General features: G+C 46.8%; 2 pseudogenes; one reads left to right on the forward strand and one right to left on the reverse strand.

Annotated features, from left to right (window-relative positions):
* Nucleotides 1-10,823: 10,823 nt before the first annotated feature.
* LOC144114176 (CD109 antigen-like) lies at nt 10,824-77,205 on the reverse strand (annotated as a pseudogene).
* Nucleotides 52,747-52,905, forward strand: LOC144116805 (U2 spliceosomal RNA; annotated as a pseudogene).
* Nucleotides 77,206-144,179: the final 66,974 nt, after the last annotated feature.

Below are 144,179 nucleotides of genomic sequence, written 5' to 3' on the forward strand. Positions count from 1 at the left end.
ACTGCTCTGAGTAACTACTGCTCCATCTTCACAACAGATAACGGAGAGCTACCACGAATCAACTCTAGCGCAGGCGTGACAGTTGAATTCCGCTAACTGTAACTGAATCGGGAGTGTTAAACCTTTTATTAAATCTCTACACTAAGAAAGCACCAGGGCCTGATAGCATCCCTAACATACTCATACGTTCTTATGCCGAGTGGGTAGCCAAATTGCTAATCTACTTTTAAGGAATCATTCCACACCCTCCCTAGGGATTGTAAAACCGCCAAAATAAAACCGATACACAATGCAGGAAATATATCTGACCCCTCAAACTTCAGAGCACGGTGGAAGACGTTCTTCAGACCTAATCACTAATAGCACAGTGAGCAAGTTATTAGAACATATTAGCTGCATTCGATTCAGTGCTGGTTCACGGCACCAATCCTGAAAAAGTGCCGCTGGTGCCTGCGCGGTGCAGAACCAGTTGCGTGGTGCAGGTGCAGCTAAAGTCACTGGAACGAGAAAAGTACAGTAACCATCGCCGGAGCCGCCGACTCGCCGCCATATTTGGTCCAGCGCCGCTGAAGCGACGGCCGCGCGCTATACATTTTATACAGAATAAATTAGGTCTTGCGAATTGTGCGTGCTTTTACAGCAATTAATGGTGCATACCGCTGTTCACTTGCTTAATAGACGAAAAAAGGCTGTAATTATTAAGGCAGAAGCCTTTCTAGGCTCATGGAACGAAAACTGTCCGCGACTGTGTGACAGGATACAGAGAGGCACACTAGACCACATCATAAGGGAATGCCCCTTTTCACCTGGGGCTATGGCCAACATCCCAGACGTAGAAGCTTGGGTGTCCCCCCTTTAAAGCGCAAACCCTGAAGACCAAAAAGAAGCCATCCGCCTGGCGGCTGAGGCCGCGAAGAATCAATGTATTCTCGCGCGCTTTTAGTTGCGGAGTCCCGGCCCCCTGCTCGGACCTGCGTACCCGAGTACGGGAGTAGGGGAGCCTCCTATATTGGTGGAAAGTTTTCAACCGGTCACTCGTACATTGAAGGTATGTAAGGCTAGAAATTTGACCTTGGCCGATTTGCACCGAAACTTATGTCCAAACTAATTCGACTGCGGCTAACACTATGGTGGCCTCAAAATTTGGCCCGGACCAATCCCATATTTGGCCCACCCACCCCTGAAATTTGACCTCGGCCAATTTAGACCAAAATCGATGTGCAACCTAATTTCACTACCGCGAACACGATGGCGACCTCTAAATTTGGCCTGGACCACTCCCATAATTGGCCCATCCACCGCTGAAATATGACTTTGGCCGATTTGGACCAAAATCGATGTCCAACCTAATTCGACTGCGCAAAAAGCGATGGTGACCCACAAATTTGGCCTGGGCCGCATAAAAGAGTCACAAACAACGCATAGGAAGGCACAAATGCTTTGCACATTATCGATTCCCGACGATTGCTGCACTCAAAAGCGCAGCACCCATGCATTCTTCGATGTCTTTATGCAGGCATGCAATGTACAAGCGTCAATACGCGACTGGAAATGCTCTGCACGCTTATCTCAGCCCATAAGTGCAAGTGCTACGTAATGCTCCGGACGATCAGTGTGTCGGCGGCTGCGAGAAAAAAGCGAGCGGACCATTTATGACGGGGAATGACCATGTGACCGCGGTAACGAATCGGGAGCGCGCACCGGCGCGACGACGAGAGAAAACGAATGCGGTACTTTTCCCGTTCCAGTGACTTTAGGTGCAGCGCGTCAGCAGTGCCACACCTCGTTGGTGCGACCACTTTCAATCGAGCGCGTCCAGGCAGGTCTTGTCGTCTGCTCGCCGTGGAGGCGTTCAGTTCTCGCGTGTATTCTTTGTGTGAGGTCGCTCTCGTGCCTAACGAGACTTGAGTCGGCCATGGAGTTGGCCATGGTCGACGACAACGACATCGAGTAGTTCTCTTTATGGAGTATAGTTCTACTCTTCCCACAGTGATCAGAAGGAAACCGACTCCGTGCTGTCTTTGCCTCAACTCACTCGCTTGGACCGACGGCAGTCGACTTCCGAAGTGCTATAAAAGCGTGGTCGCAAGCTATTTCAATCACGAATTCACCAGACTCTTCAGACTCTCCAGAGAGACGTTCGAAGAACTTTCGGCGCGCTTCAAGGCCCCTGCATATTTTCCGTCGCCTAGGGGAGGGCGCCTGAAATCGCCGAGAACCCGCCTCGCTCATGAATTTAGCTCTTTATAAGCAGCGATAAAAAAAAGTCCTTCAGGCAGCACAAGAGCTAGGGCTTCCCCGACGCTTAGCGCTAGCCCCAGCGTTTCCGTAGCCGCCGCAGAATGGCCAGGCAGCGGCTAATCAGCAGCATTTAGCGCAGCAGGCACAGGTATCGGCGCCGGTTGTAGCAAAGCACGCTCGGATTCGCCCTACCCGCAGTTTGCCAACAGCCCCCACACCGTTGTTGCGCCGTAAGTTTCGTCTGAACTCGCACGCACACAGACGGCCCGTCGCAATTAACACGGCAGCAACAACACAAAACAGCGAAAGTTGCCTGCTACCGCGTAGGTTTCAGCGCCATTTTCTCGCAGAATGACATCGAACCCGTCGACGACTGCGAAGACATCCCTCAATTCACGTTCAATATCGGCGAGCTAACATCGTCTGCGCGTCGTCTGCTGAAACCCGTCTGCACGTGCACAACTTTTTGCACCCCCTTGGCGGCTGGTGTCACGGTTCCTTGCAACAAAGCGGCACCCTGACTGCACCCAAATCAATCGCGGACAGCGGTGCAGAGGGCGATGTGAATCAATGGCTTTGGTGCAGTGCACCATGAGCCGGTGCAGGCGGTGCAGTGAACCACAGCTGAATCGAACGCAGCTAATAGTAGGGAGTTTTAGCGTAGCCGGTTAGCCGTACAGCAAGTATGGTAACGCGTTGCCATTGCTACCGTGGCCAGGCTTGCCGAGCCACATTTGCCGTACGGTAGCAACTGCCATAGTTACCGTGTTTACCGTACGGTAGAGGCAAAGCTCTCCAGAACACAAACACGCTTATCTAGATGTAAATGACATTTTAATTCCTTGTCAGCATCACTTTCGTAAAGGCCTTTCTACTATATTACACAACTAATTGAAATAACATGACATATGCAAAAGCATTGATAACCAGAAAAAAATTGGCATCTCTGATACTAAATTTACTGCAAAACTTCAAATAATTTTAGTTACTGGCCCTATTCTAAACTAGATCAAAAAGCTATCTTAGTAATCGCATGCAATTTGTTGAAATTAATGAGAAATCAGCTACAACTAAAGTTCATCGGGAGTACACCCCAAGGAAGTGTCCTAGCACCAGTATTACTGCCAATATTTATAAATGATCTACCAGCGTGAGTTTCACAGAATATTAAACTTTGCGCAGATGACTGCGTACTTTACCAAGAAATTAACTCTCTTGATGATCATAGAGATAACGCCTTAACAGCAGTGTCCCAGTGGTGCCAGGACTAGCAGATGGATATCAATTTAAAAAATCTCTTCTTTTAACTATACCTAGAAAAAAACACACATAAGATTTTCAGTACATGCTTAATAATAATCATCTTGCATCTCTCCTTGAGCATAAGTACCTTGGTGTGACACTAACCTCTGACTTGAGATGGGATTCGCACGTTAACACCACCACATTTACTGCACTAAAACAACTGTCCTTCATTAACAGATGCCTTAAAATAGCATCGTCTAAAACAAAATTACTTCCATATAAAACTATTGAGTTGAGTTGAGTTGAGTGGTTGTAAGCTACCGGTGACGTGAGTCAATAGTGACGCCCAAAAAACGTATGTGGTTAACCCGACGAAGGCAAGACTGATCAAGGTCTATGCTCAGCCGCGCATACCGTCGTCCCCTACCTGGAAACAGGACGAAGCCAGATTTTTCCACCGAGAGAGTCAGCCCATCACCTTGAAGGTAACTTTTAACTGAAAGCAGGGCCTGTCGCGCTAATAGAGCTAAGCGTTTGTGTTGATATCCGGTTAACCAAAGACAAATGTCGTCTGCATGTATCGACATATGGACATGCCTACAATGTTTTTGCACTTTTGCGGGAAGACCAGCCATGACAACATTAAAGAGCGTTGGGGACAGGACACTACCCTGAGGTACCCCTCGCGATACCGCCCTTTCGGAGCTCATTGTACTGCCTAACCGCACTCGAAATTTACGATCACTGAAAAATGAGTGAATGAATCGCAGAAGATAGCCCTGTACGCCTATGACCTGCAGACTATTGAGTATTGAGCTCTGGAGGACGCTATCATAAGCCTTTGATACGTCTAGGAAAATAGCTAGTGTTGAACGTCCGAAAGCACTCTGATGTTTAATGTGGCTTATCAAGTCCAGGACGCTATCTTGCCCGCTTAAACCTGTGCGGAATCCAGTCATGCATGTTGGTAGTGGCCCCGCCGCGGTGGCTCAGTGGTTAGGGCGCTCGACTACTGATCCGGAGTTCCCGGGTTCGAACCCGACCGCGGCGGCTGCGTTTTTATGGAGGAAAAACGCTAAGGCGCCCGTGTGCTGTGCGATGTCAGTGCACGTTAATGATCCCCAGGTGGTCGAAATTATTCCGGAGCCCTCCACTACGGACCTTTTTGTTCCTCTCTTCTTTCACTCCCTCCTTTATCCCTTCTCTTACGGCGCGGTTCAGGTGTCCAACGATATATGAGACAGATACTGCGCCATTTCCTTTCCACCAAAAACCAATTATTATTATTATTATTATGTTGGTAGTGCCCTTCTATTCTCAAGCCACCAAGACAAACGCTTACTTGCCATCTTTTCCACGAGCTTAGCCACACAAGACGTCAGCGATACAGGACGATACGAGGCCGCGTATGTCATCTCTTTGCTGGCCTTCAGCAGTGGGACTACACAAGCCACCGTCCATGAAGGGGGAACGTCACCAGACTCCCACACTCGATTGAGATAGGTTAGGAGCATCTTCCGGTGTTCCAGAGGCAGGTTATGTAACATTTGATTGGTAATGCCGTCAGGACCTGGTGCACAGCGACGCCGCAGGCTGCGGAGCGCTGTCTGTAGTTCTCGAAGTGTGAACGGGGCGTCCATAACAGACGGAGACGTAGCAGGCAGAGCGCAGGGATGAATGCCTGGCCTGGAATTTACAAATGCATCCGCAAATTCCTCTGCCAAGTACACGAGATATTTCTGCGTGCGCAATGCAAGCGCCTCGAAAGGTTTACTCGGACGAGAGCCACCAGCAAGACTGCCAGCGTCACGCCAAATTCTCGTTATCGGTGAGAGCACAGTCAAACTAGCGCAAAAGGATGCCCACTGGGACCTACAGAGCTTGTTCGCATGACGTCTAATGGCAGAGTTGAGCCTGTTGAAAGTTGTCTTCAAGGCTCTGTCGTCCTTCTTCCGCAACAGTTGTCGCTCCGCCCTTCTGCGCGCTGCGCAGAGGTTCCCGAGTTTTAAATCCGGAGTCGGAAAATGATCAGGTAGCTTGAGCGCCGTGGTAGCAGCCATCTTAGCATAAATCATTTTGTCTGTCACATCACCGGAAACACAGGCTAAGTGCTCCCTGTATTTGTCCCAATTAACAACATGGCAAATTTTAGGACCACGCAGATGGAAGTCGGCAGTAAACACAAATATCGGGTAGTGATCAGTTCCCATTCGGTCAGCTCTAGTTGACCACTGCACACGGACGTCAGGTGAATGTAAGGTTAGGTCTTTAGATGTGGGTGAGGTTGGAGGCCGAAAGAAAGTGGGAATTCCGTCATTGGCCACGCACAGGACCAAACTACCGATGACTTCTACAAGTTGGCGACACGCGAGGATCTGTGTTCCTGTCACGCCAGGCAGGGTGGTGGGCGTTGAAGTCACCGCAGATGATTCTGGGTGCTGGGCAGCGGTCACAAAGTTGCTGGAGGAACAAAGCCAAATCGACCTTCTTCCGCGGGGACACGTATACTGATGCAATGGACAGAGTTCGGAAGGCGAGCCGAATCCTCACAGCCACTACCTCAATACTGTCGGTGCAAAGATCGGTGACGTTCAAAGCCACATGAGGAATCTCCCTTCGTATGTAAAGGGCGGCACTTCCTGCGGGAAAAGACTTTATGCTGCAATTCTTGCGGGCGACGTATCCCGGCAAAGACCTCCCGATTGGCAAGCCAGCCTCCGAGAGGGCCAGTACTGGAACACAGGTCTCTTTCAAGAACAATTTTAGTTCTGCTAATCGACTTATAATCCCAGCGCAGTTCCATTGCATGATAAACAGCACTTTTATAGGGTTTTTAGTTGCAACAGGTTGAAGAAAACTAACCATCTAGGAGTTGAAGTTCTCTGCGAAGGCGGTGATCAAGGTCTCAAAGGAAAGCACCAGCTGTATAAAGTTCTTCAAAGTGCCATGCTGCATCGCTCGGCTATATGAACGCAGGACATCAAACAAAACGCGTAGAAGGTCGGATAGATTCCGGCTTTTGAGCTCCTTATTTTGCTGCACGCACTGGCGCCCCACTTCGACAAAAGACGGGGAGTGGGACCCACTCTTGGCCACGGTAGCTGGTGTCTGCATCTCTTTTAAGGCAAGGGGATGTCCTCCATGTTGTCGAGTCTTGCTGTGATCTGGTCGCTGAGGAACATGGGCACTTTTTGCAGAAGCAGATCGAACAGCCAGCTCACCCTCGGAGGCCGTTGCCGACTTGCTCGGATCAGGTCGTGCAGCGACGTCGCTTCCTACAACGTCCCGAGCTTCCGACTCGAGCGCAGGGAACTCTTCACTTCCATGTATCGGCTTCTCAGTAAGTTGTGGTTTGGGGCCACTAATGAAGGACTTGCGACGGTGTAAGGCGCTTACACAGAATGTGCAGCCACTGAAACTCGCTGGATGGTCACATCCACAATTAGCGCAAGCAAAATCTGCCTTGCACTCTTTGTAATCATGGCCACCACCACACCGCTTACAACGTTGATCTTTGTTGCAAACTCTTGCTACATGTCTAAAAGCGTTGGCACCTGAAGCACCGGGGAGGAGTTTCAACGAACTCGTGGACTGCATGTTTGGTGAAACCAAGGTCAATTATTCCAAGGCGCTCGGTGTTGGGAGCAAACGTTAGCACAATAGAGTTTGTAGGCTTCGCTGCCCATTGTTGTTCTCCAGGCTCCACCCGGCGCATTAACCGTCGAACGGGCAGAACTTCTTGCGGTTTGAAGAAGTCAAGAAGGGCACTTTCCGAATACCACACTGGTCCTCCCCTTATAACACATGTGTTAGTCATGTAGGAGTGTGGCAACAGGGCTTGAACTCGTACGCCACCGATCTGAGAGCACCGCAGAAGAATGTCTACTTGCTCTTCCGTTGAGATATATAGATGAAGAGCCCCTTGCGTTGTGAAGCGACTGCGAATCGGAGCAGATCTCAGTAGTACTTTAATATCATCGAACAGCCTGATAGGGTTCCACTCTCTGAAGTCAACACCTTTCTCTTTTGGCTGAACTATCACTGGGATGCCGACTGTCCGGTGCTTCCGATGACTCACCACTTTGAAGCCATCGTTGTCCATTTCCGCCATGTCAGCCACTTCCTCGTCAGAGGCGACGATAGTTGAGTCGTCCCCACTGAGCGATGATGACGCACTGCACTGCTGGACGTCCCTGATGACTGGCAGATCCCCGCCATGTGATGCCACGGCCGCATCCGCCCCACTGGGCTCCTTCGGATGGCGCTGCCCCTTTAAGGATACCGGCGCCGGAGCTGCCGTACCCTTCCCGTAGGGACAGTACCGCCTTAAAGACGCGGCCGTCTTCCAAGGATGGAAATAACCTAGTTAATAACTAGAAAACAAGGCAAAATTACTGAGCTGAGGTGACAACAGATCGAGCAGCGTCGTCTTCCTCTTCACTGCCCCCCATATAAAAAACTATTGTCAGACCGTTGTTAAGGGAAACCAAGCATTGTGGGCGTACTGTAGAATCGGTCCGATAAAGCTATTGTCAGACCGATTCTACAGTACGCCCCCAATGCTTGGTTTCCCTTAACAACAAGCTCATTAAAATCTTGAAGGGGTGCAGAGAAAGGCACTAAGATGTTTATACAATAAACACTCCCTTGTAGATTCACCAACAGAATTACTAAAACGCACAGAACTCCTAACCCAAGAAAACAGCAAAATTTGCACGACTTAAAATTATGTATCAGCTAATACACAATCAACTAAAAGTGCTTGTTACAAAATACATATAGACCGACAAGACCAGATCGACCCGCCACAACCTCGCACACAAATTAAACGTGTTTCCATTCAATACTGACATAATTGAATACTCATTTCTTCCATGGGCTACACGCGAATGGACCAATCTAAACACAGATATTACAAACAGGTCATCATTTAGTGCCCTGGTTATAGACCGCCTATTTCTTTTGCAGTAATTATTCTCATTTTCCACACTTCCTTTTTCTGCCGTTTTACAGTGTTGTTTGTGCCGCGACTCAAAATACAGCACTTACTGCAGCCAATTTCCTTTTTGGTATCCTTGTCACCATGTTTGTAGCCTGTAGTTTCTACCTCAAAGTTGAACTATTTCTTGAATTCTCTAACCGATTTTTTAACTATTTTTGCCATATGTTTAAGTAGTTGTACTTCTCAATGCTTGCAACACACCCGATTTACTGATTTGTTGTATGTATCATTCAGAGCCCTTCCTGTTACAGTCCCTGATGGGATTCACAGTATAGAATAAAAAAAAAATTCATCCACACCTTTCTAACCTGGGCGTCACCATCCTGGGCGTCACAGCTGGCACTACTACTGTGCTTGCACCGGATCCATACAGCAATCCAGTGAGCAACTATGGTAATTCAGAGGTTGAAAAGACTACAGCGCTGCAAATGCGGAACACATGTCTGCTAGCTGTACTGTGCACATCCTAGAAAAAGGACAGCTGCACTCCATAGCTACATAACCTGTTCCGCTCAAATATGTCAAGATATAACAAATTACTTGTTAACTGCATTCACAAAATAGCTGTTAGTATATAAGCAAAAAGAATAAACTTCTTCAGGCTTTTTCATTCACTGCAGGTTTTCATGGTTATGAAGCAATACAATTTTTTTCTCACAAAGGCCTTGACTTTTGTTTTATTGAATAGTTAATAAAAACGTTCAACTGCTTCAAATGTATCATGAATATATTGGGAAACTACACACATTACTCACAACCTACTTTCAGAGTCACAGCATGGCTGCTTCAATATTGGAATGCACACCAATTCCTTGTGAAGCAACTCACACAACTGCGAGACCTGAAGTTTCACCCAGAGGCATACAAGAACATTTTATGTCTAAGTATTTACAGTTTTTTGGCAAGACAGCAAGATAAATAGTCCAAAGCAATGTGTTTTGGCCTTGGTAAAAAACCACTCTCTATTATTGCTCGTCCTTCTTGCAGCACTTGAACGTTGCACGAGACATAAAAATGTGAACTCAATATATGTACCCTGTTCCAGGTGCCGAATACAATGTTAGCAACAGTACGGCAGCGATGCAACATTTGCTTTCACTGCAATACAGCATGTCATTCAACTTCTTTTTCAACAAGATACATTTATCTGACGTCAATAACAGGTGAGCAAGTTGGCAGAGTTTTTAAGTTTGGGAGCTTGCAACTGTGAAAAAGCTAGGGGAATTGAAAGACTGTCTCTTACAATGAAAGCAGAATAAAAACCTGAAAAAGCCTCATAAAGGTCGCAAAGGGTTATGATTATTTAAGTACTCTTCTCAGTATGCCATTTGTTTCATTTTTGCTGAAGGACTTCATAACAACTGCTTTCAAACAGCAGTGAATCAGCCATACACCAATATTTGCAATGAATTACTACTAACTTGAACCAAAAATTACAATTCCTTCTCGTAAACAATCACGGTAATGTTTGACCACATACATACCTTTACGACTTATGAGCAGGGCTTGCAGAATATTTTAGCAAATGAAAAACTGTGTGTGGCAATAATTTACTTCACATAAACGTCATTCAAATTGGGGGCAGTACATCTGACTTGCCTCCAGTGAACATTTTACCTCTTTAATCACAATGCCTTCCTGTGATGTTCAACTGTTTTCACATGAAGAATGAGGACTATTGCATTCAAATTTTCTGTAAAAAAATGAAATAGATGAACAAAGCTCGCAATAAACAGTATTCATCATCTCTTCTTTCAGATGGGATGTTCAACAATTAACACTGCTGATTGCACATGATCATACAAAATGCAGCATATGATAGAATGCAAAAGTAAACAAGCACTCAACACATACACACAACACAACTCTTGCTTAGATATGTCAAACTCTAGATGACTACTACTAGATGTTCATAACAGATCAATGCGAAACTAAGAATCAGCTCTGATGATCCAGTGAGAAAACTGCTGTAGCTAAGCTGAAAATGAACTCTCAATTTATAAACCCAAAAATAATGTGCACGTCTCCTGCACAAGGCCAAATGAAAGGTGCATACTAAAACCAGTACTCTAGAAAAATGCACAAAAAGGAAAGGCGCCTAAACTCTGTTGACTGGCAGGTGCCTTCTTCCCAGGGCAGCTATGCTGAGCCAGGCAGTAATGCCGTGTCCTCCCTCGCAATAGCAAAATGGAACAGCTCCACACCAAAATTCAGTGGCGAAAGCAAGCATTGAACCTGGCTCCAAACGAAATGATCCAGGCAGATACTGAAAGAAAAATTGGAGGCTGCAGGTCTGCAGAGCCAGCCCAAACAGGGAACACGTAACGTGCTGCACAAATGAGTCTTGACTGAAGCAGAGTGCACAGCTGCTGTGGCAATGTCCTCTGAAAAGTTTGTTCTTGTTGCTTGAGAAAAATAACTGTCACAGCACCACAACTGCTGCTAGCTTTTGAAAAGCTGCCTCCAGAGCAATACCAGAAGCACAGTCAGGGGCAACAGTGCTTGCCGTTGGTTCAGGTGCAAAAAAGAGGGTGCTGTGTTGATTACTGGGCAGAATGGGCACTGGTAGGAGCCACACACGTGACAGATGCTGAGTGCGTACAGGTTGTACACTTTAAACATTGACTCGTTGAACCGCTCTGAAAGTGAAAGAGTAAATAAGACATATCAGATGCAAAGTAATACATAAAGTAAAAGAAAAGCATTTTACAAAAGAATGGGCATAATGCTTCCGTTAGAGGGACACTGAAGACAAATAAAATTTGACCAACATCACCCGACTGTCCCGTTATAATGACAAAGATGCTACTTTAACTGCAAACAGAGCTTCTATAAGCAAGAAGAGACTAAATAATTAAATACTCGTATTGCTGCCACAGGCCATTTTCACAAGTGTTTTTGATGGCATCAAGTGCTTGTTTTGTTTGCAGATTTCTGAGGCGAGACCACACTGCAATTCACTTATATTCGGCGATCATGAAGTCTCTAATACACTCAACGTGACATCATTCATGCCAGGAATTTTAACTGAGTGGTGGGAATGACTACCCCATGTTTAACTCTGAATTTCTCAGCTATAAATGCATATTTCTCTGTGGATCAAATGCCAAAGGAGGCAAAAAAAGCTAAACAATCAAATTTTACTGAAAGCAAAAATTGAGTGGGACTGCCTTAAGTATCCCATTAATAACAATGGCACGTTTGACTGACATCAAACATGCCTGAGAAACCTTTTGAAAATATGGTGAACGCTCCATAGCCCCGTGACGAAATTTACAAAGAACACACAAGTAAAAAGCAATCCCTATGAATACAGTTCTGAATATTCAATTTGATCACAACACCACCAGCCATTATTGTCAGTATTTAAGGTAAGAGTTGTCAGAGCTGACGTAAGCTGTAGCTAGGCCAGATACTTTGTTTTGAACTGAAAAACACTGATAAACACCTGCAGGTAAAATATATATGGAATCGGTGAAAACCGAAAAACACCAGTTTCTGGGCATGTTAAGGCTTGCTGATGGCCATTTTACCCACGAAACTTTCATACTCCATTCCTGTTCAAAAGGCAGAATGCTGAGGAGCCACTCATAATAGAACCATCAATATTTTAAACCCACGTTGATAAGAATGTTGCTGCAAGGCTCCGCTTCCTTGTTCACAGTGTAGGATTAAGTTTTTTGTTATTAGTAACGAATTTTACTGGTCGATGCGCGGAACTGTCCTATTTTATGTATAGCAAATAAAGCTCAGATTCAGCCAAGCTCATGGGCAAAAGAAATGGCTATCTCTTCGAAAAGAACTTGATCGTGGCTCCCGTGGAGAACCGCCGGGAATTGCGATGTAAGTTCAATGCTCTCTATCATTTATTAGGTCTTGAATAAAAGCCACATGATAGTTTCCTTTCAGGCACTTGCCATCGTTGTGAAGCACTAGCATCCAATACTAACACCACCAGATAGAAGGGATAAAAGATGAAATCACTTGCCTAAACTCTAGAATACTCTTAAAAGCCCCTGATAATGGACTTTCCATATGACTTTCCATAGTGCAGAACCTATATGCGAGACGCGCCCTTTCCTTGGTGTAACAGTTGTCGCCCTGCTAAAGAAGTGGAACCAGGCGGCAGCAGCAGCAGCAGCAGGCCACTCAAATATGGCAGGCCAATGAACACATGAGAACATGATAGATAAGGGCCTAAAAATGTAGCCTGCAGCATTTTTCAACATTTTACAAAATTCTCAGGTGAGTTGCTTGCGAACATCCAGCGGAACACCCACTATGAGTTGCACTTCACAGGTGACCCGGCCCTATATTGATGACCAAATTGTTGTCCCTTGTGAAAAACTTAAGTTTCTAGAGAAATTTGAGCACTGCGACTAGACCTACAGACTGGTAGTGCGGGACAAATGCAGATGAAGTTTCAACATCATCATCGTCATCATCATCAGGCCGACTACACCCACTGCAGGACAAAGGCCTCTCCCACATATCTCCAATTAACCCTGTCGTGTGCCAGCTGTGGCCACCCTATCCCCGCAAACTTCTTAATCACGTCCGTCCACCCAACTTTCTGCCACCCCCTGCTACACTTTCCTTCCCTTGGAGTTAAGTCTGTTACTCTCAAGGACCATTGGTTGTCTTGCCTTCGCATTACATGCCCTGCCCAAGCCCATTTCTTTCTCTTGATTTCAGCTAGGATGTCATTAACCCGTGTTTCATCCCTTACCCACTCTGCCCGTTTCCGGTCTCTTAACGTTATACCTATAATTTTTCTTTCCATAGCCCGCTGCGCTATCCTTAACATAAGTTGAACCTTTTTGTTAGCCTCCACATTTCTGCCCCATAGGTGAGTGCCGGTAAGATACAGCTGTTGTATACTTCTCTGATGATAATGATGAATTTTTAATGGCGCAAGGACAGCTTTAGCCAAAGAGCTTCATTGCACAAAGTGGTTTTCACTGCACAAGGTTGGGTCAAAGACCCATTTCCCAAGCATTTCAGCCTAAATAAGCCGAGCACCAGGCAGGGGAAAACTTGTAGCCATTGTATTACCGGTGGGTACCCGGCGGCGCTGGGGATCGACCTTGCACCTCCCGCATGCGAGACGGATGCTCAAACCATTAGGCCACCGCTGCGGTTTGTATACTTCTCTCTTGAGGGATATTGGTAAACTGCCATTCATGATCTGAGAGAACCTGCTAAATGCACTCCACCCCATTCTTATTCTTCTAGTTATTTTATTCTCGTGACTCGGATATGCGGTCACTGCCTGACCTAAGTTGACGTATTACGTTACCACTCCCAGCACCTCGCTACCAATTGTAAACTACTGTTTCCTTCTGAGACTGTTGAACATTACTTTGGTTTTCTGCATATTAATTTTTAGACCCACAGTACTGCTCTGCCTGTCTTAAGTCATTGATCATGTTTTGCAGTTCATCTCCTAAATGACTTAGCAAGGCAATGTCATCAGCGAATCGCAGATTACTAAAGCTATTCGCCATTAACTCTTATCCCCAACTATTCAAAATCCAGGCCTCTGAATAGTTCCTGTAAACAGGTGGTGAATAGCATTGGTGAGATTGTGTCTCCCTGCCTGACACCCTTTCTTATTGGAATTTTATTAATGACTTTATGGAGGTCTATGGTAGCTGCGCGCCCGCTACAGATATCTTCAGGCATTTTTACATAAGGCTTTTCTACATCCTGATTCCGCAATGCCTGCTTGACTGCTGAAGTTTCGACTGAGTAAAATGCTTTTTCGTAATCTATAAAGGCTATATATAGGGGCTGGTTATACTCTGCGCATTTCTCTATCACCTGATTGAGAATGTGAATATGATCTATTGTCGAGTACCCTTCTAAGGTTGCCCTGACTCTCTTAGTGATTACCTCAGTAAATGCCTTATAGGCAACGGACAGTAAGCTGATCGGTCTGTAATTTTTCCAAGTCCTTGTCGTCTCCTTTCTTATGGATTAAGATGATGTTAGCTTTCTTCCAAGCTTCTGGAATGCTCGACCGTTGCGTATACAGGGTGGCTAGTTTTTCAAGCACAAACTCCCCTCCGTCCTTCGACAGGTTTGCTGTTACCTGATCTGCACCAGCCGATTCCCCTTTTGCATTGCTCCTAAGGCTTTCATTACTGGTGGGATGTCCCAGTGTTGTTTGGTGCTGCCTCTCTCATTAACGACTTGATTACAATGGCTACTGTATAGATTTTTGTAGAACTCCTCGGCTAGCTTAACTATCTTATGCATTTTACTAATGAAATCACCCTCTTTGTCTCTAAAGAATACATCTGGTTTCTGACTATGCCTAGTTTCCTCTTCACAGGTTTTAGGCTACTTGCATTCTTTAGAGCATGCTCAATTCTCTCTATGCTAAATTTCCTTGTTTCGGCTACCTTGTGCTTATTTAACTTTGATAGTTCTACCAGTTCTATTCTCTCTGTGGGGTTCGACGTCTTCACGCTTTGGTGTTTCTTAATCACATCTTTCATCTCCTGAGATAGCTTGCCGGTATCCCGTCGAACCAACCTAAAACTAGAGGAATTCAGGACATTGTTGCAGAACAGATATTCAACTTTAACTGAGGACGACAATGTTAATATTCATGCAATGAATGCTAATCTCATAGCTATCATTATGAAATGTGCAGTAGAAGTTTTAGCCAGAGCTCAAACCTTGCTATGCACCAACTTTTTTAAGCTATGCACCAACTTGCCCCAAAAAATGTTTTATTAAAAACTTGTGTAGGACCATTACTGTTGTTGTCGCTCCATTGTTTTGAAAGCTACATGCTTACAACTAGTCCATATTGCCCCGGTGTCCTTTAACATCTGAAGTACTAAAGTTGACTGAGGATTTTCGAACTCGAGGGCTGTCAACAAAAGCATGCTAACTCAATCGTTTCTCAACAAGTCTACTACTACAACCAACTGTGCATAGCATGTGTACCAATTAAGTACAAATACTGAAGCTCTTTGATTCTATCATATCCCCTTCGTAAACTTTCTAGTGTTTTTAATCCCCCCGATATATGGGAAAAATCCTTCCCAGTCCAACTGCGTGGTTTATGGAACCATTCCCAGTTGGTTCCAGTTGGAGCCAAATGGGAATTCAATTGGCCCCAGCAGGAAGCAACTGGGAATTTTTCATAAACCTGTTGGACTGGGAAAGATTTTCACCGGGAGATCATTTCTAGTGTTTGCACTGTACAACTAACTGAAAAAATAGCAGATGGTTTAGCATGGCTAAGTGCAGAATACCGTGCAGTCGCACTAGTTACGGTTGACACTTAAGGTCGTTACATGCTGTGAATGTGAAAGTTTGACCTAAAGGCTTTTACCATAAAGGCCTTTGAGCTAAAGGCCTTTTTTACCCAGAAGGCATTTACCATGAAGGCCTGCCAGGTGGCAGGTTGCCCACCACTCGGAGTCCAGGTGGGCCGCCTGCCACAAAGCAGGCTTCAGGGTTGTACGTATGCCCGAAATCGAAAAATGCGCCTAGCAGTGCACCCCACTAGAACACTAATTCTACAAAAAAAATAAATGCCAAAAAGTACCCACTAAATTTTCTCACAAATAAACACCGGAAAGTTCATGGCCTAGCTGTAGCAAGAACTGGGTATCTGACTGCATATACAGTTGAGATTATTTATAACGAACCTGACGGTGGCACAGATTACATTCATTGAGTCAGAGTAAGTGGATTTCTCATTGTACAGCCAGAAAATACGAAGTCTAATAAAACTGGCATTTATTTCTCACAAAAATACACCAGGGCATTTCCTTGCAGTATATTCAGTCTTACTTCACGGTGGAAGAATAAGAAAGGTGTGTGAATGGCACCATGTTTCCACGGGGTGTAAGTGCAAGAGATTTGCATCACCCAACAAGAGATGGCACAACTTGTTGGTGACTATGGGGCCATAGGCCATCCCAAAAAGCACACATTAAACGCCTTCTTTCACTGTCAGGTCGTGAATTGTTTGCCCAGTTTTTTCTATCGTGATGCATTATTAATTTTAGTGATGAGTAAAAAGTTCCTCATGCCTCATTACATGAAGCGCAAGCCCTTTGACAAGAATTTTTGGTTTCATTTCGTGATACCTTAGACCTCTCAGCTAATGCTGCAACCTCTCATGCTCCTGCTTTAATTTGTTGTCTTCGTCATATTTCATCAGTTAGTTCTGCGCTTCAAAACGCCAATGCCAACGGTGCACTGTTCAAGCGGGTGAAGGCAGTGGCCCATCTAGCAGCCAAAGGACCAAACCAATAAAACAACAGCGCAGCTCCCACATTGTGTCAGTCATCCTATAATGTGCTGTGCTTTTCCTGCGATGCAACGCAATACAGTCCATGCTTACACCTACACTCAACAACTAGACAGACTACACATTTTTTATTAGCCATGCCGTGCTATGCACTCGCATCTTGGTTTCACTGTACTGTAAGCCTTGTTATGCAGTCATAAATGCTATCTCATTGCAACGAGAATCAGTGCAATGATTTCGACAGGAATTTTTTTTAACAAAATGCCTCTGCTCAGCACTGCACCAACCCCTGGCAGTTTACCATGTATACCTTGAATATGCCACGTGTTGGGATGCAAAGGTGATGTACGTGGTATATGCATTTAGCCCAATTTCTGTGATAAGAATGGCAGTTACAATGAACATCTGCCATCTGGTAGCATTTCCAATACAGTAAACCTGCTGCGATACATTCAAAAAAATTTCAATTTCCAGATGAATTATGGAATCAGAAATCTTGCCCAGCTAGAACTTTTCTTGCTTCAAGCTAGAAAAATTCTACTTCCAACGAGCTTCAGCGGGAACCTTCCACTTGCAACTGGAAATTGTAATAGAAATGCCCCTCCAGCTAGAAATTCAGCTGGAAAAGTGCCTTTTCCACCTTGAATGCGTGCCTCTGACGGAAGCCTGCCATATCTTCATTTTCGTGGGGGATAATAATAATTGTTTTTTGGAGGGGGGAAAGGAAATGGCACAGTATCTGTCTCATATATCATTGGACACCTGAACCGTGCCGTAAGGGAAGGGAAAAAGAAGGGAGTGAAAGAAGAAAGGAAGAAAGAGGTGCTGTAGTGGAGGGCTCCGAAATAATTTCGTTCACCTGGGTATTTTTAACGTGCACTGACATCGCACAGTATATAGGCGCCTTAGCGTTTTTCCTCCATAAATACGCAGCTGCCGCGGTCGCGTTCGAACCCGGGAACTTTGGATCAGTAGCCGAGCACCCAAACCACTGAGCCACCGCGGCGGGTACATCAACGTATTAATCAACATAATAATGACACTTACCCGGTACATATTAGTCATAGACACGAATTAAAATAAACCGTGTCATGTTGGCAACAGGATACCAACGCTGGGCAGTAAATTTGACACAGATGGGTGATGTATCGGGCTGGAAGCAACAATGAAAATTTAATGAGCACATATCCTGCATCTATAAAGTTAAATGTTTCCTTACAGTACATACATAGTCAAAGTAGATTTCAGCCTTCTTCTCATAACGAGCTTCCCGAAGGTTTCGCACAGCTCCAGATTGGACGCATGCATCCAGAGTCTGCTGCTGAATGTAGTAACCTAATGGCAAGTTCACTTCCAGCACTGCCATGCCGCTACCGGGACTTTCATCAGTACGGATCTAGCTGCATTGAACCAGACACATCTGTCGGCAGGTAACACCATTTAAATTTTTTACTTCTTGCGTATATATGCACTGCATAAACACAAAAAAGTATCAACATCATCAGCAGCTATAGTTAAAAGGGCTCCGATTAAGTTGTGGTATGCCTGTGGGTTATGGGGCTTAGCGTCCCAAAGCTACTCAGGCTATGAGGGACGCCGTAGTGAAGGGCTCCAGAAATTTCGTCCACCTGGGGTTCCTTTACGTGCACTGACATCGCACAGTACACGGGCCTCTAGAATTTCGCCTCCATCGGAATTCAGCCGCCACGGCCGGGATCGAACACGCGACTTTCGGGTCAGCAGCCGAGTGTCATAACCACTGAGCCACCGCGGCGGGTTTTGGTATGCCTGTGATGTTAAAGGATGCCACTTCACAAATATCCTCCAGCAAGAATTTTTTTATGCTCTTTGTAGAAGCTGAGATATCTATAGTCAAAATTTGAATTTCAGCGTCTTCGCGCCTTTCCCTCTCCTCACGTCACTGTTTCGACGCTCAAAGGTTGCAGCTCCTCTGCCGGCCCCACTCACACTGCCCACTCTAAAGGAAAGTTATTTTGTTGCTGACTCTACCATATACGCCTAAAGTCAGTGGCTAACTACGTGTGGCCCCTATCGCCAGTCGGTTGTCTGAACCTTCCCTTTATACGCAGGGTGGAGTCGTTTGTCGCTACACTCAGTCCAAAACTTGGAAGAGTGTAGCAGTAGTACCACTTATCAACCACTAGCCCACCATACTCTGACCCTTCCCTACTTCCTACCTGAATTGGACACACGATTATTTTTGTCATGTTGTTTGCTGCCTCTACACTATGCTCATTTCGTTTGATTAAATCAGAATGTCTGTTCTCACGCAATAGCCTGAACTGCGCCACATTTTCCCTCACTGCTAACTGCAGTGAGCAGTTGCTTGACCTGCTTCATTTTGACAATTTTCTTTGGCTCTCTTCGCACCAGGCCAATTGAAAAACTTATGATCTCAAGGTAGCCACAGTCCAGCTTGCCCAATGGCTCTACTTTCTGCAGATGCCTATTCTATTCATTTTTAGCTGTTGCATTCTAGCTTTTCCATGCCTTCGAGTTCTTGCATTCTTGCCTATTGCTACATTGAAACCAGGCATCAATATGTGGGCAGCGAACGTTCCAAAGGTGCACATGGGCCGTAGTGGACAGCTACAGATTAATTCAACCACCTGATGATCTTTCAGAAGCAGTGACACTACAGAGCGCACGGGTACTTTTGGCTACAGTGGCTACAGCGGCCAAATGCTGTAGCCACTGAGTTACTGCAAAGGGTCACCAATATAAGCTACTGCCTTTTTTTCAATAATCACTGGATCAACATTCTTCAAGCCTATCAGCCATTCAGCAAACTCATCAGCCATCTTGACACCATCACCGGGCGTTGAATTAAGGATATGCCTTCACTGCCTTCCATTTGCATCCTTAGGATTATGACTAGTATCCTCTTGTTGACGCTGAGGAATTCATTACTGTCTCTTGCCGTATCTTTTTATACTGCCTAGTAAACTTCTCAAGCAAAAGATGTATCTGCTCTTGAGCAGTATAAATTCCTCACCAGGCCTCTTAACTTCAAAAAGCCGCATGACATCAAATTTAATGCCTGCTAGCACTCTAAAAAGCACAGACAATTATGTTCCTTGTGTGCCCACTGACAATATTTTTTCAGCTATCTAAAAATTTCCAGCCAGCTAAAGAAAGCAGTGAAAAATTTTCCAGTAATTTGTTAGCTGAAGCAAAAAAAATATACCAAATGCAACTCGCATTCAAAACTTTTATTATCATCAAAAGAGCTAGCAAACTTCGCATTATTATGATTTACACTCTTTCTTTTACTCCAAATGTTGGCTACTTCAAGGCAGACAAATATGTTGCCCACATGGCGCAAGCTCCTAACATATGTCTGTACCTGTACCACCCTTAAGACGGTCCTTCTGCATTCTGCTGGCATCTCTTCTCTGCGCATATGCACACTGTCATACCCAGTCCTCAAAGGCTCCTTCCAGCTTATGAGCAACTGCAAAATGGTTCCCTCATAGGCATTTCTTTCGTGGCACCTTAGCAAGTACTTATATGCTTTTTTCAGTAACAGTGATGGACATTCAACCACTGACTCGGTGCATAGCTTGCGATCCAGCACTAACCCATAAAGGTGCCCAAATTATTCAGAAAAAATGCATAACATGGCTGCCAGACTAAGACATAGTTTGTTAAAACTGTTTAGCCAAACAGTATGTGCCACTTGATGAAACTGCTGAAGGAAGACAACCTCAGTTGAGTAGATAAAATTCACAGCTTGCTTTTGGCACGACCTAAATGAAACATGAGAGCTGTTCCTTCCATATGAATACTGTCGTATGTTGAGTGCAAATGCAGGCACTGGCGGAAGTGTGACCAAATGCTTCCATGTGTCAACATTGTATTCCATGTGCAGCTGGACAATGGCCAGTCCTGTTCCTTGAGCTTTCACAATGATCACACCCCATGCATTGGGAATCTGAAAAGGTATGATAAAGCCATAACACATTATCTTGTTTGGAATGAAATTTTATTATTCTTCTACAATATTCTATTCTGAAATACTAGACTGGAATTTTGATGCAAAGCTGCAAGGCAAAAAGTTATCAAATACAAATTTTAGCTTTTGTACCTTTTGGCCATTTGCTTCTACACAACCTCAGTAGTAGTCATTTGATGTGCCAATGCTTACTTTCGCTGGTGTCCAGTTCATTTAATAATGACATAAGTCATAAACATGCAACTGCATAGTTCACAAGTGTTTGTTAATTCCAGAACTATGCTGGTAGCAGCAATGTTTAATGTCTCCAAGAGCCAAAAGGCCTTTCTTCTTATTCTCTTAGAGGTATGTGTGTGGCGACTGGTGAGTTAGCACTGGTAAGTTAGACTATATGATGGCTATACACATCAATAATCCAGCAGCATAGCCGCTCAGTGGAAAACAGCAATGGGCCATAATTACAAAAGGTGATACCCACTGCCTATGACACAATAATATCTGGAATAAGTAAATAAATAGCATGTGTTTAAAAACTCACACACAGTGTCTGCAGCTTGGACAAGTTTTCAGGTCCAATGTGAAGCTCCCTGGTGAAACCCGGTGTTGAAGGAGCCTCCACAGTGACTTGGATATCAGTGACATTGCGTGAGCGAGACGTGATCGAGAACTCTAGCAGTGCTTCCATTGCCAGCAGCGTGTCCTGGAGAAAAGCAAAACAAACATTTTGTACTCGGTAAATACAGAATACGGCATGCATGTAGCGTAATCTATACTCAGCATCAGAATTCTAGGATGACTAAGCCTAAAACTAGCAGTACTTATGAACTGCAAGACATCCAAGATATTCATAAGCGAGCAACAAAAACACAACACTTAATTTAGTGCTATTTGCAACAACCACAAAGAATGACAGAGGATAAAGCACTACTGTACACACTGTCACTAGCAGCAACAAAAAGAATGGAAAAGGCAGCTGATGCAGCTGTTATGTTTGCAATGTTGCAATGAGTGTGATCATTGCAATAAGTGAAGTTATGCTGTTGTTACGCTCCATGAGTACTGCTAACTCATCTGTTTGAGTGCCGTAGAAAAACTGCCTATTGCTACACAGCAACACAAAAGCTCACCAAAGGAGAGAACAATTAAATTAAGGCACTGAAAGCTTGCCTACTCTATACTGATACCTGATAAGTAAATTCACTGTGCCAAATAAACTAGCTTGCAGCCAGTGGATGTATACTGATGAATACCGCCATTATAATTTGCAGCTGTTTCATGCACAAGTTTTATTTTCTGCACTTTATCGTGCTCTCTGAACACCTAAAATGTTCACATGGTGTGCCAATCATAAACAAAAAGTTAGCAATATAGTTCCTTACCTGAGTTGATGCCCATCCACCATATGAGAGGCGCTGTGTGTTCAGCCATTCTACAATTTCCTTCTGACCAACTGCCTGGCGTTTTACATGCACAAACAGCCCATACGCCGTAGTCTCCACATTGGATGCATCATAAACGTAAGGAAGTCGTGGGTGCAGGTAAGCTTTTTTGTTTTCAATCACTACTGTTGGGGCTGGCAGATCAGTGCGAGACCAGTACCTCATGCCACCTGCAAACACCAATCTTGATAAAAAAACACTGACCAGAAAAGAGAGTCACTCCTGCACTTGTAGATATATTCTCATATGCCTGCGTAACACAGCCACTTTTAATATGGCAGCCTGCTAACATTTTTTTTGTAGTTTCACACGTCTACGGAACTTGAAAGCGGACTGTAGCAGCACTTAGAGCACTGCCTCCTGGAGTGTCCTATAGCCGCACTATTATTGAGATAGAAATTTTATTTTTACCCATCAAATACAGTAGAACCATGTTGACATGCTCCTGGTTCATGTGTGCAAAATCATGAGCAATCAAAATATCCCTCAGAGTTACACTAATTTTCATTGAATTAACATGTTCCTGGATAACACAATTTCCTGGTGCATAAGTTTGTAAAATTATGCCGAATTCTGTACATACAATATGTTTAGAAAGTAAAATACGTGCTAACACACAAGAGGATTGTGCAATGGAGTGCAGCACATTACCCCTCATGACCTGCAACTGCCTGCCCAGTGCACTCCCGCACATTCTCATTCTCCTAGCTATTCAGTCTTATGGTTTTTATCTGTGACCTCTGCTTGCCCTAGGTAGATGCATTCCTCTTTGAGTTCCAATACCTCACTGCATATAATAAACTGCTGTTCCCTCTAGAGACAGCTAAACATTATGTACTTTAATTTTCTTTATATTAACTTTTAGTGTTACTCTTCAGGTTTGAGTGCTTAGGCACTTAATCATTTACTGTAATTCTCCTAAAAATGACTTATCATGGCAATGTAATCAGCAAATTGGGAGTTGTAAAGATGTTCTCAATGAACTCTCATCCCGTTTTCTTCCCAATTAAATCCACTGAACACCTTCAGTAAACATGAAGTGAATAGCAGCTCAGAGGTTGTGTCACCTTGCCTGGCACTCTTCCAGATAAGTCAAATCAATTTTAATACAGAGTAATGCTGCCACTGGTGGCTGCTTTGCACCAAATCGGCTACTTTATAACCTCGTCTGGCGGTCAAAATCTCAGTTTCACTCTCTGGATACTTTCTTGCTACTTTGAACTTCGATTTTGGCGCATTTACTAGCTAAGCAACCCTCGCAAACTAGCATCATGAAATGACATTAATATTCTCTGCTCCTAACCAGCAAACTTCTAGACAAATGCAGCCCACCGAAAAATACACACACATAAGCACACATAGAAAAGCCGGACTTATATATGTGTGTGTGACTTGACCAACTCTCTTTGAGCAGCATGTAAGCAGCTGTATTCTCAGACGGGCGTAACCAAGTTGGTTTGAAACGCAATATAAGTAGCACGGCTTCTGAGACCCAAGCTTCCCACAGTATGAACAGTTTAAGAATTTTTATAAATTATACCATGCAGCACTTCCTAGTCTACATGTGGAGGGTGGGAAGCCATCAAACTCTATACAGCGGCATTTACTTCTGGACCAAAAGTTTAGCCCAAGTAAGCATACGCACTTGTCTCCCTCATATTTTCATCAAGGAGGTTGAAGGCCACCTCCCCGTCAGCGCTGTTGACCAGTGTGAGTGCATATGCCACAATGGCCAATTCGTAGAGGTCCTCCAACTTCTGAATGAGGTGCAGCATGCGCTCCAGGTACCGAGCAGCAGCAGCACGAGCTGTGGCTGCACGCGATCCGATCTCCTGCAGTCCAAAACACCCTGGTCATTGAGAGTACCTCCTCCAGAGCACCAGACCCCAAAAGCCATACATAAAATACAGCAAAATTACCATCAAATGAGGCAAGCTTAGGAAACAACCAACACCGAATAAGATATTGTTCACATCCGTATGAAAAAATAAAAATCAACAAAGTAATGAACAACTTACACCTCTGATATCCCTAACTTCGGCCAATGTGATGAGCACGTGCGAAACCGCACGGTGCGAAACCGCACCGGGTCTTCTGGCCTCTCAGACTGAAAGAAGAAACGTGACGGGCATATAGATGATGTCCTGTCATGGTTCCCATGTTCGCTCCTCTTGGCATTCCAAAAGCAAAATGAACCTGAAATTAAAATTCAGTGCACTTACCGGAAGAGACATGTTGCGGTCATAAGCATAGAAAGATGTTTCGTGAAAGGAGCCTTCGGGAGACTGCCTGTCTAGTAACTATGAAATGGCCTTTTGTATGACAGTGGGATCGATGTATAAGAACTCCCATTCCTGAAATGTCGCCTTGTGGAACACTCGTGAACAAAATGCCGTCAGCCTGCAGCAATAAAGGGAAATAGAAAAACCAACTTAGATCTTCTAATTTCTAATCTAATCAATTATGTGTTAAGCATAAAATGATTACACTACTAATTATCCATTGGTCAAAACAATAAATTTAAAAATAAACACTAAAAAGAACACATTCCCTTATGCATTCCTTGGTTTCGGTGACTGCTGGCTTTCTTCAAATGCAGATCTTTATATAAATTCACGCCACAAAAACTACCAAAGGCGCCTAAATAAGATACCAAGGATGTTTCTTATATGGCAACTTGGCTAGCTATATCATTGATGGTATGACAGCAGGAGAGCAGCTATACTCCCAGGTAAAAACCCTTAACTAGAAATTCATCTAGTGTCGGGCGGTACTAGCAAGGTTAATTTGGAGCGACCTGCTTTTCCTAACAAGATATCTACCAGTCTCAGCTGAATGCAACAAACAATTTTAACTGGGGCCTCTTGATTTCAGTTTTATATCTCCACCTCAGTCAACAAAAAGGTCAGCATAAAGAATTCTGCATTGGAGATTTTTGTTGAATCAAAGCACAATCCCTTGTTTTGAAAAATGTTGGCTGCCGAAACATAGCTCATTTCGTTCAAAGTACTATACTTGGGGGAGAACTTTCTGTGGCTATACAGTGGCAGCTACGAGCCCGAAACACCAGTTTCCACAAGCACGCTGTTTTTACATACGCATGAGCCAAAGGCGCAGGTCTATGAGCAAGTGACACGCGCTCATAGCTTCCACTGCATAGCCACAGAAAGCTTCCTCCGAAAATAGCATCAATCTGTGGTTCCATTTTCAGGCTGCAAAAGGGTGAGAAAAGCTAGCTACAGTAAAACCTCATTAACGCATGCTCGCACAGGCAGTAGTTCCACTTAGGAAGTACCTGCACGAAATCTCCGACTCGGCTTCCATTAAACCTCATGCAATCAGTGCCCACTTATGAGTCAGCAGCTTATGACGAACGCATTGGCTAGCACAGTCCCATCACTATACATGAGTCTGAAAGGGTCCTTCATAAAGCAACCACGCACTACGCCACATCTTCACTGGTGCTCCTAATGCGTAGATGTTGGCGATGCGCCAACAAGCGTATGGTGCAGCACGCCATGAGCACGCTTGCAGCTGCTGGCATCCCAGGAGAGAGAGCAATGTTAGCACTGGACCCTTCGATTGCCGGTGGCACCAGTGTACACCCGCTGCCCGGCCATTGCCTCGTTTGCAGGCGCCGTTGTCCTAGCAGGCACAGTCTGAGCCCTGTGGATGTACCCATTGCCATAACTATCACTCATCATTATCACGACTGTTTCTGTGCAGCAAGGTGGCTCCGCAGTTCAGGCTGCCTGCAGCCAACTTTCGTCATCCTCTATTTGCCGCATCAAGCTGCTGTGCTGCTGATTGACTGGCGTCACTGCACAGCTGTGTTTTGGGTCCACCACATTGCACTGTCAAGTTACTGCCATTTTCATGGATGGTGGACATCCCCTGTTTAGTGCTTCCCAAGAGATATCACTTCCCAGCGCATCTTGTGTCAGGGTGAAGCGCTAAGTGTTGACCACTGCCTGCAACGACAGCGATATGGAAGCTGTCAGCTCTTGCATGTTTTAAGACATGGACTGTGCAGTTGAGACGTCTCCAGTATGGTTCAATAATGACACTGTTGCCTCCTTCACTGGCAAAATGTCATCCAATACAAGTGACGCAGAGGAGAAGGCTGAAGACAGCCTGGGCCCTACCACTGGAGAAAACGTGCGCATTAGACGTGCGTTGAGTGTTTTCCCAAGTACAGGGCCTAACAGCAATTGGAACTCTGCTGTCACGACGCAGCTAGCGTACGTCGTGGTAAGGCGTGAGGAGGGCCGCCGAAGGGGAGCAGGGAAACGCGCCGACAAAAATGAGCGGCTCACAGGGCGGCGTCGCGCGTGAGTTTCGGGAGCCTCGGCCTAAGCGAGGAGGAATGGCCTGATCAGACGCATGTGTCGTAAAGGGTTTCTCTGCTCGTTGTGGCATGTTTCTGGTTAGCCACGGCAGCTTGCTCGATGGGCCAGCGCCGGAGGCGAGAGGGCATCCGGGCACCCTAGGCCAGAGTGGCTAACAGGACGCATATGTCTTAAAAGGTTTCTCTCCCCTCGTTGTGGCATTTTTCTAGTTAGCCACGACAGCTTGCAGCGAGCCGTGTGTTCGATATTTTGTGCTTTTCTTTTGCGCTGCAAGGCGCGTGTTTTATATTGTGTGCATTTCTTTTGTGTTGTGATATGTTGCGCCCTAAACGTGGCGGGAAAGTCACCTATTGGCTGAGGGTGTAGCTTTGGCGGGAAGACAAGGAGATGTGTGCGCGCTAAGGAGAGCGCGGGAGGTTGGTTGGTGGCAGCCAAACAGATCGGTCGTGTGCAGACGGTGGTGGTCCCGGGGTCGCGAAGTTGGAGAAGCGAGTTCCTTGAGCGGCGGCCTGGCGGGTTGGCCGTGTGGTGGCCGACGGTGGTCCGGAGTCGCGAGAGTTTGGAGTTTTGTCTTTTTTAGTTAGAGCGGAGAGGACGAAACCTTTCGGCATATGTAAATCAGTTTTGTAAATATTGTAATAAATTACTTTTTAAGGAAAGCCTTTCCAAGTGCCAACGTCAGAAGACCTGCACGCCTGTCTCAAACTCACTAGTCGCGAAGTACGTCCCCCTGGTCAATCACGAGACCCGCCCTCTACCACTCCACATTGTTGGAGATGAGGGGTCCTTGAGTGAGCTGACTCTTTCAGCGCCGCAGGTCCCTTCTCCGAATGAAGTTGTCGGACTTCGCTTTGAAGGAAACTGCACAGGAGGTTTATTTTACATTATTTACAAGAACTAGGAACCCATTGGAGGGTGATGGGGGAAGTTCGGAGGATATGAGAAGACCTGAGGATGATTGAGGGTTCCTTCTCGTGGGACTCGTCATCCGGTTTTAAAAGGGTACAGTCCCTAGGATTCCCCAGGTTCGAGGAGGTCTTCGCCAGGTTGGGCGTGGCCTAACTTGCGCTGTCGTACACACACACACACGCACCACTTCACATAGGGACACGCCCCCGTCACATGCCTCGCCGGAGAGAGAGGGTGCCGCTGGACAATCGCCCCCACCAGAGAGAGCGTTGTCTTCGCGTCCGAACGACAGTTCTCACACTGTCAAGCCGGACACGTCTTCCGAGAAGTCCGAATGAGCGAGGCGCCGGCGAGCAGGCACAGTTGAAGGGGTGAGCCACCCCTACTCGGTTTTGGCGGTCGCTAACTGCCTCCATACCGCGCGGTCGATCTTCCGGGAACAATGTTATTTACAAACGGCAGCAGAATCCTCCGTATCGAATCCAATAAACCAAGCTGGGACCGGCCGTGGGAACCAAGATGCCTATCGCCGTGCAGTGACCCCGGCTGCAGGCGTCCCGGGCCGACTACACAGCTGAACCAGATGGGCTGTTGCCAGAAACCTTACAACGTCAACATCTGGATGCAACAACATCGCACAACAGGAGAGAGAGAAAAAAAATATCGTGACTGGCGCAGCCGACAGGATCAGGGAACCGCTGCTTTGCGACGGGAACGAGGAAGACAGAGGCAACGCAAGTTGAGAAGACGTCGAGCTAGTCAGCTCACCAGCAACGTTTGCCCTCGGGTGGCGAAGAAGAGTGGAAAAACGAACATCAAGAAAGAAGAACGCCAGCACAAGAACAAGAGACAGCAGACGGATCTTCACCGATCATCACAGCTTCGACACCGATGTAGGTGTGGAGAACAATCGTGGACCCAAACGGAGCAAGGGAGGACGGACTTAATTGCAACGGGACTTGAGAGTGTGGCGGCGATTCGTACCAGGACTCGTGGCATGTTAGAACAAAGTTCATTGTGAGAGAACTCTGGAACTTGGCCTGATTGACGATCTTTGAAGACAAGGCGATGAAAGAAAACGGTGAGCGAACAGCGCTGCTTTCAGCTTTTGTTGCTTTATGCTCACGAGGGGAAAGAGTAAGCTACTGTCACTAGAGATGGATGATAGCACAACTGGGGGAGTGAGCGAGGCAAGCACGCAAAGGGGCGAGCCTGGACCCAATATGTAATTCGAAATGGAAATTGAGAAGATGAGGCTAGAGAGGGCCAAAATTGAATTCGAGACAGAGAAATTACGCAGACAAGGCACAGCTATCTTTCAGAAGAGAAAGAAGCAGTAAAATACTCCCCAATGCTGAGAAGTGTACTGCGGTCCTCGAGCGGTGCCATCAGGCTGTTGACGTGTCTCAGCTACCCAGGCTGCGGGGCAGTGGCTAAGTACCTGGCGGTGTTGCGTTAGCTTGCTCAATTTCTCCTTCTTTTTGTCTGTGCCTGTTTGCTCCTGTTCTGGGGTGATTGGGTGCGGGACGAGAGCTTAATGTCGACTTCTTCTCCTGGCCAGGGGTTTTCCCCTTGGTCGGCATCTCTTCCTAAAGACCAGCTCCCACTTGATCTCTTTTTCCGCAGCGGTGTTTCAAGCATTCCAGTCGCATTAGTGCCTTCCGATGGAGGCGCTATCCGACTGAACAACCCGGAGGCAGTGCAGGCGGCCCTTCAGTCCACATCGAAGCACTTTATGCACATTAACGATGTCCGGCAGTTCGGCAGGGGTGGTGTTTTGTGCCGGTCGTCGGATAAAGACTGTATTGAAGATCTTCTAAAGTGCACGACCTTCGCCAGCCACCCGGTGAGCGCATTCATTCCGCCTCATCTAGCATGTTCCAAGGGCTTGGTCCGAGGGGTCGACTCTCGATTGAGCCCTGCGGAAACGCCTGAGAACCTCTCGCCTGCGGGAGTGATTGCTGTCCATCGATGCAGCAGGCTGGTTGACGGAGTAAAAATTCCTACTGAGTCCGTCATTGCCACATTTGCAGGAATATTTTGTCCGTCAGAGATTAAGGTGTGGCCATTGGTTTTTCGAGTATATGCCTTTAACTCTCGGCCCCTTCAGTGTCAAAACTGCTGGCGATTTGGCCACAGCGGCAAAGCCTGCAAATCGGCCTTACGCTGCTGTGCCTGTGGGGAACGTCATGGCAGAGAGGAATGTCCTGAACAGCAAGAGAAGTGTTGTTTGTGTAGCGGTGCTCATCCTGCTGATTCGCCTGACTGTCCTGCACGAGCACAAGAAGTTCAGGTGCTCGAGCTTATAGACAAGCGCAGATGCACGCGGAGAGAGGCTTTTGCCGCAGTCAAGGAGAGAGCCTCAGCCTACTCTAGTGTGGCCGCCAAATTCCCACCCATAATGGATTCTAGTTTGTCCCAGGCTATTACAGCGGCAGTTGAGAAAGCTGTGGCAAATGCAATGGATCGCATTATGGAAACCGTGTCCACGTGCATTTCGCAGGTCATAGCTGCTCAGATGAGCAATCTTCTGCAGGCGTCCACCACTCCGCTCTTGTCTTCTTTGGCTTCGGAAGCTACCCCTCCTTCTGTAGTAATGGATTCCGCTCCACAGGGCCAAAAACAATGTGAGCAACAAAAGGCCTCTCAGCCCTCTCCTTCGAATAGCGTTATGGACGCATCCTCTATGGATTGTATTGATATGGAGTCTGATCTCCGCGCCCAGAAACGAAGTGGGTCTCCTCTGAATATTGCAGGTCCATCTTGCACCCAGTCAAAGACAAAGAAAAGTAACGCAAGTCAAAACGCTAAGACCAGTATTCTAGAAAAGGCAGTCGCGGCTGCGGCACTTCCGCCAAGATAGGGTTCTTAAGTGTACTCCAGTGGAATTGTCGATCAATATTCTCAGCTTCAATAGATTTAAATTGCCTATGCAATCAGCTTCTGCCAGATTTAGTTGCTTTACAGGAAACATGGCTAACTCCAAATTTCAATTATCATCTCAAGGATTACCATCCGTTCCGGCTTGACCGGTCATCACGAGGGGGAGGGTTGTTAGTGCTCATATCTACAAAGTTTTGCCACAGGGCATGCATTTCTTTTCAATATGCGGACAATGAATGTGAAATCCTTGCGGTTGACCTCAGTGTCCCAGGTCAACAGCCCTTTACGGTAGCTAATGCATATTTCCCGTCTGGTGTGCGTGACACTCGGCCCCTTGACTCACTCATGTCTAGTAGCCGATCTCAGGTTCTATTACTTGGCGACTTCAATTCGCACCATGTGACTTGGGGGTTTAAAACAGACAGCTTTGGTTCTAGGCTATTTGATTGGGCTTCTGGCAACAACTTGATCTGCAACAATTCCGGATTGCCTACGTTTGTTCGCAGTCAATGCCGCTCTGCCTTGGATTTAACTTTTTCCTCCCCAGGAGTCTCCGTTATGTCTTGGGCGCCTGTTGACTGTGCAACAAACAGTGGTCATCTACCGATTAGTTTCAAGTTTGCGTGTAAATTAACTCTTCCTGAGCGACATCAGCACACGTTAATAAATTACAATTGCTTTAAAGACACTCTAAAATCAGCCCTCCAAATCACTTCAGACACTCGCGCTCAGATAAGTGCCGAAAGCAAGGCTGCACATCTATGTTCAGTACTGGACCATGCAAGGCAAACGTCTGAATTTTTGGTCAAGAGAACAAAGGGTGCAATCGCGAACAATTGGTGGAATACTGAGTGCACGCGAGCATATAGACGACGGAAAGCAGCTTGGAAGAAACTTCTCATCAATCAATGCCCAAAAAATTGGCTGGATTATAAGTATGTTGCAGCAACATTTAAGCGCACTGTCGCCCGTGCAAAGGAGGAGTATAATACAAATCATTATGATTTCCTTTCCCAATCAGGAAGTAAACGAGCTTTGTTTAATTTCTTGAGGCGCAACAAGGTGATTCCTCCGACTGCCAACATTGAATCCCTCGTTCAGTCCCCTGCTGACATCGCAAAGGCCTTAGAAGATATTGCGTGTGGCCTAGAGCTTCGCTTTACATCTGCTTTACCTTCTCCTACTATATTCACATGCACCTCAAGTGATTTCACTGAGGTCTCTATGCCTGAGCTGTCGCAAATTGTTCTGCGCTTATCCCCAGCGGCTCCTGGCCCCGATAAGGTCACTTCATCTATGATCAAAATTTTGTTCAATGAATCTCCTGCAGACCTGTTGGCTCTAATTAACCATTCTATTAAAGGTCCTTGGATACCGCATGAGTGGCGTCTTGCTGAAATAGTTCCATTGCTTAAAAACCAAGGGGAGGGCTTAACTTTAGACAATATATGCCCTATTTCGTTAACATCGAACCTAGTGAAATTGGTGGAAAGGGTCCTTCTCAGCCGTGTCATGTCATTCATTTCAGAAAATGCTGTATTGAATCCATGTCAAATTGGTTTCAGGCCGGGTTGTTCAATTTGGTGTGCTCATACTGACCTTGAGAGTCGTATTAAATTAGCTCGCAATAGAAAACAGTTTGCTGCGCTTGTCACCTTGGATGTGAGTAAAGCATACGACAGCGTAGAGCACTCGACTCTATTACTAAGATTACAGGAACTCAACTTCCCAAGCTATTTTGTAGCCTGGATTTCTGTTTTTTTAGAAAATAGAGAATTTTACTGCTGCCAAAATGGTGTTTCCTCAAGGAGATTTCCACAGACAAGAGGTGTTCCGCAAGGATCAGTTCTCTCACCTGTTCTTTTTAACATTTTTCTAAGCTATATTCCATGCATTCAAAATGTGAAAACTTATGTGTACGCCGACGATATTGCATTTTTTGCATCAGCAGGTGACATTCACACTCTTTATCGAACCCTGCAAAATTACCTCAATGTTCTTGACAACTGGCTAGGAAGAATTCATCTGTCCCTTAATGTGAAGAAATGCGCATTGTTAGTATTTCCAGTTTCTGTTCCTGTAAACATCTGCCTGGTCTATAGAAATAACATAATACCTCAAGTTCAGACGGTGAAGTATCTCGGTGTAATATACGACTCTACTCTCTCCTGGCGGCCACACATTGAGCAAGTTTCTGCAAAAGGAGTTCGGGCCATTGGCATCCTGCGCAGGCTTTGTAGTGCTAGGTCAGGCATGAGAAGGCATACGCTTCTGATGATTTATAAAATGTACGTCCGCCCAATTTTGGAGTTCGGGTGTGTTTTGTTCTCAGGAGCTCCTGCCTATAAACTTCGCCCTCTTGTGCTTTTGGAGCGTGAGGCGTTGCGCCTTTGTCTGGGGCTTCCAAAATATGTCGCCAATGCTTTTCTGCACCTTGAGGCGCGAATGCCTTCGTTATCAGCTAGGTTTCGCCTTTTAACAGTTCAAACATTTTTAAAATTGTGCGACTCACCTTTTCACGCTTCCAGTATAATATTTCTTAGTCAACCTTCCGCCTTTTTTGGTGCTGCCTGGTCTCGATTTCATACCCCGCAGATATGTTACGTGCAGTCCCTCCTTGATCGCATAAATATTCATTTCACTGATGTCCGCCAAATATATAACAACTCCTCATCTGTCCAGATTGAATTCGATGACATTTTCCCATCGAATGCAAAGCTGCAGCCCTTCCCGCTTCTTCAGGGTCTATTGCAGGACCACCTAAGGTCCTTTCCCTCTCATGTTCTTATTGCTACCGATGCCTCGCAGGATCGCGAAAAGGCAGGTGTGGGAATTTTTTCACCTTCACTGGATTGGTCTTTTTCTCTCCGTCTTCCTGACTTCACTCCAATTTTTCTGGCTGAATTATTAGCAGTAATCTTAGCCTTACGAAAATTAGAATCTACCGTATCTCAGGTCGTGGTTATGACAGACTCTCTGTCCATTTGCTCTTCCTTATCCTCACCCACTGACTCTCGGCCATTACGCCTCTTTAAGTTCCTGATTCCGCTGCATCTAAATTCGGTAAGGTTGCTTTGGGTACCAGGTCACATGGGCTTTCACTTAAATGAGGTTGCAGATTCCTTAGCAAGAGCCTCTCTCAGCGGCCCAATTGTTGCTGTCCTACCATCGTGTGCATATACAGCTGCGGTGAGGTTTCGCAGCTACACAATATTTCAGGAATTTGCTGCCTCGGCTCTTACATCATCTCCCGAATATCAGCATCTTCTGCATCCTTGGAGTAGCAAAGACTGGCGCTCACGCAGACTAGAGGTCTCTTTCACGCGCTTGCGTTGCCGGGTTCCCCTTCTAAATTTCTACCTTCACAGATCTGGACTGGCAGCTTCCCCACTGTGCCCTTTTTGTGCCGAACCTGAGACAATAGATCACTTCCTGCTGTTCTGCCGCCGCTTTTCTCATTTGAGGAAGCGTCTTTTGCAAATTCCATTTCATCAACGGGGCTTGCCTGTGTCTTCCGCGGTTGTTCTTTCCATTGGCGCTTCTTTGCTTGGACGAAGCGACAGGAGTGTGCGCTCTGCTGTGCAAAATTTTCTTCAAGAAACGCAGCCACTCCAATTCTAATTTCTTTTTCCCGATCTCAGTCAGTAAGACATTGCAACATTACAGGCATTGTGTACTATTATGCACATTAAGCAATTGTCCCGTCTTCGATCTCCAAGTTAACTGGACCGCTTTCCTTCCCTCTTCCAATCTATCAGACTACATACTATTTCCACTGCTTTTCCCGTCAAAAATTTCCTGTATCCAGTAATTAACCGCCTGTGTCTTGGCCACTCCCCCGTAGTGGGTATGTGCCAGCAACGTTTGAGGCCTTCCTTCCTTCCTTCAAGTGTACTGCCCCAAATGCCAAAAGAGGAGTCACTTATTCTGGGGTGGTTTGATTCCGTGGAGATGCTGTTCCACTCCTTCAGTGTACCGGAGAGCGTGCAATCCATCACCCTGATTCCTTACCTCACTGACCGCATGCGATCAATGGCGATGCAAAATGGGACAAAAGAAATACTTGAATACAAACAGCTAAAGGAAGTAATTTTGAGGGAACTGAGACTAAGCCCGGCAGAATATAAAAGAATGTTTGACACGGCTAAGAAAGGACCGCAGGAATCGTGGCGCCAGTTCGGCTACTGGCTTCGCAGTTACTACTTATATTATATCAGCAGTAGAAAAGTGACCGAAACGGAGGAGCTGATGGAGCTGGTAGTGGTGGATAAACTGAAAGAGGTACTGCCCAATGACGCGCTGCGACAGATACCACTTCAGGAGAACAAAAGCTGACTGAAAATAGACGGACTTACAGAAGTAGTCGAGGCTGTGGAGAGCAGTCGGGGGAAACCATCGGGAGCTAGCGTTCCGCGCATGGGTATGGCTAGTGGTGAAGGACGTAGAAGAGAGGAGATGGCTGGAGCATCGCCACTCCACGGGCAAGAGCAGATAGAGGTGAAGAACGCGCCATTTATAGCACATACAACGATGCGCCAGTGTTACCGTTGTGGCCGACCAGGTCACATGGTTGGGGAGTGTCAAGAAACTGAAGAAAATATGGGAAACAGAGGTTTAAGGGTTCGTAATGGTGCCACGGAGGGGCATTCTGCCGGCAGGGAATGGGAGCAGGAAAGAGGAGAGATGGCTGCGTCACCTCTTTGCTACCGCTGTGGCCGTTTAGGGCATATGGCCCGAGAATGCCTAGAGACAGAGGCAAGGAAGATTACCGCCAGAGTGACAGAAGTAACCCCTTACAGCGCTGAAATTCGGTGCCAGGGTCAGGAGCCAAAAGCGAGCACTGAGTTGGCGGGGACACATGTAGGCGATGTTCCTCTGTGTTTGGGCGAATCGGACATCTTGGTGCAATTAGATTCGGGCACGGATATCAAGGTGGTCAGGAGGTCACTGCTGCCGGAGGAAAGGGTAGATTCACGAGGGAAAGTAGCATTGAAGGGAGCCTTGGGACAACCCATTGAGGCTGAGCTCGCGCATGTGGCGCTAAGAATCGATCGGGGGAGCCCACATGTTGCCATCTTGTGCGCAGTGACAGAGGAGTTGGCGAACGAAATTGACTGCTTGTTAACAGTGAAGGACTATAACGAACTGGTAAAGCAGAAGGAACCCCTGAGCATGGAGCATGAGAGCAGCGAGGTTCGAGGCTCGCCTCGGTGGACGGTTGTTGTTTTTCTGTTTATTTTCATGCATGCTTCTTGTATGCTCTGCCTTCACTTTAAATATGCGATCCTGTGGCGTATATTGTGATGTGTAGCACTGTATCTTGCTTTCATGTGCTTGCATGCCTGTATTTATTTTCGGAGTGTATCTCGAGGGGAAGATTTAGTGCATTCTCGCACTAGAGAGAGGTGCGGCGTCCTGAGCCAGCCTAAGGGGAAAGCATGTGTTTTTTTTCGAACTAGCACAAAAAAATAGGGGGAAAAGAATGGAGAAGAAGAGGGGAGGTGTCACGACGCAGCTGGCGTACGGTACGTCGTGGTAAGGCGTGAGGAGGGCCACCGAAGGGGAGCAGGGGAACGCGCCGACAAAAGGGAGAGGCTCTCAGGGCGGCGCCGCGCGGAGTTTCGGGAGCCTCGGCCTAAGCGAGGAGGAATGGCCTGATCAGACGCATGTGTAGTAAAGGGTTTCTCTCCGGTCGTTGTGGCATGTTTCTGGTTAGCCACGGCAGCTTGCTCGATGGGCCAGCGCCGGAGGCGAGTGGGCATCCGGGCACCCTAGGCCAGAGCGGCTAACAGGACGCATGTGTCGTACAGTAAAAGCTCGTTAATTCAAATTCCACGGGGCCGCCAGGCCAGTTCGAATTAACCAAAATTCGAACTAATGAAAGTGAGCAAAAATGGACGCGTTTGATGCCCGGAGGGCACGAAAAACATTTATTTAGCAAAACAATCTGTTATCTTCTGCTTCTTCTCTCTGAGGGCTACCCCAGCCACTCGGTCTCCTAGCGCGCGAATGCGACGCAGGGAGTCTTCTTCCCCCTCTTCAAAGCTGAGTGAGTGCAAAACTTTTTTTGAACATTTGCGTAGTTCGGCGGCAGCAGGATCCGCGTCGTCTTCATATCAGGCGATCCCGGATCCAGTCTTCGCAAGGTCGGGCCCTCATTCCAGGGCTCCGCTGAGCCGCGCTGCCTCGTAAGCGTGCTGCACCAGGGTCCTTTGGACCGTGAGCTCGCTGCTGACAAGTCGGCTCTCCCATTGCTCCGCACTTGTGTGTTTGTGTTGGTGGAATTTTATATTTCGCTCACACTCCCATGTGATGTGGTACAGCGTTGGTACCGCCCCGCACCACGGGCATGTGGCTCTGTATTGTGTCGGAAACATCTTGTTTAGTATGTTTAAATTTTGAAAAATACCCGTCTGCAGTCTGCGCCACCCGGTAGCCTCTTCCTTTGTTAGTGCCTTGTGTGGCGGAGGATATTTATACCTTAAGCCCTTGTATAGGGCCAGGTGCTCTGCATACCCCCCGTCACAGGCTCGGGTGCAAAAGTCGTCCGGTAATCCCGCTCGGAAACTCATCGCTCGAGCATGGCCGTCCGCTCTTTCATTTCCCTTAATACCTGCATGTCCGGGTATCCAAACCAGGCTGTGTATGTGTTTTGTGTCTGAGACACGCGCTTTTCTGAGTATTTTCATGGCTGCGGCACCTATCCTTCCCCTAGTGTAGTTCCTACATGCCTCTTTCGAGTCTGTAAGTATGTTTAGAGATTTGTTTCCCTGGGAGCCGCAAGCGACCGCTAGAGCTATGGCAACCTCCTCGGCTTCTGTTGCGTCCGCAGCCTCTGCCACTGCACAGGTGATCAGTTCTCCCTGGTGGTCGACTACTACAGCCGCGGCCGTGCGCTTCCTATCCATCAGGTACAGCGCCGCGTCCGTGAAGACCGTGTTTTCCAGATTGGCTAAGCCTCGCTCGATATACTCGGCTCTTGCTTTCCGTCTTCCTTCGTGCAGGTTCGGATCCTTGTTCCTGGGCAGGGGTGCGATCCGAATGGCTTTTCTAATTCCATCTGGGACGTCCCTGTACCTGTCAAGGCGCTCTTGTGTTTCCACCCCTATTCTTTTCAGCAGTTCTCGGCCTGTTGGCGTGCCTCGGAGTCTCGTATACTGCGCCCTGATTTGGGCCTCCCTCAGCTCTTGGAAGGTGTTACTAATCCCTAGCTGGAGTAGGTTCTCGTTCGGTGTGTTCCTAGGTAGATGCAGGGCGGTCTTATATGCCTTCCTTAATATTACATCTATCTGTTCCATGTCGGCTTTGGTTGGTATCTGGTAGGGCAGTGAATAGGTGACTCGGCTTACTATCAGGCTGCTCACGAGTCTGAGCGTGTCTTCCTCTTTCATAATGCGATACAGCGCGAATAAAGACGGGGACGAAGCGAGACAAGACACCACAGCGCTGTGGTGTCTGCAGAGCTCTCATGCCATTCTCGGTTGACATTAAAGATCTTTATTATTCTTTGCCACATGACAAGCTTTTGTCTTGCGTTGAAAGTAGCATCGATGCGTTCGGCTCGGTTGCATTTCAAAATTCCTCCGGTATATCGGTAGGTGGCTTCTTAGAATTGTTGACGGTCTATCTTAATTCCACTTTTGTTAAATGGGGCGAGAACAGTTACATTCAGAAAAGCGGTGTGTGCATTGGCTCATGCATTGCTCCCATCCTCAGTGACATCTACCTTGCCCATCATGACCGACTGCTCGCTTAACGACTCCCTTCAGTTGTCACAAAAGTTTTTAGATTTGTAGACGATTACTTAGTCTTACTTGCTGACAATGTTTGCTCCTTTCCAAGTACTGTTTCTCGTGTTCTCTCCTCCTTTGAGCAGTGCCTGTCACCTCTCATTTTGACACATGAAACACCTGAGAGTGGGTCACTACGCTTCCTTGATTTAAGGCTTTCTCTAGTAGAAAGACACTTATGCTGGCGGTATGAGCCGAGAGGGGGCAAGTCCCTGCTTCCTTATAGTTCTGCCCACTCTAAGATTGTTAAGCGCGGCATCGCGAACCTGTGTTTTACTAATGCTCTAAAGAAATCTTGTCTGCACTCTATGGGTGGCAGCTTTAACAAACATTCTTCTAGGCTGGAAAGAGCAGGCTACCCTAAGACACTTCTCATCTCGGTAGCAGAAGGCCTCCTGAAGAAGCTTAAGGGAGAAATACGCGAAGTTGCGGTTCCAGACAAGCACAACAAGGTTGTTGTGATTCCTTCAGCGCTGTGGTGTCTTGTCTCGCTTCGTCCCCGTCTTTATTCGTGCTGTATCGCATTATGGAAAAATACCAACTAGCCCGATCTGCCACTCTTGCAAGGTATATTCCTCTTTCATGCCGTACCGCCTATGCGAGACTCTGCTGATCATTCTTCCTACCTGCTCTGCTGCTTTACTTATTAGGCTGATGGTGTGGCTGCATTTCCTGCTTCTTTGCAGCCACATACCTGGCACCCTTATCATGTCTTTCTCTGGAATCCTCTGCCCTCCCAGGTAGACTTCCAGCTCCGCTTTAGTTGGGTGTCTTCCGACTCTCAGCAGCTCCGATTTCTCGGTTGAGCATCTGAGGCCTCTTTCTCTGGTGTACTTCTCCACGCACGTGGCTGCTTCCTGTAGTCTGTCCTCCTTCTCCCCCAGAGAGCCCTGGGTGACCCATACCGTGACATCGTCGGCATACATCGCGTGTTTTATCCCTGGTATCCTCTCGAGTTGCCGCGCAAGCCCGATCATCGCAACGTTGAATAATATCGGTGAGTTGACCGATCCCTGGGGAGTGCCCTTGCATGGTGTGCCGAAAGGGTCGCTTCTAAGGTCTCCAAGCCCGACTGTCGCAGTTCTATCGCTTAAGAAGGCCCTGTCATAATTATGGACTCTTCTTCTGCAGTTGGTGTTATTGATTCCCTCCATGATGGCGTTGTGGCTGACGTTTTCGAAGGCCCCCTTTATATCGAGAGCCATGACCACGTTTTCCCCTGCTTTTGGCATCGGCTAGAACCTCCTCCTTAAGCTGTATTAGGATGTCTTGGGTGGACAAGTTCGCTCTAAAACCGTACATGCTATCCGGGTATAACCTTCCTCCTTCCAGATGTGTTTGAATCCTTTTGGTGATTATCCTCTCGTAGAGCTTACCTAGACATGATGTTAAGGAAATGGGTCTGAGGTTTTGGATCGATAGCTTTTTGCCTGGCTTTGGTATCATAACCACCAATGCGTGCTTCCACTCTGCCGGAACCGTGCCGGATTGCCAAAGCTTATTGAGGTACACCACTAGCTGGTCTATGGCGTTGTCGCTGAGATTCCTGATTAGTGAGTTGCTGATTTTGTCTGCTCCCGTTGCCGTGTTCTTTGTGGCCGCTCTTACCGCCTCGATTACCTCTTCCTTGGTGACAGGCCTGTCCATGTTTAGATTCTCTTCGCCTTTATACTCTTCCTTGTAGCTTTCTATCTGATCCCTCCCGTAGCATTTTATCCTAACTTCCTCTAACAGCTGTTCCTCGGTTCCATCATATTGATGTACCAGTCTCTGTAGCGACTTGCTGCCTTCGGTTTTGCTTTGGGTTGGGTCCATGATGGCTCGGAGAATCTGCCACGACCTAGCCGTGCCTAGCGTGCCATTCAGCGAATTACTAAACTGCGGCCAGCCCTGCCTTGCCAGTTGTATTGCATATTGCTCTACTTTTTCAGTTATCTCACCGATTTTCCTTTTAAGCTTTCGGTTTAGCTTCTGCCTTTTTCAGCGCTTGGTAAGCCCTCGTCTTGCCTCCCATAGCCCGATGAGCCATTTATCTACTTCCGGTGTTTGCTCTGTTCTATCCACAGCTTTCGTGTATCCCTCCTGGATTTGCCGAAGGTTTTGACTCCACTCCTCTACGGATTCGATTTCGCCCTCTATCTGCGTGCATTGCACCCTGAAAGCGTCCCAATCCGTGATTCGTGCCGTGCCAATCTTCCTTTTGACCCCCTCGGCCACCATGCAGGTTCTGACTATGTAGTGGTCGCTACCCAGGTTCTCGAGAAGGTTTTCCCATTCTACCTGCTTGTTGCCTCTTACGAAGGTGAGGTCCGGGCTCGTATCTGGGCTCACGCTGTTGCCTTGTCTGGTTGGCTGGCTCTCGTCGGTTAGAAGGTCGCACCCTGTGCTCTCTGCCGCTAAGCAGATGCCACGCCCCTTCTTGTCATCTCTGGGGTAGCCCCAGGGGATTTCTTCAAAGCTGAAGAAAAGGCGCGCGACATTCAGCGCTCCCATAACTTCTGCCGCGGACGGACGCACGGGCTCTTGCTCCTCGTCGTCGTCCTCGTCTTCTGCCTCTTTTGGGACAGATTGCTCCTTAACAATTTCAGCGACAATGTCCTCATTACTTCGGGCACCGCACACTGCTGCATCGCTGTCTACTTCAACGTAATCATCAAAACTAACGTCCTGCAGCACAGCACGCACAACCGCAGGCAGAGGCTCTGGACTCCCATCGTCGCCACTTTCTTCCATGCTTCCGGCAGCAAAGCCACAGTGGTGGAAGCAGTTTGCAATTTGGACGGCGTGACCTGCTCCCATGCACTCACCAACATGTGCATTGCTGTGAGCAATGTGATGGTGCTGGTCTTCTGGTTTCCTGTGCACAAAATCTTGCGCTAGATCATGTGGCGCCTATAGAAACATTTAATGTTTCTGATCTCCCCCTGATCCATTCGCTGCAAGGCCGCAGTCGTGTTGGGGGGCAAAAATACTAGCCTTGTGGCTTTCAGCTCGGCCTCGACTTTGTGTGCGAAGCAGTTATCCACAATGAGGAGAACTTGACGCTTCCCTAGCTCCATCCTCCGATCGAATTTCAGGAGCCATTTTTTAAACACTTCGCCCGTCATCCACGCCTTGCTGTTGGCGGCGTAATCTGTCGGCAGTGTCCTAATGTTCTTGAAACACCGAGGCTTCTGTGCCTTTCCGACAACAAAAAGAGAGACCTTCTCCGTCAAGGTCATATTAGCGGCGACCAGAACAGTAATCCGCTCTTTGCTTCGCTTGCCGCCAGCGCAGCTGTCCCCTTTAAATGTTACTGTTCTGTCTGGCTGGAGCATATAAAACAAAGCCGTCTCATCAGCGTTGAATATATCTCAATCTCAACACATCTCGCGGACACAAGCTCACAGCAAGCGGCGTGCAAAACGAGGGCTAAAACACTAAAACGTTGTTCCTCGAAGCAGTCGCGGCAGGAAAGACTGGTTAGTACTTGTTCCAGCACCCTAGCGGCGCCCCGATGGTTGTGCCATCTGTCTTTCTGCCGTGAAAGCTTCCAACAATGGTTTTCAACAGCTGCGCTTGGCAGCGCGCAGTTCGAATTATGGGTGGCGGCGCCAATTTTTGAGTGAATTAACGAGCTATTACGCGCATAGAGTTCTATGAACTGCAGACCGGACCACGATGACTATTTCGAATTATCCAAAATTTCGAATGAACGAGTTGTGAATTAACGGGCTTTCACTGCAAATGGTTTCTCTCCCCTCGTTGTGGCAATTTTCTAGTTAGCCATGGCATCTTGCAGCGAGCCGTGCATTCAATATTTTGTGCTTTTCTTTTGCGTTGCAAGGCGTGTTTTATATTGTGTGCTTTTCTTTTGTGTTGTGATAAGTTGCGTCCTAAATGTGGGGGGAAAGTCACCTATTGGCCGAGGGTGTAGATTTGGCGGGAGGACAAGAAAATGTATGCGCGCTAAGGAGAGCGCGGGAGGTTGGTTGGTGGCAGCCAGACAGATCGGTCGTGTGCGGCCGGTGGTGGCGCCGGGGTCGCGAAGTTGGAGAAGCGAGTTCCTTGAGCGGCGGCCTGGCGGGTTGGCCGTGTGGTGGCCGACGGTGGTCCGGAGTCGCGAGAGTTTGGAGTTTTGTCTTTTTTAGTTAGAGCGGAGAGGCCGAAACCTTTCGGCATATGTAAATCAGTTTTGTAAATATTGTAAGAAATAACTTTTTAAGGAAAGCCTTTCCAAGTGCCAACGTCAGAAGACCTGCACGCCTGTCTCAAACTCACTAGTCGCGAAGTACGTCCCCCGGGTCACTCACGAGACCCGCCCTCTACCACTCCACGTCAACATCTGGATGCAACAACATCGCCCAACAAGAAAGAGAGGGAAAAAAATCGTGACTTCTGCCTTCGAGGCTGCACCAGTAGCCGAGAGGCCAAATTGGCAGCAGACATAAATAAGTAGCCAACCGATTTTTCAGACTGCAATAATGCAGACTTAAGTGATACTTCGAACTTCACTGAGGAACCATCATGCACCTCATAGTAACGTGTCCTTTTTCATAGCAGAAATTTCGGACACGGTGGAGTCCAAAACTTTTGCTTTTCTGGACTCAAATATATGCCAGCAATACTGTGGAGATCATTTTTCAACCGAAAGTTCATTTTTTCAGCCTAATACAGACGTGAGCAGGCATCACTATCACAACGAAACAGGTCTCTGCTGACGTGAGAAGCGTCACCTTGGATTTAAACGGAGTCAGCAGAAGCTGTCAGAGTAAATTGAAAACACTGGCTTGGATAGGCTTGGCTATTTGTCCTTCATCGTTGCCACTTGAGATTATAGCATGCTCTCCACTGCCATCGAGATGGCCTACAAAGAGCATGCAATAACGTTGAAAAGAGGACAGCCGCACCGTCTGTCGAGTCTTCCCGCAGGTAACCTTTCTCGGTCTTTGCGAGTGTCGCTGCTCATAGAAACCGACTGTTCTTGCTTTGCGCGGTGCTTGCATTCATTAGCGGCAATCCTTTCGGGCGCGTTGCACTGTTTGGTATCGTGACGCGAGGTCGTGCAGACATCGTGGGAGCACGCCTATGGCTCACATAAAATCTAATATTACCGCTTGCAAGCTGAACATGGGCAGCCGCGCATTTCGGTATTTTTAGAGCTGGTTTTTTATCAGAAAAGTTATTACTTTGAAGTTCACACATTTTTCGGAATGTTCGATTAATCGGACCATTTTCCTAGTCCCGCCAAGTTCAAAAAATTGGTCGGCGACTGTAATGGATTTCTGCAGTCCTATGTGAATAAAAGCTTCCATGTGTGCCTCCCTTTATGAAAAGCCTCAGGTATCATCCTTTACCGTGTCAGTCAGTGGACATGTTTAAGCTGCTTTCGGTTAGCGCATACTGCCACTTCGCGTATTTTCTTCATGGTCCTGCGAGGTACACCTTGATAAGGTTTCACTGAATACCCCAAGGGTACACGGTGTTTATGTTCACATATATTAAAAACAAGTTATCATGTAAATGATGTACCATGCAATAGGATATACAAAAACTGGAAACTAAGCTGGAGAAAATTTTAGAACCAACTTCTATTAGGCCTCCTTCTGACCAGCTCAAATTGTATCATCCTTACCGGAAGGTGATCTGAGTGAGACCAGCTCAAGTGGATTATTCAAGTTGAGAGCAGTGTAAAAACGACTTTCAGTGCGACCATCTGATTTCCTGTTCATTTTTTTCACCTCGACTACTACGTACCAAACACTCAGCTGACTGTGCCATCGAAACACCTGGAGGCTTCCATCCTCATTCTCATAAGTCAGCTGCCTTTGGTATCCTGCAAGAAAAGGTTGTTTTGTCTTGCGCCATTCCAAACACATGGTCAATGACAAATGGTGGACGTACAAGTGACAAATAGAAACTTACCCAAGTTCAGATATTTGAATGCCTGTCTTTCCAAATGCATGTCACGTTGGTTTGTCTGTCGTAGATAGTGCACCGTGAAGAAATTTGCCCCAAAGCTGAACATGTTTTGTTCCCCACAGTAAAACGGCTTTGACAACAGGCTGCTGGAATTGACAGGCATAGTTGGGAATGCTGGGCCAAACACATCACCTGAAATGTAATCAGTAACGTCAATGTACACTGCTCTTCTCAGAAAAAGAAAGGTAGAGGGGGAACAATGTACAAGAACACGACTTCCTGCATATGCTACATCGACAAGAGCTTTCTCTAGCTGGTTGGGCATGATTCGCTTATCTATATGGGAACATGATATACTAATGGCATGGTTGCCATAAAGCAACATGAACTTCAATAACCGCAGATTAAGCATCACATGGCAGATAACGTACAGATTCTAACATTGTGCATAAACAGTATCCAATGAAATTTCAGCATATTTTAATAACTACTTCATACTGCACCAAACAGATGGTAAAGATTTTATACCTGCAGAAATTACTGCAGTTATTTAAAGCCATTAATTACAAACTGAGAGACAAAAGTTTCGAGAAAGACGCTGCCCAATACTGGAGCTCAATGTGTTCCCATCACAAAAGTGGCAGCACTACTGGAATTTCTAATACTTCGTTTATGTAAAGTTACAGAACCTTCTTGTGCTTTTGAACACGTTACGTCCATGCAGCCTTGTAACACTGCATGAGTGTTTGTATATTCGTTCCAATGTTTTCTGTCTTGAACGTGCTGCGTTCACTTAGTCCTGGCATACAATATGAGCATGCACATGTTATATTGTGCATCAAAGGTGAAAGAGCGAGATTCCTTCAAAGAAATAAAAAGAAAAGACTGGCAATGTGCCATTTGCGTCCGAAATCAAGCACAAGCTTGCTTCGGCTAACTGGCTGATGTGCTGCCGAAAGCCACTGTCGCCACCGGCTGGCAGCAGTGCGGTGACGAAACTCAGAAAGAAACTATGCAGGCGGACTACTTGTCAATATAATGAAGAGACCCCTCTGACCATCATCACTCTGCTATTGCGTGAGCAACAGTGGGCCATGCGATTCAAGCTTAAGGAGGGATAATTAGATATCAGACGATTGCTTGATGAAGCGGTCATACTTCAACACGGCCTTCTTGGGGAGCTCAATGGTCTGAATAACCGACGAGAGCACAGCACCGCCCTAATTACTGAGTCCGAGACCATCGATTTATACCAGCAGTCACCAGAACCATAGAGGCAATTGCCAGAAACACGCCAGCAATCTGAAGTATCTGGATTCCCGCATTAACGGGGGTCAAATGTACTACGTTTTACTGCATGGCAGCACTCTGACGTCTTGTGGAGAAAGGATCTAATAAAAATGCCTTGAAATGCAAAAGTAATAAATCTTTGAAGTTGCATGGTTACAACGCACTGATCTATTTTTCTCTCACACAAAATTTTTTTTATTTACTACCTCTGTTCTTCACCTTGTTGAAATTCCTGACTAAGCCCCATTCTTTTAAAATGAACCAAGTTGACATAAAAAAGTTTTGGTGCAAGAGGATACAGGAAACATTCAACAACATGGTTGAGGATAATTTTAGTGGATACGAATTCTATCATTGAAAACTGCAATGGGAGTTTTCAATAAACAAATTCTGAAGACTCTTTCCTGGCTTCCATTTAGTGCGCAGTAAGCTTGAATACCACTCGGAAAGTAATAAAGACCTGCCAGTATTGCTTTGCACATAATAAATGCGCTGTTTTATTCAACGATTTTAAAATTTTGGTGTAATTTGAACATAAGTAACTAAACTGCTTTCAAGCAAGTAAGCTTAGTCCTTATAACTGCTGATTGTACTCACCAACCACAGATAAAGTGGCCTTGTTACTGCCGAACACATACAAGCGATCTTGTCGGAAAGGCAAGATGGGTGACTCAGTAATGTTTGTGTCGAGATACTTGATCAAGTAGGCGCCCTGAGTGAGGTCCAGAACCATGGATGTGTGACGGTATTGAGGAATGCCATCAGGCTGAAAACAGATAGAGAACAAAGAGCTCAGAGCACTTGCGAACGCTCGTAGTTGCGTTCATGCTCCAGGTAAAAAAAAACACTCGCCTCGACAAGAAAAGAACGCGTCACCATGTCCTTTGCAATCTGCGTCTTGGCAAGAACAGTGACTTCAATTGTTCCAGTGCGTACAGCTACTATAGGCATGTAAAGAACAGCAGATTTCCCAGGCTTGATCTGAAATGGGATTTTTGTTTTTAGCCTTATGAAAAAAGCTCTACAGTTCTCAAGCAGGACAACTGTTCATGCAGCTACATATGCCCACTGAACAAACAGTAGGATAGTTTGCACACTTCTGGCAGTGGAAATCTGATTAATTTCAAAAACTTTCCTACATGATGCATGTTATTATAACCTCTACTGAAACCCCACTTAAAGAATTTTTGCATGACTGCTCCAAATTACTGTACCCATCTGATGATCTTATCTCTCTCTCTACCTGGTCCTGACACTCATACATGGCACACAGTATGTTAAGCAACTTTCCATGTTGAACCATTTTTTTAATAACACACTACACAGGTTTACACTTTTAGCAACAAGACAGCAGGTACTATGTGTGGCGTGTAAAGTGCTTACTAAATGGCCCTTCACTTTTAGCCGAAATACGATTTTTTCCATTATTCTGACCTCAATCATGTTTTATGAAAATTAGTTAAAAGACAAAAGCTGCTTTCTTAAAAATCACTGGACGAAATGTATAAAAACCAGAGATACCTCAAAGAAACTTCAGAAAGTTATATTTAATTATTTTTATGCCTCTAAGCCAGTTCCAGCTCTTAAATTCACCAAGACATGGGTTTACTTCAAGAAGAGTTGGAGAAAAGCATTTGATAAAAGAAAGCCGTTGAACACAGGTGCTGATTAGAAAATCTGTTGGCATTACTGCATCAGGCACTATCCAAAAATAACAGTGCCCTGCTCTCGTGCAGCTGTGCAAACCAAACTGACTCTGCAGCATTGAAAGAACCTTTCAACAGTGTACATGCAAAAGTGAGCAGGTCTAACGTGGGCATAAAAATGCTATGAATTTATATATCGCTATGTGCCTACATGATGAAAGAATTGTGACAAGAAAAGGAAAATGCACCTTTTAAATACTTTCAAGCTGCAACCAATCTTATACAGCTTGTTTGTGAAAATAAAGTATTTTATATGTTGAAAAACATGAAAATAGAGTAATTTATCTCTGAAAAACAATCAGTGCTTATGATTAATTTCTTCCATTAAAAGTAGAAAAAATATGAAGAAGTCATGTTGGTACATTTCATGAACATTATCTCTTTCACAATAAAAAAATGCATCATTCATTTGCACTCAACTTCATTTGTACATTTAGAATTTTATGCCACAACTTGTCCTTGGCGTAGACCTAAAAAATTGCACCTGATTTTTGTCATGAATAGCACAAGAAGAAGAAATCCAAGTCCCTATATAGACGTTAAAACATTGCGAAACCGTTTATGCTGAAGTGGCAGTTCAGCCTAAGACGTAGTTCCACAAAATCCCAGACTCGGCTTCCATTGAACCTTATGCTTCTGGTGGGCGTTTGCGATGTAGTGGCTTATCACTAACATCTCGGTTAGCACGAACCTATCATCGTGCATGAGGCTGAAGGGGTATCTCATAAACCAGCCATGAACAATGACGCGCATCACAAGGAAGATTCATTGGTACTCCTAACACATAAGATGTGATACATTGATACAAACAAGGCACAGCATATGAAAATTGAAAACAAAAAGTACTTTTCAAGAAGGAAAAGGCAAGGTCACTCTCACTATTCAGTAAAAAAGAAAGAAGGAAGGAAAAAAGAAGAAAGAGTAATTCGCATTTGGCAAACGTTAAGCTGATTATGGCCACATACTGCTTATATTTGGATTGCGCAGAGCATCTGTGCTAATGTTCTGCCTCTAAATGTCAAGCTTGGGTCAAAATTTTGATCGGCCCACAATGTTTACTAAAAAAAATCTACATTTCTTACTCCTTCCAGGAAAGACAAAATATGCAGCAGTCATTGCAAGTATACATGAAGCACATTATTGCGGCACATCCCGTGCATGCTCCCTATGTGGTGACCCCCACGCCACACTCTCCCATATCCTTTTCGGCTGCCCTGCTGACCCTCCCCCACGGGAACAGCACGCCATCTCGAGCTGGGAGGACTGGGAGGTCCTGCTTATGTCGGCAGACTGAAGCTTGCTGCGGTGACTCGGGCTGCCGACGTCTTGTCCCGGCATGACCTACTTGATGCAGTGCGGGACCGCGCAGTGGCCCAGAAACCCAGCTGGGTCTAAAACTCACTTGCTGAATAAAGTTTTTCTGTCTGTCTGTCTGTCTGTCTGTCTGTCTGTCTGTCTGTCTGTCTGTCTGTCTGTCTGTCTGTCTGTCTGTCTGTCTGTCTGTCTGTCTGTCTGTCTGTCTGTCTGTCTGTCTGTCTGTCTGTCTGTCTGTCTGTCTGTCTGTCTGTCTGTCTGTCTGTCTGTCTGTCTGTCTGTCTGTCTGTCTGTCTGTCTGTCTGTCTGTCTGTCTGTCTGTCTGTCTGTCTGTCACAATCACAAAATATTTTCCTCACTTTTGCTAAATGCCATTTTAGGTATAGAATTTTATTCCAAAACATTGTTAGAAGTTGAGTAATGGTAATGTGAAGAACTTCAGCAACTTTAGGTTTCTCAGCATTTTGATATGCATTCATATACAGCATAAAGAAAACATTCAACTTCCTACCCTACGCACTGTTCTGCCTTTTTTGATGAGGCTTTCATTAACATTACGTACACAGAAAATCCTTCCACTCACAGGTGGTACAATATCATATTTATAGAAACTCAAATCTACACAGCCCATGCACTTGAGACATTAGTCAACATAAAGTATACTGCAGACGTTTTGAGCGGCTCAGGCATGACACAGTAAACCTCACTTACGAAAATCAGGTGTTGGTGTTCTCCAGAAGAAGTATCTGGTGCATCGGAATTTACCCTGCCTAGAGGCCCCACGGAGACAAATCTGTAATCTTGGGAGCTAGCCAGTGTGATGAGTACCTGCAAAAGTCATCACATTTTGCTTCAGAACCAAGGTACCAATATGATACCATTAGGTATGCAGTACGTAGCTTCTGTTCACTTTCACATAACTACGTACTACGTTATTAAGTACACTAGTGTCTGTGGGCTTTCCCCAAAAATGTTGTAACATTACTTTTAAAATAAGCCTTAGAAGTTCCACAAATGTTTCTGTGCATGCTTAAAAGTACAGTCTCCTAGGCTTGAAACAGAAAGATTGTGTACAAAGCCACCATGGATGATTCTGCTTTTACTCTTAAGTGCAGATTTAGACGTCCAATGTTTGGAAATGTTAGGTGGCATTATGCTCATAATGACAATGTGGTATAGGCAGGTATATTCAAAACATATCTATATTATATCAGCTCAGCTGATAAAAATTACCGTTGAGAACTTTTTGTTTACACTGCAGTTATTCACAGAATGACAGAAAAAGGAATGATGATTATGATTTGTTTTATAGTTTGGAAAGCATAACAAGCTATGGTTTTTGTGCTGCCACAACAACAGAAAGGAAGAAAAAGCTGACATCTCACTGTGCACCCCAATTGTACTATGCTAGCTGCCAGTTAGGAGCTCTGGTTTGAAATTCTAAACGCAGTCAAGTCCATTTTGTGAAACACACGCAAACACATGTTCCAGGGCTTAATTTTTTCTCTGTCCATTGACAACTGTTTTATCAGCCTGGCACATCATGACTACTAAGCACAATACAAAACCTGAATGCATGTGTTTAGGTCATATAAGTATGTACCGTACATCTGTGTCGTCAGTTCAGAAAGCACTACACTATTAAACTAAATTTCTGCCCCAACTCAGGGTAGGGCCTATGGGCATACATGACTCCAAAACATCAGATTTTCCTGTATTGCACCACTGTACAGCCTGAAGCAGCTTAGCAGACATAGTCACGAACCTGAGACTGAATTCACATTAACTTCTTTATTAACTTCTTTACGCAATATTTCTAGATTTCGCGAAGGCCTTTGATCGTGTTTGGCACCGTAAGCTAATGGTAAAACGCCGACATCTGCTACAAAATCAGCGTCTTGTTCAGTGGCTTGATTCCTACCTTTCTGAACGGCACCAGTACGTCCAGATCTCTGGTTCTAATTCTCTGCCAGCTGCAGGTCTTTCGGGAGTCCCCCAAGGCTCTGTGCTTGGTCCACTTCTGTTAATTATTTATTTAAATGAATTAAGTTTCGATTCCTAAGTGCGAATCGTTTTTTCGCAGACGACTGCGATGTATACCTACCTATTCAAAAAGCTCACGATCATAGTATACTAAACGACAACGTATCAGAGGTTTCTAAGTGGTGTCTGTCCTGGGAAATGTCCTTAAACACCTCAAAGTGTGCAAAACTGACAATTACACGAAAGAAGCAGGTTCATAATTACACATATAAAATTAACGGTGCAGCTATTTCTCATGTAAATGAATATAAGTACCTGGGGGTTGTATTTAGCAGTAACTTAAGCTGGAGCTCGCATATCGGGCATTTGGTTTCAAAGGCGTCCAAAAGGCTTTGGCTGTTAAGAAATCGCCTAAAGCACTGCACAACTAAAACAAAATTAACAGCCTACACTGCATTAGTACGCCCACTGCTGGAATATGCAGACGTTCTTTGGGATCCGCACACCCAAGTAGATATAAATCACATCGAAGGCGTTCAAAAAAGCACTAACATTTATCTATAACATGTGGTAGGCACGTGTCTGTCACTAATCTACTAAGGCAATCTGAACTCCAGACGCTTCAATCCCGCCGCAAGTTACACCTTGAAACAGAAAGATTGTGTACAAAGCCACCATGGATGATTTTGCTTTTAATCTTAAGTGCAGATTTCGACGTCCAATTTTTGGAAATGTTAGGTGGCATTATGCTCATAATGACAATGTGGTATAGGCAGGTATATTCAAAACATATCTATGAAATATCTATAATATATCAGCTCAGCCCATAAAAATTACCGTTGAGAACTTTTTGTTTACACTGCAGTTATTCACAGAATGACAGAAAAAGGAATGATGATTCTGATTTGTTTTATAGTTTGGAAAGCATAACAAGCTATGGTTTTTGTGCTGCCACAACAAGAGAAAGGAAAAAAAGCTGACATCTCACTGTGCACCCCAATTGTACCATGCAAGCTGCTAGCTAGGAGCTCTGGTTTGAAATTCTAAACGCAGTGAAGTCCATTTTACGAAACACGCAAACACATGTTCCAGAGCTTACTTTTTTTCTCTGTCCATTGACAACTGTTTTATCAGTCTGGAACATCATCACTACTAAGCACAATACAAAGCCTGAATGCATGTGTTTAGGTCATAGAAGTATGTACCGTACCATCTGCGTCGTCAGTTCACAAAGCACTGCACATTTAAAATAAATTTCTGCCCCAACCCAGGGTAGGGCCTATGGGCATACATGACTCCAAAACATCAGATTTTCCCGTAGTGCACCACTACACAGCCCTGAAGCAGCTTAGCAGACATATTCACGAACCTGAGCCTGAATTCACGTTAACTTCTTTATTGAACAGAAGGTTCGAAAAGATTCTAATCAAGGCTCTACATACAGTCTTGCATATATCGCTGCTAACTTATCCAGTGAAGCATCCAATAACACAAAGGCGCATGGTGACAGCAGTAACAATAAAAGCCACAGCTAACCATAAAATTCCCTGCGATAACTCTTTGACAAAGTGAAACTTACAAGCAAGGCTGTAATCTGCCTTGATAGGTAATTTTCATCACAAACGACATAACGGCTTACTTGCTGAAACAAAAAATGTGAAATTAATGGCTTGCACCTTTCATGGTTTTTTTAAAGGTATGCCATGTCAGAAACTGTTTAACAGGCTTGGCTTTTTTTTTCAGGCATGTGTGAATTATACGCAACGGTTTCTTTTTTTTCGTGGAGTTCAAAGTTAGGGGTGAGGGTTATACGCAGGGGTGGGTTAAACGTGAGTAAATACGGTAAGTTTTATGTGTCATAACATTCTACCTGAGATATCAGGTATATGGTATAAGACTAACAATCACATCTCGACATGACTATAGCCCTTTTGCCAGAACAGGTCTTGTATCCATGAAATGTAAAGATGCTGTGCTCGTTCTGCATTATTTTTATACTTACCGTACTTTTACGACTGACAAGCCAGTTCAAGAATAAAGAGAGAATAAAAATATGTAACAAATGATAAAAGCAACCTTGCCTCAGTTTCATAGAGCCTGTAGTTGAAGACTGTGACACGTATACCAAGCTGCACTCCAAGACGAATCTTTGTTGGCATTTCTACGTTCATGTAGAACGGCTTTGCACTTGAAAACTGAAAAAAAAAGATACACAAGCTTGAGTTCATGCTGAAAAAATGCGACTTCCAAAAGATGGCTCTCTAAAATGTGGTGGCTCACTGAGATGCTGTTTGACAAAATCCCAAATCCTCTGGACTCGTCCATTCCAAATGCACTGATCATCCATTCTGTTGGCACATTAGGAACTGGGATGTTGAAGATGTAGTAACCCAATGGCCTGGAAAAAAAAGGAATGCATATCAGGGCTATTACAACACAAACAAATTATCAAGCGTGCATAGACAAAAAGACATGTAAACTATTTGGACCCAAGATATTAAACTTATTTTTGGAAATGTGGCTGAGTGTTTGAAGCTTGCTTTACCTCTGCCACGGGTTGGCCAGTTATTGCACTGCCTCCGGGATCGACACAGGACATAATAGCGCGCGTCTTTTCTTTCAATCTTTGCTCTCCTATCTTTCAACTCTCCTACTTTCAGCACATGGCAGCAAATGTGGCTAAGCTTGAGCCAGTGGGCAGGCTCATGAACTTTCCTTTTCATTCTTCATGGCAACAGCAAGCAAGCAAGCAAGAAATCAAGCCCTGATTCGATCATGTTATTTTTGATGGTAAAAAAAAACGTGGAGCAGGCAGTGCATCTCACAAGTCACAACTCGAGATAATTTTTTCTCAATGCACAAGAGAGGGGTTCCAAGAGTTACAATATTACAAAATTGAGTTGGAACATTTGCTTCTGCCTCTTCCTTCAACTCTGTCTTCCATTTTCCCTGCAGCTTTAGGGAGACATGCACTGCCTACAGTAGCTGGTAATCTTGTTGTTCTTGGTTTCAACAGTGGCACTGGTGGCGGTACAGGTGAGTGAAAGTGCTGATGCCTCAAACCAGTTACTTCACAATGTAATATCAGTGGTAACAGAGCAGCAAGGGCACTGCATGAACAGAGAGCTTGCTTTGTGCTCTCTACACATCATGCATGACATGGCAGATCAGATGACATGTTAACAGCAGCATACTTTACCCAGCTTCCTGTGCTTGAAGGTTAATTCAGGGCCAGCGCAGCTGTGTGTGCTATCAGCACTATCAGCCCTAAAAAAGGTGCAGCTTTCTGGCGCCAGTCCTTTTGAACATCAGAAAAAAGGGTTGGATTGTTGGCTTTCCAAAATTGTATTCAGCCTACTTCTCATAAGCTGATCAAAAGTTTTGAAAAACACTTGTACATTTTGAGAAAATGAAACTGAAGCACCATAGCTGAGGGTCACTTGGTGCACTCAGGGGTATTTTTTATGGATTTCATCATCAAGCAATGGGTGAGGTGTGTTTCTGAAGTGAACGCAAAGAATACTGAGACAATCGTCTGCCAGCTGCTTCCGGTTACAATTCTTAACCCCACACTGCCTTTTGCATAGCAATTGCCATGCATGCGTGCATAATTTACAGTCACCGACCATTTGTTGGACTCGAAGGAACCTGATAAATTGTCCGAATAATCGAACTGTCCGAGAAATACGTGAACTACAAAAAAAACACTATACTAAGATGAAATCGGCTTAAAAAAGACACCGATTTTCCCTTGCGGCAAATTTCTCTTGCTGGTGACGATATGCGCCTGTATTTTCGCCAAAGCTGTGCATTCACTGTACAAGCTAGACAGCAAGGTCGCGGTGTTTAGTTGAATACTTCCCACGCTTCTTTGATGGACTCGGCGGCACCGGCGGGCCATGTTGTCAGCTACCCGAGTGTTCACCACACCACTCGCCAAACATCCGCAAAGACAAGGCACTTTCCGTTCAAAGCGGTGGGACCGCCGGACGCAATCACAAAAAGGCGAACGGTCGACGCGGTCGGAGAAATCCAAGTGACGAAATGGCGAATGAAGAACGTATGAGAACCACCGCGGTGGCTCAGTGGTTAGGGAGCTCAGCTACTGATTACCCGGGTTCAAACCAGACTGTTGTGGCCGCGTTTCAATGGAGGCGAAACGCAAAGGCGCCTGGGGTGTGCAATGTCAGTGCACGTTAAAGATCTCCTGGTGGTTGAAATTATTCTGGAGCACTCCACTACGGCACCTCTTTCTAACTTTCTTCCCTCAGTCCCTCCTTTATCCCTTCCCTTAATGCGCGGTTCAGGTGTCTGCCGAGCACCAACAACCGATTTTCAACGTTTGAGACAGACAGACAGACAGACAAAAAGTATGGTGGGGCAGCCTAAAAGAATGTAAGCAATTAAGCCCCTGCCTGTGCCAAGACAGAGAGACAGAAAAACTTTACTGAGCAAGTGAGTTTTAGACCCAGCTGGGCCCCAGGGCCACTGCGCGGTCCTGGACTGCATCAAGTAGGTCATGCCGGGACATGATGTCGGCAGCCCGAGTCACCGCAGCAAGCTGCGATGTCGGGTCTGCAGACATGAGCAGGACCTCCCACTCCTCCCAGCTCGAGATGGCGTGCTGTCCCCGCCGGGGAGGGTCAGCAGGGCAGCCGAAAAGGATATGGGAGAGTGTGGCATGGGGGTCACCGCATTGGGAGCATGCAGGGTATGTGCCGCAATAGTGGGATAAAAGCTGAGGGGATGACAGAGAGCGGGTCTGGAGGCGTCTGAAGAGAATCTGTTGGGAGTGCGTAAGAGAGGGGTGGGGAGGAGGGTAAGTCCGACGGTCCAAACGGGGTATTTGCGTGAGCTCCGCAACGGTGTGCGCCCGCTCCCTCGAGAATCCTGGATCGAGACTGTCCTGAGCCCGTAAAATCAGGCCTCGGGCCAATTTATCGGCAGCATCGTTTCCAGGGTTCCCAGAGTGAGCCGGCACCCACTGAAGCTCTACCCTGCGCGGTAAATTTTGGGTAGGAGTGTTCAACAATTGCCAGGCAGGGGCGTGAATCCTGCCCCTGGCAAAGTTGGACAGAGCCGTTTTGGAGTCGCTGAAGATGTATTGGCCGTTCGAATGTGCAAGGGCTAGGGCGATGGCGGTCTTCTCTGCCTCCTCAGGCGTAGAGCCCGAGGGAAGACTGTGAGTTAGGGGGTGAGGTAGGGCTGGATTGTAGGCAACTGCTACCGCTTCATGCGCTGTACATGCGGCGTCTACCCAAACGGCATCGTGGGCTTGCCCATAATACTTATGGAGGGCATTAGAGCGAGCTAGGCGGCGAGGGATGTGATATTGGGTATGAACGTTTCGAGGAAGGGGTTTCACAATAAGAGGTGTATGGATGTGTCGAGGGATGGCTATAAGGGTTGACTGGTTAGCGGGTATGTTGATGCGAAGGGAAGAGAGTATATGGCGGCCAGTGGCGCTTGTGGCAAGTATAAGGTACTGTGTCTGAAGGTGCGCGTCAACTAGTTCCTGAATGGTGTTATGCATGCCTAGTACAAGAAGTTTGGCTGTGCTAGGGCTATGAGGTAGGTTTAGGGCTGCCTTAGTCGCAAGGCGGATCACTGCATTCACGTGTTCGGTTTCTGTGCGGTTCAATTTGAGGTATGGGGTTGCGTATATAATGCGGCTAAGTGTAAATGCGTGCACTACTTTCATGTTCTCCGCTTCGTCTAAACCCTTGTTAAGGGAGGACACTCGGCGTAGAAGGTGCAACACGGATTGCGTGGAGACGTTGAGTCTTTTAAGGGTATGTTCATTTCGTCCAGAATCCTGCAAGTGGAGGCCAAGGATGCGGAGGGCGGGTGTGATGGGGACAGGGAATCCTTTTAAATCGATTTGGATAGGCGAGTTAGCGCCAGATTTTGGCCTAACTAGGAAGAGCGCGGACTTAGATGGGGAACATTCGAGCCCGATGGATGACGCGTGAGAGGAGATGGTGTCTGCTGCTAAGTGAAGAGTTTCCTCAATTTGCCCGTCAGAGCCATGAGTGGTCCATGTGGTAATATCATAGAGTACAGGGCATGCTTTAGGTGTGGGATTAGAGCGAGTTTGTGAGCTAGGGGGATGAGAGCAACGTTAAATAAAGGGGAGAAAGGACCGCCGCCCCTTAAGGGGTTCCGAGCTCTCCGAGTGTATAAAGGGATGTGGCAATCTGATCTATGTGCAGGGAGGCAGTGCGGCCCGAGAGAAACGCGCGAGCGTAGTTGTAGGTTTTGGGGCCTGCCTGTAGAGCCTGCAGTTCCTGTCGAATTCTGTCAAATGCCTTGGTGAGGTCAACTGCCAGGATAGCTTTAGTGGGGTGGGAGATGGTATCATCAAGCACGTCATGCGTAATTTGAAGTAGGACGTCCTGCGCAGATAGATGCGCATGAAAGCCGAGGACACTGTGGGGGAAAAGGTGGTTGTCTTCCAGGTACGTTGTTAGCCGAGCAAGAATTATGTGCTCGAAGACCTTGCCTAGACAGGATGTAAGAGAAATGGGGCGGATGTTTTCTAGGGTGATAGGCTCGTGGGGTTTTGGAATACAAATTTTTCCATGCTTCCACGAGGCAGGGAGAGTACCTGCCTCCCAACATTCGTTGAAGTAGTTGACTAAGTCAGAGATGGAAGCATCGTCAAGATTTCGGATAGCTGCATTGGTAATTTGATCATCTCCGGGAGCGCTATTCCGTAATTTCAATAGGGCGGCACGAAATTTTGATTCTGTAATAAGGGTACCAAGCTCAGGCTGGGGTGGGCCCGTGTAATCAAGATACTTGCCAGGGAGACCGGGGGTTGTGTAGGTGCATTTCACCTGGGCGAGGGAGGCGTCGGCGTCCTGTCGATGGTTGTGAGCGAGGCGGCGAATGCTAAGGCGAGTCTGAGATTTGGATTGCGTGGGGTCTAGCTTGTGCCGTAACAGATGCCAAGCGTGGGTTGTGGAGAGATTGCAGCGGAGATCGTCAAAAACCTGAGCCCAGTTAGCTTTGCAAAGAGTGGCACTACATTGTACTATTTGGTATTGAATCTGGGAAAGTTTGAGTTTTAGTCTCCTATTGTGCTTCTGAGTCTTCCACCATTGCGTTATGTTGTCCTGTGCTTGGAGGAGGTAGGCGAGCTTGCTGTCAATAACAGGGGTGTCTGCGGTAGAGTCGAGCGTTTAAGTGTGTTGGCGAATGTCTTTTTGCAACTGAATAATCCAGGTGTCTAGGTCGAAGGGGGCCTGTGTAGGCTGCACTTGTCTAAATTTGCGGAGCGCGTTCCAATTAGTGTGCTTAACGGTAAATTTGCGCTGAGATCGGCGATAGTTTAGCGTTATTCGAATTAGGTGATGATCGCTGCCTAGTGTGAAAAGCATTCTTTCCCACTGCAGGTGGTCCAAATTTCTACCAAGCGTGAGGTCTGAGCTAGTATCGGCAGTAACACTTTTACCAATCCGCGTAGGTAAGCTGAAATCATTAAAGATGGTCAGGTGGAGCGCCAGCGTCTCATTGTATAAAACTATGCCTCTGTGGTTGGTGCGCCGATAGCCCCAGTCCACGTGAGCGCAATTAAAATCTCCGGCAATAAGTAAGGGGTTTGATCCGGCCAACTGGGTTGCGGATTTGAGAAGTGAGGGGAGTAAGTTAATTGGCTGACGTGGGAGAAGGTAGCAGTAAAGAAAGAACAGGGTTGATTTTGCAGGGGTGGGCGGTAAGACTTCAATAAGGCTCTTAGCGATAGGGAAGGTAATTACGTGCTCCACGTAATGCAAGGATTTACTGGCATATGTGACCACCCGAGGATGATCAGTGGGTCTTAGGGGATAAAAGCGCATCCTGGCAGCTGCCTGCAAACATTGGCGTCCTGAATGGCGATAATGTCTGGTGGGGATGACGAACTTGCGATAATTTGCTGCAGAGGATCGCGCTTTCGCCGAGAGCCCTTGCAATTCCACTGAATAATCTGTAAAGAATTAAGGCCCGTCGGAGGAGCCATGTTGTTTAATAGTGAGGGGAAGGAGGGGTGTGGAGAGTGCAACTGTGGGTGGATAGTCTGTTGAGAGTCCAGGAGTGAGGCGAGCTAAGCGCTCCTCTACCTTGGTCATGATGCTACATATGACACTATCCATTATACGGGTAATGGTAGATTCAATCATAAGCTGGCACTGTGCAGTGAGCTGCGCAGTAATGCGCTCTGTGAGCCTGGCTTCCAAGTTTTGGGTGAAGGCCTGAAATTTGGCGTCTAGGTCTACTGGTTCGACTGGGCTCTCATCAGGTCTTCTTTCTTTAGGGGGAGGTTGGGCGGGTTGGGTGGTTGAAGGGGAGGGGTGGTGGTGGATGGCGAGATACAGCAGAGGTGGCGGTAGAGAGGGCTGCCCTGAGCTGCTTTACCTCCTGTCGCAGAGCCTTCACGTCCGGGTCCTGGGAGGTCCTGGTGTTCGTCCCGGCAGCCTTGGAGGCCCATGTTGCAGTAAACGGTGGGGTCGTTTTCTGCGGAGGAAAGTCGTTCTTGTTCGTTTGCAGCGGAGGAACGTCATCCTTGTTAGGGGGCATTGCCTTCTGGGGCGATGGGTTGCGTGGTTGGGCGGTTCGATTTCTAGCCATGCACGAGCCGGTGCCCGTGAGATGCTGGCCTCCACAGAGATCAGGTCGGGATGAAGGAGGGCACATGTTGTGGCTCATGCATGTCTCTGCACCACGGGCAGAGACCAGTCTTGGGGTGCGGGCACACGTCATACCTATGGTCCGGCCGACGACAGTTCGTGCACGCGTCTGGACTTCCCTTGTACGGTGTGCATCTGTACACTACACTCATGTAGCGTATGGTATGGGGGACTGGTCCGTGCGCAAAGGTGATCAGTACGGAATGAGTCCTACCCATCCTGCGGGCTGCAATGTTATCAGCGTACGGGTTACGGGTCTGGAGGTCCCGTAGCATCTGCTCCGGCGTCTCCTCCCAGTAGGCTTGCGAGATGACTCCACGTACAGCAGCCGCCGGTGGTGCAATGTAGGCTGCGACAGGGCAAGCGGTCTCTTGGAGGACGAGGTGAAGGGCGGTTGTCTCGTGCGGGGTAGCGACCGTGAAGGTGTTATTTGTAGGGTGGATCCTCAGGTGAATATCCCCGAGGTCACGGCCAGCAGCGCTGACTTGCAGGAGTGGCTGCGCCATTGTGCCTTTCAAAGCGAGGCTGCCTCTTGGTCGGTAAACGACCCGTATAGTTTGAGACGTTTGAGACAACGTTTGAGACAGGAAATAACTGCACGCGACAACGTTGGCGAAGAAAGCAAGTTGATGGCAATGACAATATGACTGCCACCTCGAAGTATCAGAGTTCGCAGGGACCTCTACTGGCAAAAATGAAGTACCGAAAGTATGTCAAGCAAATCCAACTGCAGAGTACATCCACCTCAATCCAAGATGGCGCATTCTACACCGCGAAAAGCCGATAAGATGGCCGATTTTGGCCCGCAGGCGACAGAAATTAGTCCGAAAAATCGAACTTTCGAACATTTAAAGCCTGAAATATCCGTCGCGAATATGTGTGCGCTTTTATGGGGTGGCTGAGGGTGCCTCATCGTGTCGTGGTTATAATATCCCAGCATAGGCTGGATGTTCTCTGTATGAATGGCAATCGGTTTCACATGCGTCTGAACTAGTTTAACGCGTCAGTCATTAAATATTTGTTTTCTCGCCGCACTTTCCTCACAGCGAGTAAAGGCTGCCAGTGGGCTAGCAAACTATCCATGAATGCTACTGTGGGCACAGCACGTCTCAACACATCGCACTGCATATGCATAAAAACATTGTACCATTTACATTATTTTGGTAGAATTTTGTGCGAAAATACACTACGAAGCAGAGCAGAGTCGATGTCGTGTTGGTGTTGTGATGATGCAGTACAATCAGTTATGTTGCAGCCCAAATAAATTGGTATAACAAGTGTTAATAACACAGCAACTGCCATGAAGCAAACGAGCAGGGTGAGAAAGTTGGAACCGGAAGTAGTGGTACCAGACGACTTTCCCATGAACCTCTGTGCTGACTCTGGAAACACAGCTCACCCATTGTCTTTGCTTATTTATTTACTTATTTATTTACACACTGCAGCCCCTAGAGGGGCTATCGCAGGAGTGGACATATACAAAATACCGCAGATACAAACAAAACTATAATGCACCAAAATTAAGACACCAAACGAATCGTCCAAAGTTGAAAACATAGGAAACACTAGACAGATTGAGCATATTGGGAATAGCAAGTAAACAAATAAAGAGGTTAATAATCAGCTATGGCATGCATAAATCTGTCTATTGGGAAGGAAGTCACTAGACTGGGTAATGTATTCCAATGTTCAATAGTACACGAAAAGAAACTGTATTTAAACACATTAGTGCAAGCGAAGTAAAGTGAGAGATTAAGTTTGTGTGACTTCTTGTTGACGTTGGTTTGGCGCTTGTGATGTAACTGTCCCTTTAGAGTCGCTGCGATTGGATGACACAGTGCAGAAATTTCATTTATTCCAACTGCTGGCAAATGGCAAAGGTAGTTACTTGTAACGATTTAAGGACAAAAATAGGTAAAAAATCATGGTGATATTTATTATGTATGAAGTGCATTGATTTTCTTTGCATAGCCTCAATTTTCTTAATGTTTTTAGCTTGTAAGGGTTCCATACAAAAGAACCATAGTCAAGAATTGGACGGATTAGGGATTCATGCATTTGTACCCCGGTTTCCTTAGGAATGTTTGTTTTAAAAATCCTAATTTTTTTAGGACTCTATTACAAATGATATGTTCAGACCATGGTAAGTTGGAGGCTAAAATAATTCTTGGGTTCTCATGCACAGACACCTTTTGAAGAGGTATATCACGAAAAGAGTAACCAAAAATCGATGAAGAGGAACTATTACCGAATGCCAAAACAACAGTTTTGTGGAAATTAATACTCATCTGCCAGCTTTCACGCCATCTGCAGAAGCTAGAAAATGATTCATTAATGTGAGAAAGATCATCCAAAGAGTGAATGATGACATACAAAACGCAATCATCAGCATACATGCGAATGTTCGAGACTATGTTGCAAGCCAGGTCATTACTATGCAAAAGAAATAATAAAGGTTCTAAGACCGAGCTGAACTGTAATTCATCCACTGCGAATGCTCAGAGAGGAAATTAGAGATCCAAGTCACTAAAGTGAATTCTTCGGTTAATGAATTCAGCTGAAAATCATTAATTACCTTTCATATCAGAGGATATATGTAACAAGCTTTGACCAGAATGTTCTAGACGTCGAAAAAAACGTAAAAGGTTGGCATTTTGAAAAGGTTTCTTATTGTTGCAAACATAACGTTAGAAACCCCAAAGAAAAACTAAATTCTGACAGCACATGCATATGGACAACGACCATAGCAACAACTAATGGCCCAGAGCTTGGTTAACCAAGCACAGGATATTCAAAACCAGTGCATATGCCTCAGACAGTTTGATTTTTTCACGCCTTCTTTGCAGACTTCAAAAAATGGCTATTCAATGTAGGTGCCATGAAAACATCATTGTAGGTGAAGATTATTCCGAAATAAAAAGGGAATCTGTTGCTTTTAATGGTGCAGCACTTGTGATTCTTTGGCTGTACTGACCTCAGCCAAAAAAAAGGGGGTGGGGGAGGCATGATACTTCTGAACATAATTTGCTGCATAACCACCTTGATTTCAGGTATTATAAACGTGTGATAAAGGTGACTGAAGCATAAAAACATCATTTAGATCTTTCTTCCACGTGCTCCAGGGCTTAATTAATGGAAAAAGAAGTCAACCAACCCAATGTTGATGTCTTTCCAAAGCCATGAATTGGTATATAGCCGCTGATATCTGTTTGTTTGATACATTTCAAACCTAGGGATGCTGAACCGTTGTTCGTCTTCGCCTGCCTAAAAGAGGAAAAAAAAATTTGTCACTAATGAGGTGAATAGCACAGTGCTTACTAAAGGCCACATCACAAGACATGACGGAATCGGCGGCGGCCACCTGCGCTATGCGTGACGTCACTCGTGCTCCGACATACACCGGCTCGTGCGAAGCGCGGTGTTGACTAGCGTAGTGAAGCTTTTCGCTTCAAAACCGTCTCTATGGCCGAGCCTTCACTGCGCCACTCTTTGTGACGTGTGTGCCTTGACGTGCACACCGCTCTCACCAGTCGTCAGGGGCTGCGGCGCTCTTCTGTGGTTCTAAGTCGGCTAAGGTGTCGATGTATGGTGCGTGGAAATGGTCCTGCTTCACTAATCGCCAAACCGCAAACCGCAATGGTCCCGAGGCCCAGTGAAACCCCGGTTGCGACCTCCCGCTTCATAAACCGGACGGGAGGCTAGTTTCAAGCCGCGAAACTTAATTCTCCTCTCCTCATCGGCCGTCTCGAAACAGCATACGCTGATGGTAAAGGTTGTACTAACTTCCCCCGCGCAACTCCTCTTAGGGATGGGACCTTAAGCGCACAATCATATGTCAGCATCTTTGTGGGGAATTTATGCGACGGATATAATGCGAGATATATGATATGCCACATGTAGCATTTTTGAAGAGTTACTGAACAAACGGGACGTTTTTTTGCCAAATCGCAATTCCCCTCAAATTGCAATTAAGCGCACTTTGAACATGTATGAAGACCACCAGTAGAACTGTAGGACGTGCCTAAATAATCTTATGCGGCTTAAATTAAGCAACAAATTTCTTTTAAATTTGCAACGCGTCAGAATCAGCGCCTACTAGCTGCCGCTCCCGATGTACACTGCGTCACGCTCGTGAGGCGATTTTTCACTTCCAAGAGATGCGCGCAAAACGTCGGAGCAACGCGCGACATGTTTGAATGCGCTGACCCTAAACGCGACTGTTCGCACTTGGGTATAATGTATGCTACTCCAATCAAGCCGTGCTGAAATGAGGTCCACGCACGCACGCACAATTAAAAAAAATCGTAAAAATGCGTAATAGTGAAACTGGCGTTTCAGTAATTAAGGTACTTACTTATGGTCAGCGATCACATAATTGCAGTTATCACTGGAGCGCAAGTAAAAAAAAAAGGGAAATATTAAAAGATAACAGTGCTTTACTTAAGTGAACGAAACCAGTTCGTCTTCAAGTTTAAACGCACCTAACGCGAAATATCCTGCACTGTCGGCTGTTAGCGCTGACTGGGTGCAAAGTTGGCAACGTTCACCACAGATTTTTGCAGGACGTCATTTCTGAATTGAAAGGGTACAGGAAAACAGCTATAAATATTCACAAACTGCTCGTGCTGTACTGATTTCTATGTCAGCGCTACGATTGCCTGCAATGGCCACTTAAATTAACGGATCTTTTCCGGCTAGGGCCTTACTCACGAAACTTAAAATATGCGAGTGCGGATCGCGTCTGGCAATTGCCTCTCTCCTCGTACATCGTGACTGCATCCTGCACTGAGATTTCGGTGCACGTTAATGAACCAACGCCTCGTCTGGAGTCTCCACTGCCGCATGCGTCGTGGCCCGGGTGCAGCACCGGTATGCAGAAACCGATTGAGAGAAAAAAAAAACAGTCGTGACTCGGCTACCACCGTTATCAGCGGCTTACTCTCACGTGCCATTTACTTAAGCAGCCGTCATTAGTATGAATGTGGCAGCAGGAGTGTTGTGGTTCAGGTCGTGTAGAGACCGGTCTGCCGCTCTATGCCTCCTCGCCACTGGTCATCTCAACCCCACATTTGAATTGGCTAAAAGGCATTCAGCTGCCGCTGATTATCGTTCGCTTGAAAAAAGCTGGGAGATACCTATTGTTTAGCTGCCTCTTTTTCTTCGGTCTATCTGACATCGACATCCAGACGTGACAAAGAACACACTCTTTTTTAAAACAACGTTATTCTTTCAAAAATACGTAGGGCGTTGCTCGCCACCCACCACTCTAAAACATCACTGCCCCTGTAAAGCATGCTCTGCCTCACAATGACACTTACCGAGGAAATGCCACCTCTAGTCCTTGAAGACGTGTATTCTCCCTGTCAACTTCCTGTGGATCTACAGCAAAGGGTAGCGCGGTAAGGAAGGGAGACGGGCCTTCGCTCCCATGCCATGGGGAGTGGTTCGTACGTTTTTCGGTCTACAGGTGCGGAGGAGTGAAAGGGGGAGTGGGAAAGACGGTGCGGGGTAGCTAGGGCTGAGGACTGGGACAAAAGACGGTCTCGTTCCCTTGACTGCCTAGGTTTGGCTGCCGAGCCGCAAAAGGTTGTCCGGGAGTATAGTGCATTGAGAGGTGTCTGTGTGTTCACAAACAGATAAAATGAACAGATTTCTATTCTTTAACGGCGGGTGGCTATCAAATAATAGCCGAGAGACAATCCCGAAATCAGGGGAGGGGGGGGAAGCGAAGCAGCTGTCACGACCGGCGCCGACAGCGGTTCGGTTCGGTCGCTCGTCCATGGGCGGAAATACAGGATTCTGTTGGCCACCGCGCACTCCTGGATTCTGCCTGTGCGGCGCGGCCTACGCAGCCGGTATTGAACGTTTGCCTAGGGCCAGTCGAAACAGCCCGTTCGCGCCGCTGAAGGACCGAGCCACGTCTTGAAAGGTTTTAGAACTCGTGCCGCCCCGTACCCGTAGTAGTGGCGCCCCGTCAGTCGGGACCCTTGCATCGATCGTCAACGGCCTGCGCCTGGCGTAAAGCACTGACGTCATTCTCGCCGCGCCTCGCTGCATGGCCTCTCTCCGAGGGCGCGCCAGGTCCCAAGGAGCCGCACGATTCAACCAGCCGAGCATCGCGAGATGCCCTTATCGAGCGCCGATACTCCTCCCGACGAGTTTTCTCGCCGCCGGAGGAGCCCCAGGATGCGCCACTGGATCCTCCATTATCTCGTCCCGCCGCCGGCACAATGGTTTCGACCATTCCCAGCGGGCGATAAGTGCGCTCACGCCGGTTTCAGGCGTGGCTTGAACCGGAGCCTGGATAATCTCGAGAGTGCATCTGGTCTTAACAGTACGGATCACTCATTATAAATATTTGCGTAAAGATCCCCTGCAGAAACACATGCTGCCCCCTTAACGTCCTCTAGTGAAAGCTAATTAATGCATATTAGACCCTGTCTCGGGGACAGTCAGTCCTGAACTAAACACTAAACTTACCCCTCCCCACACACACACATACACGCACACGCACGCACGCACGCACGTTGAATGTCGGATAGAGGGGAAGAGGTGGAGCGTTAGAAAGACGCAAATATTGTGTTCAGTGCATTCAACTTGTGCGGCAAGCAGCTACAGACTTTCTAAGGTGGGCAGATTTAAATAAATGGGGGAGCAGTACGTGCGCTACTCGCGAAGCTCTGACAGCTTGTAAAAACAGTCGTCTCATTTGCTTCCCAAAACGTGCCCTGTAAACACATGTCTCGATACTAACGAAAAAAGTTTTCCTGATGTGAGCTTCGAGGAGGCCTATCTGCATGTTAAAGAGAATCATCGAAGCTTCTCTCACAGAAACGTGTACTCTGCGGTTAATACATTAAGCTGTTGCTTTAAAAGTTCGTCATTTTACTTGGAATCTTCACACACAGAAACAAAAAACAATGTTAATGTTCACGCGATCACGTTCTGAAATACGAAGCTAACCTTGTGTCAATCCTTAACGTGCACTGACATCGCACAGGACACGGGTGCCTTAGCGTATGTGAGATATCTGAAATAGCGTATCTGAAGAAAGAGTATCTGAAATATTTCTTTTTCCAAGTGGTCGAAATTATTGCCGAGACCTCCACTACGGCACCTCTTCCTTCCTTTATACTTTCACGCCCAACTTCCTCCCTTCCCTTGCGCAGCTGTTGAGGTGCCCACCGACAGACACAAAATTACTGCGCCATTTTCTTTCCTCAAAAACTAATTTTCAGTTTTCATATATTGTTTTCGTTTATTGAACAGAAGGGATGCCTCTGCACGCTGGGTCATCCTTTGGAGCATCCATTAAACAAACCCACCTCCAGTGGGTGAATGAAGCAGCTTTTGATTACCTCTTCAGTGTGCCATCTCATGCGCGACTAAAAAAGTGGCTGAATTTTTCTGTCATCGGCAAAGAGCAACAGTGCTCTTGGGTGTCTGGCTGCAGCCAATGAACGCAGTGACAGTCACACCCTGCTGCTGCTCACAGTCGCAACTGAAATGGCATCCTGTTCCGCCGTTTTGACCAATCGCGTTTGGCTGAAAAGGATGGTCTCGGAATCAACGAAACTCGGAATACGGGTCGTCTATCTTGGAGAGAAAATCTCAGGTGTTTTTTCCCACTGATCTCCAATGAGTGGCTGCATGCCACACTCCTGCCTCCCGAGACGAGCGCCAGTGAAGCAACCGCTATTTGGACGGCCTATTCCGGAATGTGTGGGTGTGTCGGCTGTGTATTTTAATGCGAAATGTCGCGTTTTTCGTCCTTTCGTTGGCAGTTTTTGCGTTCTTCTCGTGTAATATCTGCTTTTATATCAAAGAAGTAGGCAAGCTGAAAGCGTAAAATGTGAGCATCGCTGGGAGAAGCGTGCAATTTCGGAGAAAGCGTGAAAAAAACAGACATGCAAGGTTCGCCCTGCAGCGGTAAAGGGGTATGTAAGTACATAATACACCATGTTCTTGTCTGGTTCTTGTGTTCCTACCATAAATTTGGAGCACTATAATGTGATGACGTTGAGGCTACGGTCATCTTAAAACCGAAGAGCCGCTCGTTATATACAGCTGCTGTAGTTTCAGTTACGAGTTGCAGGCAGCGGATGTCTCTTCCCATCGATGGCGGGTGATGCTTATCGATTTAGGACGTAATTTACATTCCAGGCGGGTTTTTAGCCTATCCACACAGTACAGCCACGTTTTTACAGCTCCCCTACAAAAAGCTCGCAAAACAATTCTCGGGCTAGCCATTAGCATAATTACCGGTGCTCGTCGCGAGAAAACGACTGACGAGAATTAAATGCGAATGCTGCAGAGCGTCCCTTTATCGAAGCGCACAGCGCGTGAGAAATTGTAGACCACAAGTCTACTGCACCAAGGTATCGCCAAAAAAAGCCAATTCAGGCATAATTTGGTACAATACGATGCAGCACTCGGCGCACTACACTGTACAAGCAGTAATATAACTTTTGGAGGCGCTGATACGTGAACGAAAACACCGTCGGCACGTCGCCAGATAGTAGCCGAGCCCTCGCTCCGGCTCAATAGAAGCATAATTCAGTTAAGTGGTCACTGCATAAGGGGGCCGTCTGGTGAAGGTTAATTTGCACTTGTTCTTTCTTAAATTTATTCCATATTGCTGGTACAACATGGGAGACAACGTGCATCACAATAAAGTTCACAGTTAGGGACGCTAGTGCAATATCCTTCCCTTTCCTTTATTCCTTCTGTTATGGCGCGGCTCAGGTGTCCGCCGATAAGTGAGACAGATACTGCGTCATTTCCTTTAACCGAAAACCAACCGATTAATGGATGGAAGGTAGGAGCGTCCCCTTTAAAGAGGGGTGATGGCAACAGCCACCATTCTCAGGTTTTTTCCTTTATTTTTGTTTAACGGTGTCGTAAGTTATTGAAATTCGCCATTGTCTTTAAATACATCTTCCTACACTTTTAACCTTATCTCACTTCTCTGCTATAGAGCCACCAATCTTCCAATCGCGTTTTGGTAATTTCCACCGCAGAGTTATTTACGTTACTATTGTTATCTCTAAACCCTAGGGCCTCAGGAAGAAGGACTGTGCCAGCATCGACATCGGGATAGATACCATCGCATTTTAGTATGAGGTGTTCTATTTTTTCTGATTCACCACACACATCACATGTGTCATCTGCTTGGTTAAATTTCTTTTAAAGCTTTACTGGCCGCGACCTTGTGATTTCGCCGTGGCGGTGCTCCGAGGAGGCACGTGACGTCACAACGCGCGCCTCGCTGCGGATATTTCTCTCTGCCTCCCGCTCCCTAGTCACTACTGCGCATGCGAAACTGGTAGCACCGAGCCTGAGGTGCTCCGCCACTTTGCAGCGCCGCGCCTTTCCTCAAAATCCAACTTTCAAGTTTCTCTTTCTGCTTTCCCTCCCTCCTTCATGCCTTACTTTACGGCGTGGTTCGGGTGTCCACCGAGATTGTGAGACGGTTACTGTGCCATTTCCTTTCCTCAAAAACAAAACAAAAGAAGTGAGCCGACGGCGTTCATAGAGTTCATTGGTGTTGACAACTTTGCAAAGGCCGTTCATTTTCACGAAAGAGAAGGCGCACAACCGGCTCCGTGGATCAGTGAAGACCCCAATCTCGCTTTCTTGTGTGTGGCGTTGGTGTCTAATTGCAAAAGCCTGCTTTTATTGCGTTCCGCACACTGGCTAGGCAGCACGCCCACCCTGCGACCCTGGCAGGTGTCAAGTAGTTAATTGTTGGTCGCGAGAGATTGATCACCAAATGAACGCTGCGGCCTAGCTATTGCTGCAATGCCGCATGCCAGCCACGACGCTGTCAGTGCTAATGCATTCAGGCCACATCTCTCTCTCACCACCGCCACATGTATCAAAGCACGAATGAGGCGTCCGCATATCAAGGGAGCCGGTTATGCGCCCTTCCTTTGCTCAAAGCCATCACCGTCTAAAGCATTGTAAACGCCAACGCCAAAGAACACAGTGAACGGCGACATCTTTCGCTTTGTATATCCTGGATTAGCTGAGCTAATCCACAGTAATTTTTTTAGCTGGGCGTTCTAAGACGTTCTGACCTAGCTTCAAAGAGTAGGGCACTCCCTCTTTAGTTATCATAAAACGTTTCCTTTATGATCTGCTGTTTCCAGTATCGATATAGTTCTACACTATGCTTCTTTTCCTTTGAATTTATCCAGTTTTCAACTTCCGCGTTTTTAACCTGTCCTTTAATGCTCTGTCGTTCTCCGGCCTCGTATCTGGCATACTTACTGGTTAGCTTCCTAGTTCTTTTCCGCCATTGTTAGTCAACGCTCTTTCTGTATAGACCTCCTGCATGTTCGTAAACAAACGAGGTGGCACTGGAGTCGCTAGCGAGCTCGTGGTAGGCAGAAGGTCGGGGAGTGGCGTCGCGGATAGGTGTGGAGCGCGGGTTTTCAAGGCTTGTAGGCGCGTTTCCAGTTTCTGCGAATCATAGCAATGGTCGATGCTTCCAACTTAGTAATCTGTTGAAGTACACGAGCTCGCGTTGGCCACGTGCGGCCTTTAAAGAGAAATAGGTTGCCACACCATTGTATATACGGTTAGTAGTAAACATGTAGAAAGCGTTCCTGCCCTTTATTTATGCGCTAGGCATTGAAGAAAACAAGTTTTGACACTCTGCACTAGCCGGAATGATTTTACTTCGGGACAATAGTGAGGGGAAGTGCTGACATTGTTTCCTAGGAGCAGATATGCGCTCATCGTCTGCTGACATACGCACGTGTCGCGCTATGCGAAAAGTGGGGACAGCGTCGTGTCCCTGATCTCCTGTCTCGCGTAAGCGCTGTTTTTAGCCGCATGAGCACGCACCAGCCAGGCCGACTTGTCCTCTTGTTAAGCTGGTCGATTTGGTGAAAATTTTTAATTTTTTAGAATTATTTTCTTTCCTATCCCAGAAGTCTAGTTTCGTGACGGAAAATTATAGCAAAATATTGAGTACAAATTTATAAATTACGCTTTTTATAAGTGTGGTCGTCAAAAATTGCGAGGTAATTTCTTTGATTTCAGTGCCGCATTCCTTTGACCAAAGCGAAAGCGAAGATGCCATAAACGAGGGAATAAAGTTTAAGGTTCGTTTTGTGACCTCTATCATTTTCTGCGACTGGATCACTCACCTTCGTAATTCGCATGGAAATCAAATGATTCCATTTGTCGCAAACTATTCCTGAGACGTTGAGGAGCGTAATAATTCTCTATATTTTTTCCCTACACGTGCAGTACTGTGTTAGTTGTTTCTTGTAAGAAACGTTTTCATGTAACTATGCATGCATAAGTACTGATCATATAGAAAAAGAACCAATAGCTTCATCGTACAGAACAGGGCTTTATGTACATGCTGGCATAAAGAAACTGCGCACTATCTACTCAATTATTTGAGACCTTGTGGGGACTTGACGACGGTGTTAATTATAATTACCCAGAACTGCACCAGGTATAGCTATAAATAAAAGGAATTACTGAAACTAGTGTAGGAATTTCATATTTGCACCAAGTTTAGTAACATGTCGCATGCATGAATAACGAAAACACTTTTCATTGCCGCGTCCCCTCTTAATCTCGCCACGTGTCTTTTAGTAGCACGCCTGCGGCTGCTTCTTTCCAAACAAGCTTCGCGATCATGTACTACCTCATGAAATATGACACATGCATGATGCAATGAAAAAGCATATGGCGTTTAGCACACTTAAGATACGCTATTCTAAGTACACCAATGCGACCGCGAAAGATTGACACAACTTAGCAGACTTCTTTCTACTCGAATGAAATAATTACGTCGTCATATCAAGAAACAGTTTCAAGTAAATAATAAATGTCATAAAACGCGCCAATAAAACATGGTGTGCTATTAACAAAAAGACGCATTCCTTAGAGGGCGAGTGAACCTGTCGGCGCCCCGTGCACTCCGGCTCAAGGTGATAAGTACGTGTGCAGCTGCATATGTCTTTTTTTCCTTAAGCAATTATCAGCCTACAATCCTGATTTTCAGGTGAATGAACGCAGTAACTTGCATGCTATTAAGTGCATTGAGTGGCAGTGCCTATCTACTCCCAGACTTCGCGCTTTACTACTGTGGCCCAATGCCTGTTAGCCAGTTTCCGAATGCGGCATTTAGGCACGAGAAACCTATCGAGGCTAATTTAATATTTTTTATGCTACTACGCGGATCCAGCAGTGACGCAGCTGGTCAATACAAGCTGCTTCTGCATTGCACAGGCTTGAAGCAGCCTCCCGTAGCTGCGGCAGCTGCGGTAGGCACGGGCAAGCGGAACCTGTTTTGCCTACCATGCGAAACCCGCTGCTAACATCAGCGCCACCGCATCTTCGTGACGTCGCGGGGTGAAGGAGGTCCATAGGTATATAAATACCTTACCTGCCCACCTGTTATCGCCCAATTTCCTCACGCGTTCTTCGTATAGTATTTTACTCTGAGCTTCCCGTGCTTCGGACGATGCCCAGCCCATATCCCCCTGTGCTGCCTTATTTGTGGTTTTCCCGTGGGCACCTAGTGGTAATCTTGCAACAGCTCTCTAATTTACTTTTAATCTCGACTGAATTTCTGCCCTTAAGCACAGAACCGCATTCCCAAAAGTTAGCCCCGGAACCATTATTCCTTTCCAAATACCTCTCAGTACATCATACATGTACCCCCACGATGCCCTGTTTCATTATTCCGGCATCTCTTCGCCCTTTTGCTATGAGAGACTGCTCGTGCTTTTCCGTGTACATCTGCCTTTCATTTGCCCATACCCCGAGATATTTGTATTCGGGCACTCGGGTTATTTCATGGCCTTGTGTTGTAAGCTCGTGATCAGTTGTATCATTGAAAATCATCACACCGGACTTAGCTGCGCTAAAACTGAAACCCAGACTGTCTCCTTCATCTCAACTGCAATTAACCAGAGTTTGCAAATCTTCCTGGCTATCAGCTAACAGTACAATATTGTCCGCATATATTAAAACCCGGTAGTCATTGCTCATAAACCTTTCTGTCTGATCTATACGACAGATTATAACCTAGATTGCTTCCTTGTAGCCTTCTTTCCATGCTTATCATATAAAGCATGAACAGCAGCGGTGACAGAGGACAACCTTGGCTTAATCCTTTGCGTACCTCGACAGTTGTCGTACCCCTAATACTTCCCATGTTATGTCAACTTTATTTTCTTGATTTATTTCCTGTAGAAAATCAATTACCTCATGACCGATACCTTCACCTTTTTAATATGTTCCACAGGGTTTTTTTAGCTAAATTTATTGCCCAGGGCATCAATGATGGGTGAAGGTGTGATGAACGATGTAGTAGAGATTAAATGAATGGAAAAAATGTTAGCTGATTTGATGAAGTCCAGTAGAGAACGATGGCACGGTCCCTGCGTCCAGGCAATGTATGAAGCAGGGTTGCTTGGTGAAAGACCTGCTGCCATCAGGTGCCGGATCCTTGTAGGCTTGAGAGCTGGGCAGTTCCACAGTAAGTGATGAATGTCGGCCTCAATGTCCTCGTGTTTACATATCGGACACCCTGGCCGAGGAAACAATTCTCGGTACTCAGGCCACTACCGAGTGATTGCTGGTGTGAGAGCAACCCCGACCCGGATCCTCCTAAGCGCAACCTCCTCTACACGGGTGAGACCGCGGGGGAGCGTTACCGCACACGGAGGGATGAGAGCACGTGTGCGGCGCCGGAGGAGTTTCTTTCTTGATGAAAGGAGGGTAAAATTGTCCAAATGAAGGAGCCGATGTGGTGATGGGTTTGTATTCGCATGGCGGGTCTGTAAATCTGCCTGGCTTTGATAGGTCAGCAGATATCGTGGGACCCACTCAATACGTACTGGCGGCGGGGTGCGTTCCGCGAGCCGGTGGATGTCCTGACATGTCGTTGAACAGCGGCTAACACGTCGTAGCAAGCGGACAACTTGAAGGACGTCAGTGCGGATAACGACGCGGGCCGCAGGGAGCATAATTATGTCGGTCACAGAGCAGAGTGCTTCTTGAACTGCAACGAGCTCAGCACAAAAGGACGAAGGGGGTTCCGCAAGCGTAAACCAAGAGCTTTGATTCAGGGCAGGTCTGCACGGGCAGCAGATAGCTGTTGTTGATTTGCAGTCTTGTATGCTTGCGTCTACGTAGACAACAATGGATCCTTCAGGCAGGAAAGCATCTTGTTCCTCAAATTTCTGGCGAAGTAACGGTGCCGAATGAGCAGATGTTGGCCGGCGATTATCTGTTGGCTTGTCTCTGAGCTGTACAAACTTCCATAGAGAACTGGCGTTGGCGCCTGAAGAAGGGAGTGTGACGTTGCATAAGTCCTCAGTGCATGCGTGGAGTGCGATAGACTGGCCTTAAGGCTGCGCGCTTCACGGCGCTGCTGCAACAGCTCATCACTGGTATTGAGCTGCGCATTCTCTTCTAAAGCTATGACCGGTGTGATGCGTGGAAGGAACGTAATACTCCTCATAGCCTCTCGGTTAACGGCTTCAAGGCGATCCTGTTGGGCTCTTGTAAGACGTTGAAACTGGGCTTGATAAACAATACATGGCTGCAGAACTGCCCTCACCAACTGCCGTGCAACGAACGAGCCGGCGCAACCAGTTTTAGGGGCAATTCTAATCAAACCCAAAGTCTGAATAGCTTGCCTTTTTGCCTGAGAAAGCCATGCAGTGTCTGATCCTGATTGGTGAATCATTAAGCCAATGCTTTTTACATTCGGACTTTCCTGTAGTGGGGTGCCTGATAGACAAAGACGGATTGGACTTGCAGCAAGTTTACGGCATCCCCAGCGGTTGGCGACTGACGTGTATGTTGTTTTATACACAGATAGCTGAAGTCCTATGGATGATGCGTAATTACAGGTAACATCGAAGGCAGATTGAAGGGCAGCCTCCTGAGTACGGAGATCTTGGTGAGTACTCCACACCGTGATGTCGTCAGCGTACTGAATAAATTTAATGTGACGGATGTCATGTAAGCGCCAAGCAAGCGGGATGAAAGCAGTATTAAATAACGTCGGCGACAATACTGATCCCTGGGGCACGCCGCAGAGAGGAACAAATGATCCGACCGCTTCGCCGCTGAGGCTCATTGCAAATTTTCTGCCTTCCAAAAATGATTGGACAAAACTACGCACTCTCAGAGGGAGATGAATCATGTCAATGGAGTTCAGAATGGCTGCATGACTTATGTCGTCATATGCCTTTTCAACGTCCATTGCTAAAACAGTACGCACATTGCGGCAGCGGGTAGATGACAAAACTGCAGATGCTAATGCAGCCAACCCGTCCTCTGTATCAATATATGAACGAAAGCCGATTTGTGCTGGGTGATAAAAACCCGTGTTGCTCTAGCCACTATGACAATTGTGTGGCTAGCATTTTCTCCGCCAGCTTGCACAGCGTAGGAGTTAAGGACGTAGGTCGCAAGATGGCAAGCTCCGACGGAGGCTTTCCTGGTTTCGGGAAAGGAATCACGACAGCGGATTTCCAGCTCTAGGGCACTACGCCATGCAACCATACTTTGCTTATGCTGTCAAGTAGTTGAGGGAGTGCATGCAGCGCTAGTCAGGTTCTAGTACACCTCGTGCTGTAAATTGTCCGGGCCGGGCGCTCTTTTCCGTTTCGCATCATCGCAGCCAGCAACTCACGCATAGAGAATGGACACGCAATTCCATCTACGTCGACATCAGACGGCCTTTGATATACATGCACTGGGATGCCTGCCATATTTAAACTAGCAGATGAAGAAGGCACAGCATCGTATTTTGGGAAAAACTTTCGCGCTACTTCTTTGGCGAAATCATCTGGCGACAAGTTAGCCGCGAAGCATGCGGTTGCCGCTGCGTCCGTCGAACGGCGACCGCGTTCCATTGTACGGAATGATCGCAAGAGAGAGGAATTCGAGGATTTTGCAGAAAATTGTTCGCGCCACGTATGCCACTGTCGCCGAGAGAGGTTGCGTTCATATTTGCGTGCCTTGGCTGTAAGATAGTGGATTCGCGTACGTGCCTGCGACGAAGTAGGGTCTCGCGTAGCAGCCAGCTCGGGTTGACGGCGTGCCGCCGACAAGTTAATAAGGCCGAGGTCTGGTGCCGGACGACCAACATCAGTCCAGGTGGTAGTTGTAGCACTGATGAGCGCTGTTTGTATGCGCTCAACAAGGATTGGCGAAGAATCTGAGGAGAGATTGTCCATACAGGAGCGAAAACTGTCCCAGTTGCTCACAGAACATTTGTAGCGTAAAGGTCGGAAATGTAAGGAGTGAAGACCGATGATGATAGGTTTATGATCACTTCCCCAGCAGTCTGGCTCCATGTGCCAGGAGGGAGTACCCGGACCCGACCACCACGTCAAGTCTGGAGCATAGGAAGCACTGCGAGTTTGACGCACTGGAAGTGTTGCTGTCCCAGGATGGTTGAGCAGCACAAATTGGGCATCCGTGAAGGCGTCCGTCCCGCACACGCCTGCCACAAGGGCTCGAAGTGGGGTACCCCCAATCCTGATGAGGGGCGTTAAAGTCGCCTCCGACTAAAATCGGACACCCCGGATACTGCCGACGGACACTTGTTATCCAGCCAAGAATATAACGGGAGGAAGCACCACCGGCTGGTCTAACGTAAAATGAAACCACCACAACGGTTCCCTTCTCAAGTTTCGCAGCCACTGCCACAACATCTTGATACGACGAGCACCAGTTTTCGAGAGCAAGGCGTACATGCTGAAAACGTGAGTCCACATACATTGCCGCCTTTCCCGGATGAGCAGCAGTTTGTACACGACGGTATATCATTGAAGGAGACATGTAGTCACTGAAGCCTGGAATCGATGACAAGGCGTTTGTTTCCTGTCGCAACATGGCCCATTCCTGGAGCTTGCGAATTTGTCGTCGGGTCTTGAGCTCTCCCACCTTCGTGAAAATGCCTCTGCAGTTCCACTGCAGCACACCAGCACGACTGCAACTTCCCATTTCTAGTTACTTGCCCAAGCGCTGTAGAATCATGGACGTCAGGTTGGACAATTGGTTGACCATAAACCGTAGCAAAGAAGTCGCAGAGTTGTCCAGTGGCATTGCGGTAATCTCTGAAGAGGCGGCAGGAAATGACACTGGTGGGCGGCAGGCAGGCGATGTTGCTGCGCCATTGATAGATGTGGCGGATGATTCCGCTGCCCGTCTACGTCGAGCGAGCAGTTCACGGTGTTGCCGGAGCTAGGTGACCTCCACTAAAAGACGTTCGAATTGTTCGTCAACTGCGGCCATATCGTCCTGCGGTAGTTCAGGCACACTGCGCTGCTTTGTTGGCTGTTTTCGGAGGCGTTCTTTTCGCACAGTACCGTTAGAAGGCTGCTGAGCTGAAGGATCATGCGAGGTGAACTCAGGGAGCTCCGGCCACTCGTAGTCATCCCACTGAAGAGCTGCGAACCGATTGGATGTCTGCAATGAATTTATACTGTCTTGTATTGGCAAATGCTTAGTTATTCGACGACGAGCCAGTTGTGTTGCCTTTTATTTTGTCGGACAGCTTGGAGATGTTATCTCGTGGTCGTCGGATTTACAAAGGCCACATCGATAAGCCACTTTCCCTTCCGATGTACTTTCACCGGCAGCAGTGAAGGGGCAGGATTTGCGCATATGTCCAGTAAGGAAGCAGTTATATCAATATACCGCACTCGGTTTATATGGCCGAGGCCGGAAAATACAGTCATAATAGTACAGACGGGCTGGTAATGTCAGAGGGCCTTTCAAGGTGACTTTGCAAGAGCGCCCCTTTTCCATGCGTCAGGCCTCGATGACACTGTGCGTGGGACAGTGCAGCTCACGCTGGATTGCAGTTTGATCCTCAGTGATATCGACGTTGTAGATGACGCAGCGCTGCGAGTTGGAGCCTTCAACTAAATACACTTGTACTGGCACTGATATTTCGTTTGTCAGGGAAATACTGGTGAGCGTTTGTAGCCGTTCTACGGCAGTCAGAGTCGGAAGCCATACTGCAATGGTGTTGGACTTTTTCTTGGCTGTGAAGCCCCGAAAACCTTTGGTTCCGAGGCACGCGTCCAAGTTAGCTTGTAAAATCTTGTTCGGTCTATCTGTGAGGCTTTTGTTGGCCAGTGATTTAATGGTCACTTTGTAAGAAGACGATCCGTGTGTAGGCTCCACCGAGTTCTCGATCGTAAGACAAGTGCGCTTACCTTTGCAGCCATGACTTGCCGAAGATGGAATCGCTTGGCTGTCTTTTGAGGGACGCTTGTGAGTTGCACAAGGGCACTTTTGCACGGGTAGAGGTGCCAATGGGTCCATTGGAATGCCCGGTTCTTCATGCCGTGCGGTTTGAGGCCCATCCGGTGGTGTAGAGATGATGGTCATTGGCCCTGGGGGCAGGTCACTCACGAGCAGTCCGGCATTTCGGGAAGACAGGAGAGGTGCATCAGCCGATGAACCGGGAACACAAAGCTGAACCTGGCGCCGCTGATCAGGTGTCGACTGCGTGGCAGGTGCTGCCACGAGAGACGCCGGCAGAGCTACCTCCGCCAGCGTGGCAGTGGAGGCACTAAGCCTAGCGTCAGTGCCCAGCTCAGCTGCACTCATGCATGGTTCCCAGGAGGCCTCAGACGGTGGGAGGACGTCCGGAGCTTCTTCAGAAGGCGAGGATGCAGTCGTCTTCAAATAGGGCACGGATTGACGTGAATGGCGAGGTTTTTCTGAAGAGCGATGTGCAGCCACTTTAGCAGGGACACACTTCTTCCTTCCACAGGAGTTCACTGTTCACGTTGTCATATGCACCCCTTATGTCCAGGAAGGTCAAATACAGAGGTCTGTTTTCCACCTTAGCTATTTTTTTGCACTCGGTAAGCACGAACAGGCTATCATTTAAGCGCCTACCACTTCTGAACCCGTTGTGAAGTTCTCCGAGTATTATATTACTTTCTACCCATGACTATATCTTTAATTTCACCACCTGCATCGCCAGCCTGTATATAACTGATGTTATCGTAATCGGTCGGAAGGATTTTATGTTCGTCTTACCGCCTTAACTTTTATAAATTAAATTTCATTTACTGTGTTTCCAGCTGTGCGGAATTCGCCTATTTGTTTTGATGGCCTCCAATGCTTTTATCGGCGTTTCCCTGCCGCTTGGGCCAAGTTCATTAATTAACTTGATTAGAATTTCTTCTATCCCTGAAGACGTGCATTTTGGAATATTTGCTTGCGCTTTTTTCCAGTTAAGATTGGTCAGTTCCAAACTGTTTTCTCCTACTTACCTGGTCTTAGTGATCACTCCTTGCTTCATTTCGATGTAAAAATTAAAATTCTTAATCGCCGGATCATCTTCAAGCCTATTAGAGATTACAAACGAGCGGACTATGATGCCATTAATCGTGAATTGGCTCTTTTCTTAAACAGATATTTACCAGAATTTTCACAGCGTTCTATCCACACTAACTGGGAATTGTTTAGGGACACTGTTGAACGTCTCACTAATTCATTTGTGCCACTAAGTCTTTTGCGGTGTAATAGACAATCACCATGGTTTAATGACATTTTAAAAAGGCTATCCAATAAGAAAAAGCGTTTGTTTAGCTCGGCGAAATCATCGAATTCGCAACAACGATGGGACGGTTACCTTTCTGCGGCCGCTGAGTACAAATTAGCTCTGAAAAATGCTAACGACTCCTTCTTTAACAGTCCTTTGCCTGCTCTGCTGATTAATAACCCTAGATAGTTTTGAAACACTGTGAACCAGAAAGACAGTTCGTCAGTACTACTTACATCTTCTGACGGCGCTGCATATTCACCTAATGAATGCGCTAGTGTTCTTAATAACGTTTTTGTTGCTGCTTTTTCTGGCAATGTTTGCCTTGCCAATCAGGAGTGTCCGGTCTTGGACGCTTTTCCCATGGATCCAATTCTTTTTGACACAACTGACATCCTGAGAATAATTGAAGAAAAAATTTCTTCCTCCTGTGGCGTCAATAACATTAATTCGAAATTTATGGTTAATACAAAGATGTACAGTTAAATGATCCTTACCAAACTGTTTGATCAGTCTCTGGAAACAGGCTGTATTCCCAATGACTGGAAGGTTGGGAGGGTGATTCCGCTGCACAAGTCTGGCGATAAACATTGCCCTGATAACTTTCGCCCTGTGTCGCTCACCAGCATTCCATGTAAAATCATGGAGCATGTCATCTACTCTCATCTTGCTAGCTTTTTAGAATCCAATTGCATTTTCAGTAATGCCCAACACGGCTTCCGTAAATGATTTTTATGCGAAACGCAACTCATATGCTTCACAAATGACTTGCATTGCATTCTAAATCGCGGATCCCATGCTGATTCTATATTTATGAATTTTTCTAAAGCATTTTTCTTAACCTAAACAGCCTTAACATCGATTCCACATTACTTGCATGGTTGTATTGTTTTCTTTCAAACCGAAGTCAGTTCGTAACAGCAAATCACGTCAATTCAGATTCCTCGCCTGTTGGCTCTGGTGTGCCTCACGGGTCCGTTCTTGGGCCCCTCCTCTTTCTCATTTATATAAACGACTTACCAACTACTATATCGTCTTCCGTTTGTCTTTTTTCCGATGACTGTGTTATTTACTGCGAAATTAATGACGATAATGATACATCTGTTCTTCAGTCAGATATTAACAAGGTACTTTGGTGTAACCTGTGGAATATGAAGCGAAACATGACTAAATGCAAGCATTTGCCCATTTCTCGTCTTTCTACTACACACTCTACCTACCGCATTAATGGCATCACTCTTGAAACTGTGTCGTCTTATAAATATCTGGGTGTTCATTTCTCTTCTAACCTGTCTTGGAAACCTCATGTTGAATACATTATAAATAATGCTAACCGCATCCTTGGATACCTTAGCAGAAATTTTTTGTGTGCACCAAGTTCATTAAAACTACTACTTTACAAAACTTTGGTCCGCTCTAAATTGGAATATGCTTCATCGGTGTGGAACCCTGGGGTCGAATCTCTCATTTCTGACTTAGAATCAATTCAAAACCGGGGTTGTCGTTTCGTACTTTCCAACTATCATCGTACTAGTAGTGTAACTGCCATGAAATCTAACCTTTCCCTCACGCTTCTTTCCCATCGCAGGTCAATACTTCATTATGTACTTTTCACAAAATTTATCATAATCCTTATCTTAAAGAGAGGTTGTTAAAAAGACCATCATATATTTCAGCACGCATTGATCACCGCCACAAAGCTTGGATCCCTCCTTGTCGCACGAGATGTTTTCACGATTCATTCATACCCAGAACTTGTGTCAGCTGAAATCACCTTCCCCACAATATTGCTGAAATTACTGATACTGTTCCCTTTCGTAACGCTGTTACTGATTTTATATAAGTCTCTGTCTATATCTATGTTTTATTTTATTAGCTGCTGTTTTGTTTTGTGGTTTGTTTTGAGTAATGCTGCCTTTTGCTAGTGCTGTGTGACATTCCGTGTGTGCTACGAGGATCCACGTTCGACGGCGCGGCGTAGACGGAGACCCGTGACAGCGGCATCATCAATTACCCAGCCATGCTCTTTGAGTGACGACCAGAACAACCGGACCCGCCGCCGCCCCGGGGAAACAGGCTTTATCCTCCCCAATTTCCGGGCACATTCCAGGACAAGGGAGCTGTCAGCGGGCCAGAGCGCACCGTACCACAGCCGACGCTATGCGCTACCGCGAAGACAACATTCTTTCCCTCCTTCCCCTTTCTTTGTGGGCTATCGCCGGGAAGGCACCCACAGCTTCCCGCCGTGCCTCGTGAACAAAAGCGCATTCCCAGAAGGGCCGTGACGGACACCTGTCATGGCGGACAGGCAGTACTCGCCAAGAATGTGGAAAGACAGGCGCTAGTGAATTAGCTCCGAAGAGAGAGCCTGTGTATACTCTCACTTGAGAGAGAGTGGTGGCGTTTTTGTTGTTTATTTAGTTTGGATTGTTAACAGACTCTGGGGTCGAGGCTAAGCCCAACCCAAGGGGTGGTCCCCATCTCGCATGTTATTTTGGATTGGAGAATTGATGCTTTGGGCGGGCCACTGGAAATGACCGCCCTTAGTCCTTTGTTAATCAAGTGCTTAAAAGCACATGTAAACGGATGCAGTCCAGTCTAAGCTGGGGCTCCATGCTTAGCATGTAATGTGATGCTACTTAGGCACTAACCTGCCCGGTCGATGAGTAAAGTAGTGCAAAGTTTGTTCTTTTGTAAATTCAGTTCTGCTTTTTCCAGTTTAACTCTCTGCATATATATGTTGTAAAATATGCTCTGCTGTCATCATCTACAAGCTCGCCTCCGGTTCATCTTCCAAGCCGAACGACACTAGAGGAAGGGTTTGTGAGCCATCCTCGAAGAAACGGACGACTATTGAAATTCTACTGCATAGACGCTCAGGACGACATCGTTCGCCAAGAGGGCCTTCAGCGCCGAAGCCCGACGGCGTGCAGCTTCTGCCAGCAACCGCTCGAGCCCAACTCCGGAGCCACTCCATCGCCCCCATGAAGTCGTCGGCACGTAAGCTCGGACGCCCCAGCCTCTGATGTATAACCTTAATCATGTGTAATTATTGAATATACCTGTTTGTTTAAACTGAGCCATACGGTGTCTCTTTGCCTCTCCGTCCCGTGTGGACCTGCGCATTATGGGGGTCATCACACTGGTGTCAGAAGTGGGGTCTCAAAAGCAAATGTCCTCTGAATGCTGTGACATTCATGACTTCAAAATTGTAATCAAAAGGGAATCACGGGACTGATTGTGGGACTTTTACCCCCATTTGAGAGGCTTGAGACAGTGGAGGGCTTGAAAAAAAAAATGACTGTATCTGAGGGAGCTCCCACTCCACAGCCGTCGCTCGGAGCAAGCATGCTGGCATTAGGAAGCGTCATTCCGACGTTTACGGGAGATAAGACAGGGGTTCCAATCTGCGATTTCTTTTCCATGCTAGAAGAGATTGGGAAAATGGGGGGATGGTCCGATGCTCAAATGCTGGGAATGGCGAGGTGTAAGATGGCAGGAGCTGCTCATGATTTTGCATGGCGAGACGAAAAAGTAAAATCCACAAAATCATTTGCGGAATTTAAGAAGCTCGCGTTTGAGCATTTCGACACTGAACCACGTCACGTGCGGGTACAGAGGTTTCGTGACGCCGGACAGATGGTAGGGGAGGACGTGCGAACATTTGCGTCGCGGCTTCAGCGCCTAGCACGCGATACGTTAAGCAGGGAGGAGGAAGGAGACCAGCTAAGGAAGAAATACGCGGAGGATATACTTAAAGAGGAAATGACCGCTTTGTTCGTGGCTGGTCTGCAAGACCCCGTGCTCCGGTTCGTGCTCTCGCGCAAGCCGAGCAATTTCGACCAAGCCGTGGAGGCCGCATTGGATGAGGAACAAAATGAGGCGTTAACGACAGCCGCAGCTCATAACATTGCTATGTGCTTATGTGTTAAGTTATCGGAGTTGGTAGTTAAACCTTTCTGTCATTAAGTAACACCTTCACAGGAGAGCATGCGGAGCGCATGCAGAACCTGCCCTACTTCCTTTCGTTATCTATATTTTTGTCTGTGCCGTGATCGTGCTAGAAGTGGGAGCTCCTTTGTAACTGTGGTAAATTTATTTCGTCCAGTTTGGACTAGAAAGGAGAGGCTTGGGTGCTGAGTTTCATGTTTATCTGTAAAAGAAGATCAGTGCTGCCCCTGGAGACGCCAGTATTGACAGCGGAGGCATATGGTGTTGTGCAGTGGTGTTGAGTGCAGCGAAAAGTGTTTTTGTCGGACGCACTGTGCGAGGCGATTCAGAAAGACAAGGGGAGCTGCGTGGACTCAAATGTTCGGAGAACATTCTTCTGGAGGGTGAGCGAGTGTGACATTCCGTGTGTGCTACGAGGATCCACGTTCGACGGCGTGGCGTAGACGGAGACCCGTGACAGCGGCATCATCAATTACCCAGCCATGCTTTTTGAGTGACGACCAGAACAACCGGACCCGCCGCCGCCCCGGGGAAACAGGCTTTATCCTCCTTAATTTCCGGGCACATTCCAGGACAAGGGAGCTGTCAGCGGGCCAGAGCGCGCCGTACCACAGCCGACGCTATGCGCTACCGCGAAGACAACATTCTTTCCCTCCTTCCCATTTCTTTGTGGGCTATCGCCGGGAAGGCACCCACAGCTTCCCGCCGTGCCTCGTGAACAAAAGCGCATTCCCAGAAGGGCCGTGACGGACACCTGTCATGGCGGACAGGCAGTACTCGCCAATAATGTGGAAAGACAGGCGCTAGTGAATTAGCTCCGAAGAGAGAGCCTGTGTATACTCTCACTTGAGAGAGAGTGGTGGCGTTTTTGTTGTTTATTTAGTTTGTATTGTTAACAGACTCTGGGGTCGAGGCTAAGCCCAACCCAAGGGGTGGTCCCCATCTCGCTTGTTATTTTGGATTGGAGAATTGATGCTTTGGGCGGGCCACTGGAAATGACCGCCCTTAGTCCTTTGTTAATCAAGTGCTTAAAAGCACATGTAAACGGATGCAGTCCAGTCTGAGCTGGGGCTCCATGCTTAGCATGTAATGTGATGCTACTTAGACACTAACCTGCCCGGTCGATGAGTAAAGTAGTGCAAAGTTTGTTCTTTTGTAAATTCAGTTCTGCTTTTTCCAGTTTAACTCTCTGCATATGTATGTTGTAAAATATGCTCTGCTGTCGTCATCTACAAGCTCGCCTCCGGTTCATCTTCCAAGCCGAACGACACTAGAGGAAGGGTTTGTGAACCATCCTCGAAGAAACGGACGACTATTGAAATTCTACTGCATAGACGCTCAGGACGACATCGTTCGCCAAGAGGGCCTTCAGCGCCGAAGCCCGACGGCGTGCAGCTTCTGCCAGCAACCGCTCGAGCCCAACTCCGGAGCCACTCCATCGCCCCCATGAAGTCGTCGGCACGTAAGCTCGGACGCCCCAGACTCTGATGTATAACCTTAATCATGTGTAATTATTGAATATACCTGTTTGTTTAAACTGAGCCATACGGTGTCTCTTTGCCTCTCCGTCCCGTGTGGACCTGCGCATTATGGGGGTCATCACAGCTGTTATTGATATAAAAACCAGTGTGTGCTGTAACTATATTCAATGTTTTTAGCTGCTGTTTTGCTTTTTGTACTTGTATGTTATTACCACTCCCCTCTGTAACGCCTAACGGCCCTGAGGGTAAATAAATGAATGAAATGAAATTGTGCTGTCCTGTGTTGCTCCCTCATTTGAGGCGATTACTCTATCATTTTTCCTAAATGACTCAGCTATAACTGGCGCAATGTAGTTCACAGCGTCGTCTCCCTCTAAACATTTTCTCTCAGCATCGTGAGTCTGTTCCTGATTTCTGTGATTAGCTTTACCTAGCCAGCTTATATGACTCCAGAATTTTCTTGACCCCTCTTTGGTTGCATTGCGAACTTCCGCCAGCCAGCGATCAGAGGACTGCTTCATTTTAGTCTGGACGAGGACCTGCACTTGTTGTTTCTTTTGTCGATAAGATTCCCATTTTTGGCCTATTTTCTCTTCAGATGACTGCGCCCTCTTTGCTTCTCTGTGTTCCCGTGATGAGAACCGTCGTTGTTTGATGGCCTCTCTAATTTCCTTATTCCACCAACTTCGTGGCTTGCTCTTTCCTCTTCAGCGGTTTACTCCTTTTACTTATTTTATTTTTGTACTAATGAGTACTTCTAAATCATTATAATCCCGCTTTTCCATGGAATGTTTCTCTATTCCTTCCTCCATGCCGGCCGCTATTGGCGCTATTTGCTCGTCATTTATTTTTTCGTACTCTTTTTGACTTCTCTGCATTTCTCTTTTCAGCAGGGCTCCAAACTGTAGAATAATGCGCTTATGATCACTTCCGAGGCTGTACTTCCCCTCTTCGTGTATTTACATTATTGCGAGCTTGCTATACATCCCCTGCGACATTAAGCCGTAGTCAATGGTCGTTTGCCTGTTACGGGATTCCCACGTGATTTCTCCCTCCCACTTAGTTTCTCTATTTACAATAGCTAGGTTGTGTCACTCACAAAAGTCTAGCATCAACTTCCCGTTACAATATCTATATCCATCCAGATCCTCGATGTGGACATTCATGTCACCCAGCAGAACAGTATCGGCGCCTTCACTAACTGCTTTATATTGTCATTGAGACATTTAACTAGATCCTTGTTCTCTTGCATGCATTCGTCCCCTGTCCCTAAATAAATTACTCCTAGCCATGTCCTTTTAGCGGCAGTTGTACCTGATACCTAGAGAGGTTCATTGCAATTTGACTTTATTCTTTGCAAATTTCTTCCTTGATGTATCAGCATACCTACTCCTCCTCCTTTCCTCTCCGTTGTTGTTCTGTCGCTCTCTTCCCAGATGTAGCCATCAATAAACGGTAGGCCTTCTAGGTCCCTGAGATGCATCTCTCATAGCGCGTATACACCTATTTCTTCGTCCTTTAAGTGCAACTCTATTTCTAACCACTTCGCTCTCTTTCTACCGCCTTGCATATTTAAGTACCTGATCCTGATGTTAGGTTTATTATTTGTTGTAGTTTTCTTCCTGGACCTCCTAGTGGTTATTTTATTGGCGTCAGCCTCCATTGTTACACTTTCTATTTTGCTACTACCTACCCCTACGCCCTGAGCCGCAGTGGACCTCCTTAAAAAGCTACTGCCCTGCCTGCTAGGCGCCAGCTGAACTCGGCTCCTAGCCTTCCATTAAAGTGGATGCCATCTCGTTTAAAGCCTCCGCCAAAGCCTGCTCTATGCACTTCCCTGTTTATGTCTGCCACTTCAAAGCCTTTCTCATGGCTTAAATTCCTTATGTCTCGATTAACAGAGACAACGCCCTTGGCAATTTCTCCGTTCCGTCCTTGCACCTCAGCAACTGTGCACACTACGATCTGGACTTGCGGTGCTATCGCCCTTAAATCGTTAACTACCTCCGCTAATCTTTCCACTACTTTTGCGGCTGCACCATTCAGAACATTATTTAGCCCCGCCGCTACCACTACCAAATTTCGCTCTGCAACATTCTTAAAAAGTTCGTTTTTTGTTTCTCTCAGTACTGCGTCCATTGTTCTGCATGGGAATGCCCCGACTGCTACCCGATTATCACACTTTACACGCTCCATGATAGTTCTTTTGCACCTACTCATATTTGATTCATCACCGATAAGCACTAGGGTATTCCCTTTCTCCCTCCTAACTTCCGGGTTATGCTGCCTTTTATCATTGACTGTGACCTCATTCCTTGAGGTTATAAGCGCTATGGTATTCCCTTCCTCCCTCCTAACTTCCGGATAATGCTGCCTCTTATCATTGTATGTGACCTCATTCCTATAGAACTAGCTCGATAGACCTAGGACGTCATCCTGCCCTCGCGGCCTTCGTGTACAACACCGCTCTGCAGCATACAAGCCAGACGACTCCATTAGAGCTCGTGCACTGCAGCGTTGCTACGACCATGCTTGAAGCAATGCTGCCGACCGTTACGACAGATACAGCGCCGACCCCACCACACTCCTACAACGCGCAGAAGAAGCTGGGCGGCTTGTCCGATTGCGAGTAAAGACCAGCCGTCCACCGAGGCTGCAAAGCCGCAATGTATACGACGACGCGATGCGAAACACAAAACAGGTGACTGTGTTTGATTGTGCACGCCGATTGGCCACCGAGGACCTAGTGAAAAATTATTTGTTGCACTTCTGCTACCGAGTCCGCATGATACTGCGACTACTCGGCAGACTTAATATAGGAAGCCGTTCCGGACGAATCGACTCACTCAGAGCGACGGGCGGAAGTAGGTGTGTGTCATGCGTGTAAAACCGTGTGATGCACGCTAATTTCGTGCGTTCATGCAGTGCGTACCGACTTTAATTTTTCGGTTCCCTTCCTCCTGAGCATCGGTTCAATGCTTCTCTAAGAAGGGGCTTTTGTTATGTTTGTTCTTTCATGTGTGTGATCCATCGGCACCGGGACTGTTCCTTATCGCTTTGTTTGGCACACGTGCGCACCCATATTGGTCTGGAACTATCCAGACTGCGCGCGTCGGCTTCCGCGACCTTCCGGAGGGTTGTCGGTGTTTTAGGAGCCTTATCCTGAAATTTCACTGCAAACTTTAAATCTCAACCCAAAGACCGCGGAGACTATTTGTTGCTATCGCCGCCGCCGAGTTGTCTGTTAGTGGACCTAAGTTCGGCCAGATAAACAGTCCCGTTAGAAGTACGCTGCCTTCCATCAAGTCTGATTGCCGTTACTACCGCGAGACAGTGCTCTTCGAAAGTGAAGTCACTTTGCCAGCATACTTGCGTTCGAAATCGAATAAATGAAATCAACGTGAAACGTTCTTTGCTTAGTACTATAGTTATCTTTGCTTCACGCAGAGAACAAGCTTCAGCCCTAAGACAACGTACAGGGGCGATGGAAAGGAACGCGAACAAAGCGGAGCCTATATGCTCCGCTGTTCGCATTTCTTTTCATCACGCTTTTATTTCGGTGGCAGCAAAACAGGAGCCGCCGCGGTGGCTCAGTGGTTAGAGATCTCGGCTGCTGGCCCGAAAGACGCGGGTTCGGTTCCGGCCATGGCGCTCGATTTTTATGGAGGCGAAATTCTAGAGGCCCGTGTACTGTGCGATGTCAGTGCACGTGAAAGAACCCCAGGTGGTGAAAATCTCCGGAGGCATTTCTCATAGCCAGAGTCGCTTTGGGACGTTAAACCCCCTTAAACCAGCAAAATGAGGCTAGAGCCGTCCGTGACGCATATAGGACGTCTCTAAAGTCTTTTTTTTGCCACCCAGGTAAAATTGCGATCAAAGAAATTTGAACAACGGGGCGCGAAGGCGCCGCGATGTTCGCTTTTCTTCCCATCGCCTTAGTACAAGCTGCCCGCTGTACGTACTCAATCATATTTTTCAGACAGGTCGAAGCAACCGCTGGGCCTCTGCCACTGATCTGCAATGAGACCTGACATGCGCCTGCCGCGGCCAGCGCATAAAATTCCCCAATATCATCGCCTGACCTGACTCCCCAGGCTACGCTTACCTCCGCTTGGAACCCCCCGCAACAGAATACCGCTTGTACGCAAACTTGGTAAAATCTAGAATTTTGTACACTAGAGATACACAATACTGACTGCTGAGTCGAGTATGGGTAGAAAATTCACCTCCCTTCGAAAAAACGAATTTTTTTGAACGCCGCTTTCCAACCATGACGTTACTTGCTTCTCGCACGACGCCATTCACTGCATACCGACGATATCGCGGTCCCTCTGTCTACGTGAAGGCATGAGTTGGCTTCTTTGACGATCAAAGCCAGCGGGTGGACAACTAGAGCCGACAGGCAGGCGCCGATTTCTGACTCAGCAAGTGTTCAGCGGCACCCGTTCGCTTCCATTCGCGGGGAAAACAAATTGTCCTTTATTATTCACCGACGGGAAGCCACAGCGGGCAAGCTGAACAAAGCGTGTTGCTGTTGGTGGCTTTTATTTTCTTCCTTTCTTTTCAGAATTTCAAAAACTGTTTGGACACCTGGCCACCGTCCAGTTTAGCGTCCTAAACATGAAAGTGCATGGAGGCCACGACATGCCTGGTCGTTTAAAATAAAATTATGAAGTAACGTACGATTAAATAAGGCAAACTGAAACATAACAATTCGCAGAATACAAAAAAAATTCAACGACAAAAAAGTATAGTACGAGACCAATTATGGCTCAACATCCAAAAGACAAATTTCTTATTCTAAAAAAATATCAGGAAAGACAGAATGTGCAGATAATAACAAAATTGGCGCAGCTAAAATGGCGTTAAATTTTATAAAGCTTCCAGAAATATGTAAAGAACAAAAGACAATTACATCAGTGCTTGAAATCAACACAAGAACATAATACAAGCTGCACAAGTAAAAGGCAGAATAATACTGCGAAAAAATCATGTCAAACTAGGGAAATGCAACTGACTATGATTATTGGAGCCAGTGTACAGCTTAAGTTCATGTGGGACACTGTTCCAGGCTTTACTACCATCGAACTACAAAAGTCTTCCACCGTAAGCGTTTCTAACAGGCAACAGATTAAAGTTTGCGTGCTCGACTAATCCCTTTGGTAAGGGACTAACAATGGAGGGATGAGGCGGCACATTGCGCCGTCCCATGCAATGTGGCGGATCGCCTTTCTTCCTTTTGCCGGAGTCCACAAGAGCTGCTACAGAAACAATGGCCGCCCGGGACGAAAGAGCGACACCCCCCCTCCCCTCCTTCTACTCCTGGGCGGGAGTCCGGCCTTCGAGTGAAGCGTAGAATTCCAAAGCCGACCGCACCCTCTTCACAGAGGAGTTGTGGGGATGCGCCTGGTGACGTCTGGCGACGTGAGTGGTGATCAGTGTTGCGGATCACTGGCAGAGCAATTTTATTTTCATTTTCTCTTGATTCGCTCACCTAACAAATGTTCTTATTGGGCACCATCCAAATAGATACCCCAAGTTAGGGGCACAGTGACCGGGATCTTCTTGAAAAGGGTGGATGCATATCTGCGTCTTGTGCTTCTCATCTTACCCCGCTTGCAAATATCTCGAATAAAGCCGTGCTTTATATTCTTGACCTCGAAGTTCCTTTCCGCTGCGCTGCTCTAAAAGCTATCCTCCAAGCCAGGGCCTGTACACATCGGCCTGGCAAAGCGAAGACACGGAAAATCGTACTTCTTACACTGCTCCCTTGCGGGAGGCGCATATCACGTCGATCGCTTACTTAACATCGGCATAGTATATTCAGGACCACCTGAGGGATATAACACCATCTCGTCATCGCTGGCAACGATGTTCACTGTACGCTCATTGTCAAGAATTTCTCTTGACGCCCGCGTGCGCTCTAGCATCGGCGCTCACAAAATCTCTGAAGTTGATGTGCGGAGCTACCTCACCAGGCTCGCAAAGATTTTGCCAAGAGCTGAGTTGGCCTAGTCGCGCTGGTGTCCAGAACTTCTTAAAGGGACTCTGAAATGATTTTGGTTTATTTTATTTTAGGAGGTATAACGTCCTAAAGCGACTCAGGCTATCAGGGACGCCGTATAGAGGAGCGCTCCGGATAATTTCGATCACGTGACCGCCGCCGGCTGGGATCGAGCCCGTGTCTTTCGGGTTAGCGGCCGAGCACCATAACCACTGAGCCACCGCGGCGCCTAAATGGCTTTAATGGTAATATTCTAGTGCAATGGGTCTGAAGAGGTGTTCTTTGTGAGTATTCTTGTCAAATCTAAAAGCTCTGCGTGGACCCTATAACTTACAAGTAACTTTAAAAAAATTGCTGCTCGTAATAGCTCGCGACCAATTAGGCGACACCGCACATTGCGTTGTATGGCGCCCCTACCCCGATGTCGTCAGTGGGCAGTCTGGGCAAACCTTTGCATTAGGCCTGCCAAGGTGGCGGGGGCAGGACGAGGCTAGATGGGGCGCGGGAGCAATGCAGTTCCGACCAGTTTTCTTTATTTTTCCTTCTGTCCCGTCGGTGTGAATGAGTTGAGGGGGACGAAGGGGAGCATCATTTTTAATCGCCAATATCTTCGGTGTTTATGAAACTAACTTAAAAATTTCTGTGGTGTAGTGATGAGTAATGGAATACCGATAGGTCGTGCGCTTTTCCTGACCTAAGTATTTATTTATTTATTTATTTATTATTTCAAATACTTTTCAAGCCCGAAGGCATTACAGAAAAGAGTGGTAATGGTACATGTCATAAACAGTGCATATTATACAATATTATTTTACAAAGTGGCAGAAAATACATTGGTCTTGAAATTGCTAATGTCAGAAATGGCAGCGATGCAGGGAGGAACGTCGTTCCAGTCTGCGCTAGTTTTGGGAATAAATCTTCGTCCCTCGTCGTTTTGCACTGTTGCAACACGCACTCCCATGTTAACCACCAACTAGTCCACCTTAGCCTTTAAAATGAATTATGACACACTTTTGTTCTGAAAAATGGGACCGCAAATTTAAACATGTGGCATGTGGTTAGGACGGGAGGATATGCATGATGGGCGAGCAAAAAGATGATCCTTTAGTACAGGGTTGTGATGATACATTCTATGGAAAAGACAAAGTAGAAAACATTTACTGCGCGAAGAAAGGTCCGGCAGGGCAAGGGTGCTTTTCATGGAAGTAATGCTGGCGTGACGGGAATAGTTAGATAAGATGAAACGTGCTGCGCGATTTTAAATGGATTCAAGTGTGTTTATTGGTGTGATTTGACTGGGATCCCGTACTGCGCAAGCATATTCTTGCTTTGGCCGCACTAATGTTTTGTAGAGTGTTAGTTTTATCGGCAGAGGCGCAGAAAAGAAATTTCGACGTAAGTACCCAAGAACCCGGTTAGCATTAATAGTGACGTGTTGGACGTGCATATTCCATGATATATTACGTGAAATATGAACATCTAGGTATCTGTATGAGTTGACGGATTAAAGAGAAGTGTCGCGAAGAAAGTAAGTTCGCGTGTTGTCAGGGATGTTATTGCGACGTGACACATGCATTGTTTTACATTTGTTAGCATTTAGTCCCATGAACCGTTTATCGCACCAGCTAGATATGCTGTTAAGATCTTCTTGAAACTTAATAGAATCAGTATGGTCAGTTATTTTGTGATAAACCATGAAGTCATCTGCGAAAAGGCTTATAGATGAATGTGAAATGCATTTAGAAGGTCGTTAATATAGATAAGGAAGAGAAGATGTCCCAGTACCGATCCCTGGGGTACGCCCAATGTTTCGGTAATGTGAGATGAGAAGTCGTTAGCAGAAACGTACTGAGTTCGATTTTATAGGAAGCTTTTAATCCAGTTTAGAGCATTTGGATCAATGTTAAGCATGCTGAGATTAAAAATTAGGAGATCATGTGAAACAGTATCGAAAGCTTTCGCATAGTCCAAAAACACGCAGTCTACATCGAAGGTCATGTCAGCATGGGTAAACAGGTCATTAGTAAAACATATAAGTTGTGTTTCGCATGAGAACGTCTTTCTAAAACCGTGTTGTTCAGCCGCAAAGAAGGAATGAGACTCAAGGAAATTGACCAGATGAGAATATATAACATGCTCCAAAATTTTACATGGAATACTTGTGAGTGATATAGGACGGTAGTTATCGGAGGAATGAGTGTTACCTGATTTAGGAACCGGAACAATTTTTTCCAACCTTCCAAACGCTTGGGAGTACTGAGGAGCCTAGATACTGTGAAAGAAGCATCGAAAGCATAATTGTAGAATACGGTTGAGTAATTTGGAGCATTTTACAATTGATTGATCATCACCCGATGAAGAAGATATTTTCAGGCTTTCAATCAACTTTGCTATGCCGGCCCCATCTATAGAAATAGAATTCTTTGGCAAGTAAGAGAAATTAGGTAGAGACGGAGGAGCAGTGGGAGCACTTTTGAGGAAAACAGAACAAAATACATCATTTAAAACGGAGCAGCACTGGTTCAGAGGGATCGGGACATTGTCAGAACGGGCTAGTTTGATTACTTTGCTTTGTTTGCCGCCAAAATATATTCCAGAATTTGCGTGGATTAGGCTGTATAAGTGATGGAAGGGTATTGTAAAAAAAAGCTTGTTTTTTGCATTTTTGACTGCGATAGCGTATTCTGCGTGAATGTGATGATATGAAGCCCAGCGTTCAGGTAGGTCACTTGCTTTGGTGCGACGAAAAATACGTTTCTTTTGTTGCGTAGGCGGCGTAGGGTTCCAGTAAACCACGGTGAGGCAGAATTTGAATAAATCTTTCATTTAAGCACAAGAAGATCTATTAGTGTAAGAAGTTTGTGCTTGTACAATAACCAGTTCTCTTCAACATATTATTTGATGGTTCCTTTAATTGAACGCAGCGTGCGCGTATGAAAGAAGCCAACAGTCACTGGTACCAAGGTAAGCATAATAAAAAAAGAGTAAAATTCCCCCTTAGCTTATCTTGGTTTTAGTGACCTTGGCTCCTTTCCCACTCCCGACTAGTTCGCGTGCGTGATTTTGAGTTGTGCTTGGGATTTGTAGTGTTCTTGGCTTGCTGTGCGCTCGAATAGACCGCTGCGATATTTTTTTTTAAGTTTTCTTCCGCCTAATTCATGAACATTGTTCGTAATGTCAAGTTTGTAGGTCGCTAGAGTCAAAAGATTCAAAGGGTTAAAATTTTCCTGCAATCGAGGCATAAAATTTGTTCGTAAAACTGAACTTTTGCTATATGACGAAGTTCGTAGCGCTCGAGACACGGACAGACACGAAGAAGACAACACATGCCCGTGCAGGGACATTCCTGCCCGTCTAGGGATATCAGTAGGCTGCTGTCCGTAACTTGAGGGTGCCTGTCGAGTTAATCCTAACGCATTCTTACTCTCTCCCACCATTTTTTTTTGCATGGACAGGTTTTCCCGACATTGCTTGGCCTAAATAAATGGACTGGTACTTCATCCCGTATCGCAATCTGTTCTCCCTTCGCAAGGGCGTTGAACTGTACTTCATATTTTCATTATCTTTAGGTTATTTTTAAGCTTACTGCTGTGCTTTAATCAGGTACTCAACCAAGTGTAAATAACCGAGTTACCTAACAGGGCAGTCCCATCAGCGAATCGAAGGTTGTGGTGTACCTGTCGAACTTTTTGCCTGCTTTTGTTTTCTAATTTAACCCGCAGGATACTGTTGGTAGAGAAGTAGCGAACGATAGTATTCAATCAAGGCTGAAAGCTGGGCTAGTTGTTTCTACATTATTAGTTAGAAAAGACTAGCGCAATAGACGAGGACACGGAAATAGAAGTGCACAGGACAAGCGCTTTGTCCTGTGTACATCTATTTATGTGTACTTGTCTATAGCGCTAGTCTTATCTAATTACCTATAGTATTCAAGATTTTGCAACATAACACCACAGCTTTCTATGAAGCGCCAGCGTTCCATAGGAAGTTCTACGGAATTTATCAGAGGCCCGCTGTATTCCCTTTGAAATCTGACTAGCGAAGCTACTGCATATCATAAAATATACGAGTAGTCTAAGGCGAAAGAAGCGAGTGACGTAATACAAAAGAAAATTATGGAGTCACTACGGCCATATTCGGTGCCGTGGACGGCAAAAAAAGAACGGGTGATGCAGTTATTTCTGCCGAGCTTCGTTATAGTTGTTCTTCGGTTTCCTATTACTGTGAGACAACGATGTGCGCTAAGTTCACAAAATTCTTTCATCTGGATTTTGCTTCATTAAACGAGGATTTAGCTCTTTTGCGCTTCCAGACCAACAGATATAAGTTTTTCTTGCGGTGAAGAATGAAGGTGAAATAGAGTGAGAAGTAAAAAAATGGCGACGCGATTAAACATCAGTGAGAGAAGAAAAGAAGAAAAGTGCATGAGTAAACAGAGGACAACCGACCGTTTGAGGATTAGAATCGAAAGCTCGCTCAGTCAGTCAGTCGGTCGGTCGGTCGGTCGGTCGGTCGGTCGGTCGGTCGGTCGGTCAGTCAGTCAGTCAGTCGGTCGGTCGGTCGGTCAGTCAGTCAGTCGGTCGGTCAGTCAGTCAGTCAGTCAGTCAGTCAGTCAGTCAGTCGGTCGGTCAGTCAGTCAGTCGGTCGGTCGGTCGGTCAGTCAATCAGTCAGTCAGTCAGTCAGTCAGTCAGTCAGTCAGTCAGTCGGTCGGTCGGTCAGTCAGTCAGTCAGTCAGTCAGTCAGTTAGTCGGTCGGTCGGTCGGTCGGTCGGTCGGTCGGTCGGTCGGTCGGTCGGTCGGTCGGTCGGTCGGTCAGTCAGTCAGTCGGTCAGTCAGTCAGTCAATCAGTCAGTCAGTCGGTCATTTGGTCGGTCGGTCGGTCGGTCGGTCGGTCGGTCGGTCGGTCGGTCGGTCGGTCGGTCGGTCGGTCGGTCAGTCTGTCAGTCAGTTCCCTTGAACTCCGTTCGATTCCGCCCACCCTGTAATTCACACTGCATAGCTCCACAACTAAAATAGAAAGAAGGAAAAGCCACTGATCCACACTAGGTGTCAGCATGCGCAACAGGCGAGAGAAAGTGGAGCCACCGCAAAAAAGCGGCCTCGTCCCATAAGTCGGCCTTTGGCAGCGCACAAAACGGGTCATCAGCACGGTTTTTCAGTTGCGGTTTTCGCTTTCCCCTTGTATTGTCATTCTCGTCTTTTTCCACGACTATATGCCTGCCTGTTGCGCCGTCAACTGCATGAGGAGGCCAGCGGAGTCTTCTGGAAAGGCGTTTCAAGTAGAAGGATCCTTTGTATCGCAACGGGACGACACTAGCAGACAACAGGACGTCGCTACACACAGCGCGTACGGAGCCTCGTCTACACTGCTCTGCGTTGTCCCATCGCGCTAGCGTCCCCAACCCTGAACTTTATTGTGGTGCACGTTGGCGCCAATGTTGTACCATCAATGTGGGATAAATTTAAGAAAGCAAGGTGGAAATTATCCTTCACCAGACCGCCCCCTTATGCAGTGACCACTTTACTGAATAATGCTTCGATCGAGCCGGAGCGAGGGCTCGGCTACTATCTGATGAGGTGCCGACGGTGTTTTCGTTCACGTAGCAGCGCCTCCGAAAGGTATATTACTGCTGTACAATAGTGCGTCGAGTGCTATATTGTATTGTACCAAATTATGCCTAAATTGGCTTTCATTCGTAACGTTTTGGTGTACTTGACTTCTAACAGAGGTTGTCCTCCGTTCCTCTTTCTGCTCCACAATACCTCATGCGCTGTGCGCTACGATAAAGGCACGCGCTGCAGCATTCGCCTTTAATTCTCATCAATCGTTTCTCTCGTGATGAGCACCGCGAATTATGCTAATGACTAGCCCGAAAATTGTTTCGCGAGATTTTTGTAGGGGAGCTGTACAGATGTGGCTGTGCTATGTGGGTAGGCTAAAAACCCGCCTGGAATGTAAAACGATAAACATCACCCGTCATCGATGGGAAGAGACATCCGCTGCCTGCAACATGAAACTGAAACTACAGCAGCTGTATATAACGAGCGGCTCTTCGGTTTTAAGATGGCCGTAGCCTCAACGTCATCACATTATAGTGCTCCAAATTTATGGTCGGAACACAAGAACCAGACAAGAACGTACTGTATTACGTACGTACCCCTTTACCGCGTCAGGGTGTACCCTGCATGTCTGTTTTTTTCTCGCTTTCTCCGATATTACACGCTTCTCCAAACGATGCTCACATTTTCCGCCTTCAGCTTGCCTACTTCTTTGATATAAAAGCAGAAATTGCACGAGAAAAACGCAAAGACTGGCAACGAAAGGACGAAAAACACGACTTTTTGCATTCAAATACACAGCCGACACACACACATTCCGGAATAGGCCGTCCGAATTCCGGTGGCTTCACTCGCACTCGTCTCGGGAGGCAGGAATGCGGCATGCAGCCACCCAATGGAGGTCAGTGGGAAAAACCACCTAAGATTTTCTCTCCAAGATAGACGACCCGTATGCCGAGTTTCGTCGATTCCGAAACCGTCCTTTTCAGCCACACACGATTGGTTAAAACGGCGGAACAGGATGCCATTTCGGTTGCGGCTGTGAGCAGCGGCAGGATGTCACTGTCACTGCGTTCAGTGGCTGCAGCCAGACACCTAAGAGCACTGTTGCTCTTTGCCGATGACAGTAAAATTCAGCCACTTTTTTAGTTGCGCATGAGATGGCACACTGAAGAGGTAATCAAAAGCTGCTTCATTCAACCAGTGGAGTTGGGTTTGTTAAATGGATGCTCCAACGGATGATCCAGCATGCAGAGGCATCCCTTGTGTTCAATAAGCGAAAACAATATATGAAAATTGAAAATTAGTTTTTGAGGTAAGGAAATGGCGCAGTAATTTTCTCAATTCCGGTGGGCACCCGAACAGCTCCGCAAGAGAAGGGAGGAAGGTGGGCGTCAAAGAAGAAAGCAAAGAAGATTTGCCGTAGTGGAGGTCTCCGGCATAATTTCGAGCACTTTGAAAAAAAAAAAGAAGTCCTTCAGATACTCTTTATTCAGATACGCTATTTGAGATATTTCACATTCGCTAAGGCGCCCGTGTCCTGTGCGATGTCAGTGCAAGATCCCCATGTTGCCGAAATTATTACAGTGCAATCCATGGACTACGGCACCTCTCTCTTCCTTTCTTCTTTCACTCCCTCCTTTATTCCTTCCCTTATGGCCTATTTAAACGACGGACTGTTCGTCCGCGGCCCGCGCATCACGTGTTCGTGCGTCACCAAATAGAGAGGCGTGCTGTCGACCCGCGGACTAGACAACCAAGGAAGTTCAAGTGCCTCTCCCCTCGCGGTTTTTGCGTCGGCCAAAGAAGATGCGCGCGCCAGCTCTGGCAACCACCGCTCTTGCCAGTGTTTCGGCTTCCGCATGTCAGCTGAGTGGCGTTGAGCTGGCGCGCTGTTTTGACAAGCTGCACTGCGTTCCCTACTATGACAAATCGATCGACTGGCCTAGCAAGAGCGCCCAGGCCATTGAGGAATTGAATAAAGGGCCGCACCTGCACCATTCAATCGCAGTCATGAGTCGGGAGGAAAAACCAGTTTGACCAGCATTGCCAAACGCTTTAAAATAATCTGGCAATAGTGGTACATCCAGCGCGTCGTCTGCTCTTTCGGTCCGTCGCATCCGCTTACACGTCATCGGATCGCAGGCCAGTTTTTAGTGGCGCATGAACACGTGATGCGCGAAGCAGGCGAACGAACCATCGTGTGAATCGGCCATTACGGCGTGGTTCAGGTGTCCGCTGAAATTTGAGACAGATACTGCGCCATTTCCTTTCCCCCAAAACAATTACTATTATTATTATTATTATTATTATTATAGATACTCTTTTCTGCATCACAAAGGAAGGAGGTGCACTTTAAAAAGAAAATAATTTTATCAACTACGCATGGCTCCTTACCCTGCTGAACCAGCAAGTCACCTTGACGACTTGCTATTCGCGACATCGCTAAACGTAAGTTGCTGCTGTAATAGGACCTATGGGCGTTGAAAGACGTGTCATAAAGCGTAATGTACCGCAAAATGACTGTGTTTTATGTACGCAAAAGTGAATTCGTTATTCTATACTCTCTACCAGCTGTCGGAGTGTCCCCCATCAGATCGTGTGCAGTGAATGGCAGCATGAACCCGCTCGGACTGTCGCCAGCGACGCGTCTCTACACGGACGTGTTTGACTTGCCGGAGATGACTCTCGATTGCCGCGGTGCTGTGGCTCTGCGCTGAGCTCGCGAGTTGGCTCGCGAGTCCGTTTTCAGGCGCCAGTGCGCCAGTGAGTATGCATACGCGCTAAGGTGGACCTCTGAAAACTTCGTCTGCGCGGACTGCCACCCCGCTGCGGTTGCTCAGTGGTTAAGGCGCTCGTCAACTGAGCCGAAGTACCCGGATTCGAACCCGATCGCGGCGGCGGCCGTGCTTCGAAGGAGGCGAAACTCAGAATTCGCCCGTGTGCTGTGCGATGTCAGCGCACTTTAAAGATCCCCAGGTGGTCGAAGTTATTCCACCACTACGGCATCTCTTTCTTCCTTCCCTTCTTTCACTCCCTCCTTTATCTCTTCCCTTACGGGGTGCTTCGGGTGTTCACCGAGATATGCGAGACAGTTCCTGCATCATTTCTTTTCCTCAAAATCTGTTTTCAGTTTTCAATTGCAGACTGACAAAGCATAAATGAAGACATAAAGAGAAAAACAAGAAGTTTTTTAGCTCATCCCTTTTACTTATTTATTTACTAAAAAAACATAAAAATCCTAACAGCAGCATCTCGCGGTTCTTGCAGTCCTGCAGAAAAGGAATGAAAAATTTAAATTACCGTCTGCCCATTGGTCTCATTACAGCAGCAACTTACCTTTAGTGATGTTGCGAATAGCAAGTAGTCAAGGTGACTTGCTGGTTCAGCACGGTAGCGAGCCGTGCGTAGTTGCTTAAGTTATTTTCTTTTTTAAGTACACCCCGGGCCTTTCTGATGCAGAAAAGAGTACCGCTAATAATAATAATAATTATAAGAATAATAATAATAATAATAATAATAATAATAATAATAATAATAATAATAATAATAATAATAATAATAATAATAATAATAACAATTGGTTGAGGGGGAAAGGAAATGGCGCAGTATCTGTCACACATATCAGCGGACACCTGAACCGCGCCGTAAGGGAAGGAATAAAGGAGGGAGTGGAAGAAGAAAGGAAGAGAGAGGTGCCGTAGTTGAGGACTCCGGAATAATTTCGACCTCCTGGGGATCTTTAACGTGCACTGACATCGCACAGCACACGGGCGCCTTAGCGTATGTGCGTATCTGAAGAAAGATAATCTGAAATATTTTTTTTCCCAAGTGGTCGAAATTATAACCGGAGACCTCCACTACGGCACCTCTTAATTCCTTTGTTCTTTCACGCCCACCTTCCTACCTTCCTTTGCGGAGCTTTTCGGGGGCCCACCGAGATTGAGAAAATTACTGTGCCATTTCCGGGAATCCCGGAAACGAGGCTGCCAACGCTTTAGCCCGAGGTTCTCTCAACCGGGCACCGGCGGCCTCCGATCTGGGGTTCTCACGGGAGCGCATGCATTCCTTCAGTGAACTGACGCAGGCCTGCAAAGCCGAGCGTCGGCTGTACCCCCCACCCAATCCCTCCCTCGACAATTATCATCAGACACATTGGAGGCGGCTCCAAACACGGGCCTTACATTCCCCTTATATACGCTCGCGCTATCACCAAGTCCACAGAAACCCCTCCTGTACCTTCTGCCACCACTCCAAAGCCACTCTCGATCATATCCTTTTCCTCTGCCCGGCGGATCCTCCACCGCGGGGCCTGGATCACCTTACCACTTGGGAAGCTTGGGAGACCCTACTGAGCTCCGAAGACCCGGCCAAGCAATCCATCGCCACAGGCCGGGCTGCCAGTGTCATCAGCCTCCGGGACATGAACGTTTGAGTGCAGTGGGGCCGTGCGGGGGCCCAAGGACCTGTGCGTCCAAAACTCCCCTGTATGTAATAAAGTTTACACCACCACAGGGAGCATCCATTAAACAAACCCAGCTCCACTGGGTGAATGAAGCAGCTTTTGATTACCTCTTCAGTGTGCCATCTCATGCGCGACTATCTGGCTGCAGCCACTGAACGAAGTGACAGTGACATCCTGCCGCTGCTCACAGTCGCAATCGAAATGGCATCTTGTTCCGCCATTTTGACCAATGCCGTGTGGCTGAAAAGGACGGTTTCGGAATCGACGCAGCTCGGAATACGGGTCGTCTGGGAGAGAAAATCTCAGGTGATTTTTCCCACTGATCTCCATTGGGTGGCTGCATGCCGCATTCATGCTTCCCGAGACGAGTGCGAGTGAAGCGACCGGAATTTGGACGGCCTATTCTGGAATATGCGTGTGTCGGCTGTGTATTTTAATGCGAAATGTCACGTTTTTCGTCATTTCGTTGGCAGGTTTTTGCGTTCTTCTCGTGTAATATCTCCTTTTATATCAAATAATTAGCAAAGCTGAACGCGTAAAATGTGAGCATCGTTGGGAGAAGCGTGTAATATCGGAGAAAGCGAGAAAAAAACAGACATGCAAGGTTCACCCTGCAGCGGTAAAGGGGTATGTACATAATACACTAAGTTCTTGTTTGGTTCTTGTGTTCCGACCATAAATATTGAGCACTATAATGTAATGGCGATGAGGCTACGGTCATCTTTAAACCGAAGAGCCACCCGCTCGTTATATACAACTGCTGTAGTTTCAGTTTCGACTTGCTGGCAGCGCATGTCTCTTCCCATCGATGATGGGTGATGTTTATCGTTTTACATTCCAGGCGGGTTTTTAGCCTATCCACATAGCACGGGCACGTTTGCACACCTCCCCTACAAAATTCTCGCAAAACAATTTTCGGGCTATCCATTAGCATAATTAGCGGTGCTCATCGCGAGAAAAACGAGTGACGAGAATTAAAGGCGAATGCTGCAGAGCGTACGTATATCGAAGCGCACAGCGCGTGAGAAATTGTGGACCACAAACGTACTGCACCAAGGTATTGCGAAAAAAAGCCAATTCAGGCATAATTTGGTACAATACGATGCAGCACTCGGCGCACTACGTTGTAAAGCAGTAATATACCTTTTGGAGGCGCTGATACGTGAACGAGAACCGCGTCGGCACCTCGCCAGATAGTAGCCGAGCCCTCGCTCCGGCTCGATCGAAGCATAATTCAGTAAAGTGGTCACTGCATACGGGGGCGGTCTGGTGAAGGTGAATTTCCACATGTTCTATCTTAAATTTATCCCATATTGCTGGTACAACATGGGAGACAACGTGCAGCACAATAAATTTCAGAGTTGGGGACGCTAGCGCAATATCCTTTCCTTTCCTTTATCCCTTCTCTTACGGCGCGGTTCAGGCGTCCGCCGATAAGTGAGACAGATACTGCGCCATTTCCTTTCCCCGAAATCAACCGACGGATGGATGGAAGGTAGGAGCGTCCCCTTTGAATCGGGGTGATGGCAATTGCCACCATGCTCAGGTTTTTTCCTTGATTTTTTTTAACAGTGTTGTAAGTTATTGAAATTCGCCACCAATCTTCCAATCGCGTTTTGCTAATTTCCACCGCAGAGTGATTTACATTACTATTGTTATCTCTAAACCCTAGGGCCTCAGGAAGAGTGACTATGCCAGCATCGACATCGGGATCTATACCATCACATTTTAGTATGAGGTGTTCTATTTTTTTCTGATTTACCACACACAGCACATGTGCCGTCTGCTTGGTTAAATTTCTTTTAAAGCTTTACAGGCCGCGACCTTGTGATTTCGCCGTGGCGGTGCTCCGAGGAGGCTCGTGACATCACAACGCGCACCTCGCTGCGGTCATTTCTCTCTCCCTCCCGCTCCCTAGTCACTACTGCGCATGCGCCACTGGTAGCACCGAGCACGAGGTGTTCCGCCGCTGTGCAGCGCCGCGCCTTTCCTCAAAATCCAACTTTCAATTTTCTCTTTCTTCTTTCCCTCCCTCCTTTATCCCTTCCTCTACGGCGTGGTTCGGGTGTCCGCCGAGATTTTGAGACTTTTACTGTGCCATTTTCTTTCCTCAAAAACAAAACAAAAGAAGCGAGCCGACGGCGTTCATTGGCGTTGACAACTTTGCAAAGGCCGTTCATTTTCACGAAAGAGAAGGTGCACAACCGGCTCCGAGGGTCAGTGAAGACCACAATCTCGCTTTCTTGTGTGTGGCGTTGGTGTCAAACTGCAAAAGCCTGCTTTGATTGCATTCCGCACACTGGCTAGGCAGCACGCGCACCCTGCGACCCTGGCAGGTGTCAAGCAGTTAATCGTTGGTCGCGACAGATTGATCACCAAATGAACGCTGCGGCCTATCTAGTGCTGCAGTTCCGCATGCCAGCCACAACGCTGTCAGCGCTAATGCATTCAGGCCACACCTCTCTCTCACCACCGCCCCATGTATCAAAGCACGAATGAGGCGTCCGCATATCCGGGGATCCAGTTATGACGCCCTTCCTTTCCTCAAAGCCATCACCGTCTTGAGCATTGTCAACGCCAACGCCAAAGAACACAGTTAACACCGACATCTTTCGCTTTGTATATCCTAGATTAACTGAGCTAATCCACAGTAATTTTGTTACAGCTGCCCGTTCTAAGACATTGTGACCTAGCTTCAAAGAGTAGGGCACTGCCTCTTGAGTTATCATAAAGCTTTTCCTTTCTGATCTGCTGTTTCCAGTATCGATATAGTTCTACACCATGCATGCATCTTTTCCTTTGAATTTATCTAGTTTTCAACTTCCGCGTTTTTAACCTCTCCTTTAATGTTCTGTCTTTCTCCGGCCTCGTATCTGGCATACTTACTGGTTAGCCTCCTACTTCTTTTCCGCCATTGTTAGTCAACGCTCATTCTGTATAGGTATTTAAATACCTTAGCTGCCCACCTGTTATCTTCCAATTTCCTCAGGCGTTCTTTGTATAGTATTTTACTCTGAGCTTCCCGTGCTTCGAACGATGCTGAGCCCATATCCCCCTGTGCAGCCTCGTTTGTTGTTTTCCAGTGGGCACCTAGTGCTAATCTTCCAACAGCTTTCTGATTTACTTTTAATCTCGACTGAATTTCTGCCCTTAAGCACAGAAACTCGTTCCCAAAAGTTAGCCCCGGAACCATTATTCCTTTCCGAATACCTCTCAGTACATCATACCTGTTGTACCCGCACGATGCCCTATGTTTCATTATTCCCGCATCTCGTCGCCCTTTTGCTATGAGAGACTGCTCGTGCTTTTCCGCGTACATCTGCCCTTCATTTACCCATACCCCGAAATATTTGTATTCGGCCACTCGGGGTATTTTGTGGCCTTGTATTGTAAACTGCTGATCAGTTGTATCATTGAAAATCATAACACCGGACTTAGCTGCGCTAAAACTGAAACCTAGACTGCCTCCTTCATCTCAACAGCAAATAACCAGAGTTTGCAAATCATCCTGGCTATCAGCTAACAGTACAATATCGTCCGCATACATTAAAACCCGGTAGTCGTTGCTCAAAAACCTTTCTGCCTGATCTGTACGACAGATTATAACGTAGATTGCTTCCTTGTAGCCTTCTTCTCATGCTTATCATATAAAGCATGAACAGCAGCGATGACAGAGGACAACCTTGCCTTAATCCTTTGTGTACCTCGACAGTTGTCGTATTCCTAATTCCTTCCCATGTTATGTCAACTTTGTTTGCTCGATATATTTCCTGTAGAAAATCAATTACCTCATGACCGATACCTTAATCTTTTAATATATTCCACGGTTTTTTTTTTTGCGAAATTAATTGCCCCAGGGCGTAAATGATGGGTGAATGTGTGATGAATGATGTAGTAGAGAATAAATGAATGGAAGAAGGTTAGCTGATTTAATGAAGTCCAGTTGAGAACGATGGTATGGTCCCTAGTCCAGGCTATGTATGAAGCAGGGTTGCTTGGTGAAAGACCTGCTACCATCAGGTGCCAGATCCCTGTAGGCGTGAGAGCTGGGCAGTCCCACATTAAGTGATGAATGTCGGCCTCAATGTCGTTGTGTTTACATATCGGACACCCTGGCCGAGGAAGCAATTCTCGATACTGAGGCCACTTCCGTGTGATGGCTCGTGTGAGGGCAACCCTGACCCGGATCCTCCTAAGCGCAACCTCCTCTGCACGGGTAACACTGCGGGGGAGGGTTACCGCGCAGGGAGAGATGAGAGCACGTGTGCGGCGCCGGAGGATTTCCTTCCTTGGTGAAAGGCGGCTAAAATTGTCCAAATGAAGGAGCCGAGGCGGTGATGAGCTTATATTCGCAAGGCGGGTCGCTAAATCTGCCTGGCTTTGATAGGTCAGCAGATACCGTGGGACCCACTCAATACGTACTGGCTGCGGGATGCGTGCCGCGAGCCGGTGGATGTCCTGACATATCGTTGGAGAGCGGCTAACACGTCGTAGCAACCGGACAACTTGAAGGCTGTCAGTGCGGATGACAACGCGGACCGCAGGGAGCATAGTTATGTCGGTCACGAAGCTGAGTGCTTCTTGAACTGCAAAGAGCTCAGCACAAAAGGACGAAGGGGGTTCCGCAAGCTGAAACCAAGAGATTTGATTCAGGGCAGGTCTGCACGGGCAGTAGATAGCTGTTGTTGCTTTGCAGTCTTGTATGCTTGCGTCTACGTAGACAAGAATGGATCCTTCAGGCAGGCAAGCATCTTGTTCCTCAAAATTTCTGGCGAAACAACGATGCTGAATGAGCAGATGTTGGCCGGCGATTATCTGTTGGCTTGTTGTCGCTGAATTGTACAAACTTCCATGGGGGAAGAACTGGCGTTGGCGGCTGAAGAATGGAGTGTGACGTTGCGTAAGTCCTCAGTAAATGCGTGGAGTGCGATAGACTGGCCTTAAGGCTGCGTGCTTCACGGCGCTGCTGCACCAGCTCATCACTGGTATTGGGCTGCGCATTCTCTTGTAAAGCTATGACCGGTGTGATCCGTGGAAGGCACGTAATGGTCCTCATAGCCTCTCGGTTAACGGCTTCAAGGCGATTCTGTTGGGCTCTTTTAAGACGTTGAAACTGGGCTTGATAAACAATACGTGGCTGCAGAACTGCCCTCACCAATGGCCGTGCAACGAACGAGCCTGCGCCACCAGTTTTAGGGGCAATTTTTCTAATCATACCCAAAGTCTGAATAGCTTGCCTTTTTGCCTGAGAAAGCCATGCAGTCGCTGATCCTGATTGGTGAATCATTAAGCCAAGGATTTTTACACTCGGATTTTCCTGTAGTGGGGTGCCTGATAGACAAAGACGGATTGGACTTGCAGCAAGGTTACGGCGTCCCCAGCGGTTGGCGACTGACGTGCATGTTTTCTTATGCACGGATAGCGGAACTCCTATGGATGATGCGTTGTTATGGATAACATCCAAGGCAGACTGAAGGGCAGCCTCTTGAGTACGGAGATCTTGGTGAGAACTCCACACCGTAATGTCGTCAGCGTACTGAAAAAAATTTATGTCACGAATGTCATGTATGCGCCAAGCCAGCGGGATGAAAGCAATATTAAATAACGTCGGCGACAATACTGATCCCTGGGGCACGCCGCAGAGAGGAACAAATGATCCGACCGCTTCGCAGCTGAGGCTTATTGCAAACTTTCTGCCTTCCAAAAATGGTTGGACAAAACTACGCAATCTCAGAGGGAGATGAAGCATGTCAATGGAGTTCAGAATGGCTTCATGACTGATGTTGTCATATGCCTTTTCAACGTACATTGCTAAAACAGTACGCACACTGCGACTGCGGGTAGATGACAAAACTGCAGATGCTAAGATAGCCAACCCGTCCTGAGATCTGTACCAATATATGGACGAAAGCCTCGCGACCGCTGCACACCAACTACCTGCCAGCGATCTGCCCCTTGCGCTGGAGGACGTGTGTGCGGCCATCCACGACCATATCCGAAAGCAGGAGGAGGTATCCGTGCGCCGGATTCGGGCAGGGGCGGCTCTGACACCATCTGTCCGTCATCGGTGGCGCGCCAAAGATCTGCCAGTACCTGACAGGTGCCCGCACTGTAGCGCTGCACCGGGCATTTGTGATGCGCGGCACTTGTTGTGGACTTGCAAAGCGACGGCTGCTATCAGAAAACGGCTCCTCAGGGAGGTGGGCCTGCGGTGGAAGCGCGAAAGTGATTACGTGAAGTGTACTATGTACAACCGTATCATTAGCAACCTCTGCGACTTCCTCAGCGCAACGGGTCTTCACTCCTTTTAACTTTTCATCCCGTGCATTCCTTCCCCCTTTCCTTTTTTCAACTTATGCCTCATGGCACACTTCTCGAATAATAAAAAAAAATCTCCGAAAGCAGCACCCCGACCCACGCATCGCGGGAGATGAGCGCATTGACAGTGTCACCGGCTGTCGCGCATTTACACGGTCACAACGTGCAATGATCCTCTGCGCGCATTGGCTGCGTGTGGCCCGGGGAACGACGGGTGCGTCACGGAATTGCGACGAGTGATGTGTGCGACGGATGCGGTGCAGTGGAAACACTAGAACACCTGCTCCTTCACTGTGCCGCGTTCGCCGATGCTCGTCGCCATATGCTCGCGGCCTGTAGGGCGCAGGGCATACTACCAGACTCCATCAAGACGCTATTGTGGCCGCAGGGCAGTGCGCGCACTCGTGAGTGAACTTTAGTGAGCCTCTGTGCATTCCTCGAACACACGGGCTTGTCGTCCCGTCTGTTCTCCGTCAAGTAGTTACACGCAGTGACCGAACGCTCCGCGAGTGCTTCCTTGAACGATTAATAACTGGACGCCCCACTCCAGTTGTAACCAACACAGTGCTGTGCGTGTGTGATTTAATTCCTCTAAAATCAACGTATCACGCGCACAACCTGGACACGTTTCTTATTGTGTAAATAGTTTGTACATATTACTTCTCCCCCTATTCTCTCTTCCTGTACCCTCACATCTTTCATTTAATTTCTCCATTCTGCCTGCGATCCTTTATTTCCGCTGCCCCAGCTCAGGTGCTTCAGTGTCGATGGCAGATGCCGGGGCTAGCAAAAATTTTTTCCTTCCTTTTTACTATTATTTTTTTAATAAAAACCACTACCACCACAACCAGAAAGGAAATGGCGCTGTATCTGTCACATATATCAGCGGACACCTGATCCGCGCCGTAAGGGATGGAATAAAGGAGGGAGTGAAAGAAGAAAGGAAGAGAGAGGGGCCGTAGTGGAAGGCTCCGGAATACTTTCGATCACCTGGAGATCTTTAACGTGCACTGACATCGCACAGCACACGGGCGCCTTAGCGTATGTGCGTATGTGAAGAAACAGTATATCAAAGAAAATTTTTTTTCTATGTGGTCGAAATTATTCCGGAGACCTCCACTATGGCACCTCTTCCTTCTTTTCGTCTTTCACGCCCACCTTCCTCCCTTCCCTTGCGGAGCTGTTCGGCTGCCCACCGATAGTGAGAAAATTACTGCGCAATTTCCTTTCCTCAAAAAATTATGTTCGATTTTCATATATTGTTTTCGTTTATTGAATAGAAGGGATGCCTCTGCACGCTGGATCATCCTTTGGAGCATCCATTAAACAAACCCAACTCCACTGGTTGAATGAAGCAGCTTTTGATTACCTCTTCCGTGTGCCATCCCATGCGCGACTAAAAAAGTGGCTGAATTTTTCTGTCATCGGCAAAGAGCAACAGTGCTCTTGGGTGTCTGGCTGCATCAACTGAACGCACTGACAGTGACAACCGGCCGCTGCTCACAGTCGCAACCGCAATGGCATCCTGTTCCGCAGTTCTAAGCAATCGCGTTTAGCAGAAAAGGACGGTTTCGGAAACGACGAAACTTGTAATACGGGCCGTCTATCTTGGAAAGAAAATCTCAGGTGATTTTTCCCACTGATCTCCATTGGGTGGCTGCATGCCGCATTCCTGCTTCCCGAGACGAGTGCGAGTGAAGCCACCGGAATTTGGACGGCCTATTCTGGAATATGCGTGTGTCGGCTGTGTATTTTAATGCGAAATGTCGCGTTTTTTTGTCATTTCGTTGGCAGCTTTTTGCGTTCTTTTCGCGTAATATCTCCTTTTATATCAAATAAGTAGCAAAGTTGAAAGCGTAAAATGTGAGCATCGTTGGGAGAAGCGTGTAATATCGGAGAAAGCGAGAAAAAAACAGACATGCAAGGTTCACCCTGCAGGGGTAAAGGGGTATGTGTGTACATAATACACTAAGTTATTGTCTGGTTCTTGTGTTCCGACCATAAATATGGAGCACTATAATGTAATGGCGATGAGGCTACGGTCATCTTAAAACCGAAGAGCCACCCGCTCGTTATATACAACTGCTGTAGTTTCAGTTTCGACTTGCAGGCAGCGCATGTCTCTTCCCATCGATGATGGGTGATGTTTGTCGTTTTACATTCCAGGCGGGTTTTTAGCCTATCCACATAGCACGGGCACGTTTGTACACCTCCCCTACAAAAATCTCGCAAAACAATTTTCGGGCTAGCCATTAGCATAATTAGCGGTGCTCATCGCGAGAAAAACGACTGACGAGAATTAAAGGCGAATGCTGCAGAGCGTACCTTTATCGAAGCGCACAGCGCGTGAGAAATTGTGGACCACAAACGTACTGCACCAAGGTATTGCGAAAAAAAGCCAATTAAGGCATAATTTGGTAGAATACAATGCAGCACTCGGCACACTACGTTGTAAAGCATTAATGTACCTTTTGGAGGCGCTGATACGTGAACGAGAACTCCGTCGGCACCTCGCCAGATAGTAGCCGAGCCCTCGCTCCGGCTCGATCGAAGCATAATTCAGAAAAGTGGTCACTGCATACGGGGCGCTCTGGTGAAGGTGAATTTCCACATGTTCTTTCTTAAATTTATCACATATTGCTGGTACAACATGGGAGACAACGTGCAGCACAATAAATTTGAGTTGGGGACGCTAGCGCAATATCCTTCCCTTCCCTTCATCCCTTCTCTTACGGCGCGGTTCAGGTGTCCGCCGATAAGTGAGACAGATACTGCGCCATTTCCTTTCCCCGAAATCAACCGATGGATGAATGGAAGGTAAGAGCGTCCCCTTTGAATCGGGGTGATGGCAATTGCCACCATGCTCAGGTTTTTTCCTTTATTTTTTTTAACAGTGTTGTAAGTTATTGAAATTCGCCATTTTCTTTCAATACGTCTTCCTACACGTTTAACGTTATGTCACCTCTGTGCTTTTGAGCCACCAATCTTCCAATCGCGTTTTGCTAATTTCCACCGCAGAGTGATTTACATTACTATTGCTATCTCTAAACCCTAGGGCCTCAGGAAGAGTGACTGTGCCAGCATCGACATCGGGATGGATACAATCACATTTTAGTATGAGGTGTTCTATTTGTTTCTGATTTACCACACACAGCACATGGGCCATCTGCTTGGTTAAATTTCTTTTAAAGCTTTACTGGCCGCGACCTTGTGATTTCGCTGAGGCGGTGCTCCGAGGAGGCACGTGACGTCACAACGCGCGTCCTCGCTGCGGTCATTTCTCTCTCCCTCCCGCTCCCTAGTCACTACTTCGCATGCGCCACTGGTAGCACCGAGCACGAGGTGTTCTGCCGCTGTGCAGCGCCGCGCCTTTCCTCAAAATCCAACTTTCAATTTTCTCTTTCTTCTTTCCCTCCCTCGTTTATCCCTTCCTCTACGACGCGGTTCGGGTGTCCACTGAGATTTTGAGACTTTTACTGTGCCATTTCCTTTCCTCAAAAACAAAACAAAAGAAGCGAGCCGACGGCGTTCATAGAGTTCATTGGCGTTGACAACTTTGCAAAGGCTGTTCATTTTCACGAAAGAGAAGGCGCACAACCGGCTCCGTGGGTCAGTGAAGACCCCAATCTCGCTTTCTTGTGTGTGGCGTTGGGGTCTAACTTCAAAAGCCTGCTTTGATTGCATTCCGCACAGTGGCTAGGCAGCACGCGCACCCTGCGACCCTGGCAGGTGTCAAGCAGTTAATCGTTGGTCGCGACAGATTGATCACCAAATGAACGCTGCGGCCTATCTATTGCTGCAGTTCCGCATGCCAGCTACAACGCTGTCAGCGCTAAAGCATTCAGGCCACACCTCTCTCTACCACCGCCCCATGTATCAAAGCACGAATGAGGCGTCCGCATATCCAGGGACCTAGTTATGACGCGCTTCCTTTCCTCAAAGCCATCACCGTCTTGAGCATTGTCAACGCCAAAGCCAAAGAACACAGTTAACACCGACATCTTTCGCTTTGTATATCCTAGATTAATTGAGCTAATCGACAGTAATTTTGTTATAGCTGCCCGTTCTAAGACATTCTGACCTAGCTTCAAAGTGTAGGGCACTGCCTCGTGAGTTATCATAAAACTTTTCCTTGCTGATCTGCTGTTTCCAGTATCGATATAGTTCTACACCATGCATGCTTCTTTTCCTTTGAATTTATCCAGTTTTCAACTTCCGCGTTTTTAACCTCTCCTTTAATGTTCTTTCTCTGGCCTCGTATCTGGCATACTTACTGGTTAGCCTCCTACTTCTTTTCCGCCATTGTTAGTCAACGCTCATTCTGTATAGGCATTTAAATACCTCAGCTGCCCACCTGTTATCTTCCAATTTTCTCAGGCGTTCTTTGTATAGTATTTTACTCTGAGCTTTCCGTGCTTCGAACGATGCCCAGCCCATATCCCCCTGTGCTGCCTCGTTTGTTGTTTTCCCGTCGTCACCTAGTGCTAATCTTCCAACAGCTCTCTTATTTACTTTTAATCTCGACTGAATTTCTGCCCTTAAGCACAGAAACTCGTTCCCAAAAGTTAGCCCCGGAACCATTATTCCTTTCCGAATACCTCTCAGGACATCATACCTGTTGTACCCGCATGATGCCCTATGTTTCATTATTCCCGCATCTCGTCGCCCTTTTGCTATGAGAGACTGCTCGTGCTTTTCCGCGTACATCTGCCCTTCATTTTCCCATATCCCGAAATATTTGTATTCGGCCACTCGGGGTATTTCGTGGCCTTGTATTGTAAACTCCTGATCAGTTGTATTATTGAAAATCATAACACCGGACTTAGCTGCGCTAAAACTGAAACCTAGACTGCCTCCTTCATCTCAACAGCAAATAACCAGAGTTTGCAAATCTTCCTGGCTATCAGCTAACAGTACAATATCGTCCGCATACATTAAAACCCGGTAGTCGTTGCTCAAAAACCTTTCTGCCTGATCTGTACGACAGATTATAACGTAGATTGCTTCCTTGTAGCCTTCTTCCCATGCTTATCATATAAAGCATGAACAGCAGCGATGACAGAGGACGACCTTGCCTTAATCCTTTGTGTACCTCGACAGTTGTGGTACTCCTAATTCCTTCCCATGTTATGTCAACTTTGTTTGCTCGATATATTTCCTGTAGAAAATCAATTACCTCATGACCGATACCTTCATCTTTTAATATATTCCACTATTTTTTTGCGAAATTTATTTCTCCAGGGCGTCAATGATGGGTGAATGTGTGATGAATGATGTAGTAGAAATTAAATGAATGGAAGAAGGTTAGCTGATTTTATGAAGTCCATTTTAAGACAAGGATTTTTACACTCGGATTTTCCTGTAGTGGGGTGCCTGATAGACAAAGACGGATTGGACTTGCAGCAAGTTTACGGCGTCCCCAGCGGTTGGCGACTGACGTGCATGTTTTCATATGCACGGATAGCGGAACTCCTATGGATGATGCGTAGTTATGGATAACATCCAAGGCAGATTGAAGGGCAGCCTCCTGAGTACGGAGATCTTGGTGAGAACTCCACACCGTGATGCCGTCAGCGTACTGAAAAAAAATTTATGTCACGAATGTCATGTATGCGCCAAGCCAGCGGGATGAAAGCAATATTAAATAACGTCGGCGACAATACTGATCCCTGGGGCACGCCGCAGAGAGGAACAAATGATCCGACCGCTTCGCAGCTGAGGCTTATTGCAAATTTTCTGCCTTCCAAAAATGGTTGGACAAAACTACGCACTCTCAGAGGGAGATGAAGCATGTCAATGGAGTTCAGAATGGCTTCATGACTGATGTTGTCATATGCATTTTCAACGTCCATTGCTAAAACAGTACGCACATTGCGACTGCGGGTAGATGACAAAACTGCAGATGCTAAGACAGCCAACCAGTCCTGAGATCTGTACCAATATATGGACGAAAGACTCGCGACCGCTGCACACCAACTACCTGCCAGCGATCTGCCCCTTGCGCTGGAGGACGTGTGTGCGGCCATCCACGACCATATCCGAAAGCAGGAGGAGGTATCCGTGCGCCGGATTCGGGCAGGGGCGGCTCTGACACCATCTGTCCGTCATCGGTGGCGCGCCAAAGATCTGCCAGTACCTGACAGGTGCCCGCACTGTAGCGCTGCACCGGGCATTTGTGATGCGCGGCACTTGTTGTGGACGTGCAAAGCGACGGCTGCTATCAGAAAACGGCTCCTCAGGGAGGTGGGCCTGCGGTGGAAGCGCGAAAGTGACTACGTGAAGTGTACTATGGACAACCGTATCATTAGCAACCTCTGCGACTTCCTCAGCGCAACGGGTCTTCACTCCTTCTTTTAACTTTTCATCCCGTGCATTCCTTCCCCCCTTTCCTTTTTTCAACTTATGCCTCATGGCACACTTCTCGAATAATAAAAAAAAATCTCCGAAAGCAGCACCCCGACCCACGCATCGCGTTAGATGAGCGCATTGACAGTGTCACCGGCTGTCGCGCATTTACACGGTCACAACGTGCAATGATCCTCTGCGCGCATTGGCTGCGTGTGGCCCGGGGAACGACGGGTGCGTCACGGAATTGCGACGAGTGATGTGTGCGACGGATGCGGTGCAGTGGAAACACTAGAACACCTGCTCCTTCACTGTGCCGCGTTCGCCGATGCTCGTCGCGATAATCTCGCGGCCTGTAGGGCGCAGGGCATACTACCAGACTCCATCAAGACGCTATTGTGGCCGCAGGGCAGTGCGCGCACTCGTGAGTGAACTTTAGTGAGCCTCTGTGCATTCCTCGAACACACGGGCTTGTCGTCCCGTCTGTTCTCCGTCAAGTAGTTACACGCAGTGACCGAACGCTCCGCGAGTGCTTCCTTGAACGATTAATAACTGGACGCCCCACTCCAGTTGTAACCAACACAGTGCTGTGCGTGTGTGTGATTTAATTCCTCTAAAATGAACGTATCACGCGCACAACCTGTACACGTTTCTTATTGTGTAAATAGTTTGTACATTTTACTTCTCCCCCTATCCTCTCTTCCTGTACCCTCACATCTTTCATTTAATTTCTCCATTCTGCCTGCGATCCTTTATTTCCGCTGCCCCAGCTCAGGTGCTTCAGTGTCGATGGCAGATGCCGGGGCTAGCAAAAATTTTTTCCTTCCTTTTTACTATTATTTTTTTAATAAAAACCACTACCACCACAACCAGAAAGGAAATGGCGCAGTATCTGTCACATATATCAGCGGACACCTGATCCGCGCCGTAAGGGATGGAATAAAGGAGGGAGTGAAAGAAGAAAGGAAGAGAGAGGGGCCGTAGTGGAAGGCTCCGGAATACTTTCGATCACCTGGGGATCTTTAACGTGCACTGACATCGCACAGCACACGGGCGCCTTAGCTTATGTGCGTATGTGAAGAAAGAGTATATCAAAGAAAATTTTTTTTCTATGTGGTCGCAATTATTCCGGAGACCTCCACTACGGCACCTCTTCCTTCTTTTCGTCTTTCACGCCCACCTTCCTCCCTTCCCTTGCGGAGCTGTTCGGGTGCCCATCGATAGTGAGAAAATTACTGCGCAATTTCCTTTCCTCAAAAAATTATGTTCAATTTTCATATATTGTTTTCGTTTATTGAATAGAAGGGATGCCTCTGCACGCTGGATCATCCTTTGGAGCATCCTTAAACAAACCCAACTCCACTGGTTGAATGAAGCAGCTTTTGATTACCTCTTCCGTGTGCCATCCCATGCGCGACTAAAAAAGTGGCTGAATTTTTCTGTCATCGGCAAAGAGCAACAGTGCTCTTGGGTGTCTGGCTGCATCAACTGAACGCACTGACAGTGACAACCTGCCGCTGCTCACAGTCGCAACCGCAATGGCATCCTGTTCCGCAGTTCCAACCAATCGCGTTTAGCTGAAAAGGACGGTTTCGGAAACGACGAAACTTGTAATACGGGCCGTCTATCTTGGAAAGAAAATCTCAGGTGATTTTTCCCACTGATCTCCATTGGGTGGCTGCATGCCGCATTCCTGCTTCCCGAGACGAGTGCGAGTGAAGCCACCGGAATTTGGACGGCCTATTCTGGAATATGCGTGTGTCGGCTGTGTATTTTAATGCGAAATGTCGCGTTTTTTGTCATTTCGTTGGCAGCTTTTTGCGTTCTTTTCGCGTAATATCTCCTTTTATATCAAATAAGTAGCAAAGTTGAAAGCGTAAAATGTGAGCATCGTTGGGAGAAGCGTGTAATATCGGAGAAAGCGAGAAAAAAACAGACATGCAAGGTTCACCCTGCAGGGGTAAAGGGGTATGTGTGTACATAATACACTAAGTTCTTGTCTGGTTCTTGTGTTCCGACCATAAATATGGAGCACTATAATGTAATGGCGATGAGGCTACGGTCATCTTAAAACCGAAGAGCCACCCGCTCGTTATATACAACTGCTGTAGTTTCAGTTTCGACTTGCAGGCAGCGCATGTCTCTTCCTATCGATGATGGGTGATGTTTATCGTTTTAAATTCCAGGCGGGTTTTTAGCCTATCCACATAGCACGGGCACGTTTGTACACCTCCCCTACAAAAATCTCGCAAAACAATTTTCGCGCTTGCCATTAGCATAATTAGCGGTGCTCATCGCGAGAAAAACGACTGACGAGAATTAAAAGCGAATGCTGCAGAGCGTACCTTTATCGAAACGCACAGCGCGTGAGAAATTGTGGACCACAAACGTACTGCACCAAGGTATTGCGAAAAAAAGCCAATTCAGGCATAATTTGGTAGAATACGATGCAGCACTCGGCGCACTACGTTGTAAAGCATCAATGTACCTTTTGGAGGCGCTGATACGTGAACGAGAATCCCGTCGGCACCTCGCCAGATAGTAGCCGAGCCCTCGCTCCGGCTCGATCGAAGCATAATTCAGAAAAGTGGTCACTGCATACGGGGGCGCTCTGGTGAAGGTGAATTTCCACATGTTCTTTCTTAAATTTATCACATATTGCTGGTACAACATGGGAGACAACGTGCAGCACAATAAATTTGAGTTGGTGACGCTAGCGCAATATCCTTCCCTTCCCTTCATCCCTTCTCTTACGGCGCGGTTAAGGTGTCCGCCGATAAGTGAGACAGATACTGCGCCATTTCCTTTCCCCGAAATCAACCGATGGATGGATTGAAGGTAGGAGCGTCCCCTTTGAATCGGGGTGATGGCAATTGCCACCATGCTCAGGTTTTTTCCTTTATTTTTTTTAACAGTGTTGTAAGTTATTGAAATTCGCCATTTTCTTTCAATACGTCTTCCTACACGGTTAACGTTATGTCACCTCTGTGCTTTTGAGCCACCAATCTTCCAATCGCGTTTTGCTAATTTCCACCGTAGAGTGATTTACATTACTATTGCCATCTCTAAACCCTAGGGCCTCAGGAAGAGTGGCTGTGCCAGCATCGACATCGGGATGGATACAATCACATTTTAGTATGAGGTGTTTTATTTGTTTCTGATTTACCACACACAGCACATGGGCCATCTGCTTGATTAAAATTCTTTTAAAGCTTTACTGGCCGCGACCTTGTGATTTCGCTGAGGCGGTGCTCCGAGGAGGCACGTGACGTCACAACGCGCGCCTCGCCACGGTCATTTCTCTCTCCCTCCCGCTCCCTAGTCACTACTGCGCATGCGCCACTGGTAGCACCGAGCACGAGGTGTTCCGCCGCTGTGCAGCGCCGCGCCTTTCCTCAAAATCCAGCTTTCACTTTTCTATTTCTTCTTTCCCTCCCTCCTTTATCCCTTCCTCTACGACGCGGTTCGGGTGTCCACCGAGATTTTGAGACTTTTACTGTGCCATTTCCTTTCCTCAAAAACAAAACAAAAGAAGCGAGCCGACGGCGTTCATAGAGTTCATTGGCGTTGACAACTTTGCAAAGGCTGTTCATTTTCACGAAAGAGAAGGCGCACAACCGGTTCCGTGGGTCAGTGAAGACCCCAATCTCGCTTTCTTGTGTGTGGCGTTGGTGTCTAACTGCAAAAGCCTGCTTTGATTGCATTCCGCACACTGGCTAGGCAGCACGCGCACCCTGCGACCCTGGCAGGTGTCAAGCAGTTAATCGTTGGTCGCGACAGATTGATCACCAAATGAACGCTGCGGCCTATCTATTGCTGCAGTTCCGCATGCCAGCTACAACGCTGTCAGCGCTAATGCATTCAGGCCACACCTCTCTCTTACCACCGCCCCATGTATCAAAGCACGAATGAGGCGTCGGCATATCCAGGGATCCAGTTATGACGCCCTTCCTTTCCTCAAAGCCATCACCGTCTTGAGCATTGTCAACGCCAAAGCAAAAGAACACAGTTAACACCGACATCTTTCGCTTTGTATATCCTAGATTAACTGAGCTAATCGACAGTAATTTTGTTATAGCTGCCCGTTCTAAGACATTCTGACCTAGCTTCAAAGTGTAGGGCACTGCCTCGTGAGTTATCATAAAACTTTTCCTTGCTGATCTTGTTTTCCAGTATCGATATAGTTCTACACCATGCATGCTTCTTTTCCTTTGAATTTATCCAGTTTTCAACTTCCGCGTTTTTAACCTCTCCAATAATGTTCTGTCTTTCTCCGGCCTCGTATCTGGCATACTTACTGGTTAGCCTCCTACTTTTTTTCCGCCATTGTTAGTCAACGCTCATTCTGTATAGGCATTTAAATACCTCAGCTGCCCACCTGTTATCTTCCAATTTCCTCAGGCGTTCTTTGTATAGTATTTTACTCTGAGCTTCCCGTGCTTCGAACGATGCCCAGCCCATATCCCCCTGTGCTGCCTCGTTTGTTGTTTTCCCGTGGGCACCTAGTGCTAATCTTCCAACAGCTCTCTGATTTACTTTTAATCTCGACTGAATTTCTGCCCTTAAGCACAGAAACTCGTTCCCAAAAGTTAGCCCCGGAACCATTATTCCTTTCCGAATACCTCTCAGTACATCATACCTGTTGTACCCGCATGATGCCCTATGTTTCATTATTCCCGCTTCTCGTCGCCCTTTTGCTATGAGAGACTGCTCGTGCTTTTCCGCGTACATCTGCCCTTCATTTACCCATATCCCGAAATATTTGTATTCGGCCACTCGGGGTATTTCGTGGTCTTGTATTGTAAACTCCTGATCAGTTGTATTATTGAAAATCATAACACCGGACTTAGCTGCGCTAAAACTGAAACCTAGACTGCCTCCTTCATCTCAACAGCAAATAACCAGAGTTTGCAAATCTTCCTGGCTATCAGCTAACAGTACAATATCGTCCGCATACATTAAAACCCGGTAGTCGTTGCTCAAAAACCTTTCTGCCTGATCTGTACGACAGATTATAACGTAGATTGCTTCCTTGTAGCCTTCTTCCCATGCTTATCATATAAAGCATGAACAGCAGCGATGACAGAGGACGACCTTGCCTTAATCCTTTGTGTACCTCGACAGTTGTGGTACTCCTAATTCCTTCCCATGTTATGTCAACTTTGTTTGCTCGATATATTTTCTGTAGAAAATCAATTACCTCATGACTGATACCTTCATCTTTTATTATATTCCACGATTTTTTTTTGCGAAATTTATTTCTCCAGGGCGTCAATGATGGGTGAATGTGTGATGAATGATGTAGTAGAGATTAAATGAATGGAAGAAGGTTAGCTGATTTTATGAAGTCCATTTTAAGCCAAGAATTTTTACACTCGGATTTTCCTGTAGTGGGGTGCCTGATAGACAAAGACGGATTGGACTTGCAGCAAGTTTACGGCGTCCCCAGCGGTTGGCGACTGACGTGCATGTTTTCATATGCACGGATAGCGGAACTCCTATGGATGATGCGTAGTTATGGATAACATCCAAGGCAGATTGAAGGGCAGCCTCCTGAGTACGGAGATCTTGGTGAGAACTCCACACCGTGATGCCGTCAGCGTACTGAAAAAAAATTTATGTCACGAATGTCATGTATGCGCCAAGCCAGCGGGATGAAAGCAATATTAAATAACGTCGGCGACAATACTGATCCCTGGGGCACGCCGCAGAGAGGAACAAATGATCCGACCGCTTCGCAGCTGAGGCTTATTGCAAATTTTCTGCCTTCCAAAAATGGTTGGACAAAACTACGCACTCTCAGAGGGAGATGAAGCATGTCAATGGAGTTCAGAATGGCTTCATGACTGATGTTGTCATATGCATTTTCAACGTCCATTGCTAAAACAGTACGCACATTGCGACTGCGGGTAGATGACAAAACTGCAGATGCTAAGACAGCCAACCCGTCCTGAGATCTGTACCAATATATGGACGAAAGACTCGCGACCGCTGCACACCAACTACCTGCCAGCGATCTGCCCCTTGCGCTGGAGGACGTGTGTGCGGCCATTCACGACCATATCCGAAAGCAGGAGGAGGTATCCGTGCGCCGGATTCGGGCAGGGGCGGCTCTGACACCATCTGTCCGTCATCGGTGGCGCGCCAAAGATCTGCCAGTACCTGACAGGTGCCCGCACTGTAGCGCTGCACCGGGCATTTGTGATGTGCGGCACTTGTTGCGGACGTGCAAAGCGACGGCTGCTATCAGAAAACGGCTCCTCAGGTAGGTGGGCCTGCGGTGGAAGCGCGAAAGTGACTACGTGAAGTGGACTATGGACAACCGTATCATTAGCAACCTCTGCGACTTCCTCAGCGCCACGGGTCTTCATTCCTTCTTTTAACTTTTCATCCCGTGCATTCCTTCCCCCCTTTCCTTTTTTCAACTTATGCCTCATGGCACACTTCTCGAATAATAAAAAAAAAATCTCCGAAAGCAGCACCCCGACCCACGCATCGCGGGAGATGAGCGCATTGACAGTGTCACCGGCTGTCGCGCATTTACACGGTCACAACGTGCAATGATCCTCCGCGCGCATTGGCTGCGTGTGGCCCGGGGAACGACGGGTGCGTCACGGAATCGCGACGAGTGATGTGTGTGATGGATGCGGTGCAGTGGAAACACTAGAACACCTGCTCCTTCACTGTGCCGCGTTCGCCGATGCTCGTCGCGATATGCTCGCGGCCTGTAGGGCGCAGGGCATACTACCAGACTCCATCAAGACGCTATTGTGGCCGCAGGGCAGTGCGCGCACTCGTGAGTGAACTTTAGTGAGCCTCTGTGCATTCCTCGAACACACGGGCTTGTCGTCCCGTCTGTTCTCCGTCAAGTAGTTACACGCAGGGACCGAACGCTCCGCGAGTGCTTCCTTGAACGATTAATAACTGGACGCCCCACTCCAATTGTAACCAACACTGTGCTGTGCGCGTGTGTGATTTAATTCCTCTAAAATGAACGTATCAAGCGCACAACCTGGACGCGTTTCTTATTGTGTAAATAGTTTGTACATATTACTTCTCCCCCCATCCTCTCTTCCTGTACCCTCACCTCTTTCACTTAATTTCTCCATTCTGCCTGCTATCTTTTATTTCCGTTGCCCCAGCTCAGGTGCTTCAGTGTCGATGGCAGATACCGGGCCTAGCAAAAATTTTTTCCTTAATTTTTACTATTATTTTTAAAATAAAAACCACTACCACCACAACCAGAAAGGAACTGGCGCAGTATCTGTCACATATATCAGCGGACACCTGATCCGCGCCGTAAGGGAAGGAATAAAGGAGCGAGTGCAAGAAGAAAGGAAGAGAGTGGGGCCGTAGTGGAAGGCTCCGGAATACTTTCGACCACCTGGGGATCTTTAACGTGCACTGACATCGCACAGCACACAGGCGCCTTAGCGTATGTGCGTATCTGAAGAAAGAGTATCTCAAAGAAAATGTTTTTTCCATGTGGTCGAAATTATACCGGAGACCTCCACTGCGGCACCTCTTCCTTCTTTTCTTCTTTCACGCCCACCTTCCTCCCTTCCCTTGCGGAGCTGTTCGGGTGCCCACCGATAGTGAGAAAATTACTGCGCAATTTCCTTTCCTCAAAAAATTATGTTCAATTTTCATATATTGTTTTCGTTTGTTGAATAGAAGGGATGCCTCTGCACGCTGGATCATCCTTTGGAGCATCCATTAAACAAACCCAACTCCACTGGTTGAATGAAGCCGCTTTTGATTACCTCTTCAGTGTGCCATCCCATGCGCGACTAAAAAAGTGGCTGAATTTTTCTGTCATCGGCAAAGAGCAACAGTGCTCTTGGGTGCCTGGCTGCAGCAACTGAACTCAGTGACAGTGACAACCTGCCGCTGCTCACAGTCGCAACCGCAATGGCATCCTGTTCCGCAGTTCTATACAATCGCGTTTAGCTGAAAAGGACGGTTTCGGAAACGACGAAACTTGTAATACGGGTCGTCTATCTTGGAAAGAAAATCTCAGGTGATTTTTCCCACTGATCTCCATTGGGTGGCTGCATGCCGCATTCCTGCTTCCCGAGACGAGTGCGAGTGAAGCCACAGGAAATTGGACGGCCTATTCTGGAATATGCGTGTGTCGGCTGTGTATTTTAATGCGAAATGTCGCGTTTTTTGTCATTTCGTTGGCAGCTTTTTGCGTTCTTTTCGCGTAATATCTCCTTTTATATCAAATAAGTAGCAAAGCTGAAAGCGTAAAATGTGAGCATCGTTGGGAGAAGCGTGTAATATCGGAGAAAGCGAGAAAAAAACAGACATGCAAGGTTCACCCTGCAGCGGTAAAGGGGTATGTACATAATACACTAAGTTCTTGTCTGGTTCTTGTGTTCGGACCATAAATTTGGAGCACTACAATGTAATGACGTTGAGGCTACGGTCATCTTAAAACCGAAGAGCCGCTCGTTATATACAGCTGCTCTAGTTTCAGTTACGAGTTGCAGGCAGCGGATATCTCTTCCCATCGATGGCGGGTGATGTTTATCGTTTTAGGACGTAATTTACATTCCAGGCGGGTTTTTAGCCTATCCACATAGTAGCGCCACGTTTGTACAGCTCCCCTACAAAAAGCTTGCAAAACAGTTTTCGGGCTATCCATTAGCATAATTAGCGGTGCTCATCGCGAGAAAAACGAGTGACGAGAATTAAAGGCGAATGCTGCAGAGCGTACGTATATCGAAGCGCACAGCGCGTGAGAAATTGTGGACCACAAACGTACTTGACCAAGGTATTGCGAAAAAAAGCCAAACCAGGCATAATTTGGTACAATACGATGCAGCACTCGGCGCACTACGTTGTACAAGCAGTAATATAACTTTTGGAGGCGCTGATACGTGAACGAAAACACCGTCGGCACCTCGCCAGATAGTAGCCGAGCCCTCGCTCCGGCTCAATAGAAGCATAATTCAGTTAAGTGGTCACTGCATAAGGGGGCCGTCTGGTGAAGGTTCATTTGCACATGTTCTTTCTTAAATTTATCCCATATTGCTGGTACAACATGGGGGACAACGTGCAGCACAATAAAGTTCAGAGTTGGGGAAGCTAGTGCAATATCCTTCCCTTTCCTTTATCCCTTCTCTTAGGCTCGGCTCAGGTGTCCGCCGATAAGTGAGACAGATACTGCGTCATTTCCTTTCCCCGAAAACCAACCGATGGATGGATGGAAGGTAGGAGCGTCCCCTTCAAAGCGGGGTGATGGCAACTGCCACCATGCTCAGGTTTTTTCCTGTATTTTTGTTTAACAGTGTTGTAAGGTATTGAAATTCGCCATTGTCTTTAAATACGTCTTCCTACACTTTAACCTTATCTCACCTCTTTGCTTTTGAGCCACCAATCTTCCAATCGCGTTTTGCTTATTTCCACCGCAGAGTTATTTCTGTTACTATTGTTATCCCTAAACCCTAAGGCCTCAGGAAGAGTGACTGTGCCAGCATCGACATCGGGATGGATACCATCGCATTTTAGTATGAGGTGTTCTATTTTTTCTGATTCACCACACACAGCACATGTGTCATCTGCTTGGTTAAATTTCTGTTAAAGCTTTACTGGCCGCGACTTTGTGATTTCGACATGGCGGTGCTCCGAGGAGGCACGTGGCGTCACAACGCGCGCCTCGCTGCGGATATTTCTCTCTGCCTCCCGCTCCCTAGTCACTACTGCGCATGCGAAACTGGTAGCACCGAGCCCGAGGTGTTCTGCCGCTTTGCAGCGCCGCGCCTTTCCTCAAAATCCAAATTTCAAGTTTCTCTTTCTGCTTTCCCTCCCTCCTTTATGCCTTCCTTTACGGCGCGGTTCGGGTGTCTACCTAGATTGTGAGACGGTTACTGTGCCATTTCCTTTCCTCAAAAACAAAACAAAAGAAGCGAGCTGACGGAGTTCATAGAGTTCATCGGTGTTGACAACTTTGCAATGGCCGTTCATTTTCACGAAAGAGAAGGCGCACAACCGGCTCCGTGGATCAGTGAAGACCCCAATCTCGCTTTCATGTGTGTGGCATTGGTGTCTAACTGCAAAAGACTGATTTGATTGCGTTCCGTACACTGGCTAGGCAGCACGCCCACCCTGCGACCCTGGCAGGTGTCAAGCAGTTAATCGTTGGTCGCGAGAGATTGATAACCAAATGAACGCTGCGGCCTAGCTATTGCTGCAGTGCCGCATACCAGCCACAACGCTGTCAGCGCTAATGCATTCAGGCCACATCTCTCTCTCACCACCGCCACATGTATCAAAGCACGAATGAGGCGTCCGCATATCCAGGGAGCCAGTTATGCGCCCTTCCTTTCCTCAAAGCCATCGCCGTCTAGAGCATTGTAAACGCCAACGCCAAAGAAACAGTTAAAGCCGACATCTTTCGATTTGTATATCCTGGATTAGCTGAGCTAATCCACAGTAATTTCTTAGCTGCGCGTTCTAAGACATTCTGACATAGCTTCAAAGAGTAGGGCACTCCCTCTTGAGTTATCATAAAACGTTTCCTTTATGATCTGCTGTTTCCAGTATCGACATAGTTCTACACTTTGCTTCTTTTCCTTTGAATTTATCCAGTTTTCAACTTCCGCGTTTTTAACCTGTCCTTTAATGCTCTGTCGTTCTCCGGCCTTGTATCTGGCATACTTACTGGTTAGCTTCCTAGTTCTTTTCCGCCATTGTTAGTCAACGCTCTTTCTGTATACACCTCCTGCATGTTTGTAAACAAACGAGGTGGCGCTGCAGTCGCTAGCGAGCTCGTGGTAGGCAGAAGGTCGGGGAGTGGCGTCGCGGTTAGGTGTTGAGCGCGGGTTTTCAAGGCTTGTAGGCGTGTTTCCAGTTTCTGCGAATCATAGCAATGGTCGATGCTTCCAACTTAGTAACTTGTTAAAGTACTCGAGCTCGCGTTGGCCACGTACGGCCTATAAAGAGAAATAGTTTGCCACTGTATTGTATATATGGTTAGTAGTAAACATGTAGAAAGCGTTCCTGCCATTTATGCGCTAGGCATTGAATACAACAAGTTTTGACACTCTGAACTAGCCGGAATGATTTTATTTCGGGACAATAGTGAGGGGAAGTGCTGGCCTTGTTTCGTCGGAGCTGACATGCGCTCATCGTCTGCTGACATACGTACGTGTCGCGCTGTGCGAAAAGTGGGGACAGCGTCGTGTCCCTGATCTCCTGTCTCGCTTAAGCGCTGTTTATAGCCGCATGACCACGCACCAGCCAGGACGACTTGTCCTCTTGTTAAGCTGGTCGATTTGGTGAAAATATTTGATTTCTAGAATTATTTTCTTTCCTAGCCCTGAAGTCTAGTTGCGTGACGAAAATTTATAGCAAAATATTGAGTACAAATTTATAAATTACGCTTTTTAGAAGTGTGGTCGTCAAAAATTGTGAGGTAATTTCTTTGATTTCAGTGCCGCATTCCTTTGACCAAAGCGAAAGCGAAGATGCCATAAACGAGGGAATAAACTTTAAGGTTCGCTTTGTGACCTCTCACATTTTCTGCGACTGGATCACTCACCTTCGTAATTCGCATGAAAATCAGACGATTTTATTTGCCGAAAACTATTCCTGAGACGTTGAAGATCGTAATAATTATCTCGATTTTTTTCCCTACACGTGCAGTACTGTGTTAGTTATTTGTTGTAAGAAACGTTTTCATGTAACTATGCATGCATAAGTACTGATCATATAGAAAAAGAACTAATCGCGTCATCGTACAGAACCGGGCTTTATGTACATACTGGCATAAAAAAACTGCGCACTATCTACTGAATTATTTGAGACCTTGGGGGGACTTGACGACGGTGTTAATTATAATTACCCAGAACTGCACCAGATATAGCTATAAATAAAAGGAATTACTGAAGCTAATGTAGGAATTTCGTATTTGCACCAAGTTTAGTTACGTATCGCATGCAAAAATAACGAAAACACTTTTCATTGCCGCGTCCCCTCTCAATCTCGCCACGTGTCTGTTAGCAGCACGCCTGCGGCTGCTTCTTTCCAAACAAGCTTCGCGATCATGTACTACCTCATGAAACATGACACATACATGATGCAATGAAAAAGCATATGGCGTTTAGCACACTTAAGGTACGCTATTCTATGTACACCAACGCGACCGCACAAGATTGACACAACTTACCAGACTTCTTTCTACTCGAATGAAATAATTACGTCGTCATATCAAGAAACAGTTTCAAGTAAATATTAAATGTCATAAAACGAGCCAATAAAACATGGTGTGCTATTAACAAAAAAACGCATTCCTTGGGGGCGAGTGAACCTGTCGGCGCCCCGTGCACTCCGGCTCAAGGTGATAAGTACGTATGCAGCTGCATATGTCTTTTTTTTCCTTGAGCAATTATCAGCCTACTATCCTGAAGTTCAGGTGAATGAACGCAGTAACTTGCATGCTAATTAGTGCATTGAGTGGCAGTGCCTATCGACTCCCAGACTTCGCGCTTTACTACTGTGGCCTAATGCCTGTTAGCCAGTTTCCGAATGCGGCATTTATGCGCGAGAAACCTATCGAGGCTAATTAAATATGTTTATGCTACTACGCGGATCCAGCAGTGACGCAGCTGGTCAATACAAGCTGCTTCTGCAGTGCACAGGCTTGAAGCAGCCGCCCGTAGATGCGGCAGCTGCGGTAGGCACGGGCAAGCGGAACCTGTTTTGCCTACCATGCGAAAGTCGCTGCTAACATCAGCGCCACCGCATCTTCGTGACGCCGCGGGCTGAAGGAGGTCCATAGGTATTTAAATACCTTACCTGCCCACCTGTTATTGTCCAATTTCCTCAGGCGTTCTTCGTATAGTATTTTACTCTGAGCTTCCCGTGCTTCGAACGATTCCCAGCCAATATCCCCTGTGCTTCCTCATTTGTGGTTTTCCCGTGGGCACCTAGTGCCAATCTTCCAACAGCTCTCTGATTTTCTTTTAATCTCGACTGAATTTCTGCCCTTAAGCACAGAACCGCATTCCCAAAAGTTAGCCCCGGAACCATTATTCCTTTCCAAATACCTCTCAGTACATCATACATGTTGTACCCCCACGATGCCCTATTTTTCATTATTCCGGCATCTCTTCGCCATTTTGCTACGATAGACTGCTCGTGCTTTTCCGTGTACATCTGCGTTTCATTTACCCATACCCCGATATATTTGTATTCGGCCACTCGGGTTATTTCATGGCCTTGTGTTGTAAGCTCCCGATCAGTTGTATCATTGAAAATCATCACACCGGACTTAGCTGCGCTAAAACTGAAACCCAGACTGTCTCCTTCATCCCAACTGCAATTAACCAGAGTTTGCAAATCTTCCTTGCCATCAGCTAACGGTACAATATCGTCCGCATACATTAAATCTCGGTAGTCATTGCTCAAAAACCTTTCTGCCTGATCTGTAGGACAGATTATAACCTAGATTGCTTCCTTGTAGCCTTCTTTCCATGCTTATCATATAAAGCATGAACAGCAGCGGTGACAGAGGACAACCTTGCCTTAATCCTTTGTGTACCTCGACAGTTGTCGTACCCCTAATACTTCCCATGTTACGTCAACTTTATTTTCTCGATTTATTTCCTGTACAAAATCAATTACCTCATGACCGATACCTTCACCTTTTAATATGTTCCACAGGGATTTTTTGCGAAATTTATTGCCCCAGGGCATCAATGATGAGTGAAGTTGTGATGAATGATGTAGTAGAGATTACATGAATGGAAAAAAGGTTAGCTGATTTGATGAAGTCCAGTAGAAAACGATGGCACGGTCCCTGCGTCCAGGCAATGTATAAACAGGGTTGCTTGGTGAAAGACCTGCTGCCATCAGGTGCCAGATCCTTGTAGGCTTGAGAGCTGGGCAGTTCCACAGTAAGTGATGAATGTCGGCCTCAATGTCCTCGTGTTTACATATCGGACACCCTGGCCGAGGAAACAATTCTCGGTACTCAGGCCACTTTTGAGTGATTGCTGGTGTGAGAGCAACCCCGACCCGGATCCTCCTAAGCGCAACCTCCTCTACACGGGTGAGACCGCGGGGGAGCGTTACCGCACACGGAAGGATGAGAGCACGTGTGCGGCGCCGGAGGAGTTCCTTTCTTGATGAAAGGAGGGTAAAAGTGTCCAAATGAAGGATCCGATATGGTGATGGGTTTGTATTCGCATGGCGGGTCGCTAAATCTGCCTGGCTTTGATAGGTCAGCAGATACCGTGGGACCCACTCAATACGTACTGGCTGCGGGGTGCGTTCCGCGAGCCGGTGGATGTCCTGACATGTCGTTGAACAGCGGCTAACACGTCGTAGCAAGCGGACAACTTGAAGGACGTCAGGGCGGATGACAACGCGGGCCGCAGGGAGCATAATTTTGTCGGTCACAGAGCAGAGTGCTTCTTGAACTGCAACGAGCTCGGCACAAAAGGACGAAGGAGGTTCCGCAAGCGTAAACCAAGAGCTTTGATTCAGGGCAGGTCTGCACGCGCAGCAGATAGCTGCTGTTGATTTGCAGTCTTGTATGCTTGCGTCTACGTAGACAACAATGGATCCTTCAGGCAGGAAAGCATCTTGTTCCTCAAATTTCTGGCGAAGCAACGATGCCGAATGAGCAGATATTGGCCGGCGATTATCTGTTGGCTTGTTGTCGCTGAGCTGTACAAACTTCCATGGGGGAAGAACTAGCGTTGGCGGCTGAAGAATGGAGTGTGACGTTGCATAAGTCCTCAGTGCATGCGTGGAGTGCGATAGACTGGTTTTAAGGCTGCGCGCTTCACGGCGCTGCTCCAACAGCTCATCACTGGTATTGAGCTGCGCATTCTCTTCTAAAGCTATGACCGGTGTGATGCGTGGAAGGCACGTAATACTCCTCATAGCCTCTCGGTTAACGGCTTCAAGGCGATCCTGTTGGGCTCTTGTAAGACGTTGAAACTGGGCTTGATAAACAATACGTGGCTGCAGAACTGCCCTCACCAACTGCCGTGCAACGAACGAGCCTGCGCCACCAGTTTTAGGGGCAATTCTTCTTATCAAACCCAAAGTGTGAATAGCTTGCATTTTTGCCTGAGAAAGCCATGCAGTTGCTGATCCTGATTGGTGAATCATTAAGCCAAGGCTTTTTACACTCGGACTTTCCTGTAGTGGGGTGCCTGATAGACAAAGACGGATTGGACTTGCAGCAAGTTTACGGCATCCCCATCGGTTGGCGACTGACGTGTATGTTGTTTTATACACGGATAGCTTAAATCCGATGGATGATTCGTAATTACAGGTAACATCGAAGGCAGATTGAAGGGCAGCCTCCTGAGTACGGAGATCTTGGTGAGTACTCCACACCGTGATGTCGTCAGCGTACTGAATAAAATTTATGTCACGGATGTCATGTAAGCGCCAAGCAAGCGGGATGAAAGCAATATTAAATAACGTCGGCGACAATATTGATCCCAGGGGCACGCCGCAGAGAAGAACAAATGATCCGACCGCTTCGCCGCTGAGGCTCATTGCAAATTTTCTGCCTTTCAGAAATGATTGGAAAAAACTACGCACTCTCAGAGGGAGATGAATCATGTCAATGTTGTTCAGAATGGCTGCATGACTTATGCTGTCATATGCCTTTTCAACGTCCATTGCTAAAACAGTACGCACATTGCGGCTGCGGGTAGATGACAAAACTGCGGATGCTAAGGCAGCCAACCCGTCCTCTGTATCAATATATGAACGAAAGCCGATTTGTGCTGGGTGATAAAAAACCGTGCTGCTCTAGCCACCATGAAAATTGTGTGGCTAGCATTTTCTCCGCCAGCTTGCACAGAGTAGGAGTTAAGGACATAGGTCGCAAGTTGGCAAGGTCCGTCGGAGGCTTTCCTGGTTTCGGGATAGGAATCACGACAGCGGATTTCCAGCTCTCGGGCACTACGCCATCCAACCATACTTTGTTTATGCTGTCAAGTAGTTTTGGGAGTGCAGCGCTACTCAGATTCTTGTACACCTCGTGCTGTAAATTGTCCGGGCCGGGCCTCTTTTCCGTTTCGCATCATCTATTGCAGCCAGCAACTCAGGCATAGAGAGTGGACACGCAATGCCATCTACGTCGACATCAGACGGCCTTTGATATACATGCGCTGATATGCCTGCCATATTTCAACTAGCAGATGAAGAAGGCACAGCATCGTATTTTGGGAAAAACTTTCGCGGTGCTTTTTTGGCGAAATCATCTGGCGACAAGTCAGCCGCGATGCATGCGGTTGCCGCTGCGTCAGTCGAACGGCGACCGCGTCAGTCGAACGGCGACCGCGTTCCATTGTACGGAATGATCGCCAGAGAGAGGAATTCGAGGATTTTACAGAAAATTGTTTGCGCCACGTATGCCACTGTCGCCGAAAGAGGTTGCGTTCATATTTGCGTGCCTTAGCTGTAAAATAGTGGATTCGCGTACCTGCCTGCGACGAAGTAGGGTCTCGCGTAGCAGCCAGCTCGGGTTGACGGCTTGCCGCCGACAAGTTAATAAGGCCGAGGTCTGGTGCCGGACGACCAACATCAGTTTAGGGGGTAGTTGTAGCACTGTTGAGCGCTGTTTGCATGCGCTCAACAAGGATTGGCGAAGAATCTGAGGAGAGATTGTCCATACAGGAGCGAAAACTGTCCCAGTTGCTCACAGAAAATTTGTAGCGTAAAGGACGTAAATGTGAGGTGTAAGCCGCCGCGGTGGCTGAGTGGTTATGGCGCTCGGCTGCTGGCCGGAAAGACGCGGGTTCGATCCCGGCCGCGGCGGTCGAATTTCGATGGAGGCGAAATTCTAGAGGCCCGTGTACTGTGCGATGTCAGTGCACGTTAAAGAACCCCATGTGGTCGAAATTTCCGGAGCCCTTCACTACGGCGTCTCTCATAGCCTGAGTTGCTTTGGGACGTTAAACCCCTATATACCAAACCATACCAAATGTGAGGTGTGAAGACCGATGATGATAGGGTGATGATCACTTCCCCAGCAGTCTGGCTCCATGTACCAGGAGGGAGTACCCGGACCCGACCACCACGTCAAGTCTGGAGCATAGGAAGCACTGCGAGTTTGACGCACAGGCCGTGTTGCTGTCCCAGGATGGTTGAGCAGCAGAAATTGGGCATCCGTTAAGGCGTCCCGCACACGCCTGCCACGAGGGCTCGAAGTTGGTACCCCCAATCCTGATGAGGGGCGTTAAAGTCACCTCCGACTAAAATCGGACAACCCGGATACTCCCGACGAACACTAGTTAACCAGCCAAGAATATAACGGGAGGAGGCACCACCGGCTGGTCTAACGTAAAATGAAACGACCACAATGGTTCCCTTCATAAGTTTCGCAGAAACTGCCACTACATTTTGATACGACGAGCACCAGTTTTCGAGAGCAAGGCGTACATGCTGAAAACGTGAGTCCACATACAGTGCCGCCTTTCCCGGAGGAGCAGCAGTTTGTACACGACGGTCTACCATTGAAGGAGACATGTAGGCACTGAAGCCTGGAATCGATGGCAAGGCGTTTGTTTCCTGTCGCAGCATGGCTCATTCCTGGAGCTTGCCAATTTGTAGTCGGGTCTTGAGCTCTCCTACCTTCGTGGAAATGCCTCTGCAGTTCCACTGCAGCACAACAAGCACGACTGGAACTTGCCATTTCCAGTTACTAGCCCAAGCGCTGTAGAATCGCGGACGTCAGGTTGGACAACTGGTTGACCATAAACCGGAGCAAAAAAGTCGCAGAGTTGTCCGGTGGCATTGCGGTAATCTGGGAAGAGGTGGCAGGAAATGACACTGGTGGGCGGCAGGAAGGTGATGGTGCTGCGCCATTGATAGATGTGGCGGATGATTCCGCTGCCCGTCTACGTTGAGCGAGCAGTTCACGGTGTTGCCGGAGCTAGGTGACCTCCACTAAAAGACGTTCGAATTGTTCGTCGACTGCGGCCATATCGTCCTGCGGTAGTTCAGGCACACTGCGCTGCTTTGTTGGCTGTTTTCGGAGGCGTTCTTTTCGCACAGTACCGTTAGAAGGCTGCTGAGCTGAAGGATCATGCGAGGTGAACTCAGGGAGCTCCAGCCACTCGTCGTCATCCCACTGAAGAGCTGCGAACCGATTGGATGTCTGCAATGAATTTATACTGTCTTGTATTGGCCAATGCTTAGTCATTCGACGACGGGCCAGTTGTGTTGCCTTTTATTTTGTCGGACAGCTTGGAGATGTTATCTCATGGTCGTCGGATTTACAAAGGCCACATTGATAAGCCAATTTCCCTTCCGATGTACTTTCACCGGCAGCAGTGAAGGGGCAGGATTTGCGCATATGTCCAGTAAGGAAGCAGTTATAGCAATATACCGCACTCGGTTTATATGGCCGAGGCCGGAAAATACAGCCATAATAGTACAGACGGGCTGGTAGTGTCAGAGGGCCTTACAAGGTGACTGTGCAAGAGCGCCCCTTATTCCATGCGTCGGACCTCGATGACACGGTGCGTGGGAAAGTGCCGCTCAAGCTGGAGTGCAGTTTGATCCTCAGTAATATCGACGTTGTAGACGACGCAACGCTGCAAGTCGGAGCCTTCATTTAAATACACTTGTACTTTCACTGATATTTCGTTTGTAAGTGAAATACTGGTGAGCGTTTGCAGCCCTTCTACGGCATTCAGAGTCAGAAGCCACACTGCAATGGTGTTGGTCTTTGTCCTGGCTGTGAAGCCCCGAAAACCTTTGGTTCCGGGGCACGCGTCCAAGTTAGCTTGTAAAATCTTGTTCGGTATATCCGTGAGGCTTTTGTTGGCCAGTGATTTAACGGTCACTTTGTAAGAAGACGATCCGTGTGTAGGCTCGACCGAATTCTCGATCTTAAGACAAATGCGCTTACCTTGGCAGCCATGACTTGCCGAGGATGGAATCGGTTGGCTGTCTTTTGAGGGACGCTTGTGAGTTGCACAAGGGCACTTTTGCACAGGTAGAGGTGCCGATAAGTCCATTGGAATGCCCGGTTCATCATGCCATGCGGTTCGAAGCCCATCCGGTGGTGTAGAGTTGATGGTCATTGGCCCTGGGGGCAGGTCACTCACGAGCAGTCCGGCATTTCGGGAAGACAGGAGGGGTGCATCAGCCGATGAACCGGGAGCACAAAGCTGGACCTGGCGCCGCTGATCAGGTGTCGACTGCGTGGCAGGTGCTGCTACGAGAGACGCCGGCAGAGCTACCTCCGCCAGCGTGGCAGTGGAGGCACTAAGCCTAGCGTCAGTGCCCAGCTCAGCTGCACTCATGCATGGTTCCCAGGAGGCCTCAGACGGTGGGAGGACGTCCGGAGCTTCTTCAGAAGGAGAGGATGCAGTCGTCTTCAAATAGGGCACGGATTTACGTGAATGGCGAGGTTTTTCTGAAGAGCGATGTGCAGCCACTTTAACAGGGACACACTTCTTCCTTCCACAGGAGTTACCTGTTCACGTTGTCATATGCACCCCTTATGTCCAGGAAGGTCAAATACAGAGGTCTGTTTTCCACCTTAGCTATTTCTTTGCACACGGTAAGCACGAACAGGCTATCATCTAAGCGCCTACCACTTCTGAACCCGTTCTGAAGTTCTCCGAGTATTCTGTTACTTTCTACCCATGACTACATCTTTAATTTCACCACCTGCATCGCCAGCCTGTATTTAACGATGTTATCGTAATCGGTCGGAAGGATTTTATGTTCGTCTTACCGCCTTCCCTTTTATAAATCAAATTCCTTTTGCTGTGTTTTCAGCTGTGGGGAATTTGCTAATTTGTTTTGATGGCCTCGAATGCTTTTATCGGCGTTTCCCTGCCGCTTGGGCCAAGTTCATTAATTAACTTGATTCGAATTTCTCCTATCCCTGCAGGCGTGCATTTTGGAATATTTGCTTGAGCTTTTTTCCAGTTAAGATTGGTCAGTTCCAAACTGTTTTCTCCTACTTACCTGGTCTTAGTGATCACTCCTTGCTTCATTTCGATGTAAATATTAAAACTCCTAATCGCCGGAGCATCTTCAAGCCTATTAGAGATTACAAACGGGCGGACTATGATGTCATAAATTGTGAATTGGCTCTTTTCTTAAACAGTTATTTACCAGAACTTTCACAGCGTTCTGTCCACACTAACTGGGAATTGTTTAGGGACACTGTTGAACGTCTCACTAATACATTTATGCCACTAAGACTTTTGCGGTGTAATAGACAATCACCATGGTTTAATGACATTTTTAAAAGGCTATCCAATAAGAAAAAGCGTTTGTTTAGCTCGGCGAAATCATTGAATTCGCAACAACGATGGGACGGTTACCTTTCTGCGGCCGCTGAGTACAAATTAGCTCTGAAAAATGCTAAGGACTCCTTCTTTAACAGTACTTTGCCTGCTCTGCTGATTAAAAACTCTAGATAGTTTTGGAACACTGTGAACCAGAATGACAGTTCGTCAATACTATTTACATCTTCTGACGGCGTTGCATATTCACCTAATGAATGTGCTAGTGTTCATAATAACGTTTTTGTTGCTGCTTTTTCTCGCAATGTTTGCCTTACCAATCAGGAGTGTCCGGTCTTGGACGCTTTTCCCATGGATCCAATTCAATTTGACACAACTGGCATCCTGAGAATAATTGAAAACCTTAAAATTTCTTCCTCCTGTGGCGTCGAAAACATTAATTCGAAATTTGTGGTTAATACAAAGATGTACAGTTCAATGATCCTTTCCAAACTGTTTGACCAGTCTCTGGAAACAGGCTGTATTCCCAATGACTGGAAGGTTGGGAGGGTGATTCCGCTGTACAAGGCTGGCGATAAACATTCCCCTGATAACTTTCGCCGTGTGTCGCTCACCAGCATTCCATGTAAATCATGGAACATGTCATCTACTCTCATCTTGCTACCTTTTTAGAATCCAATTGCTTTTTCAGTAATGCCCAACACGGCTTCCGTAAATCATTTTCATGCGAAACGCAACTCGTATGCTTCACAAATGACTTGCATTGCATTGTAGATCGCGGATCCCATGCTGGTTCTATATTTATGGATTTTTCTAAAGCATTTGACAAGGTTTCGCTTGAGCTTCTTCTTCTTAAACTAAACAACCTTAACATCGATTCCACATTACTTGCATGGTTGTATTGTTTTCTTTCAAACCGAAGTCAGTTCGTAACAGCAAATCACGTCAATTCAGATTCCTCGCCTGTTGGCTCTGGTGTGCCTCAGGGGTCCGTTCTTGGGCCCCTCCTCTTTCTCATTTATATAAACGACTTACCAACTACTATATCGTCTTCCGTTTGTCTTTTTTTCGATGTCTGTGTTATTTACCGCGAAATTAATGACGATAATGATACATCTGTTCTTCAGTCAGATATTAACAAGGTACTGGATTGGTGTAACCTGTGGAATATGAAGCTAAACATTACTAAATTCAAGCATTTGCCCATTTCTTGTCTTTCTACTACACACTCTACCTACCGCATTAATGGCATCACTCTTGAAACTGTGTTGTCTTATAAACATTTGGGTGCTCATGTCTCTTCTAAGCTGTCTTGGAAACCTCATGTTGACTACATTATAAATAACGCTAACCGCATCCTTGGATACCTTCGCAGAAATTTTTCATGTGCACCAAGTTCATTAAAACTACTACTTTACAAAACTTTGGTCCGCTCTAAATTGGAATATGCTTCATCGGTGTGGAACCCTGGGGTCGAATCTCTCATTTCTGACTTAGAATCAGTTAAAAACCGGGGTTGCTGTTTCGTACTTTCCAACTATCATCGTACTAGTAGTGTAACTGCCATGAAAGCTAACCTTTCCCTCCCGCTTCTTTCCCATCGCAGGTCAATAGCTTCATTATGGACTTTTCACAAAATTTATCATAATCCTTATCTTAAAGAGAGGTTGGTAAAAAGACGATCGTATATTTCAGCACGCATTGATCACCGCCACAAAGCTTGGATCCCTCCTTGTCGCACGAGATGTTTTCACGATTCATTCATACCCAGAACTTGTGTCAGCTGGAATCACCTTCCCCACGATATTGCTGAAATTACTGATACTGTTGCCTTTCGTAACACTGTTACTGGAGACCGAAATGACTTGGGTAATTATAGACCCATCTCTGTATTGCCTGTTTTCTCTAAAGCATTGGAGAAAATTCTACACTCTAGACTGAATAAATTTTTAGATAAATACAACTTGCTCACACCATATCAGTTCGGATTCCGGAAAAACAAGTCTACTGAACTAGCACTCTTAGAGCAAAAAGAATATATTCTGACACAGTTTGAACACAAAGAGCTCGTAATAGGAATATTCATAGACTTCTCAAAGGCATTTGACTTGGTTAATCATAAGTTACTTCTAGAGAAGCTATGGCACTACGGAATTCGGGGCCAGGCTGCAGAACTAATAAAATCTTACCTGTCAAAAAGGAAACAAACTGTCAACATAGATAATACATATTCAGAAATAAAAGAAATTTATTCTGGTGTCCCACAGGGAAGCATACTTGGGCCCCTACTTTTCAACATTTACCTTAATGATATTGTGAACATTAACCCAAATGTCAGGTTTATCATATATGCCGATGATACTAGCATTTTTTTCTCCGGAAGCAACATTCATGACCTGATACAAATGTGCAACACAACAATGATCACACTGGAAAGATGGTCACAATCAAACTATATGCGCGTGAATGAAAAAAAGACTAAAGCTGTAATATTTCGACCAAGAAACAAACCGATCACCCCACACGATAGTATTACCTTTAACTCGAGAGAAATAGAAATAGTTGATCACTTCAAATGCCTAGGTGCAGTATTTTCTTCGCACATGTCTTGGGAAGATCACACAAATCATGTTGTCCGGCAGTTAGCCAGGGTAACAGGCACGATTGGCTGCATTAGATACATTCTTCCTAAATCAATTAAACTACTTCTCTATAACACACTGTTCTGTGCCCACATTAACTACTGCCAGCTTGTATGGGGCACTGCAACGTATTCTTCATTACAAAAAATTTATGTTCTGCAAAAAAAGTTTCTTCGCTACGTCTTTAATGCGGACTATGGAGCACCCAGCAAAGCGTTCTTTCGTGAAACGGGCATAATCAAAATCTTTGATTTATATCAATATCGACTGAGTGTGCGTTTTAAACTTGAAACCAAAAATAACATAAATTATATTCGACGTCTGGCAAATTTGAAAGAAAAAGAAGCGAGTTACCCTTTTAGAGAGCCTGAAACCTGGTTGGTGCCTACACCACGCATAAATACCGGTAAACAGCGCCTGCAATATAGACTTCCTTCTCTTCTAAACACATACAAATCTGCCAATTTCAACTTGTCTACCTGTACTAATCGTGAGCTGCGTTGCTTATACATAGACTGTGTTACAAAATGATTTTTTTTTTCTTTAAACTGCACTAAGAGGTGTTTTTGTTTTGTTTAATTTGTATTGTTTGATTCATTGTGCTTTTGTTGTACTGCTGAAAGATACTTATGCAATGATGTTTGGATGAACATGTAAATTGCCCACATGTACAATCTAGTGGTAGATTTTTTTTTTGGTGTTAATGTGTTTTTCTCTGAATTGTTTTCTTTTGTTTGTTTTGTTATTTTTTCTCGTTGCCTGTCACTGCTGCCCGGTATAATGGGGGCTGCGGCTCAGTCAAGCTGTCTATGACAGCTTTTTCTGCAGCTCCTCTGTCACTTTTTTGAGGCAGAAATAAAATTGATTGATTGATTGATTGATTGATATCTATGTTTCATTTTATTAGCTGCGGTTTTCTTTTGTGGTTTGTTTTGTGCAATGCTGCCTTTTGCTAGTGCTGTTATTGATATTAAACCAGTGTGTGCTGTAACTATATTCAAATTTTTTAGCTGCTGTTTTCTTTTTGTACTTGTATGTTATTCCCACTCCCCTCTGTAACGCCTAACGGCCCTGAGGGTAAATAATTGAAATGAAATAAAATTGTGCTGTCCTGTGTTGCTCCCTCATTTGACGCGATTACTCTATCGTTTTTCCTAAATGACTCAGCTATAACTGACGCAATGTAGTTCACAGCGTCAACTCCCTCTAAACATTTTCCCTCGGCATCGTGAATCTGTTCCTGCTTTCTGTGATTCGCTTTACCCAGCCAGCTTATATGACTCGAGAATTTTCTTGACCCCTCTTTAGTTGCATTGCGACCTTCCGCCAGCCAGCGAACAGAGGACTGCTTCATTTTAGTCTTGACGAGGACCTGCACTTGTTGTTTCTTTTGTCGATAAGATTTCCATTTTTGGCCTATTTCCTCTTCAGATGACTGCACCCTCTTTGCATCTCTGTGTTCCCGTGATGCCAACCGTCGTTGCTTGATGGCTTCTCTAATTTCCTTTTTCCACCAACATCGTGGCTTCCTCTTTCCTCTCCAGCGGTTTACTCCTTTTCCTTTCTTCTTTCACTCCCTCCTTTAACCCTTCCCTTACGGCGCGGTTCAGGTGTCCAACGATATATGAGACAGATACTGCGCCATTTTCCTTTCCCCCCAAAACCAATTATTATTATTATTATTATTATAATTATTACTCCTTTTACTTATTTTATTTTTGTACTAATGAGTACTTCTCAGTCATTATAATCCCACTTTTCCAAGGAATGCTTCTCTATTGCTTCCTCCATGCCGGCCGCTATTGACGCTACTTGCTCGTCATTTATTTTTTCGTACTCTTTTTGAGTTATCTGCATTACTCTTTTGACCAGGGCTCCCAACTGTAGACTAATACGCTTATGATCACTTCCGAGGGTGTACTTCCCATCTTCGTGTATTTCCATTAATGCGAGCTTGCTATACATCCCCTGCGACATTAAGCTGTAGTCAATGGTCGCTTGCCTGTTACGGGATTCCCACGTGATTTCTCCCTCACACTTAGTTTCTCTATTTACAATAACTAGGTTGTGTCACTCACAAATGTCTAGCATCAACTTCCCGTTACAATATCTATATCCATCCAGATCCTCGATGTGGCCATTCATGTCACCCAGCAGAATAATATCGGCGCCTTCTCTAAAGTGCTTTATATTGTCATTGAGTCATTTAACTAGATCCTTGTTCTCTTGCATGCATTCGTCCCCTGTCCCTAAATAAATTACTCCTAGCCATGTCCTTTTAGCGGCAGTTGTACCTGATACCTAGAGAGGTTCATTGCAAGTTGACTTTTTTCTTTGCAAATTTCTTCCTTGATGTATCAGCATACCTACTCCTCCTCCTTTCCTCTCCGTTGTTGTTCTGTCGCTCCCTTCCCAGATGTAGCCATCAATAAACGGTAGGCCTTCTAGGTCCCTGAGATGCATCTCTCATAGCGCGTATACACCTATTTCTTCGTCCTTTAAGTGCAACTCTATTTCTAACCACTTCGCTCTCTTTCTACCGCCTTGCATGTTTATGTACCTTATCCTGGTGTTAAGTTTCTTTTTTGTAGTTTTCTTCCTGGACCTGCTAGGGGCCATTTTATTGGCGTCAGCCTCCATAGTTACACTTTCTATTTTGCTACTACCTACCCCTACGCCCTGAGCCTCAGTGGACCTCCAAAAAAAGCTAGTGCCCGGCCTGCCAGGCGCCAGCCTATCTCGGCTCTTAGCCTTCCATTAAAGTGGATGCCATCTCGTTTAAAGCCTCCGCCAAAGCCTGTTCTATGCACTTCCCTGTTTATGTCTGCCACTTCAAAGCCTTTCTCATGGCTTAACTTCCTTATCTCTCGATTAATAGCCACAACGTCCTTGGAAATTTCTCCGTTCGGTCCTTGCACCTCCGGCACTGTGCACACTACGATCTGGACTTGCTGTGCTATCGCCCTTAAATCGTTAACTCCATCCGCTAATCTTTCCACTATTTTTGCGGCTTCACAATTCAGGACATTATTTAGCCCCGCCACTGTCAAATTGCGCTTTGCAACATTCTTAGAAAGTTCGCTTTTTGTTTCTCTCAGTACTGCGTCCATTGTGCTGCATGGGAATGCCCCGACTGCTACCCGCTTATCACCCTTTACACGCTCCATTATAGTTCGTTTGCACCTACTAATAATAGAGTCACCACCGATAAGCTATAGGGTATTCCCTTCCTCCCTCCTAACTTCCGGATAATGCTGCCTCTTATCATTGACTGTGACCTCATTCCTTGGGGTTAGCTTTTCCCCCTCCTCTCCACCTCCAGACTTACTAGCTGCCACGTGTGCGTAGCTGTTCCTGTCTGAACCTGCCTGGCCTACTTCCTTATCGCTGCCCACGCCTGTGCAGGCCCCATCCACGTGGCTGGCGCTGGAATGTCCGCCATTGTGACTTCGCATGGCGTAGCCAGCCATTTTTGCGTCCAACAATTCACTAAGCTGCTCTTGGAGTTTGGGCTTCTCTGTCCTCTCTACCCGCAGCTCTTTTTCTAGGGCATCTATACGTAGCGCTAGGCAGGTGTTCGCTTCGTCAGCCCTGTCCAGGCGTGCACTTAATACGCAACATTTGCACATAAAATCCGCGCCTTCGGCCTCCTCTACAGATTCGAACCGCGTTTTTTTGTTGCAAATTCACCGACGCCTCATACACCTTGCACTTAACCTTCAGTTGCTTGACCATCTTAGCAGCACTCTATTATTACTACCACAAAATGCTAGAAAACAAAACACTTGCAACCACATGCTCAAAAAAATTCTGCCTACCGCAAAAGCCGATCACCTAGAAAAGAACTACTAACCACCTGTCTTAATTAGTTAACTCACAAATGAGCCCTGCAAATCTATAGCTGCCGCCCGGAACAGACCAGGCCGTTAGGGCATTGGTCTGTTCTTTCACGAGCACTTCACCTAATTAGCGTAGATCTAAAACTAGCCTAAATCTAACTCTGAAATTATTAAAGGAAAGAACTCACCTATTTGTCGTAGTCACGGCGCTCTCGCAGTCGTCCGTCCGTCCGGTCACGGTCACCACGCGTAATCCGAAGAGCACCTAAACAAGCGTCCACACCGGACGACTGCACCACACCAATTTTCAATATTGGCGACATCTGTCTTTCATTAAGTGAACCATTTATGCAACAAACCGGTGTTCTGGCGTTAGGCCTGCGAAAAACCGAATAGTCCGATTTGTTATGAAGATAATACGAAGCGAATGCCCTGTACCTGATTAATAGCCAATTGATATACCGAAAAACGCAGTACCACCAATGAGTTCTTGCCGAAGCGCGAGGCTCCGCTCCAGAGTGCATCGCCGTGTTGGCTATTTATCTCACCGGGGTTCTTGAGCATCTGCAATGGAAGCGCATACGCTATGGGAGTGAAGTCACCATCCGGTTTCTTCGACCCTTTTCGCTGCATCCGAACAACCGCAACTTCTTCTGGCGTTTCGACCAATCGGATGTGGCCGAAAACGATGGTTTCGCAAGACGGCGAAAATCGGAATACGGGCCCAAGTTTTCATCCATCTTTTTGTGCGGAAAAAAAAGCCAAGATTTGATGGCGCCTTTGAAAGTCAGCAGGCGCCCTACGGGCTGGCGGCAGCCGCGGATGAAGAAGCAGTGCACAGTGGCGTGAACAAGAATTGCAATGCACACTATCGGTGAGGGCACGAGGCCAAAAACAGCCACTCGTCGTAGCATCGTCAACGATGTCATTGGAAGCCAGCCTTAAACGGAGGTCGGAGAGGACAAACTTTTCAGGTGCTCTTTACCATGCGTATCTCTTCTTCGAGCATCATCGGAGTGGTTTGTAGAGCTGAGTACACCGTGAATTCAATTTTTCCCCCAATATAATGTGATGACCCAAAGAATTTGGCGGAAGTTGGCGTCACCTATGATTGCACATCACACAACGAGAGCAAGGAATTCTCAAAAAAGTGTCAGTTAAGTTTTTATTACTTTTAAAAAATTTAACTAATGAGTCAACAAAAAGGACGAGATTGGATTACCGAATCACTCACTACTGCAATACGCCAGACCGAAATGAAGGAAATCATTTGAGCAAATAGAGAGGGAGAGAGATGAATTTATTGAAAAAGGTTGGCTCGAGGCTTAACCGGTGTAAGGAAGGTAGGGCAGGGCTAGGAGTGGCCCACTATGGAAGCCTTGCATGCGAAGCAGCAGACTGAGTTAGTGTGTCTTTGGCGGCCGAATACAGTGTTCATAAGACGTCATCATCATGAGAAGATGCCTGTCACGCACTGTCTGAAGCACCTAGATCGCATTCCCAAATGAGGTGCCGCAAATATGGCGACACTTCACAGCCACACGCGTGCCACATCACTGACGGCGGTGACTGAGCGTTGACAGGGTCGTTGCGTTGCCGTCGCCGCTTCCATAACTCGAATATGTCATCTGTCACGGCGCAGCCGACTCTGTTTTAATTATTATCTTTTTAATTACTTTACCAAGCAAAGGAGAGTTTTGCGCCCACAATCAAGCCGCAGTTCATAAAGAGAGGGGAAACCTACTTGGGACGTTTGGTTCCTCAAGCGCTGCCTAGGATTTTCAAGTGCAGCCCTCGAGAGGAGTGCAATGGTTCAGTACAGTGATAAATTGTTGACTCACTGGTTGTGGCGTTTTGCTGCTGAGCTCGAGTTTGCAGGATCGAATCCCGGCACACACCGATGGAGGCCAAATGCAAACACGCCCGTGTGCGGTACGATGTCAGTGCACGTAGCCCTGGAGGTCGCCGAAAGTTCTCCAGAGTTTTGGAATTTTGTATAGTCTCACAGTTTGTGCTCGCTGTAGAGGTCCCAGATGCACGCTGAGCTGTAGGCAGTAGCAAGTCGAAGCTCAGCTTTAGCATGGGCCGCAGGCACTGCTCAAGGACGGACACGTCTCTACAGCCAGCAAAGACTTAGAGGCGGATGAGACCGCACTTGCGAAGCCATTTCTTGCGCTTCGGCCATGGACTCCTTGGCAAGCCTCCCTCAGAGCCACACCTGTTGGCGGATGAGACCGCACTTGCGAAGCCATTTCTTGCGCTTCGGCCATGGACTCCTTGGCAAGCCTCCCTCAGAGCCACACCTGTTCCGGCTTTGCCCTTCGCTTGACCTTGAGACCACGCGTGCGCTCTTTCCTCGACGCCCGAGGAAGGCTGAAACCTTAGTGCAACCAAGCGCCGAAGCTTGCCCCATCGCTGCGGGGCCTTGTTGGGTCAGACAAAGACAATGATGCCGCTTGTGTACGTCGACCGCGGTCGCTTACTGAGCGATTCTTATTGCCTCGCGGGAAAAATACTGACCACATTTCACCACGAAAGGGAGCCAGGGTCACAGAGAGAGAAGACATTTTAAAAGTATAATGGCTCACCCAAACCACTCAGTAGCTCCATATTATTGTGAGCCCCAACCAGCATCCCCTCGATGCTTGACAAGTAAGCAGCAGCACAGTGGTTTGGGCCAGTTGGTCGCTAACCAGCCAACTGGCGTAAACCAACTGGTTTATGCTGCGAATCGTTTCTGCGTTATCGACAACTGAATGATCGACTGTGCGCAGTACGAAGATTCAGCTTTAAGTTGAAGCCCGTCGTCCGGTAGGGATCTTATCGCTGTCGTACACGTAAACAGAACCTGCACGCAGTCTTGACCGACGGCACTGTATAACCGTGCACGCAAACTGTCAGCCTTGGGTATCGAGTAGGAGGCGGTTACACGGTTTTCTCGGAAGCCTTCTTTGTAGGGCATCGCGCATCGATGCAATGGGCACTACCGACTCCCTTGCAGCGAAGGCCGCGCCGTGCGCCGGTGCGTCGCATCGCGGATCCGGGTTAAGCTTTCCGAAACCTGGGCCACGCATCGGGAAGCGGGCACCTTACTGGATTAGCCTCGGATGAATTGCGGCAGAAAGCACAGCATGCAGCCACATTCGCTATTCGCTTGGCGTATTAATGTTACGTAATACTGGGAACAGGATGATTCAGACACAGTGTTGTGCGCATTGTTTGGAAGACAACCGTACGGCTCTCTATATGCACGCGATACTGAGCCGTTAGCTAAGGATATGGGTCATGCATTGAACGAAATAAGTTCACAAAAAACAGGTTCTGCTTACGCTTTCTTTCTGATCTCAATTTAATGCATGCTATGAGAGACGCTGGCATTGTTAAGTGATGACGGGAACTCCCTTCTCAATTTGTGCTTTTACAATGTATACCGAAGCGGCACTCAACTGCATGGGCATGCAGGTGAAGCAAACGGGCTCACGTCGACCCTCACTGCTAGCATACCCTGAATTCACCGAAGTTCTCGTGCCGTAAGCTGACACGCGTTTCAGCTTAGTATATACAGGGCGTTTCACCTACGATTTACACAATTTTTAAAAATGGGCTTTTTGTGTTATAACACTTTTTTCGGCATAGCATTGTCAGCGGTGTAGTGCATCAGAATACAAATATGACGTGCTAACTAGCAGGCTGGTTAGCTAATATAGAATAGTTAACTTTTTAAAGATTACTGTTTGGCTCCTTAATTATTGAGAGGCATGTAGCCTACCGTAAGTAATATCCATATCAGTTTTTGGAATTTTAAAAACGCCGATACCCTCGGCGCTGTGCACCAAAAAATGTTTGCTATTTCAACGAGTTACGTACATTGGATATTTTGCTTTGCCTGCAAGCTTCTCGAAACCGCATGCGTATTGGCGCGATGTAGCCAAAATTTGTTTGGTCACAGCGCCGAGGGTTGCCGCGTTTTCGGAATTTTAACAAATGATATGGATATTACTTACGGTGGGCTACATGGCTCTCAATAATGAAGGACCCTAACAGTAATTGTGTAAAAAGTTAAGTTTTCTTTATTAGTTAACGAGCCTGATAGTTAGCACGTATTAGCTGTATTCTGATATACTACAGCACTGACAATGCTATTCGGAAAAAAAGCGCTCTTCTAACTCAAAAGCCTATTAAAAAATGTGTAAACTCTTAGGTGAAACACCCTGTATATAGTTAAGTTTAACTGCGTGAGTTTATGAACATGAGTTAAGATAAACTGCTCATCTAGACTGTATGCCAGTCAGAGCATTAGTTACGCGCTTGTACGCTGGTTAGCTTCCTTCTTCTGCTCTCTCTCTCTCTTTAAGTACCGAAAGCACTGTTTTTATTTTCATTTTGCTGAAAGAGCGCAACTACGAACAATCCACACATCGCCCCATGTCCCGGCTCTCAAACATTTCTTGAAACGGATGTGGCGCACAGAGGGTCTGTTACAAGACGCTTACTGAGATAATTCGGTTAAGTTTATGTACTTATCTTTAAGCGTTCACCTAAGACCTAAAGTCTTAGGAGAAACACCTTGTATATCGAAGGCGTTTGTGCCTTACTAGCTAAGTGACAGTAACTGAAATATTTTGACTTGGGTGTCCGAGCAATAACCCTCCCAAGGGTTAAAAAAAAGCAATCCTGTGAATATTATGGAAATTGAACTAAGGTGGTACTGTTCTTAATCATCATCATAATCGTCATCATCATATTTTATTCTCATGGTAGCATTACAAATTACAAAACACTTTCCGGACCAA

This window comes from Amblyomma americanum, chromosome 1 (assembly GCF_052857255.1).
Source record: "Amblyomma americanum isolate KBUSLIRL-KWMA chromosome 1, ASM5285725v1, whole genome shotgun sequence".
In the NCBI taxonomy this organism is placed as follows: Eukaryota; Metazoa; Arthropoda; class Arachnida; order Ixodida; family Ixodidae; genus Amblyomma; species Amblyomma americanum.